This window comes from Muntiacus reevesi, chromosome 1 (assembly GCF_963930625.1).
Source record: "Muntiacus reevesi chromosome 1, mMunRee1.1, whole genome shotgun sequence".
Classification (NCBI taxonomy): domain Eukaryota; kingdom Metazoa; phylum Chordata; class Mammalia; order Artiodactyla; family Cervidae; genus Muntiacus; species Muntiacus reevesi.
In genome coordinates, this window is record NC_089249.1 from 183342819 (window position 1) to 183483534 (window position 140716).

At 55.5% G+C, this 140716-nt stretch overlaps 2 protein-coding genes, 1 non-coding gene and 1 pseudogene across 10 annotated transcripts; 1 reads left to right on the forward strand and 3 right to left on the reverse strand.

Moving 5' to 3' along the window:
• Positions 1 to 725: 725 nt before the first annotated feature.
• Positions 726 to 81716, reverse strand: CRTC1 (CREB regulated transcription coactivator 1). 7 transcript variants are annotated; one of them, XM_065917394.1, is made up of 16 exons: positions 81472 to 81714; positions 28766 to 28882; positions 27583 to 27630; positions 25947 to 26084; positions 24822 to 24883; positions 22590 to 22684; positions 20515 to 20600; positions 17199 to 17239; positions 16528 to 16748; positions 11582 to 11715; positions 9281 to 9433; positions 9122 to 9172; positions 7015 to 7119; positions 3262 to 3348; positions 2565 to 2745; positions 726 to 1431 (listed from the first exon to the last, which is right to left on the reverse strand). In XM_065917394.1, the coding sequence occupies exons 1-16, from the start codon at positions 81595 to 81597 to the stop codon at positions 1220 to 1222; spliced, it is 1857 nt and encodes a 618-aa protein (XP_065773466.1). In that variant the 5' UTR covers positions 81598 to 81714; the 3' UTR covers positions 726 to 1219. The 7 variants fall into 7 exon arrangements, with proteins under 7 accessions (XP_065773466.1, XP_065773462.1, XP_065773463.1 ...); XM_065917390.1 differs by having other exon boundaries at positions 9122 to 9433; positions 20515 to 20585; positions 81472 to 81716; XM_065917391.1 differs by having other exon boundaries at positions 9122 to 9433; positions 11621 to 11715; positions 81472 to 81716.
• Positions 20057 to 20159, reverse strand: LOC136156792 (U6 spliceosomal RNA). Its single transcript, XR_010661263.1, has one exon. It is a non-coding gene; the product is annotated as a U6 spliceosomal RNA (small nuclear RNA).
• A 12203-nt stretch (positions 81717 to 93919) lies between the features above and the next one.
• On the reverse strand, positions 93920 to 121362 carry KLHL26 (kelch like family member 26). Of its 2 annotated transcripts, XM_065917396.1 has the most exons (3): positions 121235 to 121362; positions 99126 to 99308; positions 93920 to 96704 (listed from the first exon to the last, which is right to left on the reverse strand). In XM_065917396.1, exons 1-3 carry the CDS (start codon positions 121309 to 121311, stop codon positions 95123 to 95125), a joined length of 1842 nt encoding a protein of 613 aa, XP_065773468.1. In that variant the 5' UTR covers positions 121312 to 121362; the 3' UTR covers positions 93920 to 95122. The 2 variants fall into 2 exon arrangements, with proteins under 2 accessions (XP_065773468.1, XP_065773469.1); XM_065917397.1 differs by lacking the exon at positions 99126 to 99308 and having other exon boundaries at positions 121235 to 121335.
• On the forward strand, positions 118655 to 118754 carry LOC136156793 (U6 spliceosomal RNA; annotated as a pseudogene).
• Positions 121363 to 140716: the final 19354 nt, after the last annotated feature.

Sequence of the window (140716 nt, forward strand, 5' to 3'; positions counted from 1 at the left end):
GCCGCAGCTGCCGCCAGCCACGGGGTCTGGGGCGGACCTGCCCTGAGGACTGGCTGGCACCTTCAGGAGACCCTTGATGCAAGCTGGGGCTCCTCCTCGGAAGTCAGTTACGGGGACCGGAGGGGAGGCACTTCCGGCCGCTGCCGCCAGCTTTCACCCGAGTGTCCGCCCAGGCCAGCCTAACCTCCCGTCCTTCTGGTTTGGGATAATGGAGCAAAACTAAAAAGACAGGAGATGCAGCTCAGACCTGGGCAGGCAGCAGGCTGCTTCCAGTTAGCTCACAAGTATATAAGGTTGGATTTCTAGAGTTAAAAAAAAAAACATGCTCTCAGGCAAGCATTGGCTTGAAGGAGTCAGTTACTCATCCACAACCAAAATGTAAATACAAACCGAAAGAAACAAACGAAAAGAAACACAACAAAAAATGCCCTAGCCACCCCCTCCCCACCCCATTCTTTAAATAATAGTAACAGCGACCACAGTACAAAGAAAAAAAGATGAAACAAGTTGCAACCCCCCCCAGAAATATCTGCCTCTGCGTGCGTCCCCGACAGTCTGGGGTGGGGGTGTCACAGCACAGGTGGCCGTAGAGGGGCCTGGCCGGAGGGTGGGGGGTGGGCGGGCGAGGCAGGGACCCTGGAGGAGACTTAGCTGTTCACACGGTCGCATCCCACCTCCGTGCGATGGATGCTAGCCTTCTGTGTGTGCACAGAAATATAAAAGACAGCAGTCCAAATAGTGTTTATTTCGCTTCACGTCCGCCCCCCTCTCTCTGGCACTTTCTCCCTTTGGCAGGGTGGGGTTGGCTCGCTACCTAACCAAGGGCTGGGGGCACGGGCAGGTAGGGGGACCAGGGACAAAGGAAGGCAGTGAGAGCTGGACAACAGTCGCAAGATGCACCTCAGCCCACCACCGTCGCGGAGCGTGGTGCCCACCGAGGCTGGCAGCCCTGCCCAGCACGCTTCCCGCAGCTTACAGGAGATGAGAGAGCAGGGAGGGTCCGCGGGGGCGACGACGCGCGGCCTCACGCGGGAGGTGGACGACCGGGGGGGGGGCGGGCGGGGGGCGCTTGGCGGCATTGCAAGCTCAGAATCACAAGCTCGGCCGTTTGCAAGGGACGGAGCGCCGCTGTCCCCAGGCTCGGGGCGATGCCGTCGGGACCACTGGCCGGCGGGGTGACAGAGCCGGGGGCTGGGCGGCCATGTGCCGCGCGACCCGCTCACAGACGGTCCATCCGGAAGGTGTCCTCGGTGGCCGGGTCGGCCAGGACCATATCTGGGTCATTGAGCATGTGCAGTCCATCCAGGGTCAGGGGGTCAATCTTGAGTTCGTCCAGGGGGAACTGGTTGTCAGAGTCGAAGCTGACATCACCGACCCCGGCCAGCGTGCTGGTCAGTTCTTTAGAGAGGCTGGGAGGGGACTCTCCTGTCACTGGGGTGGGGGGTACACACAAAAGGCTCAGCTTCGCCCTGGCCCCCGGCACCCCCACAGCCCTGTCGATGCTCAGGCCGCACCAGGAAGCTCACCTGAGCGGTCTGTGCCGCAAAGGACATTTGCAGTGTCTGGGGACAGTTTTAGTTGTCACTACTGGAGGGCATGCTACTGGTGTCGGGGTGGAGGCCAGGGATGCTGTGATGCTGCTCTCTGCACCCCACAGTACACAGGATGGAGCCAACCCACGTGTCAGGGTGCCAAGGCCAGGAAGCCCTGGGATGAGGTTTGCGACACAAACTTCAGCGTCACCTGAAGGGAGCAAGGGGCCTCCCCGACTCTGCCGGGCAGTCTGCCTGCGTACATTAGGGGACTTGGCTGTGGGCAGCAAGGAAGCCCAAGCTTCCCCACAGAGACCCAGGTTCAAACCTGGGCTCCTGTGAGATCGGGGACCTCCATTTCCCAGTCTGGGAAATGGACATGTAAGTTCTGGTCTTTCTGGGCTACTGCACAATCACAGAGGCCTGATCCTTCTCACACAACCTCCAAGGCCAAGGCTTCTGCACTCAAGAGTATCTCCTGCAGACCCTGGAGGCAGGCAGGTGGCCCTGGCCCTAGTCCAGGCTGTGGGGAGCTCTGGAGAGAGAACCCTCCCACCCTAGAGATGCCAGTGGGACTGCAGAAAGGGTCTCATCCTCAGCCCCATGACAGCCCTGGCTTATGAGGAAACTGCTTCTTCTTTGATAATACCTAGAACCTTTAGGGGCATGACAAGGGGTGGGGAGAGAAGACTGGAAGGTCTGAGCATGGCTAGGTGAAAATGTGTGTGTGTGTGCATGTGTGCGTGTGAATGTTCAGCTAATGGGGTTCACCTACCCGGGCAAGGGGGGGGCAGGCGAGGTGAGTGACTGGTTCTATCCTGTTCACACTCTGAGCCCAGGACACTGGACACCTAGTCCAGGGTTCAGTATGTGTACCCCCAGCCTGTATCCTGTAAGCCCAGCAGTGAGTCAAGGTGGGGGTTCTGGCCTCCGTGGGTCTGCACCGAGGCAGAGATTCCATCTCCCCCGAGGCTCCCACGGGGACACTGACGTCGAGACCCGCACCGAGCACGCCCTGACGGGTGGCCTCACCTGTGAGGATGATGTTGGGGATGCTGCTGTGGCTGGGGTAGCCAAGCTGCTGCGTGTCCTGCAGGCTCCCGTGGCTGCCCGTCAGGCCCATCATGGCCGCCTGGGAGTAGTTGAGCGTCGAACCTGGGCTGTAGAGGCTGCTGGAGCTGATGGCGTTCTCCATCATGTTGAACTGTTCCAGCTGGAGAGGAAGCACGTGGGTGTGAGCCAGCTCCCCCCACGCTGGCCGCCCTGGGACCCTGGCTGTGGGTCGCTGGCCGGCCTGCCTGCGACCGCCAGCACCTCCCGCCCTCTGGGACACCCGGCACACCCAAGCTTGGGGCTGCCAAGCATGAGTCCCTCTGCCTTGGGGTCGCCCCGTCTCTGCACCTGCCTGGGCTGGCCAGCACACGGCCCCATCCGAGTGCGTGGAGATGGATGGATGGATGGTTGGTGACATGAGTGAACAGCTCTGGGTGGCAGTCCACCCTTCCCAGGCCCACGCCCCCTCCACCCCGGGGTCCAGGCAAAGCCAGTGCAACCTCCCGGCAAACCCATGTGCACGGCCCACACCAGGGCCCTGCGGTGACGGCCACTGCCCGTCCCTGCCAGCGTCCACCACCTGCCCTTCCTCCCCCGCTGTGGGCGGGGTGCAGACGCGGGGCCGGGCCGGGCAGTGGGCGGGCCTGGCGAGCGTCTGCGGCGTGCGCCCGCTCACCTGGTGGGACAGAGCATTGGCCTGCCTGGCCGCCATCTGCTGCTCATAGAATGAATCCCCAAACACGCCGCCCAGGGTGGAGGAGTGCTGCAGACAGAAGAGAGGCCCACTGTCGTCAGGGCTCCTGACCAGGCAGGGGCGAGGCCGGCGTGGGGGGTGGGGGTGCGCCCGGACCCTCCCCCAGGACCTCACCGCTGGCCTGGGCTGGGAGCCAGGGGAGGCCTCTGCAACTTCCTGGAAGATGCTCGGAATGTGAGATGCTGACCCCGTCCATCTCAGGGCTCCCGGGAAAGCCTGTGCCCCCTGCGATGGAGGGGTGCACTCCTAACCTCAGGGCGATTGCTCCTTTCCACCACCTGATCCTGGGGGGCCTTTGTATCCCATCTTCCCTCAAAGTGCCAGCCATCTCCTCTCCGTGAGCCCCAGTATAGGTGAGCCCATTTTCGTCAGATGGAAGACAAGGGGCCACAGCAGCCAGGAACCCCATGTGACAGCTCAGAGGAAAGTGTGTGATTGGGGCAGGGCGGCAGGTCTCTGGATGTCCAGGATGCGATGTGCACCTTGTCAGGCATGGGAGACAGGGGACATGAGGCAGGCCACACACACGAGCAGGAAGGCTTCACAGAGGAGGACGAGACAGATACACAGACGGCCCTGCCCCACTGGCCGCCAGGGCTGAGAGGGCAGAAAGCCCCACTCCGGTTTGCCCAGCACCAGCTGGGGCAGGGGCAGGCTGCTGGGAAAGGAGCAGGGGGCCGGGGATGCTCAGAGGCAGCTGAGATGCCAAAAAAAAGGGGCAGGGAGCTCCTGCCCACTCCTGTGATGCTGCCAGTGAGATGGCAGGACGGGGTCTGGGGGGTGCAGAGGGAGCAGAGACGGAGCTGGGTGTGTGGCCAGCTCACAGCACAGCCAACGACCCGGGGAAGCAGGGCCCCAGCCCACTGTGCATCCAGGTCAGAGTCTTCACAGACCACAGACCCTGGGCCTCCTCCCTTGGAGCGCCCTGTTCTAGGAAGGTCCCCGTGTTCTCCAACAGCTGCCAAAGCTGAGCTCTCAGGCCTCCACCACAAAGAAGAGTTGGTCACAAAACCACCGGCCACTCTGAGCGTTTAGTGGACTGACCACAGGAAAGGGACAGTCGGCCACTTGGAAGGTAGAATGGCTCCTGGGGATGGACACACCATTAAAACACCAAGGCAGAGTTTAAAGCATTAAAGGAGTAAGGAGGGAGAAAAGCTAGCATGGCAAAAAGGCCACATGTGCCCTAAAAATCGCCAGCTTCAGGTTTGGAAAAGGGGGCGGTGAGGCTGAAGGAGGCAGATGACCAACCTGGGCAGAGGCCAGGGGCACGTCTCTCCGGGGCATCTGACCCTGTGGGCATCCCATGGCCTTGGCCCCAGCGCCCACACAGGGGACCCCAGCTTCTCTTGTAAAGCTGCCATGAGCGTTTGCCAGAAAGGTCTGCTCAGATGGAAGCAGGGAGGGAACGGAAAGGGCCCAATCCCAGCTGCCTCAGGTCCCGGAGAGGCAGCTAGACAGATAAGACATCCACCCAAGGGCAGGTATGGCAAGCTGGCTGCCTCATGCCTGCAGGGGAGATGCTGGCTGGGCCAGGAAGGCGGTGGGCGACCCAGGCCCAGGGGGCTGATGAATGTGTCCTCTGAGATCCAGCTTCAGTGGGAAACCTCGTCTGCCTTCTGCCATGGTTTGCCCCCAAGCAGAGCCCCTGACTGGGGTTGAAGGGCCTCCCAGGGCCGTCTTCACATCTGAGTGAGCAGCTTCTTCCCCTGCCGGCGCATAATGGATGGACAAACGGACACACAGACACAGGCACGATGAGACAGCAACACGCTCCCCGCTCAGGATGGACCGCGCTGGTCCGGGTGGACCTCTCCCGAGAGAGATCCGCTGCCCTGTGACCTTCCTGTGCTACCTCGCGTACGAGAAGGGCCGTTACTCAGAGAACAGCCCAGGCAGGCTGCCCGCCTGGAGCAGCGTCTCCCATCCCCACAGCCCTCCAGCATCACACAGAGCCCACAGGACGGACGGGGCGCGCGGACACCAGGCTGACCCTCGGCGCGCCGAGCTCACTGCGCCTTTCCTGTCTTCTGCAGGGCCCAGGGGGAGTCCCAGCCCCTGGCTGCCGTGGGAGGTGGAGCGAGAGGCCGTCCTGTGTCAGTGAGTCTTGGGAACAGGCTCAGGTCCCCCTGAGGGGAAGGTCACTGTCCTGACACGCAGGGCCTGGCTCAGAGTGCGCTGAGAGCCTGCGAGATGGGGGAGCGGGACACGTCCCCCACGGCCCTGCCTGAAGGAACACTCCTGCTCCACTTGGGAAGGAAAGCCCTGGCTGAGGATGGGACGTCAGGGTCTGGGGCGCTCCAGTGACTCCTGAAGTCTCTCAACTTGGTGACATCTTGGGGATGGGGTGGCAGGGTCCTGGGGAGGCTTCACTGCTATGGCAAGAAGTTTTGGGCCCAGGTGCCAGCTTTTCGGGAACCCCTTCTCTGATGGAAGGTTCTGGACAGAATGCAGCCAAAGGGGGAGCAGCACCAAGGGGGATTCTGAGGAGCCTGCAAAGGGTGTGTGTGCATGTGTGAGACTGGGGACCTGTGTGTGTGTGTGTGTGTGTGTGTGAGCGATCGGGGACCTGTGTGTGTGTGTGCATGTGTCACAGACCAGGAACCTGTGCTGTGTGTGTGTGTGATTGGGGATGTGTGTGTGTGTGAGTGATCGGGGACCTGTGTGTGTGTGTGTGCATGTGTGAGACTGGGGACCTGTGTGTGTGTGTGTATGTGTGTGTGTGTGTGTGTGCATGTCACAGACCAGGAACCTCTGTGTGTGTGTGTATGTGTGTGTGATTGGTGACCTGTGTGTGTGTACATGTGTGTCAGGGAACGTCTGTGTGTATGCGTGTGTGTGTCAGGGATTGGGAACCTGTGCTGTGTGTGTGTGCACGCGTCAGGGAACCTGTGTGTGTGCATGTGTGTGTCACAGAACCTCTGTGTGTATGCGTGTGTGTGTCAGGGATCGGGAACCTGTGCTGTGTGTGTGTGTGCGCACGTGTTAGGGAACCTCTGTGTGTATGCCTGTGTGTGTCAGGGGCCAGGGTCCTCTGTGCTGCCTTGTATGAAGGGAAACCTGAATCTGACTGACACGGTCTAGCCCTGCCTGCTGTCGAGGGTGAGCCTCGGGCTCCTCATCCATGCGAAGAGGGCAAGGACCTCGGACGGGCTGCCAGGCCATTCAAAGAAGCTTCCCAGGCTAGAGGCCTGGAGGTGAGAGACACACCTTCACAAGGGGTGGAGGGGGCTGAGCAGAGCCCCCACACAGGCTGGCTGTCACTCAGCTGTTCCCAAAGTGCGAGAGCACCCCTCCACCTCCAGAAGCCTGGAAGCACGAGGTCTCGGGGGCAGACATGGGCAGGGATGGAGCACAGGCTGCTGGAAGCCTGCTCTGAGCCGCCCGCTGGGGTGAAGCTGGCACCGACGTCACTGGCGTGAATGGGGAGCCTGCCACCCTGAGCTGGGGCTCAGCGCGGGTGCTGTGGGAACGTGCTGGCTCCGGGGGGAGGGCGCCTTCTCCTTGGCCACCGCGTAGGGTGGCTGTGCGCGCTTGTCCCCACCCCAATGGAGTGAACAAGATGGGGTGGAGTGAGACAGGAGGCACAGACGCTGGACCGGTGCGCAGGGGCCACGCCGGGGGGGCGCCAGTCAGGCTGGAGTGGGGCGGGGGGAGGGGGGCGGCGTCCCTTACTTGCGGGGAGCTCCCGGGGGAGAAGCCTTGATTGGAGACGGGCGAGGTGGGAGACTGGTTGGCGGGGGAGCCGGCGCTAGTGCGGTACTGCTGCAGAGCCGGTGCCTGCGATGACAGACAGGTCAGGACGCTCGCAGGGCCCTGGGCCTGGCCCAGCCGCCTGGCGGGGCCCCCACCCCTCAGGTAAGCAGAATACCTGGGCATCTGCAGGAGGGCACCTGAGCCCTGGGCCGTACAGGGGCCCAGCCTCCAAACCCAACTCTGGGAGGGGTAGGAGCACGTGGTTAGAGTCCAGAACCCAGCCTTGCAGAGTTGCCCTGGGGGCCTATGGAAGGGCTGGCCTCTGCTCAGCGGGTTTAGAGCACTCACACGAAAGCACACCAGTACCCACACACACACACAGCCGTGCACACACCCACACACACACTCGGGCAGGGAAGGCCCTGGGCGAGTCAGAAGGCCTCGAGTGATGGCAGGATCGGGTGCAGAGTGGGGGTCCTGGTGTCTGGCGGTCACCATCACCCGTGTTGCTTGGGACTGGCCCTCTGGGTGATGTTGTCCACAGACTTCCAAAGGGCAGTCACCTCTTCACTTGAATGACAAAGGGTCTTGGCGTCTCACCAGACCCCTGGGGGCCAAGACCCGCTAGGCCAGGATCTGAATCTAGTCCCTGCTCTGGTCCCGCCCAGGGAAGCCCTGCTGTGTGTCTCTCAGCAAGCTGCTTGACCTCTCTGAGCCTGCCGTTTAACGAGACCCAGCTGCCGGCTCAGGGCCCCCTAAGTGCTACGTCTCCTTCATTTCCTCAGCGGCCCCAGAAGTTTGGAATGGGGGCTGGGCCCAGATAGGGCAAGGGGCTTACATAGCAGGGTTTGAGTGTCAGGGACACAGCATGGTCGCTTGGCAGTGACCAGCTCAGGTTGTCTCGGGGTTGGGAAGATGAAGTTGACCGGGGGGACCTTCTCCTCCCATGAGTGGCTGTGCAGAAGCTCACAGAGGAGGCCCCTGGAGCCCAAGCTCTGAGAGCGCCAGCTCCCACGGGGGTGGTGGGTGGATTACCCACCACGGGGCCCCGACCCGAGAGCGTGGCTGGGATACCCCATGCCTCCAGGTCCCTCCAGCTCCATCGCGAGGTGCTGCCACTGCTGGGTGCCCCAGGCAGCTCACCGTCAGGGCCGCCCCCATAACTGCTCTGTTTCTGCCAAAGGCAAGGTTTGGGTGCAGTCCTGTCCCGGGGACCCCTGAGGTCTGCCCTCGGAGGGATCGGCGCGGCTTGGAGGTGTGAGTCTCCCCCTCTGGGGGACCTGCCGGCCCTGTCCAGCCCAAGAGGGCTCGTGTTTTACAGAACACATGGTGTTCTGATGACATGTACCCTGGGGCTGGTGGCCACGGGCCAAGCGAGCAGGGAGGGCTGGTTGGGCCCTCAGCATGCGTCCGTTTCTCTGAATGAAGCCAAAAGTAGCTATGACCACTCCCTTCCCACCAGGGCAACCTGGATGAAAGTCTGAACAGACAGGAAGGTTTGGAGGTGCAGGGGTCAACCCCCCAAAACTAGCATTTGTTACCCTGAGCCTGTCCCAGGCAAGGGGGTCCTATGGGCTGAGTTGCAGGCCCTGGGCCCAGGGCACTGTGTTGTAAGAACCACAGAACTGGTTTCACCCCTTCTATTCCTCCCAGGTCATCTCCATCACTCTGGCTCCTGGAAGTCCATTCCCCAGCCCCTGAAAGCTCTGGGTGCTCCCTGCCTCCGAGGAAGCCTTGGGTGGGAAGGGCTGAGGGGGGCATTCAGGCCCACCGGAGAGGGACACAGGGTGGCCCATGCTGCGTGAAGTTTGGGGCACCTGACCCTGCTCATGAATCAGTCTCCCCATCTCTGTGGGGAGGACAAACTTGGCTTGAGGATTTCAGGCAGAATTCCCCATTGAGCCCCTGGCCCCAGACAGTGTTTGCCTCTGCTCCGACCCCTGGCCAAGCTGGCCTCAAAGTAGAGCCTCGAGGTGGCTGCAGATAAAGCCAGGAGCCCTGATGCTCCCCCCTGCCCCCAGGTTCCTCCTGCACAAGCCCCACCCACCCCCATCCCCCACCCAAGCCAGGCCCCTTCCCGCCTTACCGAGGCAATGTCGATCCCCATCGGTGGCTGGCCCGCGTTCTCTGGGGGGGACTGGGGGAGAGAGGACGGTACCGTGACCGCGAGCGGGGGCAGCTGGGGCCCCCGTGTCAGGCTGGCGCTTGGCATCAGGGAGCCGCCCTGGGGGAGGCCGACAGGCACCTGTGGGGGCTGCGGGGGCGGCTGCTGCTGGGAGGCCGGCGGTGGGGGCGGCGGGGGCTGAGGCTGGGGCGGTGGCGGCTGCTGAGAGCCCGCCTGGGTGAAGAAGGCGTAGGGCAGCTGCTGCTCCAGAGACAGGGCATCCATGGCCACGGCCTGCAGGGAGAGGAGGGCGTCAGGCAGGAGGCACGTTCAGAGGTGGGGACCCCCACGGCCCGTGGCAGCGAAGTGATGGACAAACCAAAGGGTGTCCCGACCCTGGACTGGGGCAGCAAAGGCTGAGTGGGCAGGGGTCCCCCAAGGCCCACGGAGGACGGGGCTGCAGCTCGGTGGGCCTGCCCCCAGCGAGTTTTTCTCCTCCCAGGCCAATAGGGGGCACCACTTTCCACATCTGCAGAGTTAGAATCCTCTTCCTCTTCGGCCCTTTGAGCTGGAGCTTCCCTGCTATAGGCAGGCATGGGGCATACACTCTGGGAGCTCAGTGGGGAGCCAGCACCTAGCCCCTGTGGAGTCCTGTAAGGGGAAGGAACCCCCTCTTGCCACCTGCAGCCAAGGGGAAGCTGGAGATGGTATGGGTTAGGAAGGCACTGACGTGGTCACTGGGCAATGACCAGATCTGGGCTTAGAGTTGGAAAGAGGAAAATAACCAGAGGGAAGTTTTCAATACTCATCCATCGACCCAGACAGTTCCTCAGGCAGGCAAGGGTTCCTACCTTCCGAGGGAACTGGAAGTGTCTGGGAACCACATTATATAAACACTAAGAAGAAAATCTGGCTTCTCATTAGCCGGTAAGCAGTTTGTGAACAGAGAGGTGTTTTCAAAAGAAGGCAGGCCTTAGGGGTGGGGCGTGGCGGGGAAGGGAGATGAGGCCAGGATCCCCCAGATGGAGAGACCGAAGATGGTGCCATCAAGAACCATCCATGGCTCCGGCTCCTAATCTGAAGAACTGGAGAAGACGCAGAGACCTGGTGGGGGAACAGAGCCCAGGCCAGGCATCACAGAAGATGTGTTAGCAGAACTATTGTTAAATTTCATCGTAGGTGGATAAGACCATCAAGGTCATGTTAAAAAAAAAAAACAAAAAACATTATCTACTAAGGACTGAAAAACAGTCAACGTGGACAAATTCCTCAGAATGCACAAACTACCAAAACGGACCCAAGAATCTGGAAAAGGAAGTCTGAGAAGTTGGTATCTAGGAAGAAGTCAGATCAGGCACCTTAAACTTTCTAACGCAGATCCGTCGAGGCTGCGGCACCTACACTGAGTTCTACCAAACATTCCAAGAAGTAATAGCGATGTTTCTCAAACTCTTCAAAAAAACACAGAAGAAGAGAGAATACTTCCTAACGTACTCCAGGAGCCTGGACTAAGTAAAAAAGATAAGATCCCAACTGCGGAAATCAAAAACAAAAGGGGGAATGAACTTTACAGAAATTAAAAGGATTATGAAAAAGAGGACTTCCCTGATAGCTCAGCTGGTAAAGAATCCAACTGCAATGCAGGAGACTCCGGTTCGATTCCTGCAACGGGAAGATCAGCTGGAAAAGGGATAGGCTACCCACTCCAGTATTCTGGCCTGGAGAATTCCATGGACTGTATAGTCCCATGGGGTCACAGAGTCAGACAAAACTGAGTGACTTTCACACACACTGCCTACAAACAAGCTTCCCAGGTGATGCTAGTAAGTAAAGAATCCGCCTGCCATTACAGGAGACCCAAGAGATGAGGGTGCAATCCCTGGGTCAGGAAGATCCCCTAGAAAAGGGCAATGGCAACCAACTCCAGTATTCTTCTCTGGAGAATTCCACAGACAGAGGAGCCTGGTGGGCTGCAGTCCATGGGGTCACAAGGAGTCAGACACGACTGAGTGACTTAACACAGACACTGCCTATGAACAGCTGTGTGCTACATGGGGGGCAATCTTGATGAAATGGACCTATTCCTAGACAAAATCTACCAAAGAAGCAGATGAAGGAAACCTGGTAACGTATTTTACCAGGTTTTGTTTTTTAAAACAGAAAAAGACTCTCTAAATACTGTATTTTGACAGTCGGGAAATGCCAATGAGATCCTAAAGAAGAGACTGGCATAGTTAAGAATGGCCAGTCACACAGGCACAATCTATCAGCTGAGATGGACACAGGGGACTCCAGGCCACTTGATTTCTGCATTTCCCATGTCTTTGAAAATTTGACCACAAAAAAAAAGAAAAAATGTTAGGAAGATGTTTAGCGTTCTGCTAAGGCCTCCCAGAGAGACACAGTCGGGCCCACCTCCCCTGCCCCACTGGGCCCTCGCACCTGAGTGATGGGCGACAACGGGGACAGGGTGGGAGACACCTGCTGGGCCTGCTGCCTCCTTGCCTCTGTGCTCAGCGACAGTGGGCTGACGCCGGCCGGCCGGTGCTGCGGTGAAGAGCCAGGGGTGCTCATCCCTGAAAGGTAGGGAGGGTGGGTGTGATGCCAGCCACCAGCATCGGGACAGGAGGCACTCACACAAGAAGGGTCACTGCTGAAGACAATCCATACATTCAGATAGGTACCAGTAGGCACATCCTGAGCACCAAACCCAGGACGCCCCCTCTGAGGCCCCAATACCCCGACCTGAGGGTCCCCCAGCACTGCAGGGGCTCCCACCTCCAGTGCCGGCCAACCACCCAGGAGGGGCAGGTCCCGTAGGCCCAGCCAATCAGCACTTCCCCACCTCTGGGCTACCACATGATTGGCTCCCTGATGGACACATGACCAGGCTGGCCAATGAGATCCTGCCCAGGGGCTTTTGATAGAATTCCGGGAATGGAGGTTCAGAGTGGCGTGAGGGGTAACCACAAGGGGGCTGAGGGGCAGAAGCAGCACCTGAGCCTCAGAGGCAGCCATGCTGGCACTTCCTGGTTTCAGGAGACAGAGTCCCTCCCTTTTCTTTCTGCCTAAAATAGCTTGCGTTTGATTAGGTCCAAAACCAAGTCGGTCTTGTCTGACGCTGCAGTTTCTTCCCGAACCTCATCGTTCTCCTCACCCTCATCCCTCCCCAGGACTGCTCCTTTGGCTAGATCTCCTCTTGGCCCCTCAGGACACATCCACAACCTTCTCCCCCGCCTCCCATGCACCTGCCACACTGCAGCACCAACCCCACTAGAATGACCGAGCTAGAAACTCAGTTACTTTATCTTCTTCCCCCTGGAGCTCCTGCTGGAGCGCTCCAGGTCACCCCTTCCTTCCCTCCCCCTGTTCCCCGCCCCCAGCAAGCTGATCCCTGGATGTGTCTGTCATGAAGGAGCCAAGCGAGGTCAGGTTCAGTGTGGTAGCAGTGGGCCTGCTGCCTGATCTCGAGGTACAGTGCCAGGAAAGCACAAGCCCCAATGCTGGGAGCAGGAGGGGTGCCCTGGGGGCTGGCCAGATGCCCCCAGACTCAGTTTCCTTGTCTCTTCCAGTTCACCGTGAGGTCCCAGTGAGGTGCTGAGCAGGCTTGGAAGAGAGTCTGGCTTGCAGTCAAGGCCAGGTGAAGTTGCCTGACTCACCAGGGGAGCTGGGCCCAGCCCGTGGAGGGCACCAGATCAACTTTATTCCAGCGGATGAGGTGGCAGGTTCAACGGTGGACGAGAGTACAGCCCACACACTCTCCGGAAGGGAGATGACAGGCAGCCTTCCCTCCACCCCGAGGCAGCTGTTCGCTGGGGCTGTCACCGGTGCAGGGCGAGCCCAGTCACGCCTGCACTTCCCCCTTGGATGCCCTGGCGGCTCCACTCAGCTGGACACTGAGGTGGGGGTGGGGGGGAAGGCTGACACTGCAGCAAAGCCCCCGGGGGCCAGTTTCCACACAGACCCTGGGCCCAGAATCAGGCTGCTGCAAACACAGCAAGGTCAAGGGAGCCGTTGACAGAGGCCGAGGCGGATGGCATCTGGAAGACGCCGCTGAGGTCACCCTGGGAGTCAGGACCCCATGCTGCCCCCTTGTCTTCTCTGAGCATCCAACGCTTCACTTGTCCAGCAGGCCAAGGGATGCCTGCCGCCCACATCAGGAGTGGATGTCGGGAACCGATAAGCAGGAGAGGCAGATGCCAGGAGTGAGTGGGCTGGAGGGGCGACAGGACCAGGAGAGGTCTGCCGCCAACTGGAGAGCTCGAGTCCCTCTGAGCTGCAGGACCTTGGCCCACCACACTGGGCCTGATTCTTCCAGTGAGGCCTGAAATCCAGGTTTTTACACGCATGTTTGAATGTCCATTCAAAGCATCACGCACACAGTCGGAGGACAGCCAAAATACACTGGGCGGTTAGGCTGCCCGCCTCTAACGTCTGTGCTGAACACAAGGGAGGTTTTTAATCCTCGGCCTGGCTGCAGAGTGAGCTCTGGGCCTCACAGGCAGGCAGGCACCACCCCCGAGACACCGGCTGGACCGAGGGAAGCCTTGTTCCTGAATTCCTTCGGACAACCTGGATCACCTTTGGGAAAAGAAGTGGGGCCAGCTGGCAGGGAGGCCAAGCGCGGGCGGGGAGAGCTGCCAGGGGAGGGCAGGCCAGGTGGTGGCGGCATGCAAGCCCTCTGTGTGGGGATGGCTGGCCCCAGAGGTGTGCTGCGAGGGAGGACCCCAGCCTGCCCACCTCCCACGCCAGGGAAATGACTTCAGCAAACGTGGAAGGAGAGAGGAGGGCCTCAGGACGGGCAGGCAGGGGGAGGGGGTGGGCTCCACGTGTACCAGGGACCGGCGGCTCTGCTTGATGTAAAATGCGCCCAGAAAAACGAGGCCCTGGCCAGGCAAGCTGCCTTGGAGTGGCAGGTTCGCAAACAACCGAACACATGTCAGACATTACTGGGCCAATGCGCCGAGCCAGGCAGGCTGGGGTCTGGGCCCCCGCTCGGGGTCTGCGCTTGGTCCTGCATCTATAGTTTTCACATGTGTTGTTTTCCTGTGCTTGTTTAGACTCAGCTCGGGCTGGAAGTGCGTTGCTCCCAGGCGGGCGCTGGGGCTGCGGGTGGGGGCGGGGCTGCCAAGGACCCTTGGGCAGAGGGGGTGGTGCTCTGGAGGCTGCTGCAAGGCGTGAGGAGAAAAACGGGGGCCAGGAAACAGTGACTCGGCGTGGGGGGGCCCTCCCTAGCAGCCCCGGAGGCGACCTTCCAATTTCTTGCCTTGCACAGGAGTGTGGACGCTGCCCACCCACTGGTCTCTTGGAGGGCCCAGGAGCTTGGGGTGCCCTGAATCTGCTTGTTTTGTGTTCTGGGCCTTCCCTGGAAGAGGGGGACAGGGGCATGGCCAGGGCAAGTGTCTCCTGCCTGATGGCTGAGCCAGCTTTTCGTGAGAACACCTAGGGAGTGTGCACTGCCCTCAACAACCCTCACCTGCCCCAGCCCTGTCCGCATCAAAGCCAGTCACGACTGCGGGCTCCGAGGTCGCCTTCACTGCCAACCCCGCCCAGCTCCAAGGCTCGCCCACTTCACCCTGAAACCTCTCTGCACAGCTGCCCGGGGGGCACAGGGGCCGCTGCCCCTTCTCTACAGTCGGCTTCCCCAGAGGAATTGCAGCCAATGGGAATGTGAGTGTGTGGTTCTCAGAAAAGCCCGCATGGCACCCCCCCGCAGGGGGAGCACAGGGGGGAGGTGCACTGGGTCTGTGGACCAGGTGAGCGGGGGGCCCAGGCTGTGGCTCCGGGGCTGAAGGAGGGCATGATGAGGTAGTGCCTATCAACCCCTGAGTCCCAACGCACGTGGAGACACGTGTGAGTCCCCATGGCCCCCCTTGCCCGTCCCACCACCAGGCTGCTGGGGGACTGCCCCTTCCCCCTGGACGCAAGCCCACACCCCCCACAGTCAGCGTGGGTACAGGGGTCACAGCGAGGACGTGTGAGACCGAGGCCCAGCCCAGGGGATGCTGAGAGCAGAACAGTGACTTGTCTTCAGCGAGTGCAGAAAGCCACTCGGTGTGAGAAGGGGCAGCTCATGGGCAGGGTCTCAGAAAGCCTGCAGAAGGGAGGGCAGGAGTCTGAGCAGGGAACGGGGTGAGGAGCCCGGAGGGGGGGTCTGTGGGGGAGGCGCAGCTCATGCCAGGGTGCCCTGTGGAAGCTCACTGGCTGGAGAGGAGTCGGGGTGGGGAGCAGGACCAGGGGCTCCCGGGGCCTGAAGCGTCCTCTAGGAGGAGACTGAAGATCTGTGCAAGGGCCTGACCAAAGGAGGGTCGTGAGCTGCCAGCCATTCTGGGTGGGGGGATGGGTGGGGGGACCCAGCACTAGGTCCACAGCGGGGACAGAGTCTGGGGTCAGGAGGACACCTCCAGGGCCCCTGCCTGTCACAGGGGGATGGTGCCGCCGGAAGTCCTCAGGAGCAACAGGGCCAGGGTGGTACTGGGGGTTCCTGGGACACTGGGACCGTGAAATGTCCTCAGGGAAGGATGGCTGTGCAGCATGGGGAGGCAGCCGGGCTGGAGTGTCCTAAACTGTCAGTCACAGCAGGGCACTGGGACGTGGGAGGGAGGTGAGAAGGGGGAGGGAAGTGGGCGGGGCGGGATGAAGAACAGATCACGCCTGTCCCTCCATGAGAGGGGCGCATGGGGAAAGCCTGGCCCACCCCAACTCCCTGAAGCCTCCAACCCCCCTTAAGAACCATGGTCCAAGCCCTGGGGGCATGTGCCTTCCTGGACCCTGGCCTCTGCCCAGATGCCCTTCCCCTTGGGTTGGCCTGGCAACCCCAAATCCCCGTGGAGGACTCTGCCCTCCACCCTGGTGCCCTGCGGATATGCCCTTGCTCAGCCCTCATTCACACACACACACACACACACACGCACGCGCGCACGCACGCGTGCATCATCCTCACGAGGGCAGAGCCCTGTTGGGGAAGCGGCGCCCTTGTTCAGCCCTCATTCACACACACGCACATCATCCTCACACGGGCAGAGCCCTGTCGGGCAGCGGCGCCCTTGCTCAGCCCTTATTCACACACGCGCGCGTGTCATCCTCACGCGGGCAGCGGTGCCCTTGCTCAGCCCTCATTCACACACACACACACACATCATCCTCACGCGGGCGGAGCCCTGTCGGGGAAGGGGCACCCTTGCTCAGCCCTCATTCACACTCACTCACACACACACACACACACACACGCGCGCGCGCACATCATTCTCACGCGGGCAGAGCCCTGGCAGGCAGCGGCGCCCTTGCTCAGCCCACACACACACACGGGCAGCGGCACCCTTGCTCAGCCCTCACACACACTCACACACACACACAGCAGCAGCGCCCCCTCACCCGGCCCGGCTTACCCTGGCCGGCAGCACCGATGCCCAGGTGCGTCAGGTTGGCCGCTAGGTTGCCGGTGCTGCTGGAGCTGCTCAGCGCGGGGAAGGTGGGCTCCTCGGGGTCCAGGGGGGTCGGGAGGGGGGAGGGGAAGTGGATGTTGGTCAGGTCAGGCAGGGAGCCCCCCGTGTTGTGGGTGGCGGGGATCAGGGCTGTAGTGTTTTCCTGGTCGGCGGATGGAAAGATGCTGGGGGGGGAAAGGCCAGACAGAGGGGGAGGTGAGCTCTCAGGACGGCAGCTGGCCTGTTCTCCCCCAGAAGCTGTGGTGGGGGCAGGAGAAGGCTGGCTGCAAAAAAATAAACCAGCAGGTGCAAAATGACACCCCAGAGTGAGGTGCTGCTCTGCTGGAGAAAGCTCCCAGCACCTCCAGTGCAAACAGGAAGCGGCTGGTGGCTCAGGCTTGGGGGAGGGGCTTCCCACTGACCAGGAATGGGGTGTGGGGCTGGGGAAGGGGCTGTCATCTCAGGCAGGCAGGGGCAGGCGTGTCCCCCAGCATGGGGCTTGCTGGGTGGCCACCAGTGGCACAGAGCCCTTCTTATCAGGGTGCGTGGCCTCATGAGCGGATGGGAAGACCTGGGGTTGTTCAAGCAGCCCTTGGTGGCCTTGGGCACACAGGGTGGGCCCTGCTGAGACTTACTTGATTCCAGGAACCTCACAGGACTTGGGCCTGGGCCCCGTCTGAAAGAGAAGATAGCAGAGTCTGAGCCGGCCTCCTCACATGCACTGCACCCCCTCACAGTATGGCTGACCTCCCTACAAGGGCTAAGAAGTACCCAACAAGAACTGAGTTTATTGGGACTTCCCTAGTGGTCCAGTGGTTAACAATCCAGTGGCAATGCACAGGACACAGGTTCGATCCCTGGTCTGGAAACTAAGATCCCACAAGCCATGGGGCAACTAAGCCCACGAGCCCTGGAGTCTATGCCATGCAACAAGAGCAGCTATTGCAGTGAGAAGCCTGCATGCACCGACCAAGATCCAGCACAGCCAAAATTCAACAAATTAAAAAAAAAAATACAGTTTAGGTGCAGATAAAGGAATAGTGGCCCCAAAGGATAGGAGGAGGGGCTGCCCCAGACACACCCAGGGGCAAAACCAAGAACTGTGTGGAGACGGTTTTCCTACAGCCCCCTCCCGGCTTCACTCTACCTGGTAAGATGGGCATGGACCAGGGGTGGTGTGGTCCCGTCAGAGCAGGCATTGGGGAAGTAGAGGAAGCCTGCCCACTCTTCACATCCAAATCCCCTGGGCTGTACCATGGCTGCTGGCAACCAGCTGGGGGACAGGACCACTGAAAACCCACCCAGGTGCCTGGTGGCTAACACCCTACGTCACTCCTGAATCAAAGCAGGCAGGGCTCTGGTGGCAGAGGCTCCCGCTGCTCAGAGTCCCTCTGTCCACGGCAAGGAAGAACCTCACATGGAGAAGCCTCAGGAGGCTCAAGCCGGATGCCACAGATAACACAGAAGATGCTGGCCACGCCCCCTGCTGGCCTGCCTTCCGATGGCGCGGGGGCCTGAGCTGTGATTCCCAAGGGAATCCAGGGCTGCTGTGCTCCCTGCCCCACGCTGCCCGGGGACAGACACGGTGGCTGCCCTGCAGACCAGCCCCAGGGAAGCTCTGCTTCCTCTTCCTCTTCTGTGAACCCAGGACACTGTCGCCATCCAAGAACCACAGGCTCCAGGCAGGGTCCCTAGACTCTCGTCCAAGGACAAAGAAGGAACTCTCTTCCGCGGGCAGCGGACATGACTGGGCAGAACCTCGCATGCCAGCAGAGGGCTCGGTTGAGTCATGCTCCCTACTCGTCTCTGCCTCCCGGGCCCTCGGGCAGACACTCCTGGTATTCTCTCAGGATTATCAGACAAGAACGTGGGCACACTGGCAGAAGGCTAGGCCTGCCTTCCACGCACACAGCCAGTGAGCTGGGGGGTGGGGAGGAGGGAAGGCCCAACTGGCAGTGATTGGGGCACCCAAGGGGTGGCATGTGACCACCAGGCATTTAGCCCCTGCAGGGAATGCTGGAGGAACGGGTTTCTACTTGGCCATAGGCTCCTTAATTCCGTGAGTAAACACTCGCTTCATTACCAGATTATTTTTTGCAAAGCGCTTTGACAATGACTTTTTCTGAAAAGTCTTTTCAAACGCATTCCACGGATGTTATGGGATCCTAATGGATTTCTAAACAGTACGAAGAATTCACCCATCATCCCCCGTCCCACCCCCAACGAATCCACAGGAATTCCTTTACTGACATCCTCACAGATGTATCCTTTGGTTTCAAGCAGCAGTTAAAAGGAGTCTGGCCCAGATGCTGGGCTCTGCCACCCTCTTCTCACTCCCATGATGCTGGGGCTCCTCTCCTCCCCAGCCGTGATACTTGCCATCTTCTCTGGCTTTACAGCAGCAGCACATTTTGGGCAGGTGGTAGGGACCCCGTTCTCCTACTGACGCACCTCTCTGCAACTAGACATTTCAGTTACTTTTTCCTCTGGGTTGTTAAAGAGTTTTAAAGGTTTTTACCGAGTATGAAAATGACATGTACTCCTCGGGCAAAACTGGAACATGCGGACCGGGTCAAGAGTGCTGGCCAAACCTGCACGTGCATCTCCCCCAGGGCCTGGTCCAGCACACCCAGGGATCTGCATCTCTCTGTGTCTTGTGCCTTTCTAAACAGCTTTATCCTGCTCTTTCTATGTAACAGTTTTCTCACAAGTCTCTCACGCCTTTAAAATTCCTTCAGAGATCCCAACTCACACACACAGAGCTTGCCACACGAGGGACTGAGGACAATTTCCTTATAAATCCCCTGCTGTCAAACATTCAGGTTGTTTTCAGTTGATTCCAAAAGCTCTGAACACACGCCTTAATGAGCACACTGCTGTCTGCTTCATCATCTCCCTCCGAGTTCCTGAAGGGAATGAGTGATCTGAGTTGCTGCCCCTTTCCCTGCAACTTGACCAGCAATAGGTGTCAATTCCTTTTTTTTTTTACATTCAAAATCGCTTTAGTGTTAAATGCATTTTTGTTCTATTCACATTCTTTGAAATCTATTCATGGCACAAATTATCTTATCACCAGATCTTTTTGTAGGCTGGAACTGAGAAATTTGTTTCTGGATCTAGAGATAATACAGAAATCTCAAGCCAACTGGGAATTCCAAGAAGACTCTGTACTGCAATAAAAGCTCCAATTATTGTGCAAATAAATGGAAGTTTATGTTTAAAGAGAAAGATAAATGATGAAAATTACCCAATGCTGTGGGTTAGCAGAATGACCACGTGCTAAGAATTAGGTAGTGTAGGTTCTAAACCCGAAGTATCTTCACAACCTTGCGCACATCACTTAACCTCCCTGGCTTCAATCTCTTTTTTAATGGAGATATAATTGGCATATAATATTAGTGTTAGGTGTACAATGTGATGATTCTATATTTGTATATACTGTAGTGATCACCATAATAAGTCTAGTTAATAGTTAACGTTCATCAGTACATGTAAAAACATGGAATGCTTCATGAATCTGCCTGTCACCCCTGCATAGGAGCCATGTTAATCTTCTTTGCATTTTTCCAAAAAAAACATGCTGTCAAAGTGAACATGGATTTTAATTCTTTACGTGGTTTTTCCCAGTGTTAACAGGCCTGCCGTTAGTATTCAAGGCCTAACTGGTTAAAGCTAAATGAGGTTTGGGGAATTCCCTGACAGTCCAGTGCTTAGGACTGTGCACTCTCACTGCCAAAGACCTGGGTTCAATCCCTGGTTGGGGAACTAAGATCCTGCATGCTAGGAAGCAAAAAAAAACAAATTGAAAAAAAAAAAGAATGAGGTTCACATTTCAGGAAAGGAGATGTTCTCCCAACATGCTATTTCACCATCTTCACTTGGGTTGTGCTTCTAAAAAGATTTTAAAAGATCAAGAAGGAAAACCACTTTCAAAAGCGCTTAGGCTCTTACCTTCTTGGTGTCCCATCCTTGCTTGGAAAGATTCTTGTCTGTCTCTGATGCGGTCTCCTCCATACCCGGGACTGTTAACAGTAAGACTAGGGTGGGGTGGGGTTGGAGGAGAAGCAGAAAAGGGATCTTTGCAGCCTTGCAGTGGTACCAGGTGGTCCCTGACACAGAGCCACAACTGTGATATGAATGTAACTGCCCCAACAGTAACTTCTGGGGATTGTACTAAAGAACAAAAGAGCTTCATTTTTTAAAAGAAAAGTAAAAAAAAAAAAAAAACAAATGAAACAAAACCCAAAACAGAGGACCTGTGATTTAAAGAGAAACGAAAATGAAAGCTCTGAAGCTCAGGGTGTGTGTGGCTGCTGGCTCTCACGGGGTCTCTTCAGGCCTCAGAGGCCTCAAGCTGCAGAAGACCACCAAGCATCTCTCCCAGGAGTGGCTGTCTTGCCCCATGAGCGCCCCTGCAGCCCTGTGGACACCTGTCTCCTCTTCTGGGCTGTTAGCACCCAGAGGCTGGGTCCCTCCTGGGGTCTTGGCACCAAGCCACAGAGCTCAACAGAGGCTGAGGTCCATCCACCCATGGCAGCTATGGCCCCATGAATGACCTGCAGTGCTAACCAGTCCCGGGGAGAAAGGAACAAGATGGCATCTCTCGAGGCCCTGGAGCCAGCTGTACCTGAAGCACCTTTCCTTAAACCTTTCAGGTAAGGAGAGAGTAAACACTTAATGAGATCCAATTTCTTTATGCCTGTTGAAGGCTGTTTTTCACCTGGAATAGCAAAATTAGGAACATAGCCAGATGGGTGAATTTCTCCTTCTCAAAACCTAGACGAGGGGATGGGAGGACAACCAGGCTAATCCTAGACTTTGTTACTGCCTGGGCCCCTCCTAGAGGAACAGGAGAGGTGATGTGTTTCCCGCCCCTGACCCCAAGGCCAACAGGACTCAGAGTTGCCAGGGGTCACAAAGAATCCCTGGGAGGGCAAAGTCCACTTGTCCATGCCAAAAGCCCAAACTTCTGCGGGGGACCTCCCTCAGGGTGGACAGTGCTCTCTAAGCTCCCTCCAGCACCAGGAGCAGGAAGGAAGTGACAGATGCACTCTCATCCACCCAGGAGTTTGGAATCCTCACTTTATTATGGAGACATTCCCTTCCGCGATCTCGCTGCTGGTGCCCCAGTGAGCTGGAAAGATCACACGGGGAGGGTGCCTGCCAGCCAAGCGGTGAAATTCTGGTTGCCCATCCTCATTCCTTCAGCAGAATTTCTCCGGTATGTTCACATACTCCCCCAGTGAAATGCTACCAGAAAAGTGGGAAGCACCTGGATATCAGCGTACATGATTCATTCCCTGGTTTTAGGGTCCTGGAGCAGGTCAGGCCCACGTGGGTTTCGAGGGCTGGCCTCACAGCATCACACCGCACTCTCTGGGTGTCGCTGCCCCAGTTTTTAAGATGCCGTGTACCTTCCTGCAAGGTCCCAAGGACACTGCCTCCACACTTGGCTCCAAGGAGGGACCAGGGCCTGGGTACAGATCTGCCCCAGCTACAGAGGTGTGTGCACAACCCAGCCGTGAAGGAGGCTCTGGACAAAAGTTAGGGGACAACTGGCCTCTCTTCCACTCACTGTTTCAGGATGGACCTTAGTGACCAAGTGGGTTCTGAGCATCAGAGCCGGGAAATGATCCAGTGTGAAGCCAGGGACTGAATGGTCCCTGAAGATGAACATCTAGCCCCAGCTGCTGGTCATGAGCTGATAAAAGCCCCTTCTGCTTGGGTTTGCTGCTCCCAACATTTGAAAGCATCTGCAAGGCCCCTTAGACTGTGAGGTCTTACCCTGAGTCCATCAACAGAAGCCACTGTGAGTTCATAGGCACTGTTTTCTCTGCCCAGAAAACCCCTATGCATCCCTCAAAATCCAGCTCAAGCAGTGCCATCTCTGAAAGTTTCTCTGAACTCCTCATGTTATACAGCACTTGCTGAGTCTTCCTTCTCAGGTCTGTGGCCCCTGAGGGCACAGTGGCCACCTACTGGACTTGCCTGACCCTAGGAAAGGTGCCCGTGGGCTCTGCCGATACCTCTTTTCTGGTGCGCATCCTGGGACCCACCCGTAAAGGGCTCTGGCTGGGTGGGCGTCATTGTGCTCTGGTGCAAGGCGGAGTCAGAATTGGTCCTGGGAAGAGGAGAGAAACAGTGAGCCTCAGCCCCATAGGGGACAAAGGGATATCTTGACTCCACTACATCTGGGACCCACATGACAAAAGAGGGTGACAGTTATGGGACAGTTTTGTGAGCTGCGACCTGAGTAAAACCCTAAAGAACCACAACAGTGACCATGGTTTTCGCCTGCAAAGCCCCTGCCCGTCCTTGCCCCTTGGATGTGCGTCTCAGCTTCAGGCAAAGGGTGGTACCTTCCTGCTGAAGCCCTGAAGAGAGCGGGCCTGCCAATCCCACAGCAGCCTCACGGAGGCCCCCACCAGTGACAAATAAGCCAAGGAAGGTCTTGCTCCAACCAACCCAATGCTGTCCAGCACCCAGGAGAGGCTCCAGTCTCTGCCCCCATGACACAATATGCCCCGAGCTGCAGATGCCTGGAGGGAGGCCGCCTAAGAAACCAGAGGCAGCCTTGGGAAACTGGGCAGACCCACCAAGGGCAGGACCAGCTGCACAGCCAGCGTGGGGATGAGAGTAACAGCCATGTGCGCCCGGACAGGAACGTCCTGGACGCTGAGAGTGACATGGAGGAAACCTAGTTCAGGGACAAGATTAGATGACAAAGGGCCGGGCTGTCTCTGAGCCTGGGGCTGGATGAGCAATGAGGGGCTGGGAGATCCTGGCCCCCCTCCACCAGCTGTGTGTCCCTGAGCAAGTGTTCCCACCTCTCTGTGCTCTTATGCCTAAAAATGGAGAGAATAACAGCCCCAACTCTACAGAGTTTTGTGGGTCTTACATGAGTTGACACGTTATTGACTGGAGACGTTATCAATGCCACAGGCATGCGTTTCTGCAAAAACCCCCTGGTCAATAATGTGTTAATGAGTGTGATGGTTGAAATAGGACCTGGGCTATGAATACGTGCTTGGTGGGCATTAAACTGTGTTACTCAATTATATGTATTTTGTGGGGTTTTTATAACAGCTTGCTTACTTTTGATCTTTGTTTACTGAAATCACCTACACATATTTTCCTGTGTATGTGTACTAAAATAAAATTTGCCTTTTTAACCACTTTTAAGTGTACACGCCTGTGTCATTAAAGTATATTCACGTGTGTGGACAAGCGTATGTGCTAAGTAGCTTCAGTCCTGTCTAACTCTGTGTGACCCCACGGACTGTATCCGCCAGGCTCCCCTGTCCGTGGGGATTCTCCAAGCAAGAACAGTGGAGCGGGTTGCCATGTCCTCCTCTGGGGGACCTTCCTGATCCAGGGATCCAACCTGCGTCTCGTGCGGCCCCAGCACCGGCAGGCAGGTTACCACTAGCGCCACCTGGGAAGCAGCAAGTACATTAACACTGGTGTGCAGCTATCAGCTGTTACTGCAGGTATTTGTTTAGCTATATTGTTGCTGTTATTTTATGTCTTCCTAGATGATGACGTTTGGAGAAGGCAATGGCACCCCACTCCAGTACCCTTGCCTGGAAAATCCCATGGACGGAGGAGCCTGGTAGGCTGCAGTCCATGGGGTCGCTAAGAGTCGGACACGACTGAGCGACTTCCCTTTCACTTTTCACTTTCATGCATTGGAGAAGGAAATGGCAACCCACTCCATTGTTCTTGCCTGGAGAATCCCAGGGATGGGGGAGCCTGGTGGGCTGTCGTCTATGGGGTCTCACAGAGTCAGACACGACTGAGGCAACTTAGCAGCAGCCGCAGCATATGATGACATTATGGGTTTTTTTAATCTTCTACATGTATTTATACATCTCTGTAATTTTCTAGTAATATATAATACTTTCCCAGTCACGTTTTCTATGGCTTTTTGGGAATGTGGGAAACAATCATAATAGCACATTAAATGAAATAAAGCAAGTGACGACACTGAATATTCCATACAATCCCAACTTTGGTTAAAAAGAAAAGAAAAAAACCAGTCATAAATCAGAGAAAGGAAAAAAAAAAAAAAATCCCTGGAAGACCCCAAAACTGTGACCTCATTGTTACAGGGATAGAGCTGATTTCTAGAAACTTCTGGATGCTTCTAAGTTTTGCCATTTTTAAGGGACTACATCTTGGTTTTCCAAGCACGACCACGATGGAAATATGGCTTTGTTTCCAGTGAGAGGGCTGGGGGTTGGTTCTGGGTCACTGACCTTCTCCAGCTGGTGTCCGCAGGTGGCGAGAGGTACACGGTGCCGTATGGGCAGCTGTCCACGTGCGTGTGAGTTAAGGGGGTGGTGCGGCTGGCTCAGGCCCTCCCTGAGCCCCAGGAACCCTGCATGGGCCAGTCCGAGGAGCCAGGCTGATGGGAGGCTGCGAACAGCTGGGGCCTCGGGGCGGGGGGCCTTTCCTGCCTGGCTGCGAGCAGCCCCCAGGGTGCAGCCCCGTCCACCTAGCACTCAGCACTCACCCCCTGCAAGCGCACGTGCGGGCTGCGCCCCTTCCAAGAGAGGCCTCAGCCGTGAAACGGGGGCCCGTGGGGGCGGGGGGCTGCAGGGAGTCTAGTTCAGCTGACCCCGGCCTTGACTCTTAATTCTGGGCTGACGAGGTGGCTCCCGGGGCCCCGAGAGCTCGGTCTGGGGCCCAGCTGCTCAGGCTCCCCCAGCCCGTGGAAACAAGAGGCAGGAAAGAACAGCCTTCTCTGTGTTCGAGCTGGGCTTCCCAGGAGCAGCCACTCAGATGCGGGGGGCGGGGGAGGCTGGCTGGCGAAGCACCAAGGGGCAGCCAAGTCAGTGGGGGGTTGGATGGGGGGGGATTCATGACAGTCTTCTCTGCTTGGCCAAGGTGCAAAGGCAAATCCTGTGTCTTCCGATAGCCTCCCTCTGATCTGTCTGGGTCTGGCTCAGGCTCAGATCCCCCTCGGGCCCCATGCCTTGGCTGGGCTGCCCTCCATGTGGCCCCCGGAGGGTTCCCCACCATGGCCCTGACGTGTGGATGCCCGGCTCACGGCTTTCCTGGGCCCCCCCTGCCCAGGCAGGCATCTGAGTGCACTCTCCCCACTCATCTCAGGCTGTGTGCTCCAGGGGACTCTTCTGTATCACTGTTCCCTGTGCTCCCCTAACCCCCGCCTGGCTAAAGGCTCCTCAGCTTGCACTGCCTCCTCCAGGAAGTCTTCTGGGGTTGCCATGTGATTGTATCCCCGCCTCCTGGTGCTGCCCAGTAGCCCTGAAGACTGAAGCAGCCCTGATTCTATCACGGTGTGGGCAGCTGGATGAAGCGGTCCCCGCCCAAACCCCCACCCCCACCCCCGCTGCCCACATCCTCTGGGAAAAGGATATCTGCCTTCCGTGTTTGTCCACTGACAGGGGCCGGCGATGCGGGGAGCCCAGCCGGCCACGCTCCCGGTACACTCTGTCCACTAGCCCATGGTGCCGGGTAGTTCGGCTGGTGTCCAGGCCCGAGGACTGGAAGGGTGTCTGGGGGGTGGGGACGGGACCAACGCGGGGAGGGAGGAGAGGAAGAGGCGGAACAAGAGAGAGAGGAGCCCACACCACGGTTATCCGCTGCGATCCGAGATCTGACCCCCAGAATCTGACCTCAAGGTCCCCCTGACAGCGCCCCCTTGCCCGGCTCTGGAGACAGCCTCGGCTATTCCAGATGGGCCTCCTTTCCTCTGGGGCCCCTGCCCCTAGCCTCCGAGCACTGTGGGGGCGGCGGCGAGCCGGGGGTCCCAGGCGTGCAGTGCAGCCGGCATGCACGGGCCAGGCAGAGCAGCGCAAGCTCGGGGCCTGGTGCCGGCTGGGGTGCCAGGGTGCAGAGGGCCCCCCTCCAGCCTCGCCAGGTGCAGGCGGGCCTCCTCCCTCTCTCTCCGGGCCTGGCCGACCTCCTCTCCCCACCTACGTCATCCCTGGAGGGGCCTGCCAAGAGACAGCCCCAGGGCTTCCAGCCCAGGATGTCAGGGGCCCACCTGGCCAAGTACTGGCTCCCTGGAGGCTCCTCGGCAAGCCTGGGGCAGGTCTTGATTGAGACTCGACCCCCGCGCACCCTCCCCGACGGCCTTGTCCCAGCTCCACTGGGAGCCAAGTGCAGGCGTGTTTTCCGGAGCCCTGGCCCACAGCTTGGCCGGACGGGGCTCCCTTCCAGAACCTGGGGCTGGCATGAGGCTCCCGGTCAGGCCCTGTTCCCGCCCCGGAGGTCCCCAGGAGCCTGCTCTCCGCCTGCCCTGGCGCCACGGGGCCCCCACACCATCTGATGGGGGCAAGACTGGCAGCCTTAGCCTAGCTCTGGATGCAGCTACCGGTCCCCTACCCAGCCATCTGGCCCCTGGGCCCTTCTCTCTTCTCTGCGCAGCCAGGCGAAAAGCAATTTCCTCGGGAAGCCTGCTCCTGGCGGCCTCATCGCTCTGCCCCACCTGTTCGAACACCTCAGCTAGCACTCGGGGCTGACTGCTCTCCCTGGTGCCCGGGGACCCGTCTTTCTTGGACCCAGCGAGGAAGCAAGGACCCTGCCAGCTTGGGTCTTTATGTGTTTCTGCCTCCAAAAGGTTGCAGGCCCGGGAGACGGCAGCGACCTCACCATCCAGGCATGGGTACCAGAGGGCACAGGCCGTTCATCTCCCAGAGATGTCTGGAAGCCCAGCGGGGAAACTGAGGCAGCTGAAGCAGAGCCAGAGGCAGAGAGCAGCTCAGACCAGCCACAGCCCTGCTCGCCAGGCCAAGTCCAGGACCTGTGCACACGTGTGCCTGTGTCACAGGAACGAACCCATGCAGCGTTGGTGTGCATGCTCGGATCCCCAGGGCAGGGGTCTCTGGACGTGCCCACACGCACCTCCCCAGACCAGGGGGTGCCGGGCGGATCTGCTTCCACTGGCAGAGGGGACACCTCCCACGGGGCCACAAGGGCGGCCGCACAGGAGTACCTAGCGCCCGCGCACGTGCCGGGGATGCCGAGACCTCAGCCCAGGGGCTCATTTACCAGAGAGACAGGAGCCGCTGCCAGAGCCTCCCCCAGAAATCCGCTGGGCTGAAAATGCAAAGAACCGAGACTTTGAGACACTCCTGCCTCACCTGGTCCCCCAGTGGGAAACCCAAGAGGCCCCCCTTGGCCCTTGGGGGCCCTACGGTAGCCCCAGACCGGGCCGAGCTTGGGGGTGCCCAGAGAGACACACTCGTTGAGGAAGGAAGGGGTGAGCAGGGAGGAGGGGAGAAAACCCAACAAGGAGGGGCCCTGACTCAGAGGAGCAAGACAGCCTGGTGCCTGTGCTCTCACGTGGAGGCCATCGGAGGCAGCCCTGGGGACTCAGAGCTGAGCCAGCCCGTGGGATCCGGGGCCCTGCCACATCCCCGCAGCGGCATGGGAGGAGCACAGCTGGGGAACGAACAGGACTGAGCTCCCTGCGGGGCCGACCCAGCTCCACCTGGCCTGTCGGCGCGCAGACACAGGGACGTGGCTGTTTCTGGGGCTCTGTCCCAGCCGCGGGACAGGTGTGCGGCTGCTCAGCGGCCCTGTCGCTACAAAGCCCAGACACCATGCTGGGGGGCGTGGGGGGGCAGGCAGCTCTCGGCCGACTCCTGGGCCCACCATGCCCCCACTTCCACTGCAGACCAGGGTCGAGGGACGGGGCCCGGGGGGAGAGGCCGTCGGTGGGCCTTATCTCTTCTTATTTATGATAAGGATGTGCGCGGCAGCTACGCAGCCTGCAGGAGCCGCGCTGTGTGCATCTCTGCCAAGAAACGTTTGCAGACAAGTGGGGTCAGGCCGCGGGGCCTCCTTCTGAGAATTGCTGGGCGTGCGGATTAGTGAAGCGGGACGGAGCCAAGCCCCAGAGGCCCTGAGCGGTTCCTGCCGCCGCACAGCCGGCCAACAGGTGTAGCGGCTGCCGAAATGCTCACCGCCAGACCTTGGCCTTGCTGCGGGGTCTGCTGACAGGGGACGGGCAGGGGGGATCCGGGCGAGGCCTGGCCAGGCCATCCCAGGGGAAGGAGTGGGTGGGGGGGGGTTGTGTGGCAGAGGGACAGGTGGCAGCAATTGCCTGGTGATCCCCGACATTCAACAGGCTGGCATACAGGCACTCTCGCTCTGAGGACAGGGTGGGGCCCGGCCTGCAACACACTCCAGGTGGGAGGGGAGGTGGCGTGGGGGAGGCATGGGGGCTCACCTGGAAGGGCAGATCCACGGTGCCGCTCCCAATCTGGTTCACGTTGGGCAGGGACCCGCCGTAGTACTGGCCACGGCTCGGGCCCAGCTGCAGGTACTGGGACTTCTGGAGCTGGAGCTGCAACAGAGAAGCTGACAGCTATAGTGGGAGGAAGGGGAAGACACCTCCTGAGCACACCCTGAGGAACGCCCGAGGGCCCTACGCGTGAAACCAGGCACAGAGGATGTGGGGCTCCCGTGACTCAGATTCTCAAAGGAGCCAGGAACCAGCAGAATCAGAGACCCAAGATGCCTCAGGTGGCCCACCCCAGGCAGGGAAACTCGCCTCCCCATCCGGGAGGGTGCTGCCTCCTTGAACTGGAGGGAGCCTCACTGGCTGCTTCAAATGACTGGTGAATAAGCAAGAGTATCAAGTGGACCTGGAGCCTGGAAGCCTGTGCAGGAGGCCCCTCACCCACCCGGGGGAGCCATTTCTTATCACGCCAAAGGCTGTGTTCCTGGGGCGCGGGCCAGAGGCTGCGAATTTACGCCCGGACACGGCAGAAATTGTCTTTCCACTGGTCTGAATCAGAGGGGCCGGCTCTGAAGTGCAGCGCTGGCTTTTCAAAGTACAGCATGAGCCGGCCTGCCAGATCCTGCCTGAGTTCTAAGGAGTCCGGCCTAAGCCCCCAGGCCCCCTCTGCCTGTCCCGCCAGTCTCACCCACTGGACAGCGTTCCTGCGGGCTGGCCACATCCCTACACGGTCCTCCACCATTCACTTACACGTGGATTTGTCCCCCTGGGCCAGGACTCAGAACCGAGAGCCTGGGGCTCCCTGACCGGTCACAGCTGCCTCCGAGCAGGGCTGGGACCTGGCCTTCCCTCGCCAGAGCCTCGATTCCACTTTGCCAGGAATAGCAGATGCTCCTGACCAGGTTGACACCACCGGTGGCCTCCGGGCAGGTCCCCGAGGCCCATCAATCTGCCCTGGGATGCAGTACCGTGACAGGGGCGGCTGCCGGGCACCAGGGGAGGGGTGGGCGTCCACCGCGGCTGGCTGGGACGGTTGCTAAGGTCGACACTGTGTACACAACAAGAGCGGCTCACGTTCCCTCGCAAACAGCTCCTGGCAGCGCGCCGCTCCCTGGCCGCCCACGCCGCCCCACTCTCCCACGCCAGCCCCGGCTTCCTGGGGGGCCTTGGACACCGGAGGGGGAAGCGAAGCTCAGGAACTGGCTGCTGGCCCAGCGGAGCACCTCACCCAGGTAAACAGCTGTTTCCTGTGAAGGGCGGCGGGGCTGAGAGGGAGCCTGACCCTGCTCCATTCCGCCACGGGTGGCTCTCAGGCCTCTGCTGGACCCAGACCCTGACTCCAAACGCTGGAGATGTTCGCCATGAACACCCTGGGTCCCTCTTCCTCAGGGCCCCGGGTCACGCAGGATGAAACAGGCCAGCCCCTGGTCTGGAGGGGTCAGGCAAGGCCAAGCAGGGTGGGCTCGGGTGTCCTTGGACCCGAGACCCGCCCCCCAGGCCCTTCTTGGTTCTGAGTCACAGGGCGGGAACCCACATGATCCCCACCTCTTGAGGACCACCCAGCCCTGGAGGCTGCAGCCCCCCCCTGGGCCTCAGTTTCCGCTCCCAAAGAGTGGGCTGTCCAGAATGAGTGTGTGTGCACGTGTGAACACCAGGCGTGCGACACAGGAAGTGCTCGCATCACACCTTCCGGGCCGAGGGAGCCGAGAAGGGGAACGTGCTGCTCACGGCTGTGTGTCTGCGATAACGCTGGCCCTCCCAGCCATCTTGGCCGGAGCCTCTCCTTCCCACAGGGGCCCCCAAACCCCATCCACTTTGTCACGGGAACGTCAGGCTTGGTGATACAGCCTCTGGAGTGGACCCAGCGTGGGGCCCCTCTCCTCCTCTGGGGAAGCCCCGCGCTCATCCTCAGTTGTACGTGGAGCTGCACAGACAGGCCGTCCCAGGTGGCTCAGTTGGTAAAGGATGCCTGCAGTGCAGGAGACCTGGGTTTGATCCCTGGGTTGGACCTGAGTCAGGAAGAGCCCCTGGAGAAGGGAATGGCTACCCACTCCAGTATCCTTGCCTGGAGAATCCCATGGACAGAGGAGCCTGGCGGGCTACAGTCCACAGGGTCACAAAGAGTTGGACAAGACTGAGCAACTATCACTTTCACTTTAAAGAGTTAACCTGGCCCAGGGCTGTTTGACCTTTGCTCCCAGCTCCTGGGAAGTGAAAGTCCTGCCACATAAAAGTGTATTTGTTTGCCCGGGGCCCCAGACCACACTGGGTATCTCTGCTAACAGTGTGGGCCAGGGTGCGGGGCTCAGGCCACGGAGGTTCGCAGCTCTTCCTCTGCTGGGGCTGCGTCTGTATGGTGAACCCCAGGAAAAACCCTGGACACCAAGGCTTGGGGAGATCCATGGCTGCCAGCCCCCAGGCGTGTCACCACACACTGGTGCTGGGAGAAGCAAGCACTGTCCAGGTGACTCCACCGGGAAGGCAGTCCTCCAGCTCTCTCTGGAAGTCTCCTGGCCACTGCCCCATTCCAACTGGGACCTGCATCCTTTCCCTGTAACAGAGCATGACCGAGGGCACCGCTGACGGTCCAGTAGCTAAAGAATCCAGCTGCCAATGCAGAAGACACGGGTTGGATCCCTGGCCCGGGAACTAAGGCCGCATGGCACGGGGCAACTAAGGCCGTGCGCTGCGCTCCAGAGCTCGTGATCTGCGAGAAGAGAAGCCACCCCAACAGAAAGCCCAGGCACGCAACTAGAAAGGGGCCCCCGCTCGCCGCAACTCAAGAAAGCCCGCGCACAGCAACAGACCCGGTGCAGCTGTAAATAAAAACAAATGAACAGACAGAACTTCTAAGAAATAGACCATGACCGTGAGTATGAAGGTCTGCAGTGACTCCTGAGTCCTTCCAGTGAACCGCTGAGCTGAGTGTAGTTTTTTTTCTTTTCCAGTCGCTCAGTCGTGTCTGACTCTGTGATTTCATGGCCTGCAGCCTGCCAGACTCTTCTGTCCATGGGATTCTCCAGGCAAGAATACTGGACTGGGTTGCCATTTCCTTCTCCAAGAGATTCTCTTGACCCAGGGATGGAACCCAGGTCTCCTAAATTGCAGGCAGGTTCTTTACCATCTGGGCCACCAGGGAAGTCCTAGTATAGTATTGGGAACCCTCAATTTCTGCAGCTACTGTCAGACGTGAAGGTGGTCTTAAGGGCCCCTTAACTTTCATAGGGGCTGACTGCTGTCTCATGCCTGGCCAGGAAACCCCAGGAGTAAGTAGACCCTGGGGTGAGGAGGGGCCAGCCTGGGCTCCACCCATGGACCTGATGCCTCCAAGGGTGCCCAAGGAGGACAAGAGAGTGATGCCACGGGGCAGCGTCTGACCAATGCTGGACACAGACCTCAGGCCTCTCCCCATCAAACCCAGTCCCTCCCGCATCCCTCTGCCCAGAGGCTCTGGGAGGCACTGCCCACCCCACTACCAACCTCACCATAAACCCAGTCCCTCCCGCATCCCTCTGACCCCACCCCCAACCTCACCATACACCCAGTCCCTCCCGCATCCCTCTGCCCAGAGGCTCTGGGAGGCACTGCCCAGCCCACCCCCAACCTCACCATAAACCCAGTCCCTCCCGCATCCCTCTGCCCAGAGGCTCTGGGAGGCACTGCCCACCCCACCCCCAACCTCACCATACACCCAGCATCCAAGCCAGGGTCTAACACTCAGCAGACCTGCTGGTGGAACAAAGGAGCACAAGAGCTCACGAGTGAATAACCGAATGAATGAATGAACACCACGGTTCTCACGCTCGGGAGCAGACTTCCACAACCCAGGCGACAGCTCCACTTGGAGGCCGGCCATGCAAGAACCTTTCAGGACACTGACACAACCCCTGGTGCCCTGAGGGGGCTTGGGCCTGCCCTTCCCCTCGCCCCGTTCTCATGGGTTTTGGCGCAAGGCAGCATGGCAGGGTGGTGACGCCCGGACAAGACCTGCTGGCACGGAGGAGCTGTGCCTCTCAGGTGCCCCCTGGCTTCTGGCCTGAGGGTCAGCCCGCCTGGGGTCCAAGACCAGGCTCCCCCACTGTGAGAGCAGAGCCCACCCCAGCGGCGGAGGGTGGGAGGGGCCCTACCACCCACACCTCACAGGAGCCTCCCTGTCCTCCACGCTCCCCACTCCTCACTCCCTCCAGACATCCAACCCCAAAGCACCCCAAGTTTGTGCTCCCCCTACCCCAGAGGGCTGCCTGCGACAGCTCCCCCTCCGCACCCACCCTGGAGGGGCCTCCCTGACATGCCACTCAGGGAGCAGGCCCCCCAAGTCACCTTCACATTGGCCTCTGGCTTTGCTGCTACTGCTGTTGTTATGAGGCATGTGGGATCTTAGTTCCCCAATGAGGGATGGCCTCTCTAATCCCTGCATTCAAAGCACCGAGTTCTAACCACTGGACTGCCAGGGAATTCTCACTGTTGTTGCTCTTAATCTCCGCTTTTACTATGAAAGTTTTAGGTTCACCGAAAAACTGCGAAGATGGTAGAGGGAGTCCCTGAATTGCCCACCCAGCTTCCTCTAAAGCTACCCTCTTCCTCCACTGAGTTAAAAGGAAGAAAATCACAACAGTAAGGGCTCCACTGACCCAGACTCTTCCCATATGCCTCCTGGTTCGTCTAACCACATTTGCGCGATCCAAAGTGCCTGGCCCTTGACTCCCCACTGCTGCCGTGGCTGAGACTCTTCACGTCCAAGGCAATGGGGTGGGTGCGGTCCCTGATCAGAGAACTAGATCCCACATGCCGCAACTAAAGATCCTCGTGGGCTTCCCTGGTGTCCAGTGGATAAGAACCCGCCTGCCAGTGCAGAGGACATGGGTTCAGTCCCCTTCTGGTCCCTGCCTGCCAGTGCAGAGGACATGGGTTTGATCCCTGTCTGGTCCAGTGGTTGGGAATCTGCCCACCAACGCAGGGGACACGGGTTCCATCCCCGGTCCGGGAAGATCCCACATGTCGTGGAGCAACGAAGGCCATGCACGACTCCGGAACCTGTGCGCGGCAACTAGTGACATCACAGCAGCGAGCAGCCTGAGCACCGCGACAAAGAGCAGCGCCCATCCACTGCAGCCAGAGAAAGGCTGCTCACAGCAACGGAGACCCAGTGGAACCAAGAATAAATAAATAATAAAGATAAAAGACCTTGTGTGCCGCCACGAAGACCCAGTGCAGCCAAATAAATAAATTCAATATTAAAACAAAACAAATGCACGCCCGACCTGAGACCCTGTCTACCGTCCCTATCCTGCCCCCACCCGGAGGCGGGCACCCGAGATGCACGGTCTGCCAGTCACAATGTGTCTGGGGCCAACCCTGCATGTGGCCACACTGGGGCCCCAGGCATGGCTGTCACACTTCTGGCCTTGCCTCCCACCAGCATTCTGCAGACCCAGATCTTTCCACAACAGTCCGGTGCATGCCTCTCAAGCCTTCCTGCTCTCAGGTGTGAACCAACCAGCCAACCGCATGGGGCGACGCCCTAGGGTCAGAGCGGGGCCGATGGGGACCACGACAGCCAGCCAGAAGCACAGTGCTGACCTCAGCCACTCTCTGCTCAGTGTCTCCCCGCCCCACGTACTGCAGATGGCACCCCGGAGCCCCCGCCCCCACCACGGGGCACAGAGCGCTTCTCTGTATCAGCACACTTAGGCATCACACATGCTCTGTCTTAAGTATCCTGGGCTGACCGTAACAAATTACCATCAAGTGGGTAGCTTAAAACAACAGGAATTCACTCCCTCACAAATCCGGAGGTGAAGTCCAAGATCAAGGTGTGGGCAGGGTTGATTCCTTCCAGAGCCACGGATGGAGGATCCACCCCGGCCTCTCTCGGCTCATCCGTGGCTCATGCCTGCCTCTCTCTAACCTCTGCCTCCGTCTCCACACAGCCTTACCCTCTATGTCTATGTCCCACACCCTCTCTCCTTTCTCTCAGAATTATAGCTGTCATTAGATTCAGACCCCATCCTATTTCAGAATCATCTCATCTTGGGACCCTTAATTACATCTGCAAAAGTGCTCTTGCCAAGTAAGGTCACGTTCCCAGGCTACAAGGTGAGCATGTGGACTTATCTTTTGAGGGGACACAACTCAATCTAAGACAGGACCTTTGAGGGGGTTCCCAGCATACGCCACTTTCCAGATGGGAAAACTGAGGCTGAGCAGGCAAAGAAACGGCCTAGGACCACCCAGCTCAGAAGCAGCCGAGCAGGGCAGGGAGTCCACTCCTGGAACCTGACTCCTGGATAACCTTGTGGACCAGTGGGCGGCTGGGACCACAGTGTCACAGAGGCCACGTCACATCACAGATCAGAGCACACCATCTCGTCTAGAAGCTTCGAGTCAGAGCATCAACCCAACCATGTCGGCTCTATCAAGGCGGTGACGCAGCACGAGCCTCCTCAGGGGGACTTCCCTGGTGGCGCTAGTGATAAAGAATCCGCCTGCCAATGCAAGAGACATAAGAGACGCAGGTTCGATCCCAGGGTCAGGAAAACCCCCTGGAGGAGGGCATGGCAACCCACGCCAGTGTTCTTGCCCAGAGAATCCCATGGACAGAGGACACAGTCCATGGGGTCACAAAGAGTCGGATGCTACTGAAGGGACTTAGCATGCACACAGGCACGCGGTGTGGGGCTGAGGGTTCGATCCCTGGTTGGGGGAACTCAGATCCCACGTGCCTCAGAGAAACCGAGCCCACACGCCGCAACTACCGAGTCTGCGCAGCACAGCTGGAGGCCCCACGCGCTGCCACGAGACGTCCTGTGCGCTGCAACAGACGCCCAACACGGCCAAGCAAGGAAGCAGATTTTTTAAAAGGCCACCTCAAGTCCCGCCTCAGCCCTGGGGCCCTTGTTTTTGGCAGGAAAGCCCCCACTGGCCCCTGACACAGGCTGAGCCAGGACCGAGCCCCCACACCCACCCCCACTCCCCCTACAGAACGGTGGGGAAATGGTGACTTCTCCAGCTTCCCCCAACCCCCTTGCTGGCGGGACCCAATGGGGACAGAGTTGCCCTGAGAGGCATGTATCCCGTTTCTGTGTCCACATCCCTACTGGGCACACCCCGCTCGCATCCTGGCAGCATCTGAGGGGCTAGGAGGAGTGGGGGCCACAAGGCCTGGGCAAGATCGGGGCCAGTGATCCTGAGAAGGCATGGCAGACGCAGTCACCTCCCCAGGGCGGTCCCAATCCTTCGAGACCCCCACAGGATGCAGCGAATTCCCATCTGTCAGATCCTCCCAGGCCTCGATGTCTAGAAGGAGCCAGCCCTGGTCGGGCCCATCACAACCACCATGGCAACTGGCCAGCCTCCTAATGAGATTAAGGGGAGTGGCCACACTGAAGGCTGAGCTCCGTCCTTCCGGGAGGAGCCTCGAGCGCTGAGCAGACCTGCGTCCCCCTCTCGCCACGAAGGCCTGCACTATCTGGCCCCTTGCTCCCCACGAGTCACCACGCTCCGCCCGCCGAGGGGGCCTCCTCAGGGCCTTTGCACTGGCACTCCCTCCTCCGAGGGGCTGTTCCCCCTGGGCCGGCCCAACACGGTGCACCTCTCCCCTCCCGTGGAGGTGGCGTCAGCTCCACGGCTCACTCTCCAGAACCACTCGAGGTCTCTCTCGTCCCATTAGACTGTCAGCCCCGCGAGGGCCCTGGCACAACGGTGCAGCATGGCACCCCCGCGGGGACCGAGAGGCCAGACGCCGGAAGAGCCTGCGGGTGCAGAAACAACGGGTCCGGCTCTCTGTGCTCGGAACCCCAGGCGGGGACCATGGGCCTCCTGCGCTCTCGTGAGACAGAGCACCCTGTCTCTGGGGAAACTGAGGCCCAAGGATGAACAGACCGCTTCCCTGGCGCACGGGCAAAGAGCCACTCGTGAGAGGGAGGTGGAGAGCAAATCCATCGAGAGGGTACCACCCTTGGGGACCTGAGAGCTGCGCAGGACCCCAGGGAATTCTCACGCCCTGGCCTGAAGCCCCGTCCACTGGGCTCCCCAAGGTGGGGTCCTCAGGAGGTCACTGACGTCAGAGGGGCCCTTGAAGGGGCCACTTCTGGAGGCTGTCCCCAGGAAGGGAGGGACCCGGGGGTTTTGTCAGGTTCTCCGAGTGTTCCAGCAGCCGGAGGGGCCTTTGGAGGGAGTCCCTGAGAGCCCCTGAAAGGATCTGACTCTGAATCTCATGGAGCTGCTGCTGCGTCTTCCGGAGCCAGCGTTCCCCATGGGCAGCTGTGTCCCAGTTTTGTCTGGCGGTATCCCTGCAGGTTCCTTCCAAGGAACCGGCCCTAGGAGGCTGCCCAGCCTCAGCTGCTCCAGCACCAGACCAGAGCCTGAGGAGGGGAGGCGGGCCCTCTCAGGCTGCATCCGCCACAGTCGTGGGATGACCTGTCTCTCCGCACACCTCTGCTGCCCGCTCCGGGAACGAACACCTGGGGCTCGGGCAGACTGCTGCGCCAGCACAAGCGCCCAATCAGCAAGGCCTGGGACCGCTTTTTTCTCTTTTTAAACTTTTTCCTTTCTTTTTTATCAAAGTCATGCAACAGAAAATGAACCATTTTATTTATTTATTTTTTTGCCCCAAAATGAACCATTTTAAAGTGCACACATCAGTGATGTCTAGTACATTCACAGTACCATATGACCATCAGCTTTAGCTAGGCCAAGAGCATTCTCATCACCCCAAAAGAGACCCAGTGCCCATTAACAGTCGCTCCTCAGCCCCCTCACAGCCCCATAACCACCAGCTCTCTTTCTGTCTCTCTGCATTTGCCTATTCTTGACATTTCACACAAAGGGGATTGGGCTTCCTAGCTGGCGCTAGTGGTAAAAAACCAGCCTGCCAACCCAAGAGACATGAGAGATGCGGGTTTGATCCCTGGGTCGGGAAGATCCCCTGAAGAAGGAAATGGCAACCCACTCCAGTATTCTTGCCCGGGAAATCCCATGGACAGAGGAGCCTGGCGGGCTTCAGTACATAAGGGCTACGGAGTCAGACATGGCTGAGTGACTTTAACACACACAAAAGGGATCACACACTATTTGTCTGTGTCTGGCTTCTTTCTCTGGCATGTTTTTAGAGTTCGTCCGCGTTGCAGCCTGTGTCAGAGCTTCACCCCTGTTTGGGTCTGAATTAACACCTCACCGCACGGCTGGGCCACGCTGTTTTATCCACTCACCTGCAGATGGACGTGTGCCGTCCCACCTCCTGGCGACTGTGACTAGCGGTGCTGTGGGTGTGCCTGCTTGAGTCCCTGCTTTCAAACCCCTCAGGAACACACCTACAAGGAGAACTGCTGCATCACATGGTAATTCCATGTCTGTCTCATTGAGGGACCACCAGACTGTCTTCCACAGCTACCACACCGTCTTACATTCCTACCAGCAGTGTACAAGAGTTCCAGCTCCCCCACGTCCTCACCAGCACTGGTTAATCTCTGCTGTTTGGACAGTGGCCATCCTGACGAGTGGGAGGCGGTGCCTTTACTGCGGTTCTGATTTTCCTTTCCCTGACGATCAGCGATGCTGAGCATCTCATCATGTGCTTCCTGGCCACTGGTAAATCTTTAGGGAAATGCCAAGCCCTTCGCCTTTTTAAAAACTGAGTTGCATGTTTCTTCCCTTGTTGAGTATATATTCTGGGTCTTTATTTTTAATTGGAGTATAACTGCTTTACAATATTGTGTTGGTTTCTGCTATACAACAATGTGAATCAGCTGTAAGTATTAGTCGCTCGGTCGTGTCCAACTCTTTGCAAGCCCACGGGACTGCAGCCTGCCAGGCTCCTCTGCATGGGATTTCCCAGGCAAGAACACTGGGCTGGGTGGCCATTTCTCTTCTGACCCAGCGACCGAACCCAGGTCTCTTGCTTTGCAGGCAGACTTTACCGTCTCAGTCACCAGGAAAGCCCTCGGTTAACCAGCTGTATGTACACCCACATCCCCTGAAGCCTCCCCACCACCCCACCCCTCCAGGTCATCAGAGCACCAAGTTGAGCTCCCGGTGCTATTCTGCAGCTTTACATTCCGAATCCTCACCTCTTATCAGAGCCTGGTGGGCTACAGTCCACAGGGTCACAGAGAGTCGAACACAACTGAGGCGACCTAGCACACATGCACAGCTATATGGTTTGCAAGTATTTTCTTTCTCTGTCTTTTCATTGTCTTGACAGTCTTTTGATGCTCACAAGTTTTCAATGCTGACAGGGTCCAATTCTTTGCTTGTGCTTTTAGCGCTTCCTTCTAGGAATTTTACAGATTGAGCTCTTCCATTTCAGTTTTTAGTTCATTTTTAATTCACTGTCATTGGGAATGCCCTGACAGTCCGGTGGTTTGGACTCTGCACTTTCTCTGCTAAGGCCCCCATTTCAATCACCAGTTAGAGGGACTTCCTTGGCGGTTCAATGGCTAAGACTCCCTGCTCCCAATGCAGCGGGCTCAGGTTTGATCCCTGGTCAAGGATCTAAGAAAAAGTGCGGCCAAATAAATAAATATATTTTTTAAAAAATCCCTAGTTGGGGAACTAAGATCCCACAAGCCACACCATGCAGCTAAAACTAGTAAGAACTCACTGTTGTTAACTTTGTTGCTACCCCAGTCCCACCCCCAGCACGGGCCCCCACACCAAGGGAGGGCTCCGCAGTGAGGCAGGCCAGGCTGCCCCCTCCACGAAATGTGCCTGGTACACTGGAGTTTCTCAGGACACGTCTGCTGAGCACAGGAAGGAATAATGAATGAATCAGGGAATGAATGAAAGCGTCACAGGCATGTGGCTGAGCTCGGATTCCAGGCTGAGTCACTCCAGCCCCCGGCCCCTGGCCGGTGGAGACACTCCCCAGCTGCCTCCTCGCTCGTTCCCAAAGTGTAAATACAGAACCAGATACACAAACACCGAGTGTGCCTCGGAATGCCTTTAATCAGACTCGGCTGCCGCTGCCAAATCCCCAACCCCGGCTGAATCAGAGGGTCCGCTGTGAGCACGTTTTGTTTCCTTCGGCGGTGGCGGCTGTTGAGCCCAGACGTTCGGGCTGGGGAGGAGGAAGGGTCCCCAGAGGTCTGAGTGCAGCGCAGCTGGCGCCTGGGGGCCTCTCCCCCGGCCCGCCAGCCAGGCGCCCACTCTGGGTGGGACCCTGAAGCAGCCCTCAGAGGCAGAGGGCTCCCCTCCACTTGACAAGTGGGGAAACTGAGGCCCTGGGCGATGACAGGCTCGCGCGGAGGCCACCTGAAAAGGGGACGGGGCCTCGGGTACAATCCAGACTTTCCCTGGCAAACTGCAACTTCCTGGTGGCCCAAAAGGCCCTCCCATGCCTCCTGCCTCTGGGCCCTTGCACCCACCTCGCCCTTTTCTGGAACCTTCCACGGAGCTCCTTCTCGTTCTTTGGGTTTCAGCTCAAACACGACATTCTCAAAAAGCTTTTCCTGACCCCTCCCTTCTGAAATAACCCTCTGGGGACTTCCCTGGCAGTCCAGTGGTTAAGACTCCGCACTTTCAACACAGAGGGTGCGGGTTTGATTCCTCGTCGGGAAAGTAAGATCCCACATGCCATGTGGTGAGGCCAAAAAAAAAAAAAACAAGGATCAAAATAACCTTCTGTATTAGCTCGGGCCACCAGAACCAAATCCCACAGAATGGGCAGCTTGTATTTCTCACAGCTGTGGAGGCTGGAGCCTGAGACGAGGCTGCCGGCACGGCCTCCGGTGAGTGCCGTCTGCAGGAGGCCGCCGTGGCCCAGTGTCCTCACGGGGCCTTTCCTCGGGGTGTGCTCAGAGGCAAGTCTCCCTCCCTCCCCCTCTTAAGAGGACACCCCTCTGACGGACTCAGGATGCCCCCTTATGACCGCGTGTCACCTCAAGCACCTCTCAAAGCCCCATCCTCCACCTCTGGTCACAATGGATGCTAGGGCTGCCACACAGCAATCTGGGGGCCGCAACCTGGCCCAGCCCCTCTCACGGGCAAGCAGCTGGCCTGTGTCTGTCTGGTGGGCCAGCCAGCCTGACAGCTGGGGCCCTGCGTGCCCAGCCTCCGTGAGCTCCTAGGGGACCAGCTCACATCCCCAGGAAGGGACCATAGACAGCTGTATCTGGAACTGGGAAACCCAGAATCACCCCATGCCCGGCATCCTCTGGGATCACCCTCAGCTGGTCAGGCCCAGGCAAAGCCAGGGAGCCAGGATGCAGAAGCCCCCAGGCTACAGGATGGGGTGGCCTGCAAAGAAGGGTCTTCTCTGGGCCTGGGCTTGGAGAGGCCGGAAGTCAGTGAGGCAGAGGTGAACAGAGACGCGTGCTGGCCCCGGGGCTGCTGGCAAGAGAGACATGATGGGTGGAAAACCATAGGTGGCATTTCCGGAATCAGCTGCCTAAATGTAAAGTCATGTGCCTGTTCACTAGAAGCACGTGTGAGGCAGCGCCAAGGAGCAGGACCAGCCTGGGGTGAATCCACTCGGCCCCTCAACTCGGGCTGAAGGCCCAGATGGAACTTTAGGGGAGGACCTTGTCTGAGAACAGTTTTTGCGGTTGTGATCAGTCAAGGCTCTTGAGATGATGTCATCTTGGATTTGGGGAGATCCCTACATCCAGTGACTGGTGTCCTTACAAGAAGAGAACATGGTAGACAGGAAGGAGGCCAGGTGAAGGTGGAGGTGGAGATCGGGGGATGCAGCTGCCAACAAGGAGCCTCAAGGGGTCACCAGCAGCCCCCAGAGCTGGGAGGCAGGCCTGGGATGGATTTCCCCTTGGAGCTCTGAGGAGGATCCAACCCTGCCCACATCTTGATCTACGGACTTCCTGTCTCCAGAACCATGACGAGACAGACTTCTGGTTTTTGTTTTTTCCTGTTTTTGTTTTGAATCTGTTTGCATGCATGTTGTGCATACTCAGTCGCCTCGGTCGTGATGGACTCTTTCCAACCCCATGTGTAAACCTCCAGGCTCCTCTGTCCGTGGGATTCTCCAGGCAAGAATACGGAAGTGGGTTGCCATGCCCTCCTCTAGGGGATCTTTCCGAACCAGGGATCGAACCCGAGTCTCCCATGGCTCTTGCAATGCAGGCAGGTTCTTTACTGAGGAGCCACTGGGGAACTTCTGTTAGGTAGTATTTAATTCTTGTGATTTTTTTTTTTAACCGCACTATGTGGCACGTGGGACTTTCCCTGACCAGGGATCAAACCCGTGCCCCCTGCACTGAGAGCATGAGGAGTTAACCCCTGGACTGCCAGGGAAGTCCCACTATTACTGAATTCTTACATCACTGCTAAACGCATGTTTTCCCCAAAGCAGACAACTTTTAAGGAAATGCAGTTGATTTACAATGTTGTGTTAGTTTCAGGTATATAGCAAAGTGATTCAGTTATACAAATACATAAACACACACACACACATTCTCAGATTCTTTTCCACTGTAGGTTATTACAAGACACTGAATACAGTTCCCTGTGCTATATTTCAATAGCAGGTCCTTGTTGTTTATTTTATATAAAGTAGTGTCTCTGTTAATCCCAAACCGCTAATTTATCCCTCCCTCCCTGCTCCTTCAATAACCAAAAGTTTGTTTTCTATGTCTGTGAGTCTGTTTCTACTTTATAAATTCATTTGTGCCACTTTTTTAGATTCCGTATGTAACAGATGTCATGTGATCTCTTTGGTCTATTTCATTTAGTATAATAATCTCTAGGTTCCTCCGTGTTGCTGCAAACAGCATTATTTAATTCTTTTCTCTGGCTGAGTAATGCTCCACTGTATCTTGCACCGCATCTTCTTAACCCAGTCATCTGTTACTGGGCATGTGGGTCGCTTCCACATCTCAGCTGTCGTAACCAGCGCTGCTGTGAACACTGGGGAGCGCGTACCTTTCAAATCAGAGTTCTCCTCTTTTCTGGATACACGCCCAGGAGAGAGTTCAGTTGTTTCAAGCCTCCCGGTTTAAGGTTTTTTGCTACAGCAGCCTCAGGAAACTAACTCTGTGGGCCCAGAGAGGAGGCAGGGCCTCTCAAAGCTGAGCTTGGGAGAGAGAGGCAGGGACCTTGAGAATGGATGATCGGGGAAGGCCGGATGATGGGAACCTTCAAGTCAACACTCCATGGTGCAGACTGATCTAGTAAGCGTCCAGACAGAGGGAAAATGAGGAGCAGAAGTGGGAGCCCAGGCAGAGAGGGAAGAGAAAGCCAGGCCGGCTGTGCCGGGCCGTCACTGCAGAGTGGTGAGGAGGGCAGAGCACAAGGAGGCAGGGAGTGCCCAGGTGGAGGCCCGGGGCAGGTCCCGCCGCAGGGCACCTGCCAGGCTGGAGGGGGAGGCCTCGGCACACTGGGAGCAGCAGAGGGGCCTCTCCCTAAGACACGCCTCCCCGGGAGGCCCTCGAGGCGTCCTCCCCCAGCTCTACGCCAACCCCACCCCAGTGTCCGGGAGGCTGCCCTGAACGGGACCGCAGGGATGTGGGCTCTTAGTGGGCACAGAGCTCACTCGGGACTGCACCCTGCCTCTGGCCTGCGTGTGGGCACCGCCCCCCAGGAGTCTGGGGGCCTGGGCAGCGTGGTGGCCGCCAGCCCCGCACCCACACGCGGATCTGGGGCCACAGGCTGTCACTGTCAGGTCCAGAGGGGGTCTGTGTGCAGCAGGCGGGAGGGCCCCGTGTTTGCTCACCCACCCCTGCCCTATACACGCCCTGACAGGTCCTGGAGAGGTGGGAGGGGCCCCGGGTGGGATGCAGGGGAGCCACGGTTTACAGGCCCAAACGCAGCCCGGACACAAAGCCCAGTGTGCCAGCAGGACAACTGGTGACGCTTCTCCCTGCCTCCACAGCCTGGAGTCCGCGGGAGAGGAGGCCGACTGCCCCACAGGCCCAGGAGGACCTGCACGTGAGCACTGGCCCCGAGCCCATCCCTCTGGGCACCGTGGCCCCAGTGCCTGGCTGAGCAGCCCCCAGGGCAGGCGGCCGAGCCTGGCACACACTGGGCTGAGGCCTTCTAGACGGCCAAGTGCACCGCGTGCGCCTGTGACCTCAGCACGCTCTCCCGCCTCCACGGGGGCTACTCGGCCCTGGCCCGGCAGGAGGGTCTGGGGGAGGCCTCGGGGCTGGGTGGGGAGGGAAACTGGAGGCCAGAGAGGCTTCCAAGAGTGAGACCAGGAGAATAGAGTGAATTTCGAAAGCAGATCAGGCTTGAAGAGCTGCCCAATTCTACTCTGACTGTGGTCTAACTAACATGACTCAATTTCTGGAGCTGATAAGATCTAGATCTCTAATATTTTAAAGTCCAAACCCCTTAGACATTGCAGTTCTCTTCTGGTTTTGCTTATCCACAATTCATTCCGTGCAACTAATTAAGCTGAAGAAGCCTGGGAATGAAGTTCGGAACAAGGTTACTAAAATTCCTTGCCTGGTAACTAACAGCAGAAGGACAAGAAAGAGGGGGGCCTGGCAGCCGCACTGGGGGGCAGGGCCCAGTGGGAGGGGGTGCTTCTATGGGGGCAGGAAGCCTGACCCCAGGGCGCGCTGTGCCCACCCTCCCACTCTGAGACACGATACAAGTGTCCTGGGGCAGACCTAACAAATGACCACAGACGGGGTGGCTTAAAAAACAAACGTATTCCCTCAGCGTTCTGGAAGCCAGAAGTCTGAATTCAAGGTGCGAGCAGGGTCAGACCCTTCAGGAGGGAGAATCTGTCCCAGGACGCTCTCCTGGCTTCAGGTGGCTTTCAGCACTCACTCGTGCCCCCGGGCATGGAGACATGCCACCCTGATCTCTGCCTCCGTCTTCATAGGGCCTTCTCCCTGTGCGGCTGTTCTGTCTTCTTGTAAGGACCCAGTCACTGGATTCAGGGCCCACCCACCCTGTTCCAGGATGACCTCACGCCGACTTGATGAGATTCTTTGTTGTTTGGGTTGTTTAGCCACCAAGTCGTGTCTGGCTCTTTGCAACCCCATCGACTGTGGCCTGCTAGGCTCCTCTGTCCATGGGACTTCCCAGGAAAGAATGCTGGAGTGGGTTGCCATTTCCTCCTCCAGGGGATCTTCCGCAACCAGGGACCGAACTCACGTCTCTTGCACTGGCAGGCGGGTTCTTTACCACTGAGCCATCGAGGAAGCCCAGAGAATGAACTAGTGGGCTAATAATTAATAAAGACCTGGGAGTTCAGGCAGAGTGGCTGAGAAGCACAGCCACAGGGTAACAGAATGGGCAGCACTGCTCATTTTTTCATCTTCCCTCTGGACGGGACGAGAGCGGCAGAGGTCCTATTTCCAAATAAGGTACCACTCACAGTTTCTGCTTAGACACGAACTTGGGGGCACCTCCCTGGTGGTGCAGTGGCTGACTCCACGCTCCCGGTGCAGGGGGCCGGGGTTCAAGCTCTGGTCAGGGAACTAGATTCCACATGCCGCAACTAAGAATCAGCGCAGTCAAATAAACAAATAAATGTTTTTCAAAGTGACAATAAATATGTTTATTTTTAAAAAACTAAAGATTAAAGATGAACCTGAGGGAGTGGGGCCACTCTCTGACCCCGAGGTCACCCGGCCCTGGGTCCCCGTAAGCCCCACACTGAGAACGGTCCCACAGTGGCAGCGCCTCAAAGTTGCAGCCCCAACCACGGTCTGCAGCCCACGGCCCCCCGGGCGCTGCTCCGACCTTCATTTCCTCTGCGTCACCGTTGGGCTGAGGGTGAGGCCAGGTCGGCACGCAGACCCGCCCAGCGCGTGTCAGCCGAGGAGGAGATGCCCAGACCCTGAGAGGCAGGTGGCCGGCAGCTCTGCTGGGAGCCTGGACAGTGCCGCTGCCCGCACCTGCAACCCTGCTTCTGGGGAGTCTCCTGGGGGAGATCACCCAGGAGGCAGATTTACGCACGAGGGTATTGGTCCTGCATTGTCATCATCGGCAAGAGCCCGAGCCAGGGGGTCGGGTGGGGTGTGGGTGGCAGGAGTGAGGCAGGGCCTCACCTCTGAGAGCAGGGGACACATGTGCCCCGGGGCTGGGGGTATGGATGCTGGGGAGTCCTCCTTCTGTCACCATGTCTGGACCATCTCTGTGGCTGGTCCATGCAGGCGCGGGCTGACCCAGGAGAAGGCTGGGCCACCCCTTTCGCAGGGACATTCCCAGGTGGGAACAGGAGCTGGAATGTGCGGGCTGCAGGGTGGCCGGCAGCGCCAGACGTGCCCAGGGGGGACTTCCCTGCTGGTGTAGTTGTTAAGAATCCATGTTCCCAACTCGGGGGGCCTGGGTTCCATACCTGGTCAGGGAACTAGATTTCACAATCCGTAACTAAGAGTTCGTATGCCCCAATGAAGATCGAAGATCCCGTGTACTGTAACTAAGATCCAGGCAATCAAAATGCATTAATTAAAATGAATTTTTATTAATTAATTATTTTAAAAAATTAACAATCCCCATGGAGTGTAGGAGGAAGTCCAGGTCAAAGGAAAGGCCACGACAAACCACACAATCTGGGCACAGAGGCCACCTGGGCTCAACGGGGAACCAACACACCTGGTTCATCCTCAACAATCCCGAGATCGATGTGAGCCTGAAAACGGGCCGATGGGATCGATGAACCCGCCCGTGACGGGTTCTGGGGGCGGGGCCTCCCTGGAAGCCATGAGGGACACCCCAGCTGGATGGACTCTGGGAAGGGGAGGCTCTGCAGAGGTCAGAGGTCAAAGAGGAGGCTTCCCCCTACCCAGGCCAAGGGGCCTGGGGAGCGGTGAGAGTGCGATCTCATATACGAACGGCAGCTCACAGATGTCTGCCCGGTGTCCTTGGAGGGTGCAGAGGGGCACCTCCAGCTCCAGGTAGGCTCCTCAGAAGGCTGGGAGAGGAGCAAGTGTGCTGGGGTGACGTGAGTGGATGCTGGGTGGGCAATAGGGTCAGAAGCCCCTAAGTGACAAGGGCAGCGGAGACAGATGGTGATAGCAAGACCTAAGTGGCATCTTCCCACCCCCAGCCAGGTGCCGTCTCAGCCCTGATGCAGGTCAGCTCGGGCATAGGCGGTGGGTCCCCTGTGCCCCTAAAAACTTCAGTTCACATCCTCACCCCAGAAACCTGAGACTCTGACCTTATTTGGGAAGAGGGTCTTTACAGATGGAATTAAGTACCTGGGGATGGAGAAGTCTTCCTGCGTTATCCAGGTGGGCCCTAAATCCAATGGCCAGTGTTCTTACAAGAGACAGAAGAGGATGGGGCTTCCCTCGTGGTCCTGTGGCTGGGACTCCAAGCTCCCAGTGCAAGGGGGCCTGGGCTCAATCCCTGGTCAGGGAACTAGAGCCCATGTGCCACAACTAAGATATCACTGGCCGCAACTAAAGGTTCCACTGTCGCAACTAAGACCCGGCACGGCCAAATAAACGCAGCGAGCGAAGAGGAGACACACCCGGAGCAGGCCTCAGGGGAGCGGGGAGGCCGGGGAGAGGCAGTCACACACACGAGGCACGGGGGGGCCGCCAGGAGCTGGAAGGAGCGAGAAAACTCCTCCCCCAGACCTTCAGAGGGAGCCAGGGGCCTGCTGCCACCTTGACTTCAGACTTCTGGCCTCCAGGGCTGTGAGGCAATAAGCTGCTGGCTTAAGCCCCCTAGGCTGCAGTACGTGCTTCAGCAGCCCCACGACACTCAGACCCATGGATGGCCCAAGGCAGGATAGCTGCAGGCATCTCCTGCTCCCAGGGGAGGCCGGGGGGTGGGAGAGGGGCAGGCCTTGAGCCCCTTCCCCACGCACAGACAGTGACCCATTACCTCTCTCTTGCAACTTGAAAATGAACCTGAGCTCCAGCCAGCCCAAAGATCAGCATGCCACATATGCCCACTTCAGTGTAACAGCTGTCACTGCTCTGTCACCTCGGGCTCTCACCCTGCCAAGCGACAAGGGGGCCCTGATGATGCGGCCAGGGTGCCCACGTGCCTGCAGGGCTTCCCTCTGGGCCACACTGGACCCATCACCCTGGATGCCCCGACTCACGACCTGCCTTCTGGGGGGCTCTGAGGGGACAGAGACCAGCAAGAAACCATCTAGCTCCATCAGGCACCCCGTCCCCTGCTCACAGGCCCCTCTGACCATCCAGGGCACATGGCTCTCTAGGACACCCACCCGACTCCTGCACCCCGCCGCCAACAAAGGGCCCTGAGGCAAGAGACACCGAGCAGATGAGCACGCGCCCTGACCTTCCAGAGGTCCCCATGAGCTCCTCCATCCGGCAGGTGCCAAGCCCACTGCTGGGAGCACAGCCAGGAGTTCCTGACACTTGAAACGTCAGGAGGGCGCTGCCACATGTCCCAAGAGGTCAGGCAAGCCAGGGTGAGACCCAGCTCTGCACCTGGCGACCTCAGCAACAAGCGCACCCACCCTTCCTGGGGCTTTCTCCTCCACTCCTCGCCCATGGATACATCCTGAGCGGAGCTCCAAGGGGCAGGAGCACTGGGGAGGATGGAGACAGAAGCAGGGAGACTAAAGGGCAGATGCAAACACGCCTACTAATCACGCATGGACAGCTCACAACTGCCAAAAGGTGGACACAACCAAACCCATGAAGGGGTAAGAACAGATGTGCTCCAGCCGTCCCATGGAATAGCACTCAGTCATAAAAAGGCATGAAGCACTGACACAGGATTTGACGAGGATGAGCCTTCCAAACAGGCTGAGTGAAAGCAGACAGATGCAGAAGACCGCAAAGTATGAGACTCCACTTATATGCAACGGGCAGGGTCAGTGAATCCGCAGAGACAGAGAACAGATTAGAAGTTACCAGGACCTGCAAGAGGGGTATGGGGAGTAACAAGCGACTGCTAATGGGGGCTGGGTTTCCCTTTGAGATGATAAAAATGTTCTAGAACTAGACAGACATGACAGTCATCCAACACTGTGCATTTACTAGATGCTATTTTGTTCTCTTAAAAATGGTGAATTTGGGGGCTTCCCTGGCAGTCTAGTGGTTGAGACTCAGAGCTTCCCCTGCAAGGGGCACAGGTTCCATCTCTGGTTGGGCAACTAAGATCTTACAGGCTGCGCGGTGCCGCAAAAAAAAAAAACCATGAATTTTATGTTTTGTGAACTTCACCTCAGTTTAAAAACTGATGGCTGCTGGCAATCCTTGGTGTTCCCTGGCTTACGGATCCATCACACCCATCTCTGCCTCCACCCTCACACGGCCTTCTTAAAAAGACACCAGTCACTGGATTCAGGACCCCTTCAACTCCAGACGATCTCAAGATCTCTGACCCAATCACACCTCCAAGGATCCTTTTTCCGAAGGTCACAGTCACATGTTCCAGGGGTTAGGACTTGGACATACGTGTTTGGACACCATTCAGCTTACTCCACGAGGGTTGTTATAATGCTGACAGCCTGTGTCTGTGCCAATCCCCTCATTCCCCAAACCTGTGGACTGCCACACTCCAGCCAAGAGACGACAGGCAAAGGCATAACCTCTCAGCCTCAGTCTGCTCATCCACAGCATGGGGCTGTGTGTGCCTCCCTGGCAGGGTGGAGGGGTCAGGATGGTTCTCGCAGGGAAGCACCTCGTGCTGGGACACCAGGGGTCCACAGCACACGCACACAGACCCCCAGCTCTGTGCCCAAAGACAGAACACCCCACTCACCCCTGGGGCACCCTCGGCCTCACTGGGACCCAGACGCCCCCAAGCACTTGAGTGTGAGGACGGGACACGTTGGTGTACCTCTCAGGGAGTTGGTGGGCCTACTTGGTGGAGGGTCTGCTATGGACTGAATTGTGTCCCCCACCCCCAAATATACAGGCTTCTTTGGTGGCTCAGATTGTAAAGAACCCATCTGCAATGCAGGAGACCCGGGTTCACTGGGTCGGGAAGATCCCCTGGAGGAGGGCATGGCCACCCACTCTAGTATTCTTGCCTGGATAATCTCATGGACAGAGAAGCCTGGCGGGTTACAGCCCATGGGGTCGTGTCCAATAGAGTTGGATATGACTGTGGACTAACACTTTCAAATACGTGTCCGCATCCTAATGTCGGGAACCTGGGAAAGTGACCTTATCTGGAGACAGGGTCACCGCAGATGTCCTTAGTTAAAGCGAGGTCACACGTGAGTAGGATAAGCCCTAACCCAACGACAGATGTTGTCTTTTTTTTGGCATGTAGGATCTTAGCTCCCCAGTCAGGGATCCAACCACCAGGGAAGTCCCAGAATCCCTATTTTTTTTTAAATTTTATTTTTTATTTTTTTGGCCACGCCGTGTGGCATGTAGGATCTTAGTTCTGCAACCTGGGATTGAACCCAAAATCCCCTGCAATGGAAACGCGGAGTCTCAACCACTGGACCGCCAGGAAAAGTCTCAAACAACTGGTGTCTTTGCGGGATGGGAAGTGACAGAGACACACAAGGGGAAGGCCGTGTGGAGACGGAGAGAGAGGCTGGGCTGATGCAGCCACACCACAGGACGCTGAAGGCACCAGAAGCTGGACCAGGCAAGAAATGATCGCCTAGTTCAGAACCTTCGCGGGGAGCGCAGCCCTGCCCACACCTTGCATGGGACTTCTGGCCTCCAGAACCGTGAGAGGATACATTTCTGCGGTGAATTCACCTAGCTGGTGGTGCTCTGTTACAATACCCCAAGGTGCGCATAAGAGCACCAAGACAAGCCTGAGGTTCCACTCGTGCGTGTGTGCTGAACGCGGAGAGAGACAGGTGACTCTGAAACCCAGAGTGTCTTCACCTTGACCCTGAACACACTGCATCCGGAATGTGTGAGCACGTGTCTCTGTTTGTTGCCCAAAAAATGGAGCCTTTGCAATTGAATCTTTTAAAATGTTATCATTTACCTGGCTGCACTGGCTCTTAGTGGCAGCACACAGGATCTTTAGCTGTGGCCTGGAGGATCCAGTTCCCTGACCAGGGATTGAACCGGGTCTCCTACACTGGGAGTGCGAAGTCTTAGCCACTAGACCACCAGAAAAGTCCTGCAGCTTAACCTTAAATCTCATCACCAGCTGGAGGACACAAACCCCCAGCTGGGATGCCGGCCCCTGGAGACCGGGGCTGCCTCTCAGCAAGCAGCCCTTCAGCCCAGGTGGGGAGGGGAGTCTGAATTTAAACCTGGTCAGGCCACGATGGGTCCCGCGCCCCCCTTTGCCCGGTCTCATGAAAACCTCAGACTGAGTTTATGACAGGTGCCTGAGCCGCTTCGGTGCAGTGGTGACCCAGCTGCAGGGGAGAGCGCGGCCTTCTGCACGCCGTGGGGGTCAGCACCCAGATCCCAGGCGCCGTGGGGCAAGCCATGAGCAGCTGCTTCGGGCTGATGTCAAACAATGACTTTTGAAAATGGGTTGAAAATGGGTTGAAACCGCCTCTCCCAAGCAGCTCCTTCAATGTTGCCTCCCCGCCCAGGATGGCAGGGGCCACGGGAAGATAAGACAAAAGCGAGATGCCCTCATTACCACGGGCCCAAAATAGCTTTTATGCTCCATTTTTTAAGACATAGCACAACTCTGGAGTTACATAACAACACTGCATGCCGCTGTGTGGTCTGGGAGGCAAGATCCTGGACCTTTGCAGGCCCACCCCGTGCCCCTTGAGGGCTTTCACAGCCCTGCCTGAGCCCCTAAGACCTCCAGCCCCCAGCAGGGCCTGGGTGGCACCTGCTCCACCCAGGAAAACGGGCAGGGTCAGCCCCGGGGTTGCCCCATTGCCCTCATGCCACACTCTCGGCCTGGCGGACGTGGTGTCCAGGGGCCACGCCCTCCAGGGAGAAGACCGCAAAGACAAAGGCCCAGAAAGGTGACAAGGGTACCCCTTGAGCTTGTGGGGACAAGCAGCTGGGCAGGCAGATATGGTGGGGAGGTCATGAGATGGTCGGGCCAGAGAGGCGGCCGCGACGGGCTGCAGAGGCCTGAATGCAGGCCGAGGAGGCGAGGGTGGACAGGGAGTGCCCCAGAGTCTCCACGGCTTCTCACCCTCCCCCTGTCGCTTCCATGAGCAAGCCCCGGCCGCGTCCCAGCAGGGCCCCTGTGCACCCCCTCCCCGGCCCCCACCTGCGTCCTCCCCAACCCCCTGCCCGGAGCCCCCTCTGCACCACTGCCACCAAGAGCGCCTTTCTCTCCTTCTTTAATTAAGTTCAAACTGTGTCACGCTCCTGTTTTAAACACATCAGTAGGTTGCTATCCTATTTAGAAATCAAAGCCAACCCCGGCTCGGCAGTTCCTGGACAAGCTAAAAAAGAGTTACCATGGGATGCAGCTGTTCTACTCCCCGGTACACGCCCCAGTCAAACGAAGACCGACACCCACACCAACACTTGCACACATGTGTTCACGACGGCCAAAAAGGTGGAAGGGACTCCCAGGTCCATGGATGAGAAGACGGATAAACAAACAGGGGCCATCCACACACGGGCTATCACTCAGCCGTAAAAGGAATGAAGGCACTAACACGCTACAATGCGGCGGGTGGACTTCGAGAACATCATGCTGAGTGAAAAGCAGATAGACTTCAAGGCCCACATGGTGTCTGATTCCATTTATATGAAACGTCCAGGACAGGCAAATCCACAGAGACAGAAAGCAGATCAGTGGCTGCCTGGGGCTGGGGCAGGGGGTAGGGGTGACTGCTCACGGGGCTGGGGCTTCTTCCTGGGGTGATGGGAGTCCTTCCGGTCTAGGTGGTGGTGGTTGCACAACACTGTAAGCACACCTAAAGCCATTCAACTGTTCACTTGAAGATGGCTAATTTTATGCTACGCAAAATTCACCAATAATCAATCAACCGATGAAAATGGAACCTGAACCCGCCACAGGGCTGGCCCTGCCGTACCATCTTCTCCCCGCCCCAGCACCAGGGTCTTCTTTCTGCTTCCTGAGATGGCCACATGCGTCTCCCCTAGGAACCTCCGTCTGTCCAGCCCCTCCTCCTGTGCACGCTTCACCCCCCAGCTCTGAGAAGAGCTGTGCCCACCTGGGGGGGCCACATGCCAAGCCCCCTCCTCCCAGAAGCCCGGCCTCACCTCAGAGTCCTGATCTGCTTCTGGCCCAACCCTCGGTCCTGCCTCCTTTGCTGGGCCCAGGACAGGAGGAGAGTCTGCAGGCCTCCAATCCCCTGAGGTCACGGGGGGCTGCTGACGAGGGGAAGGCCTGGCCCGCCCCTGCACGTGGCGTGGGGCTGCAGCCCTGATCCTCATCACCGTCCCGAGAAGACCGAAGCCGGGCTCCAGGGCTGCCGCTCAGAGGCCGGAAAGAGGGAGGAGCCCTCCCCTTGGCCCCTGACTGAAGCCCACTTGGACCCCAAGTCCCAAATCCAGCAGCGTCTTCTCAGCCCCCGTCTCACACTTGTCAGGATTCCCTCAAGCCCCCCACGTTCACGACTTCCAGCCCAGTGCCCGCCCCCTCCCAGAGGGGCCGCACAGACATCCACAGACAAGCACGCGCCTTGCTCACATGTGTGTGCAGAGACAGCTATGCACATCTGCACCCACAGGCTCTCAGAAATGCACCCACAAACACCCAGTGCTGAATGCACACACGTGCACGCACACTCACCCACACCACTCATGTGTGCCCACCCATCCTACATGTGTGTGCTCACCAACTCTGCACACGGACCTGTGCACACACGCACGCCCCTCCCCCCCGGGACTGCACTTGAGACACGCCCCATCTGGCTCCCACATCTGCAGCAACAGCACACAGGGCCTGCCACTCCCCGCCTCCCTTCCCCTCACCTGCTCTGTCCACACCCAGCTCCAAGCACCACCCCCCCTCTGGCCCCATAAGTGCAGAAGCCTCTTGCTAGAGGCCCCAAGTCAACCCTGCAACCCCAGGCCTCTGTGCAGGGGGGCACCAGAGTCACGCCAAACTGCCCGCCCGAGCAGGCAGGGCCTCTGACACTGAGCTTGGGCAGCAGCCTCTTCCAGCACGTGGGCACTGCCCCTGCCCCCAGCTCTGCGGGAGCCAGGGGCCAGCACCACCTCCAGGACTGGCCCTCAGCCCCGGGCCCTGCTCCCAGGAGGTGGGAGTGGGTGCTATGCACACAGTGGAGCCCCAGGATCTCCCCACCCTCAGGCAGCAGGGGGCTTGGCCCTCGGAGTCACCCCTCCCACCCAGCTCTGCTGCACAGGCCTCAAGCTATGAGTTTGAGAATGCAGGTGGAGCTCCAAACAGCAGCAAACCGGAAGAGGCAGCAGGAAGGAACACCAACCATGCCAAACTCAACCAGGGGACTTACTGCAGTGCTGAGCAGGGCGGGAAGAGCAGGGCACACTTGCCCCTTAGCCAACTCAGAGGAGCACCAGCCCTAGGGGTCCATCCACACACACAAACAGCGCTCTATCCTGGATATGAAAACACCCTAGATGTGAAAATGATGCGAGCCCAGGTGTGACCCCAGTGCTCTGCGCTCAGTCCCGGGTCTTCACTGTGGTGTTGGTCTTTAAGCCACATTCATATATTACTTATCTTCCATTGTGGGTTGAGGGCTTCCCAGATGGCGCTAGTGGGTAAAGAACCCGCTTGTCAATTCAGGAGATGGAAAAGACGCAGGTTCGATCCTTGGGTCAGGAAGATCCCCTGGAGGAAGGCATGGCAACCCACTCCAGAAATCTTGCCTAGAGAATCCCATGGATAGAGGAGCCTGGTGGGCTACAGTCCATAGGGTAGCGAACAGTTGGACATGACTGAAGCGACTTAACACACACACACACTGTGGGTTGAACTGTGTCCCTTAAAAAGATGTGCAAGTCCTAACCCACATACCTGGAATGTGACCTTGTTTGAAAACAGGGTCTTTACAGATGTCATCAAGTTAGAATGAAGTCATACTGGAATGGCGTAGACCCTAAAACAATGACAGCAGTCCTCATAAGAGAACAGGAAGGACTTCCCTGGTGGTCCAGTGGCTAAGACTCCGCAATCCCAACTCAGGGGGCCCAGGTTCGATCCCTGGTCAGGGAATTAGATCCTGCATGCTGCAACCAAGACCCAATGCAATCAAATAAACAAATGTTTTAAAAAAGAGAGCAAGAGAGGAAAGAACACAGACACAGAGGAGATGTGAAAGCAGGAGATGATGCTTGGAAAGCTGTGGCCACAAGCCAAAGAATGCCTCACGCCCCCAGAAACTGGAACTGACAAGAAAGGATCCTCCTCTAGAGTCCAAAGAAGGAACCAACCTGGGCACCATCTTGATTTTGGACTTCTGGCCTCCAGAACTCCAGAACTATGAGAGAATAAATTCCTGCTGTTTTAAGTCACCAGGTTTGTGGTTAATTGTTGTGGTGGCCCCAAGAAACCTGAAGGGGACGACAGAGGACAAGACGGTTGGATGGCATCATTGACTCAACGGACATGAGTTTGAGCAAACTCTGGGAGGTGCTGAAGGACAGGGAACCCTGGCATGCTGCAGTTCATGGGGTTGCCAAGAGTTGGACAGGACTGAGCAACTGGACAACAAGAGGAAACTAATAAACACAGCACTTGGACTGTCCTGGAGACTCGCAGGGACCCTCCCCAAGATCACCCTCCAGTGGGGGAACGAAGGCACCAGAGCCCAGTGGCAGCAGGAAAGGCCCTGGAGAGGTGCTGAGGGAAGCACGGAGGTGCAGGCAACAGGATGCTGTCTGCAGGGGGAGGCCCCCGAGGTCATCACCACCCCTCCAGATGTGCGAGTAACACCCCTACTCCTAACCCACCATCCTGAATACAAAAGCTCCGCAGAGACGCTCCTGCTGCGTGTGGGACAGGCCCACCAGCAGTCACATGACCAGCGGAGGACAGGCTGCTCCTGTTCGCTCACAGAACATCAGTTGTGCTCTGAACTTGTTCCAGGTCCGCACTGTGAAGCTGCCCAGACCCCACCGGGTCTGCACAGGCACCAGGCCATCTTCCTAGAGATGGAGCCAATGTGATTCCGGTGATTTCTGGAGCACCCCTGACCCCTTCCTTCTCCCTGCTTCCCAGGTGTGTGGGGCTTGCCTGGGGGCCAGTGCGGGGTACTGCGTGAACCCCAGTGAGCACTGCTACTCCACTGCCTCTGGGTGGGCCTGGGAGTAAGGGCAGCAGGCCAGCGTGGGCTGCCCACTGGAGGCCCGGGGCTGCTGTCTTCAGGGCGGGTCTCCACACTCTCAGGCCGCGCTGCACGGGCGTCCAGGAGCACCTCCCTGGGCGTACAGTGAGGTGCACACGAAGGGCTTCCCTGCTCCGGCCCACGCCCTGGGGCTCTGTGCCTGGTGTGTTATGCAGCATCTCTGGGCCTTTATGTCTTCACATATAAATGGAACATTCCAGATGGACCAAGGCAGGAATCCCAGCCTGCAACGAGCCCCCAGACACCGAGCTAGGAGAAACCAGCAGAGAGCCTCACAGCTACAGAACTGCAGGCAAACAACTCAAACCTGCACAATGTAAAACAACACAAAATAGCTCCCAAGCTAGGGTGCAACAGAGAACATGGAAAGGGTGCTTTGCAAAGTCAACTGGCTCTCGGAAGATGGTCTGGTGGGTCCTCAAAAGTGAAAAAGAATTACCACATGACCCAAAGAACAGAGCTCAGGTGTTGAAACAAAAGCTTGTACACCCAGGTTCAGAGCAGCACAAGTCACAATCACCACAAGGTGGAAACACACACGTCCACTGACTAATGAAAGGATAAACAAATCCAATTCACCCATACTGCAGGGTATTACTCAGTTATAAAAAGGGGTGAAGCGCTGACACACACTACAACATCATGCTGTAAACTCGAAAACATCGTATGACCGCACTGGCAGAAAAACAGACACACAGTTCAGTGGAACAGTGCTGAGAGCCCAGAATTAAACCCTGGCATATATGAACAACGAAGACAAAGGAGCAGGACTTCCCTGGGGGCCAGTGGTTAAGAACTCACCTGCCAAGGCAGGGGCAGGGGTTTGATCCCTGGTCCAGAAAAACTCCACACACCGCAGGGCAGCTAAGCTCGTGCACAACTAGTGAAGCCACGCAGTCTAGAGCACGGCTACAGGGTAACAGAAGCCGCTGCAATGAGAGGCCGGTGCAGACCCCACTTGCCGCAACTAGAGAAAGCCCGCGCATAGCGACAAAGACCCAGCACAGCCAACAATAAATTAATTAAAAAATTTTTTAAATGTCTAAAAAAAGACAAAAGGGCAAAGAATATATAATGGAGAAAGAATAGTCTCTTCCATAAATGGTGCTGGGAAAACTGGGCAGCCACATGCAGAAAATAGACCACCATCTCATACCGTACACAAAAATCATCTCCAAGTGGATTAAAGACTTAAATATACAACCTGAAACCATAAAATTCCTGGAAGAAAACATAGGCAGTACACTCTGTGACATCAGTCTTAGCAGTTCTTTTCCAGCTATGTCTCTAGATAGGCAAGCGAAACAAAAGCAAAAATAAGCAAACGGGGATATGTGAAACCAAAACGTTTATGCACAGCAAAGGAAACCATCAACAAGACGAAAAGACAGCCCACAGAACAGGAGAAGATGCTTGCAAACAATGTATCTGCTCAGGGGTTGATATCCAAAATACATAAGGAACTCATACAACAACAAACAACATCAACAACAACAAAAGCAAAAGTAACCCAGTTTAAAAATGGGCAGGGGAGCAGAACAGACGTTTCTCCAAAGAAGACATACAGAGGACCAATGGGCCATGAGAAGATGGCCAACATCCCTAATTATTAGGGAGACGCAAAACTGCAGTGAGATCTCATCTCACGCCTGTCGGAATGGTTATTATCAAAAAGGCAAGAAATGTAAAGTGCTGGCCAGGACGAGGGGAGAAGGGGACCCGCATGCACTACTGGTACAATCTAAGCTGGCACGGCCACTGTGAGAAACAGTATGGAGGTTTCTTTAAAAAACGATTAAGAATAGGGACTTCCCTTCTGGTCCAGTGGCTAGGATTCCCAATGCAAGGGGCCTGGGTTCGATCCCTGGTCAGGGAACTAGATTCTACATACTGCAACGGAAAGTATGCATACCACCACTAAAAAATCTTGCACTCTGCGATGAAGATGGAGGAGTGTGTGCCACAACTGAGACCCGGCGCAGCCGAAAGTATAAATAAAAACATTCTTTAAAACTAAGAATAAAAGCAGCATATGATCCAGCTATTCCACTTCTGGGTATTTATCCAAAGAATCTGAAAACGCTAATTCAGTGTATGAAATTTGACTGAATCGCCGTGCTGACCATCTGAGACTAACGCAATATTGTAAGTCGACCGCACCTCAGTTAATAGAGACGCACATATGTGTACGCACCTGTATGCTCACTGCAGATTACTCACAACAGCCAAGATACACAGACAACCTAAGTTCCCATCAACACATGAACCAATGAATAAAAAAAGATGTGGTGTGTGTACACAACAGAATACTACCCAGCCACAAAAAAGAATGAAATTTTGTCATTTGAAACAATAGGGATGGACCATAAGGATATTATGCTAAGTAAAATACGTCAGATGGAGAAAGGCCAATACCATATGATTTCACCCTTATGTGGACTATAAAACTAAATAAATAACCAAACAAAAACAAACAGATACAGAGAACAGAGCAGGGGTTACCAGAGAGGAAGGAACAGGGGGTGGGGAGGGAGAAATGGCTAAAGGGAATCAACCCACTGAATGGTAACTACATTTTTGTAGGTGTGCAAACTATAAGGGAAGGCAGAAATAGAAATATAATGTTGTGCATATTAAAGTCACATAATGTTATAAACCAACGTCACCTCAATTAAAAAAAAATTAAAAAGAAAACAATGACAGAAGCCAGACACAAAAGGCCACACACTGTACGATTTCATTTATATGAAATGTCCAAAACAGGCAAATCCATAGAGACAGAAAGCAGATTAGTGGTGGCTGGGGGATGAGGGGAAGGAGGAGGGGTGACTGCTCTTGGGGATGGGTCTCTTTCTGCAGTAATGAAAATGTTCTAGAACTAGACAGAGGTGGTGGCTGCACAACAATGCCAATGTGCTAAATGCCACTGAACTGCGTGCTTTAAAATGGTAAATTTCACGTTATGTGACTTTCACCACAATAAAACAATACACAAGAGAGAAGAAAAGCGTTCCCAAGGCTCTGGCAAAGAGCAAAAGGAACATTAGTGAGGAGGTGAGCGGTGGACGAGACCCGGAGGGGCCTGTCCCGACCCCTGCCTGCAGGACCACGGCATGGGGGGGGGGGGTGGTCACTGAGGACCACGTCGCGGCCCACAGCAGCGTCCTCTGACCAGGAAGCTGCCACGGTCCCGCCACGGTCCCACATGTGTACACAGAAGAGAAACACGGACTGCCGATCGGAGACCCTGGGCCACATGGCTTCTTGGCCATGGCATGCCCCGTCTCAGGGCAGCCCACGGTGGACCTGCTGGGCACCCACTCCGGGAGCTGGGGCGCCTCGGCCCACGTCAGAGCCTGTGACCTGGCAGGCAGAGGCACCACAGCCACAGCTGCGGCCTTCCTGGGCTCTAAGAAGCGTTTCAAAAATGCAACTACTGGCCAGCTTCTAAATTTTGTTTTTGAAATTAACTTAAAATCAGAACTTGCTGCCTCCTCCTGAAACACTGAAAGTGCCAACAACCTGGGGCCTGGACTCTGGCTCACGATTTATTATCAGCCAGTGCAGGGCCACATTCCCCGCACCGGGACGTGGGGGCAGCATGGGTCCCCTCGTGCTCCACATCTGAGCCTGGGTTCTGAGGGGTCAGCCAGTCTGAGGTCACCCAGTTGGCTGCCGACCCAGGGCTGCCAAGTCCAGCTTGTCCCTGCTGTCCTTCCCTCCAGCTCAGCAGCTGCAAGGACTGACCCAAGGCCTGGAGGGAGGAAGACCCCACCCCACCCCCAGAACCAGGCCAAGTGCGGCTAGAAGGTACAGCAGAGGAGGCTGCAGGTGGGCCAAGTGAGGCCCACCATGCAGGCCTCAACCTGAGCCAACCCCCAGAAATGCACTGCTGCCTGTCTGGCATTTAACCACTAGCGGACACCGGGAGGTCTGCGAGGCCCCAGGGAGGGGACAGTGGCAAAGACAAGAGGCCAGCAGCCAGGCCCGGGGGGGGTTCCTGGGGGCGAGCCCACTGGGAGGGTCCACCAGGCACCGCCCGGGGCCTGCGAAACAGGAGGCCCAAGCAGGCAGCTGGAAATACAGGCAGCCGGTGGAACAAGGGTGCCGGAAAGGGGGCTGGCAGGGAAGCCAGCAGGGCCCGGGACGAACTCCGCAGCTCGCGTGCTGACGCATCAACATGAAGTGCCCCCTGGGCTGGGCGGAGGCTGAGAACTTCTGAATGAGAGGTGCACTGCAGAACACAAGCAGGAAATGGGGCGGGGGCAGGGGGGGCAGGTGGCCAAGGAGGTGACCCTGGAGCTGGGAGGAGCACTCTAGGCAGGAGGCCCAGCGAGTGCAAAGGCCCTGGGGTCAGAGCAAGCATGACGGGGAGGGCAGGTGTGAAAGGGAACACAGGGACAGGCCAGGCCACCCGCAAGTGAGCAACCAGGTGGGGGAGGAGGGGGAGGAGCCTCATGGGATCTCACTGTGAGTGTGACGAGAAGCCACAAGCAGCCTTAAGTAAAGCCAGTGACCTGGGGCTTCCCTGGTGGTCCAGGGACTAATACTCCATGCTCCCAACAGAGGGGCTCAGATTCGATCCCTGGTCAGGGAACGGGATCCCACACATCGCAACTAAGAATTCACAAGTTCCAACTGAGAGTTCACATGCTGCAACTAAAGAGGCTGCAGCTAAGATTCAGCACAGCCAGAAAAATAAAGTAAAAATTTTAAATAAAAAGATAAAGCCATGACTTGAGCTGTCTCCCCTTGCAGGGTGCCAGGGCAGGGAGGAGATGGACAGAGGAGTCAGTCAGGCAGGTGAGGGGCAAGCAGACAGGCCTGCCATGGGCAGGGGAGCCTTAGACCCCCGACCCCAGCCCCCTTTCAGGATGGGGCCCAAGGCGACACGTGGACGATGAGAGGTCGTGTAGGCAGGAGAAAAACTGCCAGGGCAGGCAGGACCGGACACTCACCTGCCCAGGGACCAAGCGCTCACAGGGGGTGCCTCTGGAGGCACCTCTGGGTGCACTTGCAGCTTTCCAGTAGGACCCAGCAGGGTGTCAACCGGCAAGTGGGCGCCCCCCAACCTTCACCCACCACCCTGGCTGGTCACCAGGCTCTTTCTGTCTGTCCTGCTCGTCTCGCCACGCAGATGCTGGCCAGACTGCCTCCCAACATCTCCCTCCTTCCCACCCAGATCCCAACTCAGGCCATGCGACTGCTCCTTGAACAATTATGACAGGGCCCCAGCGAGCTCCCTGGTGCTCCAGTAGCTAAGACTCGGAGCTCCCGACGGAGGGGGCCTGGGTTAAATCCCTGGTCAGGGAACTAGATCCTTCATACCACAACGAAGATCTGCATGTATGTATGCCAAGTCACTTCAGCCATATCCAACTCTGTGACCCTATGGACTGCAGCCCTCCAGGCTCCTCTGTCCATGAGATTCTCCAGGAAAGAATACTGGAGTGAGCTGCCATGCCCGCCTCCTGAGGATCTTCCCAACCCAAGGATCGAACCTGCGCCTCCCGCATTGCAGGTGGATTCTTTACCGCTAAGCCACTGGGGAAGCCCAACTAAGACCTGGCGCAGCCAAATAAAGCAAATAAACAAAAATAAATTTAAAGAAAGAAAGGTGCTGCAGTGGTCTCCAGGGCCAGTCACCTGCTGGTCCCCTGCTCCAGCCGCTGTGCCCCTCACTGCAGGCTTCCTGCCACCGCCCTCAGGATGAAGTCCCACGTGCCAGGAGCATGAGGCCAGGACGGGCGCTCTCAGGATCCTGTCTCCCTGGTCCCCACCTTCGCAAGTGTACCCTCCCTTGCATGCCAAGCCCCTACAGCTGCTGTGACCTCTGCTAGGGGAACCCTCACCCACTCCCTGGGCAAACTTCACTCAGGGCACCACTGAGCCCCGTGTGACTCCCCCTGCCCCGGGAGCAGCTAGGGCCTGGCAGCTCCAGCACCATGCAGGCTCAGAGCAGGCCTCTGTGGACTCGGGGGGGGGGGGGGAGGGGTCACCTCTCCAGCCTGATGCCCACGGCTGCCCTTGCGGGGGACCTCTCCGCCTTGCTTCACTCCTCTCCCAGCCTCCAGCCTATGGTCCCTCCCACATGACTTCTTAAGAACTCAGGGCCCCTGCTTCTCCCAATCACCCCATCTGGGGAGGCCCTGGATGCCAAGTCAGCTAGCAACACCAGAGGCCACCCAGTCCTGCGGAATGCTCTCCGTGATGCTCACGGGAACCTCCTCCATGCCAGCACCCCTCACCAGGCTTTCGTCCCCCCAAACACTCCATTCCACTCTCCCGCGCCTCCTGGCTCTGGCAGACGACACCATGACCCTTCCCGGGCAGCAGCCGGAAACCCAGGGGTGGTCATGGCCTTCTCTTGGGCCTCCCAGCTGTGGCTGGCCTGGTGGTCACTTCTCTGCCACAGCTCCTGAGCCCCCAAACCTCCCTCTCACCACGGTCATGTCTCAGGCAATCCCCCTCCACACCTCCATGCCTCAGGACATGCTGTTCCTCCTCTTCCCAAGACACTGTCACTCCCTACCCACTTCCTGTCCCACCACAGAGCTCTCCTCCTCCAGGCAGGCCTCCGGTAACCTCTGCTCCCCTCAGTCAGTAGCTCCTCAGGGCAATCGGCAGGCACGGTGTGTGCAGAAATGGTCCTAATGGCTACTCACACACTGACAGGGTTAACCCCTCCACAGCACACCTGAGGGTGGCGATGGGGAAGCTGACAGGGCCCAGTTCTGTGACTGTCCTGGGTCACAGAGCCGGCACAAGGGGAGCAAAACTTCACACTGTTAGGATGGCAACAGTACCCAAAGCAACCTTCAGAGTCAATGCAACCCGTATAAAAATCTCAACAATGTTTTTGGCAGAAACAGAAAAATCCACTGTAACGTTCATATGGGATCTCAAGAGACCCCAAATAGCCAAGAGCATCTCTAAAAAAAAGAACAAAGTTGGAGGACTCACACTTCCTGATTTCTTTCTTTTTTTTTTTTCAGATTTATTTATTTATTTGGGGCTTCCCTGGTGGCTCAGATCCGCCTGCAATGGAGGAGACCTCCGTTCGACCCCTGGGTCAGGAAGATTCCCTGGAGAAGAGAACGGCTACCTACGTCAGTATTATTCTTGCCTGGAGAATCTCAAGGACAAAGGAGCCCGTCGGGCTGGTCCATGGGGTCACAAACAGTTGGACACGACTGAGTGGATGACACACACACACATTTGTTTATTTGGCCACTTTAGGTCTTCACTGTGGCGTGAGGGATCTTTGACCTTCATTGCTGATAAGAAATCTTTAGATGTGGCATGTGGGATCTAGCTCCCTGACCAGGGATCAAACCCGGATCCCCTGCATTGGGAACACAGAGTCTTAGCCACTGGCCCACCAGGGAAGTCTCCTGATTTTTAAACTTACTACAAAGCTACAACAACCAAGACAGTGTGGTACTGACATAAAGACATATTCGCCAATGGAACAGAAGAGAGAGCCCAGAAATAAGCTCTTGCATATACGGTCAAATGATTTTTGACAAGGTTGCCAAGAACGTTCAATAAGGAAAGAACAGTCTTTTCAACAAATGATGCTGGGAAAACTGGATGTTCACATGCAAAATACTGAGGCTAAACCAATTCTTATATCATATATAGAAATTAACTCAACATGGATTCCAGACCTAAAGCTAAAACTATAAAACTGTAACTTTATAACAAAAACTATAAAAGCTAAGACCATAAAACTCTGAAGAAAACGGAGGAAAAGTCTCATAACGTTAGATTTGGCAATGACTTCTTGGCTGTGACACCAAAAGCACAGTCAACAAAAGAAAAATATATATAAATTGGACTTTGCCAAAATTGAAAACATTTGTGTATCAAAGGACACCATCAACAGAGTGAAAAGGCCCCATTCCCATGGAACGTGAGAAAATACTTGCAAATCAAGTATCTGATAAGGGATTAATATTTAGAATATATGTATGGAACTCTAAAACTCAACAGCAAAAAACAACTTAATTCAAAAATGGGCAAAGTAGCACACACACACACACATACACACACACACACACACACACAAAGAATTTGAAAAGATATACGCACTCTTATGTTCATTTCTGCACTATTTACAATGGCCAAGATATGGGAACACTCTAAGTGCCCACTGATGGGAAAATGGGTAAAGAAAATGTTTTATATATATGTATTTATACATACATACACAGCACTACTCAGCCATAAAAAAGAATGAAGTCTCACCATTTGAGAAAACATAGATGGATATGAGTGTTACGCTATGTTAAATGAGTCAGATGAAAAAAAAAACAAATACTGTATGATTTCACTCGTATCTGGAATCTTAAAATAAATTCAAAAAAAAATAAACAAACAAAACAAAAACTCATGGACAGAGAAACGATTAGCGATTTCCAGAGGGAAAAGGGGCCGGGGTGGACAAATGGGTGAAGGGATCAGCTGTGTAGTGACGAGTGGCAACCAGACCTGTGTTGGTGATCACTCGCAGTGTACACAGTAATGAACGAAAATGCTGTACATTTAAAACTTACATAAAAAAAAAATGGGCAAAGGACCCAAATAGATATCTCTCCAAAGAAAACATACAAATGTCCAACATGTGCATGAAAAGATGTTCAGCATTACTAACCATTAGGGAAATGCAAATCAAAACCACAGTGAGATACCACCTCACACCCACAGGATAGCTGTAATCAAAAAGCCATAAAATAAAAAGTAGGGGTGAGGACGTGAAAAAATTGGAACCCCTGTGCCCTGCTGGCAGGAATGCACGGCCCCTGTGGAAAACAGTATGGAGGTTCTTCCAAAAATTAAACATAGCATGACCATATTCTTCAGTGATCCCGCTTTTGGGTATATAACCCCCAAGAATGAGAGCAGATACTTGTACACTCATGTTCACAGCAGCATTACACACCATGGCCAAAAGATGCAAGTGACCCAAATGTCCCCTGAAGAAGGAATGGATAAACAAACGAGCTCCATTCATACAATGAAATATTATTCAGCTTTAAAAAGAAAGGAAATTCTGACACACATGGATGAACTTTGAAGACATCATGCTAAGTGGAAATAAGCCAGTCACAAAAAAAGACAAACATTACGAGTCAGTCCACTTACATGAGGTCTCTAGACTAGTCAAATTCATGGAGACAGAAAGTGAGAACAGAGGACTTCCCTGCTGGTCTAGTGGTTAAGAATCTGCCTGCCAATGCAGGGAACACGGAGTTCGATCCTCAGTCCGGGAAGATCCCAGGTGCCACAGGGCAGCCAAGCCTGTGAGCCACAGCTCCTGAGTTCCTGTGCTGGAGCCTACGAGCTGCAACCACTGAGGCCCGAGCATCCATGCTCCGCAATGAGAGAAGTGCCGCAACCAAGTGCAGCCCCTGCTCGTCGCAACTAGAGAGCACGGCCAAAAATAAAGCTACATGTGTACAGAGTCCACCTGGCAACGCAGGGGTCTGGGGTTTGATCCCCGGCCGGGGAACTAAGATCCCACATGCCACGGGGCAACTAAGCCCTGACACAGATCAAGAAATAAATCCTTTAAAAATAAACAACACAAAATCAAACTCTCTCAAAAGTGAAAAGAAATGAATACCCCTCCCCAATAAAATTGAACAGACAGTTTCTAAGCAGTTTCTTGGCATCAGTCAGAGCAGGTGAGAGCAAAGGACAAGACCCTGCCCTCACGGCTGACCCCGGGTCACCCTGGTGCCCATCGGGCATGAGGCTGAGAGCTTCGGGTGGGCAGGTCATCTAACCTGTGCAACTCGACACGAGGGAAACTGAGGCACAAGAGGAGGCGTCGTCTGGGGGAAGCCAGCAGAGGCGGGGCTTTGACCCACAAGAAAAGCCATTTTCGCCTTGCATGGGGAAGCGGAGGAGGCTTGCTGGAATATGGGCTCTTGGGCACAAGTGACCCCCTCCATCCCCGTAGGCCCCTGTTACTGACCCTGAGGGCTCCTTCCTCTGCATGCGCTGAGCCTACAGGGATGAAATGAGCATCTTCCCGGCACCGAGGCCACTGGGCCCACAAATCTCTCTGGAGGCTATGCACTGAGTCTGTGATGATGTAATGAGCTGCTCCCATCCTAATTAGAGCCATCAAAGCCCTCCTGCCTGGGACGACAGAAGAGGTCAAAACAGCACAGGGCTCCCGGGTACAAAAGGACCCACAGAGGAGGGCCGTCCAAGTTTTTGTCTCTCCAAGTCATTTGAGAAACACTGAACATGACCTCTGAAGTGGGAGAGGCTCTTCAGTCAGCTGGACCAGGAGCCAGCAGCCCCTCAGAGGCTCCGGCGGGGCGGACGGCTCTCGGTCTTGGCGGGGCATGCTCTGCCTCCCCGAGTCCCCAGCCCAAGGACTGGCCAGCCCTGCAGAGCCAGCCCGGGCACTCTGCCTGGCTAGGCCGACACTTCCTCCCTGAGATTTCTGGGCGAAGGACCAGCTGGCACACGCCCAACCACCCTCTGCGCCCAGGTGAGCCGTGTCGGATGCACAGAGGCAAACAAAGTGCTTAGGGTTTTCTGTTTTCAATCTTCATCAGAGTTTTGATATATAAACAATTTCTTTTTTTATTTAAAAAATCAAAAAACAGGACAGAGTGGATCCCTGCAAGCCCAGCTGGCCAGGCAGGGCGGTCTGCAAAAACTCTCCTGGAGCTTCTCCCTGGGTGAGCACCCTTGCAGGAGCAGGGCGGCTCAGGGGGGACCACCGAGCTCTCAGGCTGGATCCAGGGATGAGGCTCAAATGCTCCACAGCTGTCGAGGGAAAAGGTCTGTCCACAGCAGAGACGCAGCCCTCTGGAGAGGAGGCCAGGCCCCAGCTTTGGGAGGAAACCCTTGTGAACTCTGGGCTGTCACCATGGAACCGCCCAACAGAGAAGAAGGAATTTCACATATGAAATTAGGACTCAAGTCTCTTATCTGTTGTGGAAATGCCTTTCCTCATTACCGGGGGCCACCAGAACATGAAGTGAAAGCTATTTCACAGAAACCTCCCCCGTCAGCCTCCTTGGGAATCAGCTTCCTGACTCTTGGGTGAAAGAACTTCTGCCAAGTCAGCAAGTCCCGGTCTGGAAGGCGCCCCTCGCAGGTCCCTGCAGCCCCTGCCCTCACTCTCCTCAGGCCTGTCCCCATATGGGGGCCGCAGGCGTCTTGGCTGAAGCTGCATCACATGTCACTGCCCTGCTCGCCGCCTTCCTGGAGCGCCCCACCACCAGACTCTGACCCGTCACGGAGGCTCGTGACCCACCACCCGCAGCTGGGCCGGACGCTCCCTGACTACAGGCCTCACGCGCCTCCCCCCACCTCCACGGGGCACTCCTGTGCCCCGTGGCTCAGCCTGAATGCCACCTCCCCCAAAGGGCCCCCCACTCCCAGCCCATTTCCCTCACACAGCCATAACCTCAGGGTGGGGACCAGCTAGCTGCTGGCATGGTTTCTCCCTGGGGCAGGATTCCAGGTGACTTGTTCTGTCGGGTATCCCCAGGGCCCAGGCTTAGACGGTGCTCACTGAATACTGACTAAATGAATCGACTTTCCAGTCCAAACCCTGGCCCCGGCATGCAGACCTCCCTGGGGGGCCCAGTGCATCCCACGCCCCCTCCCCACCCAGGGTCAAATAGGCACCAAACTGCCTCAGGCCCTCCCTCCAGCGGGGGTCTGCCAGCCCACCCCTAACACATCGTACACGGTCAACACAAACTCCAGGTTTCTCTCTAAAACTGTTCAGAAACACTGGTGCTCCGGGAAGACCTCACTACCTGCCTGGCTCCGTGGTCCCCTCAACCTTGGCACACAGACATTCCCCGGGGAAAACAGGACCTCACGCCACATTCCCATAACTTAAGGGGAAAAGCCGGACAGTGTGGTGGGAAGCTGGCCCTTCCAAAGGACACCTGCACCTAGAAGATTCCAGAGTGAACTCGTGATAGGCCTGCGCTCAGGGAGGTCACAGTCCAGTGTCTGCGCAGGGCCTGTGGAATCCCCACTGGGGGCCGGCTGAGTGTCTGCCTGCTGCCAAGTGGCTGCGGGGCCCCTGCTGGGTGCACTGTGTGCCTGCTGAGCGCCTGCTGTGTGCCCATCGGGTGTCCCCCGCCGCCTGCGGGCCCCTGCTGGGTACACTGTGCGCCGGCCGAGCGCCTGCTGTGTGCCCATCGGGTGTCCCCCGCCGCCTGCGGGGCCCTGCTGGGTACACTGTGCGCCTGCCGAGCGCCTGCTGTGTGCCCATCGGGTGTCCCCCGCCGCCTGCGGGGCACCTGCTGGGTGCACTGTGCACCTGCCGAGCGCCTGCTGTGTGCCCATCGGGTGTCCCCCGCCGCGTGCACTGTGCGCCTGCCGAGCGCCTGCTGTGTGCCCATCGGGTGTCCCCCGCCACCTGCGGAGCACCTGCTGGGTACACTGTGCGCCTGCCGAGCGCCTGCTGTGTGCCCATCGGGTGTCCCCCGCAGCCTGCGGGGCCCCTGCTGGGTGCACTGTGCGCCTGCCGAGCGCCTGCTGTGTGCCCATCGGGTGTCCACCACCTGCGGGGCCCCTGCTGGGTACACTGTGCACCTGCCGAGCACGAGCCAAGCGCCTCCTGAGCGCCTGTCCTTGGACCACCCAGTGCCGGCTGAGTGCTGCCATGCGTTCCCCCCGCACACGCCTCCGAAATCTCAGCGACGGCTAGCCACAGTGAGCGCCTACGTGCAAGTCCCACTCCGGACATGCTCCACGTGTTAACCCATCTCAGCCTCACTGCGGCCCCCAGAGACTCCCCTAAACTCACCCGCGAGGAAGCAGGAAGACAGCCAGCTCTATGGCCCTGGGCAGGCTACCAGGTTCTACCGACGCCCCGCGCCGCACCCTCGCCACCGCCGTCCCAGGCATTTTCTCTCCTCCGTGCCCGGCTGAGAACCCTGAGGAGGAAGCCCTGGCTACGCTTCATTTCCATCTGGCAAATAACAAATATTGACTCTGAATCCTTGGCCCACGAGGCACGCAGCGGCTTCCTTGTTTGCACACCTGGACCCCCGGCCGGCCAGCAGCCCCAGAGCCACACCTGGCTGGGGCAGGGCAGACCCTCTGTTCTGGGACAGGGCTGGATGTGGCGGAGGGAGGGAGGTGAGGAGAGGGGCTCAGAGACACTCCAGCCAGAAATGTGGGGCAAACCCATCCAACGAGCTCCAAGGTGAGGTGAGACTCACCCATGCCCGCTCCCTTCTCCCCGGCTCCCCATCACAGCTGGAGAGGCCCCACTTCACTCTCCTTGCTGCTTGCCTCTGAACAAACCCTGTCATCACTACCTCTTTTGGTGTCGTTTAGTCACTAAGTCGTGTCCGACTCTCTGCAACCCCACGGGCTGTAGCTCTGCCAGGTTCCTCTGGCCATGGGATTTCCCAGGCAAGGGTATTGGATTGGGTTGCCATTCCCTTCTCTAGGGGGTCTTCCCAACCCAGGGATCAAGCCTGCATCTCCTGAACTGCAGGCAGATTCTCTACTGATGAGCCACAGACGGAAGCCCCCCTATTTCCTCTGGACTGCCCCAAACTGGCCATCCCTCTGTCCTCACCATGACCAAGCCCAAGGTGCTGCAGCCCCTCCCTGCTGCAGGGGCCCGAGACAGACAGCAGGGCAGGCGCAGGGAGCCACCGCGAGCCTCCGGGTCAGGGATTCAGAGTCAATATTTATTATCTGCCAGATGGAAATCAAGTATAGGTGGGGCTTCCTCCTCGGGAACACAATGAACCCCTGACTTGCAAAAAACCAGGAGAGACCTCCACGGTCCTCAACAGACGGATATGACTCAAAGCTCAGCCTTGGACAAGTGTCTTCAGTGGCTGCCTTAAGAAAAATGTGAGCCCAGGATTCAGATACCGGGTCCATCCCAGCACCTCCACACCCAGCAACCCGCCCAGTGCCCTGTCAGGCCCTGGCTCCTCCTCTGTGCACCAGGGGAAGCCACAGGCTCTGTCTCGGAGGGACCGCGACAAGTTGCCGGGCATTTGCATCCGGGCTCCAGCAAGTCTGGCCCCAACACTCGCACACCTTCATGTCACTCATGTCGCCATCCTGCTGGAAACTCCCGTAACACTCCACGGCCCACACACAGGGCCTGGCCTGGGGTCCTCTTCCCCTGCCCAACCCCCCCCCCGGCCCTTCCTTCTGCCCAGGCCCTCGGCCCGTGCAGTCCTCAACCGTCCCCGCCACATACACGGTTCCAGCAGCCTGGAAGGTTCTGCCCTGCCCTGACCAGTGGGTCAACACCCGGAGCCACATGAGACAGGAGAAACATGTAAGGGGTGGGGGGTCTTCCCTGGAGGTCCAGAGGTTGGGACTGTGCTTCCAATGTTGTGGGGGGGGGGGGGGAGATAAGTTCAATTCCTGGTCGGGGAACTAGGATCCCACATGCTGCATGGTGTGGCCAAACAAACAAAAAACAAATCTGGGGCCTGGGTCTCTCTGACTGGGGTCAGATCCCAGCTCTCCCGCCTCCAGTGCTCTGTGACCTTCGCTCACTAAGCCACTCTGTAAACCTAGGGGGAGGCCATCAGACGCCGAGGGTGTCGTCAGGGTGCCAGGTTTGAGGTGTGCACCTCGGGGAACCGGGGACTGCCACCAGCCCCTTCGCACCTGCACAGCCCTGGCACACAGGGACGCAGGAGCAGGCTTCTCCGCCTGAGCACCGCCGACGGCAGGGGCCTCGTGGGTGCTGCCCTGTGTGGAGCAGCAAGCCCGGCCTCCACCCACCATGAGCCAGCTGCACACCCTGCCCCAAGCCCTGACGACCAGAAACGTCCCCAGATGTGACCAAAAGCCCCCAGGGCAGAACCGGCCGGGGGTCCTCCGCACCCCGGGGGTGTGGGCCGGGGCTCGCGCCCGGCAGGACCTGCTTCTGATGCCTCCCACCACGGAGCTCCCACTGGGCTCTCCTGGAGGCTCAGACGGTAAAGAATCTACCTGCCATGCAGGAGACCCAGGTTCCATCCCTGGGTCAGGAAGATCCCCTGGAGAAGAAAATGGCTACCCACTCCAGTATTCTTGCCTGGAGAATCCCATGGACAGAGGAGCCTGGCGGGCTGCAGTTCATGGGGTCGCCAAGAGTTGGACACGACTGAGAGATTAACACACACACTGCTGCGGTCAGGCCAGTCTCTCCCCAGGCCAGACCCCACCTCTGACATGCACATGACATTTTCTGAAAGGTCCCTGCTTAAAAGGTAATGCCCAACACCAAGGACTCTGCATCCCGACCCTCGCATGGGACAGCACGGAAGGGAGACCATACCACCGAGCTGAAACCGGGATGCTCCCAGTGCCAAGAACAGCAGAGGACAGCCAGCACACAGCCTTCCGTGACATCCACAGTGGGCCTGCTCGGACCTGGAGCAACCTGAGCAAGCCCAGTAACCCCAACCAGGACCAGAAGGCCCCCCACGTCAAGAAGAGGCACCTGACACCGTGCGCCCAGGCCAGCCTTAGGGAAGGGACAGCACAACCCGTCCTGGCCACATGGACCAACAGTGACCACCACTCACCGAGGGCCAGACGGCCCGCTCACCCATCCAATGGGGGCCAACCGTCTCCCCCGGCCTGGCAAAACCCTGAGGACCCCGCTGCCTGGGCCTCCCAGCAAGGCCTGCGAGGCAGGGTCCTCAGATCCCCACTCAGAACTCGGGGTCCCACCAGAACCTGCAGAAACAGGATCTTGGGGGAGCCCAGCAATCTGCATCCTTTAGCTGTAAGGTGGTTCAGTAACCCCCACGAGTGGGAGAACCAGTCCCCGCCGCCTTCTCAACCTTCCTTGTTGCTCTAGGTCAGCGGGGCTCACACTGTGGGTGAGACTCACTGGCCCAGGGCTGACAAACTCCTGTGAAGGGACACACGGGAGCTATCTGCACCTCCTCAGGTCAACAGGTCTCCGCCGCAATGATTCTACTGCCGCAAACAAGGTACCAATGAATGGGCGTGGCCGTGTTCTAATAAAACTTTCTTTACAAAAAACAGGCATAGCTTGTCGAACCCTAGATTAACAGGTTATTAAATCAATTTAGTGGGTCCCTGCTGGCATTTTATAATAAACAGAAAAGAACCAATTATATTAATTTTCCATACACACAAGGAGGGCTGAGCTCCTTGGAGAAAACTGTGTCAATTGTATGTTTGTTAGTGGCTGCTGGTATGAAACACACATTTCTAACAGTGGGTCCCAGTCAAGGAAATGAGAAGAAGGTGGCCCTGGAACTAGGCCCTGGGCTCCCATGCCTGACCCTCACCCAGCCACAGACATGTCTGGTTCCACACCTACTGCAGGTCCAGGCATTCCTGGAGTACCCCCAGCACATGGGTCCTCCTAGCACTACACACCCTGACCATCGGCTACAACCTAGTGAATCAATCAACCAGGCAATCCCACTTCCAAGCATACGCCCGCAAGGTAGAAACCGGGCCTTGTGCAAACACCTACACACACACACGTTCACAGCAGCGCCATTCGTGACAGTGAGAAAGTGGAAACAGTCCACATACCCATTAACAGGTGACAGATAACTAAAGGTGGTCCATCCTCATGGCTGAATATCATCTGACCACAGAAAGGAATGACCCTCTGACACAAGCTACAATGTGGATAAACCTCAAAAACATCAGGCTGAGTGAAAGAAGCCAGACAGAAAAAGCCACATGCTCTAAGGCCTCATTTACATGAAATGTCCAGAAGGCCAATCCACAGAGACAGAAGGCAGATTAGTGGTTCCTAGGGGCTGGGGGAGGGGAGGAGGGGAAGTGACTGCTCATGGAGACGGGGTTTCCTTCTGGGGTGACGGGAATGTTCTGGAACTACAAAGAGGTGATGGCTGCACAACCCTGTGAATGTCCTAAATGTCACCGAAATGTACATTAGAGTGGTCCATTTTATGTGAATTTCACCTCAATTTTTTTTCAGGATTTTTTTTTTTTTAAGGTCACTCAGGGACTTCCCTGGTGGTCCCCTAGCTAAAACTCCAAACTCCCAGTGCAGGGGGCCTGAGTTCGATTCCTGGTCGGGGAACTAGATCCCACATGCCACAACTAAGAGTTCACACGCCACAATTAAAGACCCCACGTGTTGCAACAAAGACTGAGGATCCCAAGCGCCACAGCTAAGACCTGGCAGAGCCAACTAACTAAATAAAAATATATATGTTAAAAAAGAAGGCAAGGACTTACTGATTCATTAGGTGGTAGCCGACGGTCAGGGTGCATAGTGCCAGGAGGACCCATGTGCTGGGGGTAATCCAGCAATGCTTCCTGGACCTGCAGTAGGTATGGAACCAGACATGTCTGTGGCTGGGTGAGGGTCAGGCATGGGAGCCCAGGGCCTAGTTCCTAGTTTTGTTTTGTTTTACAGTTTTTATTAAACAAAAAAGAAGTCAATACTCTGCACAGTTCTGAGGCCCTGGGTTGGCCATGAGCTTCGGGAGGGTTCTCTACACAGGACCCCAGACGGGCAGGGCCACTCATCAGTCCCCTGAGGATGCGTGAGTGGAAAGCTCAGAGCAGAACCAGGGCTCCCCAAAGACAGCCTCCTTCCACATGACCACTGGACAAATTTATCTAGAAGCATGTCCCATGTCACCCACAGAGACTTTGGCAACCAGCCTGATCTGGGCTGTGGCTTTCACGGGGAGAAGAGCTGTGGGCCTTGCACAAAGGTGTATGTGATGGTGTCCCAAGGCTGCTGCCTCCAAGACAAGGACAATTAATGGCAGGAAATATGGATTCCAGGGTCCAAGTCAAAAGAGAAATGTGGGTGCGACTGGAGAAACTGAATCATCTTTCAGAGAAACCAAGGTTCTAGTTTGTGTTAATTCCTTGTTTCAGACATGTCATACATGCTCATCCCAGGGCTGAACACCAGTCCTGTCTCTTCCCCACTGGGATGCAGTTCTGGGCCTCAGCTGCCCCACTGGCCCACAGCAAAGAAGACACCTCTTCTCTGCGGGCTGGCAGGGGGGCAGGGGGGTTGAGCAAAAACCACTGGGTGCCCAGCAAGGAGCAGGAAACAAGACTGCAAAGAGCAAACTTCACCAACCAACCAAAATCTTCATCCTCCACCCCACCCACCCAAAATCTTCATCCTCCACCTGTGCCACACTCTAAATTTTTTTTTTTTTTTTTTTTTTTTTTGGCTATGCTGGGCAGCTTGCAGGATCTTAGTTCCCCAACCAGGGATTGAACCCAGGCCCTTGGCAGTGAAAGCTCATAAAGTCTTAACCACTGAACTGCCGGGGAATTCCCATCCCCTACCACACTCTAACTGCACTCTTGGTTGGCTCCTTGACAACAAGATGCCCTCTCCTGGGACTTCCCTGACTGTCCAGCGGTTAAGACTCCACTCTTCCAATGCAGAGGGCACGGGTTCAATTCCTGGTCAGGGAACCAAGATCCCAGATGCCATTCGACACCCCCTCCTGCCCTAGGGCGCATGCTCCTGCTGTTGTCTCTCCAGCCTGTCCACCGTCACCACCAGGCCCAGTTCAGAGTGAGAGGCCCCAGTTCCTGACAATGCGTGAAACGACGGGTCCACTTGAGGCCTTGCAGAAAACATGACCGGAGTGAGCTACCAGAGAAAGACAAGTGTGCACGTCTGCAGGTGACCCCTAAGGCCCACTGCCTCAAGGCGGCTTCTGTAAGGGACTCGGACTCTGCAGCCCAGGGGCCAGTGTCCCGGGGCTGCCATCACAAATGACTGCCAATGCGGGGAAGGCAGGGACATAAAACAAGAGGAATTTATTTTTACACAGTTCTGAGGCCAGAATCGAGGTGTCAGCAGGGCCACAATCCCTCTGGAGGATCCTGTCTTGCCTCTTTCAGCTTCTGGGGGCTCCACGCATCCTTGGCTCACGGCCGCAACACTCCAATCTCTGCCTCCAGCATGCACAGCCTCTCCAAGTGGGTGTGTTCTCTCCTCTTTTCATGAGGGTGCCAGTCATCCGATCACCCTAAATTCAGAACAAGCTCATCTAAAGATCTTAACCTACACGTATCTGCAGAGACTTTTTTCAGAAATCGGTCATATTCACAGGTTATTGGGCTCTGCTGGTGGCTTAGACAGTAAAGAATCCTCCTGCAATGCAGGAGACACGGGTTCCATCCTGGGTCAGGACGATCCCATGGAGGAGGGCATGGCAACCGACTCCGGTATTCTTGCCTGGAGAATCCCATGGACGCAGGAGCCTGGTGGGCTACAGTCCACGGGGTTGCAAAGAGTCAGACACAGCTGAGCAACTAAGCACACGTCCTGATACTCAGATTATCAGCGACTGATGTGAGTGACTGAGTGGCGCACTTCACTTCACGCGTTCTGGAGGGCAGGATGGGGCTATCTTCTTCAGAGCCCCCATTCCACCCCCTACTGGGCAGGCAGCTCACAAGCTGGAGAGCAAGGAGACTGCAGGGGCCTTCCGGAGGCAGGCGCCGGTGCATCCCCTCCTCTCCACAGAGCAGCTCGGCGAGGCCTGCGTGCATGCATGTGAGTGTCAAGGCTGCAGATGGCACCAGACACTCGAAGCAGCCGGCACAGAGGCAAACAGTGCCAGAGCCAGGACGGAGGCCAGGACTGGGGGCGGCCTCCACGCTCAGCTAACCCAAGACACCACTGCGCGGTGGCTGCAGCCCAGGGGCCTGGTTTCCCAACAGCCTGTGCAGAGCCACCCCCGTCACAGGGTAGGACCCGGAGAACGCCCGCCTTCGGCACAGCTAGAGCCAGCAGCCCAGCCGGGTCCCCGTGGACCGCTTTGCAGGCAGGCTTTCTCTGGCCCAGGTGCTGCTCCCTGGGATGTTCAGTGATCGGTCACAGGCAGAGCCTCCTGCGTCCTGGGCCACTGGCAACTGGGCAACTCGCCCGCATCCCTTGCCCGCACCTCCCACATCCGATCCACCCACACATTCAGTCACCTCTGCTGCCAAAATATCACCAGTACCCACTGTTCTGGGTCACTGCCACGGCCACCTTCTCCACTCTCCAACCCGAGGCTGACAGCGGCCTCTCACCATCTGCCTGCTTCCCTTCTCACCCCTCCTGCCCATTCAGTTTTTGGCCATCTTTGTAAGACACGGAGCAGCCTTAAATGATCAAATGGAGAGTTACCGCTTGACCGAGCAGCTCTACTCCGTGGCACGGACACCCAAGGGAAAGGAAGACCTACGTCTAGACAGGCGATCGGACAGGAACCCCATGGCGGCGCTACTCAAAAAGGCAGAAGGTGGAAACCACCCGTGTCCAGCGATGAACGAACGGAGGCGCGAATCATGGTGTCTCCACACGATGGACTATCACTCGCCTGAAAGAGGAATGAAGCGGGGCTTCCCCAGTGGTCCAGTGGCAAAGAATTTGCCCGCCAATGCAGGGCACACGGGTCTGGATCCCTGGCTCCGGAAGGTCCCAAGTGCTGCGGAGCAGCTAGGCCCATGCAGCACAACCACTGAAGCCCCGAGCCTAGAGCCCAGGCTCCAAAACAAGAGAAACCACCACAGCAAGAAGCCACACACCGCAATGAGGACCCAGTGCAGCCAGAAATAGATAATTTTTTAAAAAAGAGTAATAAAGCAACAGATGGTGGAGAAAGTACATACCACCACCGAACTGCTCATGATGGTTAAGATGGTAAATGTATGTTTTGCCTGTTTTACCACTATTTTTTAAAAGGGAAAGAAGGACTGATACACTCTACAACATGGATAAACATCAGAAACATACTGAGTTTATGTCTGAGATGTCAGACATAAAAGGCCACATCTTGCGTGATTCCATTTCTATGAAATGTCCAGAACATGCAAACCCACAGGGATGGAGAACAGATCGGTGGGTGCCGGGGGCTTGGGGAGTGACTGCTAATGGGGACGGAGGTTTCTTTTTTTTTTTCTTTTTAAGTATTTATTTTTAAATATTTTATTATTCTCATTGCTATTTTCATTTTTCAGCTGTGCCAAGCAGCATGTGGGATCCTAGTTTCCTGACCGGGGACTGAATCCATGCCCCCCGCATTGGAAGTGTGGAGTCCCAACCACTGGAAAGCCAGCGAAGTCCCAGGGACGGGGTTTCTCTCTGGGCTGATGAAAATGTTCTAAAGTCAACAGGTGATGGTTATACAACTCTGTGTATATGCTAAGAACCCCTGGATGGTACAGCTTCAATGACTGGTCAGAATGTATTGGGAATGATATCTCAATAAAGCTGCTACAAAAACAAGCAAAGGACCAGCCCACTGATCATCACAAATCTTCCCAGGGCTCCTCCCTCAGGAGCCAGTTTCATCTCTCCTCTCTCTCAACATGCCAGCTTCAACCTTGCCAAGCCCTTCTCACCGCGGGGTCTCTGCACCTGCCTCCCTCACAAGGGACAACCCTCCCCGGCATGGGGGGCTTTGTCTCACTGTCCAAGCGTCAGCCTCCCACCCTAGCCATTCCTAGCACATGGATTTGCTTCTCTCTGAGAGCATCTGCCTTGTTTATTTGGAGCAATTCTCTCCTGTCCCATGCTAAAACCATGCTGCCTCTCCAACAACATGGTCCTCACATGCCTCAATATGCTGCTGGCTCCACTGTGGTGCTGGGGAAGACTCTTGAGAGTCCCATGGACAGCAAGGAGATCATACCAGTCAATCCTAAATCAACCCTGAATATTCACTGGAAGGACTGATGTTGAAGCTGAAACTCCAATATTTTGGCCACGTGATACAAAGAGTTGACTCACTGGAAAAGACTGAAAGCAGCAAGAGAAGGGGGCGACAGGGGATGAGATGGTTGGATGGCATCACCGACTCAATGGGCACGAGTGAAGATAGTGGAGATAGTGAAGGACAAGGAAGCCTGGTGTGCTGCAGTCCTTGGGGTCGCAGAGAGTTGGACATGACTGAGCTACTGAACAGCAACCACCCTAGTACCTAACACTGTCTCTGGGATATGCTGGGCAAATAAAAATGTCATTTTGTGGAGTAAGCACAGATCAGGATTCTGGGGCCCAGAGAGGTTAGGAAACCCAACCCACGTCACACAGCAGAGTGTCACAGCCCTCCCGGCAAATCAGGCTGCCCAAGTCCAAGGATGAAAAAGGAGGATTCATGCACTCACCCCTCTACCCTGCTACTCGCAAGCAGACATCACACCCCATCCCCCGACCCGACCTAGCCCTTGGGGTCCCTGCCCCTAGGTAACGTGACAGCACAGACGAATGCCTCAGGCTCAACGCCGCTCACAGGAGGAGGCTCGGTGGGCACACCCATCACCACGGAAGACTGAGCAGACAAACGTGAACACAAGGGGCGCCGCTTGCGCCAGGAGCGGACGAGCTGACCGGAGGAACTCCACGAGAAGAGGAGGTACCAACTGCGCCACGCCCCACCCGCTTGCAGGTGCAGGCAGCACGGCAGGCTGCGGCCACGGAGGGTGGGCGGGAGGAGACCCTGCACCAAGCAGGCTTGCTCACCTGCGCCACGCGCTGCAGCTGTACCCCACGCCACAGGCCGTCACGGGAACGGGTGCAGAACGCGCTCGCCCAGCCTGGTCGCAGGTGCAGGCAAAGGCCCACCCATAGTGGGCACCGCGTTTTGAACTATCTGCCCAGGTACAAAGCTCACAGCCCCCTGCCCACATAGCGTTTCCTCCAAACCAAAGGCTTCTCGGCCTTGGCACTGCTGACAGCTGGGGCCAGATCACTGTCTGTGCGTTGTGGGGTGCTGAGTGGCAACCCTGCTCTCTACATACTAGATGCCCGTAGCAGCTCTTTGCCCAGGGGAGACAACTGGCAATGTCGCTGCCCAACGTCCCCTAGGACAGAACTACCCTCAACAGAGAGCACCGCTCTGTAACGATCTAGCATAAGCTCACCTCTGCCCAGGGCCCAAGCCCACCCCACCTCCCCAACTTCCAGTGTAAAGGAAGGCAACAGAGATGGGAAATGGTTACCAGGGGCCAAGGGAACTGCTGTTTGCAAACCTTAAAAAAGCTTTTCTAGGGACTTCCCGGATGGTCCAGGGGTTCAGAATTCATCTTCCAATACAGGGGCTTCGAGCTCAACTCCTGGTCGGAGAACTTAAGACCCCACGTGCCATGGGGCACCTAAGTCCACACACCACAACTGGAGAGCCCTCGGGCCCCAATGAACCCCCGGTGCAGCCACAATAAATAAACTTATATTTTAGAATCTCTAAGTCCATCAGCCAATAAAGGGATAAAGAAATGTGGTCCATCCACACCTGGAATATTACTCAGCCATAAAAAAGAGACAGGAGGATATGGCAACCCACTCCAGTATTCTTGCCTGGAGAATCCCATGGACACAGGAGCCTGGCGGGCTATGGTCCACAGGGTGGCAAAGAGTCAGACATGACTGAAACGACTTAGCACATAAAAAGGAAAGAAGTTTCCTGATACATGCTAAAATCCGTATGAACCTCGAAAGCACTACCCTGAGTGGAAGAAAGCAGACACAAAAGGCCACATCTTGTATGATTCCATTTCTGTGAAACGTCCAGAACAGGTAAATCCACAAAAACAGAAAAGCTGGTGGCTGGCAGGGGGCTGGGGGAGCAGCAAGTGAAAAGTGATTGCTAATGGGTGAGGAGCTTCTTATGGGAGTGATGACAATGTTCTGGAATTAGACAGCGGTGATGATGGCACAACTCTGTAAATATACTAAAAACCACTGAACTATACACTTTGAATAGGTGAATTATATGGTATACAAACTATATCTTTAAAAAGCTGTCATTTTAAAGAAACGTTTCCAACAACAATAATTCATTTCCAACCTTAAAGCTGAAACCAGACCTCCAATCATGAAGACTGCCACAAATCAGTGTGACCCCTTCTTCCTGCCATACCACATACACTAGACACCTATTGCATGCCAGGACATGCTTCATGCTGGAGACAAGATGAAGTGGACGCTCGTGTCCTCAGGTTGCACACTGTCATTCATTCATTCACCAGTCACATCCTGGAGCAGGGACAGGCAGGACCTGCCCGACAATGAGCACCCAGTTGATATGTGCTGAACAAATGCATGGAAATGAAGATACACATTCAAGTCTTAAGGTCATGATCTCAGAGAGAAACAAGCAAGTTATTAAAAAAATAACATCACCCCAAAATCCCACCCGAGGAATCAGAGACTGAGGCTCACATCACAAAGGAACAGTGGGTCTACCTAGGAGAGTCAAATGTTGGTTGCTCAGCCAGGTGCAACTCTTTCTAACCCCATGGACTGTAGCCTGCCAGGCTCCTCAGTCCATGAGATTCTCCAGGCAAGAATACTGGAGGGGATAGCCATTCCCTTCAGGGGATCTTCCCAATCCAGGAATCAAACCCAGGTCTCCTGTGTTGCAGGTGGATTCTTTACCATCTGAGCCACCGGGGAAGCCGAGTCAACTCAGATGCCAAATCCAGAAACCAGCGAAGCAGGTGTCTGCAGCTCTCACTCAACCCCTCCCCAAGGCCTCAGGGTGCAGCATGGAGGTCCCATCCCTCCGCAGGATCAAAGCAGAGATTTACTGCCACCTGCGCAAAGTACTCTCCCCTCCCTCAACCACGAGGAAGAGCTTGCAAGACACATTCCACAAAGGAGGACACCGAGACCCAATGAGTCTGGCACTTCATGGCGGTCGCCAGAGAGCTGGGGCCCAGAAGGAGAGCCAGGTCCCCAAACCCAGCCATGACCAAGCCCCTGCTCCAGGCCTACAGCCAGGTGAGGTTGGCAGGTCATCTGGCCTGCCCCTGCACACCAAATGCACCCAGCCATCTGAGGAAGAACTGTCCCTCCACTCTCATCCTGAGGGGCCAGGGGCCATATGAGGCCAGCTGTCCCGTGTCCTTGTGGGAGGAACAACACCTGGTCCCCACCATATGGGGTACATGAGGTAGGGGCAGCTGTCGCCACTCCAAGCTCCAAGACTCAGCCCAATCTGCCTTCCTGACCCCACTCAGGTCCCCACAAGGGAGGCGCCAGACTTTCCCCTCAGATATCCAAAAGCGAGAAACACCTATCCCACCTCAGGTCTGCAAGTAGGGGCACCTGTCCTTCCCCCAGCACTCAGGGAGTAAGTGCACAGATGACAGTGATGTAGAGACACCTGTCCTTTCAGGTAGCAAGGGTGAGGGGGCAGCTGTCCCCTTCAGGTACCAATGATATAGGAGCACCTATCCCACCTTTCCAGGCAACAGCACCCAGTTCAAGCACCTCAGTATCACTCCCCTAGGGAGCAGTGATATAAAAGCACCTATCAGGAGGCAATGTGGGGACACCTTCCCCCCTGCAGGTAACAATGATGTAGTGGCACCTGTTCCCTCCAGCTAGTAATGATGCAGAGGCTCCTGCTCATACAGGTAACCGTGATGCAGTGACACCTGTCCCCCACTTCAGGTAGCAGTGATGGAGAGACACCTGTACCCCTTCAGGTATCGATGATGTGGGGGCACCTGTCCCCGCCCACGACGCCCGGGGCGTGGGGACACCTGTCTCCTTGGGCCGTGCCAAGCCCCGCCCCCGCCGCGCGCCCCGCCCCCGCCGCGCGCCCCCCGCCCCGTGCACGCGCGGGACACGCGCCCCCTCCCTCCCTCTCCGGCCCACAGGGGTCGGCGAGGTAAGCCCCCTTACCCGCGCGGCCCGCGTCAGGCTCAGGTCCTTCATGACCTCCTCGAAAGCCGCTGTCTCCTCCGCTTGCTTCTGGTTGTGCAGCGCGATCTTCTCGCTGAATTTCCGCGGATTGTTCGAAGTCGCCATCTTCTCGCCGCCGCCTCCTCCTCCTCCTCCTCCTCCTCCTCCACCTCCTCGCCCCCCCACTCCCCTGTGCCACCACGCAAGCGCCGACCAGACCCGCGGGCGGCGGGCAGTGCGCAGGCGCGTCGGCGGGCGTGAGAGCGGCGCGTGCGCACAGGTGAGGCGCGCGACGCGGGGGCGATGGCGCATGCGCGCGCTTCGGCTGCACGCTCAGAGGCCAGAAGGGGAGGTGGGAGAGGGAGGGGGAGGACTTCGGCGCAGGCGCAGTGAGCCGTCTCCTGGCCCGCTGGACAGCGGCTGTCTGGCTGTTGGCCATGGTCCGGGAGCGGACTGGGGCACTGGAGCCCACAAGAGAGTGACTCCTCGAGGCCGATCTTTCCAGGTCACCAGGTTGGAACAAGCACCTACTGCAAGGACAGGTAGCTCTCAAGGCTGAGCCTCGGCTCAGACCAGTTCAGCTCAGACACCAGTTCAGGGCTTTGCTCATCCATGCATGCATTCATTCATTTTTTGAACGCCTATGTATGCCAAGCATATTGGGGAAACGGCATGAGCAAGAAGACGTGGTCCCTGCCCTCATAGAGTGCACAGTCGAGGAGAGGGGAATAAAACCCACCAATAAATGACCCCAAAACTTTTCAGATGGAGAGAAATGTGATGTGGAAAATAAAACCAGTAATGGGTAAAGAGGAGAGTGGGCTTCCCTTGTGGCTCAGCTGGTAAAGAATCCGCCTGCAAAGCGGGAGACCTGGGTTTGATCCCTGGATTGGGAAGATCCCTTGGAGAAAGGAAAGGCTACCCACTCCAGTATTCTGGCCTAGAGAATTCCCTGGACTATACAGTCCATGGATTACAAAGAGTTGGACACGGCTGAACCACTTTCAGTTAGAGGAGAACGACGTTAGGAAATGGGGCTCCTGTGGCCACCATGGTTTGGGCGGTGTGATCAGTACCCAGCCCAAAATCCCAATGTCATCCTTAACACCTTTCTTTCCCCATTCCTATTCCCTCTCCAGTTCCTAGTCTCTGTATCCTTAAGCTTGGAAAAATGGAACTATAGAGCTTCAGCCTTCTCTCTGTGAATTTCTCCAGTTCAGTTTTACTCAAGAAAGTCCAGCTTTTTCATCGGGTGCTAAAGGACAGGTCCAGAAACCCCACCCAGACCCAGCAGTGAAAGGGAGAGCAGAGTCTCCCCAATGACCTGGGGGTGGGGAGAGACCTAGGGAGGGGGGACTCTGACATCTAGTTGTTCCTACCCAAGCAGAGGGACCAAAACCTCCAATATTGAAAGTGTATGTTCAGGAGGCTCTAGGGATTTCAGGGTATGGGCAGGGCAGAAATAGGAGGGGCAGCCAGGGGAATTTGGGGTACCTGTAATTTCATAACAAGCACACTTTTTACCAGGGCGAGGGGTGGCTAGAGGGGACACTGATGGAAATCATAGGGGGACACCAGCGTTTTCCAAACATGCTTTTATTTACATCTGGTAACAGTTTAATGAAATGTCACACATACACATTTTAATTTGGAATGTTCTGGGAACTGCCATTTCATACTGTTAATGGGGTTCTCAAGGCAAAAATACTGAAGTGGTTTGCCGTTCCCTTCTCCAGTGGACCACATTTTGTCAGAAACTCTCCACCATGACCCATCCGTCTTGGGTGGCCCTACACGGCATGGCTCATAGTTTCATTGAGTTAGACAAGGCTGTGGTCCATGTGATCAGTTTGATTAGTTTTCTGTGACTGTGATTTTCATTCTGTCTGCCCTCTGACAAGGATAAGAAGTTTATGGAAGCTTCCTGATGGGAGAGACTGACTGGGGGGGTCGAAACTAGGTCTTGTTCTGATGGGGGGGCCATGCTCAGTCAATCTTTAATCCAATTTTCTGTTGAAAACTGGGCTATGTTCCTTCCCTGTTGTTTGACCTGAGACCAAACTATGGTGGAGATAATGAAGATAATGGCGACCTCCTGCAGAAGGTCCCATGCACACACCGCCACACTCAGTGCCCCCGACCCTGCAGCAGGCCACCGCCAACCCACACCTCCACTAGAGACTCCTTGACACTCACAGGCAAGTCTGGGTCAGTCTCTTATGGGGTCACTGCTCCTTTCTCCTGGGTCCTGGTGCACACAAGGTTTTATTTGTGCCCTCCAAGAGTCTGTTTCCCTAGGCCTATGTAAGTTCTGTGGTCAAATCCCACTGACCTCCAAAGTCAAATTCTCTAGGAGTTCCCAGTCCTTTTGCCAGATCCCCAGGTTGGGAAATATGTTGTGGGTCCTAGAACTTTCTTAACAGTGCAAGAATTTCTTTGGTATAATTGTTCTGCAGTTTGTGGGTCATCTGCTCGGTGGCTCTATGGTCAGGTTAATGGCGACCTCCTCCAAGAGGGCTTATGCCACACGCTCTGTGACCAGGTCTGCTGCACCCAGGGCCCCTGCCCCTGCGGCAGGCCACTGCTGACCTGCAATTCCAGAAGACTCAAACACAGGTCGGCTCGGTCTCTGTGGAGTCTCCGGGACCTGGTGCTCACAAGGTTTTGTTTGAGCCCTCTGAGCTTCTCTGGTGGGTATGGGGTTTGAGTCTAAACACAACTTCGCCCCTCCTACCATCTTGCTGGGGCTTCTCCTTTGCCCTTGGACATAGGCTATCTTTTTTTTGGTGGGATCCAACGTTCTCCTCTCAGTGGTTGTTCAACAGCGAGTTGTGATTTTGGAGCTCTAGCAGGAGGAAATGAGCACATCCTTCTAAGAATTGATGCTTTTGAACTGTGGAGAAGACTCTTGAGAGTCCTTTGGACTGCAAGGAGATCCAACCAGTCCATCCTAAAGGAAATCAATCCTGAATAGTCATTGGAAGGACTGATGCTGAAGCTGAAACTCCAATACTTTGGCCCCCTGATGCGAAGAACTGACTCCTTGGAAAAGACCCTGATGCTGGGAAAGCTTGAAGGCAGGAGGAGAAGGGGATGACAGAGGATGAGAGGGTTGGATGGCATCACCAATTCGATGGACATGAGTTTGAGCAAGTTCCAAGAGTTGGTGATGGACAAGGAAGCCTGGCGTGCTGCAGTCTGTGGGGTCGCAATGAGCCGGACACAACTGAGCAACTGAACTGAACTGGGGACTGCCACTGCTCTGTTTTTAATATTTATTTTTATTTATTTGACTGCACCAGGGCTTCTTTGCAGCATGTAGGATCTAGTTCTCTGACCAAGGATCAAACCCAGGCCGCCTGCATTGGAAGCTCAATGTCTTATCCAGTGGACCACCAGGCAAGTCCCCACTGCTCTTTTTATCCTTCTTGTTCATGTTGTTTTGAGCACTTTCTTGGATTTCTGGCCTTTTTGCCTACCAAGTATCTGCCCCCTATCTGGGGTGTTGACAACCAACTGCCCTTCATTTCCTAACTTTCAGCCCCTGGTTTGTGGTCGAGTTGGTCTCGTGGCTCACTCACCCTACAAAGTCTCCCCCTAAACTTGAAAGCCTTGGCCCATCATAAGACCCACTGCTCTGACCATCATGATTGGATGAGGGTAGGCACGTGACCCAGTTTGCCCAATGAGATACAAGTCTGGAATTTTTGTTTGAAGCATGGGAAAGGGAAGCACTGTCTTTGCTTGGGTAGTTGATCTGAAGGATAACACAGACCTCTGGGCTTTCATGGTGGCTCAGATGGTAAAGAATCCACCCGCAATTCAAGAGACCTGGGTTCGATCCTTGGGTTGGGAAGATCCCCTGAAGGAGGGAAAGGCTACCCACTCCAGTATCCTGGCCTGGAGAAGTCCACGGACTGTATAGTCCATAGGGTTGCAAGCAGTCGGAGACGGCTGAGTGACTTTCACTTTCACTGCACTTGAGGAGAGGAGGCCTGGGGATTTCCCTGGTGGTCTAGTGGTTAGGATGCATGCTCTCACTGTCACAGCCTGGGTTCAAACCCTGGTTAGGGAACTATCCTGCAAGCAGCACACCACAAGTACAGACAAAAGGAAAAAAGAGAGAGGGAGGGAGGGAGGGAGGGGCTTCCCTGGTGGTTCAGTGGTAAAGAATCTGCCTGCCAGTGCAGGAGACACAGGTTCGATCCCTGGCCCTGGAAGATGCCACATGCCACAGAGCAACTAAGCTCATGCACTGCAACTATTGAACCTGTGCTCTAGGGCCCGAGCTCCGCAACAAGAGAAGCCTGCACACTGCCACAGAGTATCCCCCACTTACCGAAACTAGAGAAAAGGCCTGCAGAGCGATGAAGGCCCATCACAGCCAAAGGTAAATAAATAAATAAAACAGAAAGAGGGAGGTGACCGTAGAGTGAGCCCACACAAAAGCAAACAGGACCAGAGGTGGAGATACTGTCTGAATTCCTGCATCTGGCCATTCCTGAAGCTGGACGCTCCTGCCTTTTCAGTTATATGAACCAATAATTCTTTCTCCCTCTTTTTTTTTTTTTAAGGCTGCACTGGGTCTTCATGTTGAGCCCAGATTCTTTTTTTTTAATCTTTTTTTCCCATTTATTTTTATTAGTTGGAGGCTAATTACTTTACATATTGTAGTGGTTTTGCCATACATTGACATGACTGAGCCATGGATTTATATGTATTCCCCATCCCGATCCCCCCTCCCACCTCCCTGAGCCCAGATTCTTTATTGCGGTGCACAGTCTCCAAAGCCTGCAGGCTCAGTAGTTGTGACATAAGGGTTCATTTGCTCCATAGCACGTGGGATCTTAGTTCCCTGGCCAGGGATGGAACCCATCCCCTGAATTGGAAGGTGGATTCTTAACCACTGAGCCTTCAGGGAAGTCCCCATTCTCTTTTATACTGGAGTCGATTTAAAATCCATCTCCTCTCCATAGCACTGAGACTGGAGCTTCTGGGAGTCTGATAAGGGGCTGGGCATTCTACTTATGTGACTTCTAGTTCCTGCCACCGTCTTGTGAGATTGGAGAGGAAACAGTGACAGAGCAGGGACAGCAGCTGCCCATAGCGAGTTAAGTGCCAGCCCGGGACTGGAACTCAGACCTGACAGCAGAGATCAGCTTCCTTCTCTACACCAAGTTTTGTAAGGTTTAAATGAGGTTAACGTGTGTCAAGTGCCTGGCTCATAATAAGTGTTCACAAAATGCTGGTTACCCTGAGCGCTTACATGTGGCTGTATTAAGCCTGTTTCTGCACAGAAAGATGCAAGAGAAAAGATTTGGGGGGTAACAGCAGCCCCAGCAAGGGGCCATGCCTACAGGGCAGAGGTGAGGGGCCTGTGCGTGCCCTCCTCACCCCCATTTACCCCACACCCTGGCAGTAACTTGATCCACCCGAAACCCTAGTGATGAGTCAGAGGGAGCCACAAGGCTGCTTATTGCGCAATGGCCGGACAGTGACCCGAGCCCTCCTCCTACTCCACTGACCCCCAGCCCCGAGGAGGGCGAGGCCAGGGTGTCTGGTGACCCAGGCAGAACCCAGCCCTGACGTTTTCACTTTCTCCCTTCATCAAAGGCAGTTTCCGCCACACAGTGTGGCCCGGGCAGGGCTTCTGGAGCAGCTCACCGTCTTTGTAAAGTGGGGTGGATCTCATGCTCCATATCCCATTCAAGGGGAAACAAAAGCCCACCCTCTTCCCAGTGGCCCGCAGGGTCCCTGCACACCATGGGCCGTCACTGCAGCCACCCCAGCGTCCGTGCTGTTCCACCCCCAGATCTTTGCACGTGCTGTTGCCTCTGCCCACACTGCTCTCTCCCCAGATCCTTTCACGGCTGGCACCTTCTCATCTTTCAGGGCTCTCCTCTGACGGACCCTCCCTGAGGGTCCAGTCTACAGCGTACCCTTGGATGTGTGCCTCACGACCCAGGAACGTCCCGTTCTCTGAAGGCAGCTATGTCTTGGGGTGCTATCTGCTCCCCTATAGACTGAGCAGAAATTGGAAGCTAAAAGCATGTTCACCCGGCTAATATGCTCCAGGGCTTGAATTTCCTGTGGGATGCAGAAAGAACACAGACACACCCAATTCACTACTCCTAAAGCTTGTTCTTTGTGGATGGCTCTGAGCACTTTAGGCTGCATTTTATATTCATCTGTGTTCATTCTGTTTCCCTGGATCCCCAGGGCTAACACAAAACTAGGCAGAGAGAGGGAAATAGGAAGTGTTTGTTGAATGATTCATTTTCTGACTAGGAAACTCCTAACCGTCCCTCAAAACCCACCTCAAATGTCCCCTCCTCCAGAAAGCCATTCCTGACCCCAAAGCAGACCTGTTCCTTCCTCTAGACTCACACAGCCATGGATCCTTCTCCAGCCAGCCTTGACCCAAAGGGACCGGGAGTGTCCCATTTTTAAATAGCTCCACTTGAGTTACAGAACATATCTGAATGTAAGCTCAGAGGCAACTCATATAAACTACTTCTTGCTGCCTCCATGAAATAGTTTTCTCTCCTATGCTCCATAACTCTGCCTGGTTGCCTTTTTTCTCTGCCAGCTTTCTCTCCCACCCTTCCCTTTTTCATGTTCTCCATCCAGCTTTGCTGTTCTTGCCTCAGGGCCTTTGCACAGGCTGTCTTCCTGCCCAGAATGCCCTTTCCCCTGCATCCACACCACAGCACCCCTCAAAATACAGCTTCTAAATACAAGCTGAATTAAAACCTAAGTTCCTGAGCATGTCTGTGTGGCCCAAGCCCTTGCCAGTTCTCCAACTGTGTGACAACGGGCAAGTGTCTTCACCTGTCAGCCTCACTGTCCTCCCATGTGAAATGTGGATAACTGAGCTCCTCAGAAACCAAGCAGGTCCTGTGGGGCTCCTGTGCACACAAGTCTTTCTGTGACCCCCATCTGTTTGATTACAGGAAATAAGCTTCATTCAGTCTGCATGACCTTCCCTGAGTTCCAACAGGCAGACTCAAGCACGTGTTAATTAGGAGAGGGAGGGGATGCTTGGCAAGGGAAAAACAGCAAGCAGGGGCTACTCTTCATTGCGGCGGTTTCTCTTGCTGCAGCGCGTGAGCTCTAGGCTCACAGGCTCAGCTGCTCCACAGCATGTGGGATTCTCCCCGACCGGGGATTGAACCTATGTCCCCTGCATTGGCAGGCAGATTCCTAACCACTGGATCACCACAGAAGTCCCTCTTGTGAACTGTTTTGCAGATACTGAAACCCCCTCCAGGTGGGAGAAGCTAACAGTGAACGATGGTATGCTGCCCTCGAGCCCAGACCAGTTGGAACCTGAAGGTTGATGGTGCTGACTTCCACTCACCTCATGACCAACCCCTCAGAACATCCACAAGCTGATCATGCCCTCTTTGAACCATTACTGTAAAACTTCTCACTGTCCTCTCTAAGTGGGGACATGTAGATTTTCAAGGCAGGAGCCCACTGTGTCCCCCTTTGCCTGGCAAAGTAATAAAGCTCTCCTTTTCTACTTTACCTAAAACTCTCTTGGAGATTCAACTCAGTCCTGGTGATAGAGAAGCTGAGCTTTCGGCATCAAGAGTAGGTTCTTGGGAAGATTAAATAGATAACGCATGTAAAGCACTTAGCCCAGTGCCTGCTTCCTTGCAAGCATTCAGTCACTGTTAGGGAAGCAAAACCCTACCTCGAGATGTTAGTTTTCATGGCTTGCTTTTCTGCACTGCCTTATATGGAATCTTAGTCAATCTGGGGTACCCACATTGCTGAAGATGAACTCAGGCCATTTGGAGCGGGAAGGCAAAGAGGAAAACCATCCAGGGTCCGTCTTTGACTTCCAAACCCGGCCCTCCTCAGACAGTTTTGAAAAGCAAAACAGGAGCCAGGTTTGATTATGAAGCAAAAGGGAAGAATGCGATGGAAGTCAGAAACGTCAGACATGAAGCTCGCTCCTTACGCGATTGAATAAGAGGTTAGATGAGAACCCAGGCCTCTCGGCCTCCCACCCCAGGCTGAGTGAGGGGTGGAAGGCAGGGCAGGGCAGGCTGCTGAGAAGGCTGGAGTTGGGGAGCGGCAGGGACCCAGGGGGATGGCTCTAGGGCATGGTGGGGCAGGAGGAGAGCTAGCAGTCCAGTCCCTGCCGTAACCACCATGCTGAAGGGATATCTGGGGCAATGACCCCACAATGCCCTGAGGCTTGGGTGAGCTCCAGCTGAACTCACACAGAGCACCCCCTCCACTGTCCAGAAGCTCAGGACACTTACAGCCCCAATCTACTCAACAGTAAAAGAGGAGGGTTCCCCAACTTCACAGGGATAAGTGTCTGCAGAAGAGATACAGCTGACTTTTCTTTCCGGTAGCCTGGCATCTGGAGGCTGGGGAGTCTCCATCAAGGGGATTTGGTCCCCACCCCCCGACAACAGAGGCTCCAAAGTCAATGGCTGTTGTTCAATCGCTTAGTCGTGTCCAACTCTGTGACCCAGAGGACTGCAGTACGCCAGTCTTCCCTGGCCTTCACTATCTCCCTGAGCTTGATCAAGCTCACATCCATTGAGTCGGTGATGCCATGTAACCATCTCATCCTCTGTCACCTCCTTCTCCTCCTGCCCTCAATCTTTCCCAGCATCAGGGTTTTTCCAATGAGTTGGCTCTTCATAACAGGTGGCCAAAATATTGGAGCTTCAGCTTCAGCATCAGTCCTTCCAATGAATATTCAGGGTTGATTTCCTTTAGGATGGACTCCTTGCTATCCAAGGGACTCTCAAGAGTCTTCTCCAGAACCACAGTTTGAGAGCACCATAGAATTGCAAAGAATGTTTAAAGCCAATGGTATGATCAATCAAATGACAGGCCTCTGTTTCCCATTTGTTTCTATGTTCTGCTGCCCTTTGCCACACCACTGTGCATTCCTCCTGCACAAGATGGGGGATATTTCTCCAGCCCTGATTTTGACCTTAGCCAAATTATTTGCTTTGGCCAAAGGAATATGGGTAGAAGTGACAGCATAAGAGTTCTGAATTTGGGTCTTAGGAGGCCTCACCTGATCCCACTTGTCCTCTGGCGCCACTGTAGGAGGAGAACATAGGTTAACGAGGTGTTGGTCTCAGGAGGATGCAAGGCAGGTGAAGTTCAGCATCCCAGTTACTCCACAGTCTTGCACTTGGAAGCAGAGCTGCCCAGCCAAGGGAAGCCCAGAACAGACAGACACCCTGCCCTCAAGCTAGGTCACAGACATAGGAAAAATATTTATTTTTGCATGCCATTGAGAGTTGGGCTTGCTCGTTACTCAGCAGCAGTAGCTGACTAATACACTGATGTATTAACTTTCCCTACCCCCGGGCAGCTAATGCATTGGAACAGGACATGGGCTGGACCAACAGCATGTCTCCAAGTGATGGAAAGAAACAGCACTGGGTCAGGGGCATCTGGTGTCCAGGGCAGCTATGGCAGAGTGCCAGTGGCAGTGCCAGTTGAGGCATCTGGATTCTGTGGTGGTGGGAGGAATGACCTCACCAACCAGTTTCATGGCACGATTTCAGCTGATCGTCCTCGCCTTCTTGATTTCTACCATTTTCTGAGCCTGGTTTTCCAGCCTTCCTTCCACTTTTGTGAGGAACTGAACAGCATTCCAATGCACGTCCTTGATATTTAAATTGGCCAGTGTTTTGTTACTTGCAAATTAAAACCTTGACTTACATAAGATGGGGAAACCCCAGCATCTGTTACACTTATAATTTTGGAACTGTTTGAATTACAATTATCAGAATATCTGACCACTAGTATCTTAAGCAACACAGACATTGTGATTTCTCATAAAAAGAAGTCTGGAGGTTAGAGGTTCCAGGGTGGGACTGGTGCCCCCATGATTTCAGGGCTCTGGGAGGCAGCATTTCTGTGTGTGTCTTAACTTGCTCCTCATGGCCACAAGATGGCTGCAGAAGCTCCTGGCATTGTGTCCTTGTAGGAAATAATAAGGGAGGGAGGGGGGCAACAGCACTTCTCCTGTGTCCAGAAACCCCCACCCCAGACTTCCCCTTAAAACTTGTGGCCAGAACTGGGAAGTGTGCCCAGATCGACAACAACCCCCACAAAAGACGTTGCCAAGAATGGCTCAGCCAAATCCTAAATTAACCCCTGAGGCTGGGCACCAGATCATGGCTCTATTGGTGAGGGGGTGACAGGGCCACCAGGGTGGCAACAAGCAGGGTCAGTCCCAGGAACTAAGCTGGGCCTCTGTTGTGGGCAGCAGCTTGCTTTCCTGGCCCTCTTGCCCTTAGGGTCTGTAGGCCAATCGTGCCCATGGATGCTGGAGCCGGTTAGGCTCTGCTCCTACCTCCCCACCCCCAAAGCTCTCATTTGTGCAACAAACGTTCAGGCTGTGCCTCTCGGGATACATGGCCAGGTGCCCCTAATAAAACCCGTGCGCCGAGGCTCCTCCATGAGAAGCAAACTCTCCAGGGCCCGTGAGAACAGAGGAGCTGGGGTTGCGTTCTCAGAGATGAAGCCAGGGGCGGGTTTCCAAGCTAGCCAGGTCTGGGGCAGATTCCCACCTCACGCGGCTCCCCCGAGGCCCCCTTGGCCCTCGCTCACTGTGAGGCCCCAGAAGTCACACTTGGCCTCCCTCTCTCGGGCCTCCATCCCACCGTCCCGGGAGAGGGCGTTTTCCCACAGCCCGAGCCCAGGTGCGGAGGGAGGCTCCTGCCGGCCGCGTCCAGGGCCACGGCGGGGAAGCAGGACATCTGGAAGCCGAGGGGATCTCCACACACTCAGTCCCTACGTGCCCGAGCTGCCCTGGGCGAAAGGTGAAGGAGGTGATGGGGTGATGAGCTCCAGACCTCTGCACGGTGCTGTGTGGAGGAGTCAGGCTGGTCCTGGAGCGCGTGTGTAACTGTGCGTGAGCGAGCACGTGGGTGCATGCACAAGCCTAGGAGCCAGGCTACCTGTGGGCGTGAGCGTGACCACGTGGGTGAGTGTGTCAGATGGCTACATGCAGGTGTGCGTGTGAGGGTCTGCGTGCCTATGTGCACGCATGTTCCGCCTCTCTGAAGGACGCAAATGTGCACAGAGTGAAGACTCAAGCCAGTTTCTGCTAAATTAAAAACAGCTTTTTCGTGTTTAAAGTTTACAATACGAAAAATAATTTTCCTTTCTTTGGGGATGGGGGGGTCCGTGGGTGGGTGTGGAGAGGGAGGGGCAGGGGGCCCCCGGGACATTCCATGAACCAGCCCAGACGGTTATGCACAATCGACCCGGTTAGATACGGCAGCCCCCCACCCCACCCCCTGCTCCGTGCCGGCACCCCTGCCAGCTCATTGGGGACAAGATGTTCTAAGGTGTGAGCTGAGCTAGGGGGGACTTGCAGCTGGCAAAGGCTTCTCCCTGCCCCCCTGAGGGGGCCGTGCCTCTAGCAAGGAAGGGTTCTCTTTGGGGGAAGCTCAGGTTGGGGGGTGGGGATGAGAAAGGGCTGGAATGTTCTGGTAAATCCCCAAGGGCTGCGCTTTTCATTTCTACGCCGCCGGCAGTGTGGACTCATTACAGGTTCCCAATCAACCTTCTATTTCAACCCTGTCCCCCCAGCCCCCGGACAGACCCATCTTCTCCCCCGGACCCTGACGGCCATGGCGCAGGAGCACCAGGCCTGTGGGTACATTTTGAGGGTGATCCCAGAAGCCAGCCCTTTCAGAAGGCTGTCGGAAGACTACATTCTCCACAGTGCAGCAGTGGGGTTTGCAGCGGGGCCTGCAACAGGAGCTGGGACTGGGGGAAATTCACGGAGCTCCGGGGCCCCTATGAAAGCACAGTGACTACATCGTTCCTTGAGGACCCGCCCTGCTTCTCCCCTATCCCAGCCTCTGGGGAGAGGGCTCCTGGCTGCCCACCCTGGGGTCCTGAGACTGAGTGGATGGAAACAGAACCTGCCAGGAGCTCTGGGGCTGGCTGATGGCAGGGGGCTGGGCCACCAGGCACGAGGAGCAACTTGGAAAGAGTCTCTCCAAGGCCGGCCCTCTTGGCCGGGTTTGCCCTGTCTTCCCCACCGCGCGGTGGAAGTCATGGCTGCACACCCACACCCAAACGCACACATCCGCTCAGTCGTGTCCGACTCTGCGACCCCAAGGACTGTAGCCCTCCAGGCAGCCTCTGTCCATGGGATTCTCCAGGCGAGAATCCTGGAGCAGGTTGCCATTTCCTCCTCCAGGGATCTTCACAACAAGGATCAAACCCGCATCTCCCTCATGTCCTGCATCGGCGGGCGCGTTCTCTACCACTGCACCGCCTGGGAAGCCCACTGCACCCACGGCTCTGAGCCAAAGGCTGGTCCTGCTCCTTTTGCAAGGCTGGAAAAGGGCGGGGGGGGGAGGAGCCCCCAAACGTGCAAGGGCATGAGCAATCTGCGAGCCATCATGCCCCACAAGCTCAGCACTGGGCCCACTCCATCTTTTTACCATAACATTTTTATTAAATATAAGGAAAATAGGCAATGACGTCTTCTAAGGTCTGAGGTTAATTCTTCACATGGTGCGAGGGTCACAGAGACACGACATCAATCGTCCATTAGCAGCAGAAGAGACACTTTAAGTTGCCCCGAGGGTACAAATCTCGTTTATAAGACAGCGGTGCTGGCCTCTTAAGAAAAGGCAAAAGAAAACCAAACAAAAAAAAGGTTTTGTGGTTTGGACTCCAGAGCAAACGTGGCCACAGACGCCGCAAGTCCCTCGCAGGGAGCAGCCTCCAGCAGCCTGACTTCCCGCACCGAGGGGCACAGGCCCGACGGCACGTCAGCCTGCCCACGGGGCGGGGCTGGGGGAGCAGAGGGCCAGAAGGGGCAGAGATGAAACCTCGGGACAGGCCTGCGGGGTGCAGATGTGCTGTGAGATTCTGGGGCCAGTGTCCCCGTCCATTCGTGGGACAGGGCTGGGGACGAGGAGCCTCAGTCCCGTTCTTGTTACGGCCCTACCCGTCACCCAGAGCCAAACAGAAGGCCTAAGACCCCTAAGGACCATCTCTGGGAGGTGGCTGTGTTTTTCCGTCCTGAAAGCAGACAATCGCACACCCTGAAGGTGCCAGAACCCAGGTCAGGAATGGAGATGAGCACTGGTCCTCTGACCTCGGGCTCACTGGGGAGGCAGAAACAGGCCCTTCTGGCCGCTCCGAGTCAGGCAGCCCCCAGCCGCCTCTCCTGCTCCTAAGTGTCACAGAGATCTGGGGTGCGTTTTTTTAAAAAAAAAGACACATGCAACTCAGAAGGGTGGGGGGGAATTGGAGGATCAAAATGAGTTCACCTCTGAATGTCTCAGACCTCCAGGCAGAGGGAGCGGAGAGAGGAGACAAAGCCACACGCTCTGAAGGAGACCCCTCCTCCCACCCGCCCGTGAGGACGCGAGGTGGGCGAGGGAACCGCCTCGGTGTGAGCCGACTGCTGCAGCACATCAGCCTTGCTGCTGGCAGGCTCCCCCCGAGGGCGTGGAGCCAGAATTTGCTTCAGAAAGGAAGCAGGGGCACCGAGGGTGCCGTATCCACGCGGCAGGCCCCAGGAGGCCAGCCCAGGGGTGGGGCGTCCCAGTCCTCTGTTGGGACACGCGCCCACCAAGCCCCTGGCAGAAACAGCAGGCGGCCAAGCCAGTCACTGGGGTCCGGGGAGCTACCTGCGGGCCCCGGCCCGGGGCAGCAGCACCGGGGCACAGGCGATGCCGGCAAAGGACTCGGGAAAGTGCAGGTCGCGCTCCCACTCGTCTGTCTCGGTGTTGTACACCTGCACGATGCCCGTCACGTTGTTGAGACGCCAGTTGTAGCCCCCGACAATGTAGATCTTCCTGTCCAGCAGGCAGCAGCCAGCCTCGGACTGGCCGGCCCGCATGGGGGTGACGCTGGTCCACTGGTCCGTCTCGGGCACATAGTACTCCACGGCCAGCACGTCGAAGCAGCGGTCCACGTGGTCCATGCGGCCGCCGAGGGCGTAGATGCGGCCGCCGGCACCCACCATGGCGTGGAGCACTCGGGGCTCACTCATGGGCGCCTTGAACTCCCACTGGTCGGCCTCGGGGTCGTAGCAGTGCAGGGCCTTCTTGTCCTCCACCGAGATGCCGTAGCCACCCGAGATGTACAGGCGGCCCCCTGCCGCGGCGCCCGCGTGGCCCCAGGTGCGGCGCTTGAGCGAGCAGGCGTAGCCCCACTCGTTGCGCCGCGGGCAGTACCGCTCCACCGAGGCCAGGCTGCCGGCCCGGTTGCGGCCGCCCGTGGCATACACCATGCCGCACAGCACGTTCAGCTGGAACTGGATGCGGCTCTCCTGCATGGCCTGCAGGCGCAGCCAGCGGTTGAGGTGGGGGTCGTAGCGGTAGCAGGCGTCCACGGCGCCCTCGCCACTGCGGTACTGCAGGTGCTGGCCCCCGGCCACATACACGAAGTTGTCCAGCACCGCCACGCACGTGTGGCTGCAGCCCACCTCCATCTCCGTCAGCTCACGGAAGTGGCGGGCGCCCGGCTCAGGCAGCTGGTACACCTTGCTGCTGACAGAACGGTCACTGTCGGTGTATGGGGTGCCGCCGAAGGCCACCAGCGAGGGCACATCTGAGCGCACGGCGGTGCGCGACGACTGCATCTCGTGCTGCCGGAAGGGGAGCACCTGGTAGTTGAAAGCCTCCAGCAGGTACTGGCGGCACAGCACGTCCTCCACCATTATGTCCAGCGTCTGCACGCTGTCCACCAGGTCCGAGGACCGCATGAGTGGGAAGCGGATGTGGCAAAGCACGTGGCTGGCACGCAGGCGCCGGGCTGGGTCGTGCTGCAGCCAGCGCACGGCCGCCCGGAACAGGTCAATCTCGGCACAGCTCTGCAGCCGGTTGCTCTGCAGGAAAAAGACCAGGCGCTCAAGCGGCAGGTGCAGGAAGTCCTCCTCCTCAGCTATCTGTAGGAAGTGCCGGAAGGTGAAGGTGTCCACTGATTCCTTGAGCGAGGCCAGGCTGAAGGTGGTGGCCATGTGCCCGATGTGCAGGCAGGTCTCAACGCTCATGGCGGCCTTGAGGAACTCCTCGCACAACTCCACCACAGGCAGCATCTGTAGGAACACGGCGGCGCCCAGCACGTCCTGCACACAGTCCAGGTCCAGGGTCACCTCGGCGCTGTAGGCGAAGTCGACGATGTGCCTCAGGCCGCGGGCTGACACGCCCTTCAGCTCAATGATGTCCTGGCTCGCCTCCCGCATGCCGCCCGTGAACATGGCCCTGAAGGTCAGAAACACAGCGTGGGGGCTCAGGCCAGCCAAGGGGCCTTGTGGCTGCCCGGAAAGGCCTGGCCCCCCACCCTCTGGACACAGCGGGCAGGGCATGACCAGTCAGGGGAAAGCAGGCCGGACGTTCATCAAAGACACACAGAAAGGAAAAGAAAGATTTTTAATTTGCACCCTAGCCATGTATCTTCCTACAAACAGCAGCTCCCCACGAGGGACCCTGCCCAGCCTAACCCAGAAGTCAGCAGTGCTGGGGCCCACGGGCTTAGAGGGTGAAGGCCAAGGGCTGCATGCTGTGGGCTGGGTGCAGTTCCGCAAGAGGAGACCAAATCTTGGGTTTGGCTTTGACTCTGATGACAGGACTTTCATTGGAAGGACTGATGCTGAAGCTGAAACTCCAATACTTTGGCCACCTGATGTAAAGAACTGACTCATTGGAAAAGACCCTGATGCTGGGAAAGATTGAAGGCGGGAGGAGAAGGGGACGACAGAGGATGAGATGGTTGGATGGCATCACTGACTCGATGCACCTGAGTTTGAACAAGCTCTGGGAGTTGGTGATGGACAGGGAACCCTGGCATGCTGCAGTCCATGGGGTTGCAAAGAGTCGGACACGACTGGGTGACTGAACTGAATGAAGACAAGTTCCTGTGCCCCACCTTAACACCCAGCTCTGGAAGACCTCACCTGTGGCAAGTTCAGGAGACAAAGCAGGACCCCCCAAGGGCACCATTCACCACAGCTCACAGACAGCCTGGCCCCCCACCGGGGCAGGTGGCTCTACCTTCCCCAGCCTGGGTCTTGGGTCACTGTCACAGGGGTTGGAGAGGGGTGAGGGTCCCCAGGAAGCTCTGCTAGGTTCCCTGCCATCTCCAGAGGCCTAGGTGGTCAGGGAAGCCCCCTGAGAATGACCTAAAGGAACACCAGTCCATTGTGAGTGCCCCCAGCAGCAAGTGACCCCGGCTCTGTCAGCCACGCCCTCCTGCTCCGAGAAGCAGTGTTCACATGAATGCTGGTGAGACACACGGGCCCTGGGTCCCAGCCCCCCAAGGCTCTGGAGGGTCCCCTACCAGGAAGAGGGGTAAGCACCTCAGTGCCTGCTCAGGGCTCCTGGCAAGTTCTAGAAGATGGAGAGTGGCAGGGTCCTTTCATGGGACAAGCTGGCACCTCATCAGAGTACAACTCCCATCAGCACACATCTGTGACAGCCACCTGAGGGGAGAACTTCAGACACCGCCTGGCGGAATTGCATCCCCTAGTCACCCACTGGGTGGGCCCAGCTCAGGCCCGGAGCAGGGATAGACGAGCTGGGGGCAGCTGGGGGCCACCGACCAACCACTGCCCAACCTTGGCAGCAGCGCTCCGCCAGCCCCCGGAACCCGCTTCTTCTTGTCCCCACGAGTCCCATCAGCCCATCGAAGGCAGAAATGATCACGGCGATGGGAGGGAGCGTTGCCTTTTAAGGCCTCTCCGACTGCAGTGCCAGCGCAGAGGAGCCTTTAAAGGGCATTTCTGGCTCGGCCGGCCCGCCCGTCCCCAAATCCAGAATAAAAATAGAAGCGGCGCCCCAGATGGCTTGGCTGCTCCAGCTCCCCAGAACGGCCTCTCTGAGCCCATGAGGCGGGCAGCCAGGGGGCGCACCAGGCAAGGCACCCCAGTTTCAAGGACCGTGAGGCCCAGGGTGGGCACCTGGGCTGGGACTCAGAGACAGCCAGCAAAGTGGGCTTTAGAACCACCCCCAGGCGGCACCCCAGCTCTCGCAATTGGCAGGAGGAAGCTGACCAGCTGGTCACTAAGGGAATGAGGGAGATTGTTCCAGAGCTGTGACAGCTTCCTATGGGTGAGAATGGTTGGATGGGACCCTCACTCTCCTGCCCAGCCCAGATCTTCAGGAAAGAGTCTTTGGGGCAGAGAGACCCGGACACCCAGCAAGGCCTCACTCATAACACGGCGTCTTGGATGGACCCCAGCACCCTCAAGGGCTGCCGACTAGGCGTACCTTCCACCCCCAGCCTGCACACAGGCTCGCAAGGGCAGGATTCATGCCTGCTGATCACCGCCAAAGTCCCAAGGCCCAGAAGAGCATTAGGCACAAGCAGGCATCAAAGAAAGACAGAATGAAACCCAGCGGCGCCCTGCCCCCTTCGCAGGGCAGAAGCTGCTAAGTGGGCTCCTACCTCTGCCCCCAGGCACGCTCGGCTTGTCTGCTCTATGTCCCCCAAGTTTGAATAAACAGCAAACCTGGAAAAACCTGCGGGCTTGCTGGACATTTGGCTTCTCTCTAAACCCAGAGATGAGCAAACCTCGGCCTCTTTCCCTCAAAGCCATCCTGGGCTGGACGCAGCTGGAGGCACAGCCCTGGGATCGTCCCTTGGACGGGCGGTGCCGCCCACTCCACCCCGGGGCCCGCGCGCACCTGAAGTAGTCGCTGCAGGCCGCCAGGACTACCTTGTGCGCGTGGAAGGTCTCTCGGTTGACGGTGAGCACGACGTCCAGGAGCTGGCCCTGGGCACGGAGCGCAGCGAGACCCTGCAGGAGGCTGGTGCTGTGGCCAGGGGCCGAGAAGGTGCACTTGAGGGCCCCGTTCTTGTCAGCCATGCTGTGGGGGGGCAGAGGTGGGCAGGCAGCTGAGAGGCCGGGGCGCCATCTGCTCTCCACCCAGGGACCCTGAGCAGGCTTGGCAGGAAGCGGCCCTGGGTGGAGGTGAAGTTGCCAGAGCCCGTCCCCGAAGCGGAAGCCGGACCTGGGTCCCAGCGGTGAGTGCCACCTGCCCGTGGGCTGGCCTTGGCAGCAGAGGCATACGCACAGACTCCACGTGTCGCCTACGAAACAGGCGAGGTTTCATGCAAGACCCACAGAGGCTCCCACACATCCTTTCCTTTCTGATTTAACTGAGGTGAGATTCATATATCATTCATCATTTTGCAGTGTACAATTCGGGGGCATAAAATCTACTCACAAAGTTATGCAACCATCACGTCTATCAGCAAGGCGAAAGGAGACCCATACCCATTGCCAGTCACCCCCCAACCCCCTCCCCCAGTCCCTAGTCCCACTAATCTGCTTCCTGGAGCCATTGGCCTGCTCGGACCAAGATCAAACTCGGGCCCCCTCCAGTGGGAGCATGGAGTTCCGATCACTGGACCAACTAGGGCGTCCCAACCTCATGGCCCCAGGGCTGTAGGAGGACACAGAAGGACTGAACCCGAGCCGAGGAAACAGCAGGTAGCATGGGATCTTCCTGTCACCCTGGGGCCAATATAAAGAAGTCATAAAACCAAGCATAACTGCCCTCAAGAAGATGGATTTACCTGTGGGGGCAGCTTGCTGGGGGCATGGGAGAAGGAAGACACATTCTGGCACATCCCATCAAAGTGAGGATGCACAAGGCAAAGGCTGTCTTATAATAAAAATAAAGTTTTGAAAAGGAGAGGGGTGGCCACAACCCAAATGCCCACCAGTGGATGAATGGATAAACGAAATGTGGTGTATGCATATAATGAAATACTACTCGGTCGTGACAAAGAATGAAGCTGACTCAGGCTACAACTGGGAAGAAACTTGAAGACCTCAGGCTAAGTGAAAGAAGCCAGACACAAAAGGTCGCATGCTGCATGATTCCATTTATATGAAATGTCCAGAAATCCACAGACAGAAAGCAGATCAGTGGTTGCCAGGGGCTGGGGGTGGAGGGTGTGGAGTGACTGCCCACCCAGGGTTCCCTTTGCGGTGATGAAAATGTTCTGGAACCAGAAAGACATGACGGTTGCACAACACTGTAAAAGCACTAAATGCCACTGAATTATACACTTTAAAATAGTGAATCTTATGTTACGTGAACTTCACCCCAAAAAACAGAACAAAACTCAAGGTCCTTGGAGCCTTCTCAGGCCCTATGTGAAACCAGCCAGGACCTTCAGGGCCTCACAGTACACGAGGTCCTCTGTGGCTCAGTCCCTATTGTTCCCACTCATTCCCCTTCACCTCCTACCTCCAAGCCACTGTCCCCTTTGCTATTTCATCTTGGAAAGCTTTTGCAGAAATGCATCAATAAATGAAGAGTTTATGGAGAAGGAAAAGGCAACCCACTCCAGTATCCCTGCCTGGGAAATCCCATGGACAGAGGAGCCTGGAGGGCTACTGTCCATGGAGTCTCAAAAGAGTCAGACACAATTTAGCAACTAAACAACAACAGTAAAGTAAAAAAATAAATAAGAGTTTAGGAGGCCCTAATGTATCACTTCATCCTCCGAATGCAACAGAAAGGGACAATGCCTGGACTTCCTGGCTAAGGCTTCCTGCTTGCAATGCAGAGGGCCCACGTTTGATCCCTGGTCAGGGAAGCAGAGCCTGCACGCCACAACTAAAAGCTGACGTGTCGTGTGCTGCAAGAAGATCAGAGATCCTGCGTGCCACAACTAAGATCTGGCACAGTCAAATAAATACATATGTATTTTTAAAATCTCCAGACTTACAAAAAAGAAAGAAAGGCACAATGCCTTTCAGCCTCCATGGAGTCAATAACCTTCCCAGGACTCTCCCAGGGCCCGCCCCCCCAAGCAAAGGCCAGCCTCCCCAGTCCTCTGCTCGCTCCCCATGGCTGGAACTTGCTTTCCCATTCCTGGGACGGACGCCTGCCCACAAATGAGGGCCAGGAATGTGGGCACTGGTCTTTCCAAGAATGCAGGAGGAGAAAGAAGGCTTCTCGGCTCCCACTGCCCACCAGCTCCCCAAACACGACCAGGGTCAAAGAGCAGATGACGAGCACACGGCACTCAGTTGCTGCCGACAGGAGGTCCCCGACTCGCATAGGCTGCCCACCTCAGTGGCCCTTCTAGAAGCCTTACGAAAGGAGGTGAACTAAACCAATGGGCGCTGCCCACAGACCTGCAAGGTGCTCAGGATTCCAAAGGTGTGGGGATGTGCCGGGGGGATGCCACCTGCATGAGTGGAAAGCCGTCCTGTCCCCAGAGGCAGGAACATATGTGACTCAGAGCACCTGCGCTGGTGATGCTAGGGGCCAGCGGTGCCGGGAACCAGACACCGGGTCTGTCTTGGAGGCTGGGTGTGCACACCGGGGGAGGAGGGAAGGATAGGGGCCCAGGAGGAGCCTCAGTCTCCAGCCTGGCTGAAGGGACTGGATGCCCTCCTCACACGCCCCCCTACCCTCCCCTGTGCCGCTGCATCCAGGCCACCCTTCATGGTTTCCAAGACCCCTGAGTGACCCCCGTTCTGAGGATCACGGATCCTCAGGATTCAGAGGACCTGAAACTGCACCCATCCCCTGGCCAGGACATCTCCAGGGACAGGGTCTCACCATGTCCTCTCGCCGACACTCCACAATGGGCCTCTGGACCATCGGAGCCAACACTGTGTCCCACAAGAGCCTCCAAGTATCCTTGAGGTGCTCGGGCCCATTCCGAGCTCCTCCGGGCTCTCTGTCAGCCCCACGGCCCCCTCCCTAGGGTGGGAGGACACAGTATGAATGAGACAGAGCAGCCAGCCCTCGCCAGGCACACGGTGAGGGAAACGGGGACCCAACATGGTCAAATTATGCAGAACTGGCCTGTCAGTGTCCCGTGGGAGGGAACAGGAGCTGGGAACAGAGAGGGCCAGAAAGTGGGGATGTCCCCAGCTTCTCCTCCTCCCAGCTCTGCCACCCCTGAGGTCAGACAGGGATGCCCAGCCTCTCCCTGGGAGCAGAGGGGCTTGGTAGCATCCTGGGTGCTGGCCCTATAGCCCAGCTTCCATCAAGGGCCATCCCTGTGCAGAGTCACCTTGCAGCCCGCAACGGGCCCCCTCCTGCCTGGGGCCAGGCACCCCCATCTTCCCTGCGCAGCACAGCGGCCTAGGATCAGGGACAGCTGGAGGGACGCTCCCTCCCGGGGCCCCGGGGTGGAGCAGAGGCCTACCTCAAACCAGGGATGGTATTAAGACGTAGACACAGACTCGGCTGGTCTGGGTAGCCCCAGAGACGGCAGAGCCGCTCTCCACAGATGCCAATGCCGCCTGCATCACCAGGACCTCCTAGAGTCATCCAAACCTGGAGCTTGGCCCTGAGCAGTGTCTGGGGGGCTGGGCCAGGACCCAAAGCCTGGGAGACTCGTCTCAGCCAGACTTGCTCTGAAAGCTGCCCAGGCTGCACCGCGGCATTCACCCCTCCAGGCTCTGGCACCTGGAGCGAGGCACGGAGGGCAGGACCCCGAGGCCGCCCTGCTATCTGCCAGCCACGTGACTCAGGCATGTTCCTCGGTCCTCTGAGCCTTGATTTTCTCAGCTTTCAAACAGAGCAGAGGAAGCAGATGTCACAGGGCTGCCACGAGGCTCCCGGGCCCCCATCACCTCCCAGGAAATGAGGGACTGCAGACTCCCTATTTTCCCCAGCTTCACTTTGGGCTGGCCAGGCCCAGTGGGGGGCTGCACCCTGCCACCACCCCTACAAGCCGCCCACCTGCCTTTGAACGGGGCCAAGTGCTTAGGAACTTGAAGCTTGGAACCACCCACAGAGCGCTGGCTCATGGCAGGTGCCAACCAAGCTGGCTGGCCTCTCCATGGACACCTTGCCTCACATATTTTTACAATTCCACTACCCAGCCTTTGCCATTTTGCTTTTAGCTGGCCTTAGTTTTTTTCTTCGAAGTTCCTCTGAGAGTGTGAGTCAAGGTGGGAGGATTTCCTGTGCTTCCACTGAGCCCTGGGCACTAGTACATCCATGCATGTTTTCACCACAAGAAAGATCTCACACCTGAGGTAACTTCATTCTGGGGTTGCTTGGTCCCTGAGTACATATTTACTATGGTCCTTCATATATAAAGAGCACCAAGAAATCAATACAAAGCCAGCAATGTCACAGAAAGATGTACAAAGTTGTGGGCTGATTGTTCATAGGAAAGGAAGCATATCTGGCTGGAGGAACCTAAGAGTCAACTTCACTTATGATAAGAAAAGTGTGCTTCCCAAAGGACTGGCTTCACCCCTCAGTCATCAGGCAGGCCATCTGGCAGCAGACACTCTTATCTATTCCCAAAGGGAGTTTGAAATGGGACAACACCCAGGAAGGCAGTTTGAGAGACCTAGCAAAATTCAAATGGCTCATCTTCTCAACCTAACAAGTCTGCTTCCAGGATTTTTCTGAGATACATTTACTCGTGCAAGTTGACAGATATGTGAGGACATTCACCAAATACCATTTCTGGGGGCTGGAGATGGGAAACAAACTAAACACCCTTTAAGAGGGTACAAAGGCCTGTCCTCCAGCTGAGCACGGAGGCCAGGCATACTCTGAGCATTAAAAAGCTCCTATAGGGCTTCCCTGGTGATTCAGAGGTAAAGAATCCGCCTGCCAATATAGAAGATGCAGGTTCGATCCCTGGGTCAGGAAGATCTCCTAGAGAAGGAAATGGCAACCCACTCCGGTATTCTTGCCTGGGAATTCCCATGGACAGAGAAGCCCAGAGGGCTACAGTCCATGGGGTTGCAGAGTTGGACACAACTGAGCAACTAAACAACAACAGTGTGGGATTTAGGACACCCCGGCCCAGAAAACCCCCACCGAGCCCAGAGCACTGCCGCTGACAGGGCGTGGAGCCTAGTTGCGCCAAGTGGGTAGGAAGCAGCCCCTTTCTGCGCATGCCTCACCCTCGCCAGGCCAGCCTCCCTGTGCCGCCAGCAAGGCGCCCGCATCTCAGGAGGCTGTTTTCCTCCTCCCGTCTCAGAAATGGGACAACTGTCTCTGAAGCCCTGACATCTACCCCCACACACACACACCTCGCGGCCTCTGGGGAGCTCGGGGAGGGGAAGAGGCAGCCAGCCTGGACAGACAGGCAGGCGAGTCTGGGCGGAGGTGGGCAGCCGGAGGAGGGAGGGCCGCAGCCCGGCCCGATGACTAAGGGAAGGCCCGTTACTCAGGCCGGCCCAGACAGGGGGCGGCGGCGAGGCGGGGCCACGGCCCCCAGGAAGGCGGCGGCGGCTGCAGGCCTTGAGCTGGTCCGAGCCTCCAGACAGCCACCCAAGCCACGGTCACCCGCGCTGAGTCATCGGAGCCAATGCGTCAGCAGCTGGGTCAGGGTGTCTCAGCAGGCCGCCCCGGCTGCACCCTCAGCCTGGATCTGGCCATGGAGGGCATGCCCCCTGTTGTCCCGACCCCAGCCCGCACGCTATGTCCCCCTGGCACTGTCATCGGGCGCCCTCGGGCATGTGCAGGCCCGCACGTGACACAGGGACAGGGCAGCTGCCCGCCTAAGTGTCCCTGCACAGGGGCTGACGGTTGGTGGGACTGGGTGGAGAAAAAGCCCGCCCAGGGACCCCGTGGCAGGATCCCCAAGGCCTCCTCAGCCGGCTGAGCCCACTGCCCGCGACGTCAACAGATCCTGGCTGGCACCCCCTGCATGGGCTCCTTCCTGCCCCCTTAGTTGTTCATGAGGTCAACACCCCAAAATACACCATGGGCTAGAGCCATTGCCTCAGAACCTGCTTTGAGGGGACCCAAGTCCAAGGCAGAACGGCCTAGTGAGGGGCGGCCGTGGGAGGTGCGGGGCCGTGTGAACAGTGACAGGCCCCTCGGGGTGGCGAGGAGCAGCGCTTGGCAGGGTGGGCGCTCCCCACCTCCTGCCCTCGCCCGCCTGCTGGGCCTGGTCTCCACGATCGGTTTCCCAAGCTCACAGGAGAGATCTGAAGCCCCGGAAAGTTCTTTTCATTGGAATGTCCAAAAAAAAAGAGAGAGAGAGAGAGAGAAGAGGCAAGAACAAGAAAGAATTTCACGGAAACATTTCTTTGGGGTTTTGTAAAATCCTTTCCCACCCCCACATGGAGCCCAAAACTCAGGCCAGAACAGAGTCTGACGGTATTGCCCCTTTAACATACTGTTCTGACATGCAAATTCCCTCACTTCCCCTCAAAACAGGAGAGCACTTCCACTTTCAAAGCCAATTTTGGTTTTATTGTCCATGTGGCTCGATGGAGCGCAGCAGCGCAGCACAGCTGGTTGGCTCCCGCCCCGGCCGATGCAGTACCCAGGCCACTCCGCCCGGGGTCCTGGGTACAGCAGCAGGAAGACGCTGCACTCAGGGGGACAAAGGGGGCCAGAGACCCCGAGAGAGAGTCAGAGACACAGACAGAGACAGAGACCAAAGAGGGAGTCAGAGATGCAAAGAGAAAGAGAGAGACCAGAGAGAGAGAGACACCCAGAGATGGGGGGACAGAGGCCCAGAGAGAGATAGAGACTCAGAGAGAGAGAGAGAGCCAGAGATGGGGAGACGGGGGCCGAGAGAGACCAGAGAGAGAGAGAGAGACCCAGAGAGAGAGAGAGAAACTCAGAGAGAGAGAGAGACCAGGGATGGGGGTCAGAGGCCCAGAGAGAGAGACCAGAGATGGGGGATAGAGGCCCAGAGAGAGAGAGCAGAGATGGGGGACAGAGGCCCAGAGAGAGAGAGCAGAGATGGGGGACAGAGGCCCAGAGAGAGAGAGCAGAGATGGGGGACAGAGGCCCAGAGAGAGAGAGCAGAGATGGGGGACAGAGGCCCAGAGAAGGGGACGGGGGCTGGGGCGGGCTGGGCTGTGCACGGAGACGCACCGGCCGCCCGCCTGCCACTCTCTGGCCTGTCTCCCTCCAGCACCCCGGCCTCCTGCCCAAGCACACTGGAAGTCTCTCCGGCTCGCCCCTCCCGCCCGACTCCTCACACTGCAGGCTCATTGGCAGAGCACACGCGGGACACAGCCCAGGAGGGCACTGTGGCAAGTGTCCTCTTCAAGGTGGTGAAACTGAGGCCCAGAGTGCCCCCCAACACGCACCCGCAGGCTGCTCCCACATCCTGCCCCTCTGCAGCTGCTGACTCGGCTGAGGCCACTGTGCTGACCCTTGCGGTCGCAGCTCCACAGATAAAAGGTGCATCTGAGCCAGGGTCCCACACGGCCCCCAAAGGCAGACACCCCCAAGCCGCTGTTGCTGTGGTTACCACAATATTTCACAGCTCTGGGTCCTGCACTCCCAGCCCAAAGGATGGAGTCACCATGTTTTGGCACCTGGCAGCAGCTCTAGACGCTCGGGCTGGCCTGCGGCCCCCATGCTAACGTCAGCACCCTCCCTCCTGGGACCACTCGCCCCAGGCCGGCTCCGCCCGCCTCACCCCCAGGCAGCCGCAGGCCCACAGTAAGGGGCAGCCTGCGGTCCTCTGGCAGAGCTGGAGCCCCAGGCTCTCTGGGCAGTGGACCAAGGAGCAGGGCTGCAGGGTGGACAAGTGGAGAACCCAGGAGCAGATGACGCTCCTGACAGCAGCATCCCAGCAGGCCGGGACGCCAGACCGCTGAGAGAGATGGTGGGGGGACAGAGATCCACGGAGAAAGAAAACCTGGCCAGGGCCCAAGACCCCATGTGCCCCTGAGCCTGGGCGCTCTCCACAGCATCAGCAGTTGTTTATTTCTCCCTCCTGGTCATCATGCTTGTTATTTCCTACATTTTCTGCTGTAGCTTCAATCAGGATGCCCAGTGCCAAGGCAGATCTGTACACCCTGCGGGAGGCCGGGTGGGCCAGCCTTCCCACCTGTTCTGCCTCCTCCAAGAGCCAGGCCATGGACACACCTGGAGCTCAGCCTGGGCGCATGGCACCTGCAGAGATGCTCGCCCTGAGCCCCGCGAAGCAGTGCCAGGTCACACCTGCCCACCTCGTCTTCCAAGCATCACCATTCAGGGCCACCCCTGCCACGTCTGTCCGTGGCTCCTCCCTGCCCACGCCTGCAGAACAGTGCTGAGGCAACAGCAAAGAGGCGCTGCTGGGGAGTGTGGGCAGCAGGCAACCAGGCAACCTGCGGGCAGCTGGGCCTGGTGACCCTTGAGGGCCCTCACGTGACAGCCGGGAAGGCTGGGGGTCGAGCCGGTGGCTGGGCAGGCAGACAGGTTCTAGAACCCACGTCCACCGCAAAAGAACCATCACGACTCCTCCCGAAGACCCAGACAGGTAAAAAGAGGCAAATTCCTAGAGGCTTGGAGCAGAGGTGGGGGGCCAGCCTCGCGAGACCCTGGTGAGGCGTCCCCAAGCCCACCCAAGGTCCGGCGCGCAGAGCCCGGCGCCAGATGGCCTCACTCGCTGCTGGCTCTGTTCCAGGCTGAGTGGAACCACGTGTCGGTGCCGTCATCCTACCCTTCCGTGACAGGGACACACTGCGTGGGTTCCTCCACTCCCCCAGAACTCACTGGGGGACGGCTGAGAACCCTGCAGGCATGGGTGCTCCCACCAGCAGAAGGCGACACTGACGTTCAAGTCCACCGCTTCCCCACCTAGACTCCCTGGGCTCTCCATGCTCTGCTCAGGGGCCACGGGGCGTCCAGGGCCCCCAGGCCCAGCTACGCCCCCTGCTTAGGCCCTCTGGCCTCACCCCAGTCTCTCAGGGGCGCCAAAGGGGGCCCAGGCTGCGTGGGGTCTGGCCCCTGCTGATGGACAAGAGGACCCTGTGGGCAACATGCCCCCAGTCCCAGACCTGCGCGACTTCAGCAACTCCTCAAGGCTAGGAAGGAGGACAGACGGCACACAGACCACCCCACCTTTCCTGACCAGCAGCAAGCGCCCGGCCTACAAGATGCCCCCACCCCTCCCCGTTCTGGCAGGGAAGCACCCACTCTATGCAGGACTGTGGGCTGGAGCGGTGCAGACCTGGCTCCCAGCTCAGCTCTTGGTGGGCAGCCTGGAGAGGGGCCCACCACGATGGCCACCACAGACAGGGACACTGGGGCACAGAGAGGCTCAGGCACCCACCCAAGGCCACACAGCACGTGAGAGGTCAGCGTCAGCCTCTGTGCAGCCCCAGGTGGATGGCCCCCGGTCATCTCCATGGTGCAGATCGGAGACCAAGGCTGGGAGAGCAGGGACCACTCAGCAGGGAGGCTGAGCCAGGAGGTGCATGGGAAGCTGGACACCAAGGAGGGCAGGACATGGCTCCTCAGGGCAGCCGGGGCCAAGTGTGGGCGAGCCTGTTAACTCCCCAGCTGTTATGAGGGGGAACCCCATTCTGCCAGGTCACCAGTAGGAAAGCCCCACCCAAGTCCGCACACCACTCTGACCCCCAACCCAGCTCTCTTTGTCTTGCCTGCCCATCACACCATTCAGTAAACCATCCATCTGTTTCCAGTCTGTCTGTCTCCTCCAGGCTGAGTCAGGAGTCTCAACGGGCAGGGCAGGGTGGGCTTGGTCTCCTGAGGTGTTCCAGCACCTGGCGCCATGCCCAGCATGTGTTCAGAGCTCGGTCATGCCTGTTGATTAGATGGCCGGATGGCTGAGGGCGTGGATGGATGATAGATAATGAGGGACGTGGCAGGTTAACTAGATGAATGAACAGATGGAGGGATGGTTGGATGGATGGATGAGCGGATGGAAGGGTGGGTGGGTGGAAGGCTGGCTAGGTGGAGAGATGGATGGACGGACAGATGATGCCTGGGTAAGGGGGCAGTAGACGGCTGCTAGGTGGCAGCGGTGGCGGGACCTGACTCCCATCTCTGCCTGTCGCATATACCTGCTGTTATCCCCTCCACTCAACCTCCTGGTCCAACTCCTGGGACTGCGTATGTTATCCTTGACTGGGCTCAGCCAGGAAGACCTCAACAGGCTTCTCTCTGGGATGTCTTACCTCCACACTGCTCATGCTATTCCCTGAGCAAACAGCCAGCTCCGTCCATCCCCTTCACCATTCCTCCCCACGCTGCACTCTCCAGCCCACCAGCTCTGCCACGCTCCTCCAGCATCTACCCTTCCAAGCCTTCTCAAAGTAGAAGGTCTCCCCAAGGCCTTCCTTGCCCTCGTGGCCTGGGCAGGGCTCTCTACAGCCTCCATGACCCCTCAAAGCTCTGCCAGGGCCCCCATGCTAGGGGCGGAAAGGTGGCTAAATAAGCAGATCTCGGGCTGAAGCTTTGCTTGTTTTGTTCCCACCCATTGACAAGAGGCTGGTCCCAGCAAGTCCCCACCCCCACACACACATTATCCCTGCTGCATTGGGCCTGGAGATGTGGCCACATGGATGAGCACAACCCCTTCACTCCAAATCAGGCAAGCAGGCACAAGACTGCCTGGCCCCAGAACACTGCTGGGAAATCCCATGAGATTCCAGCATTGACAATTGCAGCATCTCAGGGCCCAGCCCAGCTGCCTCCCCTGGCAGGGCAGGTGTTGAGGTTCTGAAAGGGACGGTTCTGCCAAATGGCATAAGCTCATGCCCAGTGATATCAGGCCATATACAGGCAGACAAAGACACCGGTCTGGCTCAGCAAGGATCTTCTAATAGCAGCATAAAGTTAGGCAACAAAAGGGGCCAATCATGAACATCTTCATTTGGCGGGGAAGAGTGCCAATATCCCTTCCTTCCTCTAATAAGGGACCCCTGTTTTCCTCCTTCACTCTCAGTCCCAGTGGTAAGGATAAGGAGACCCACCCCTGGGCTGAAAAGGGAGACTCACAAGCCAGCCTGGCCAACCAGAGCCTCCCAGACCCCAGCCTGGTCCCAGGAGAGGGGGTATGACCCACCTGACCCAAGCAGAGCCTGCCCGGGACTTCTGCTGCAGCCACCAGGAAGCTGGTCTGCCCCCGGGGTTGCCAGGATGCTGGGAAGCAAGATGAGGTCGCCTTGCCCAAGCAGGAAGGAAGTCAGAGAGCTGAGAGACGGGAGACAGATTGCAGGGGGATCATCTGAGCCCTGCATTTAATGTACCTAAAACTGGAATTCTCCCTGAACTTACTGTTTATGTGAACGATGAGCTTTTAATTTTTAACTGAAGGCAGCGAGCTGAGTGTTTGGCTCCTGGAACCAACGGGGGCCTTCGATGTCAGAAGTTTCAAAGCCGGGGCTCGAACTCCAGACGAGCCTCTGGAAAAGCCACTGTGGAGTCGACACTTCTCCAGCTACCACCACTCCCTATCGCGCACACAGCCTTCCTGCCCTGGGGGTGGAGGCGAGGATGCCTGGGGATCTGCCGGCCAGTGAGTGGTGGCCAGACAGACGGCCTGAGCCCCGCCTGCCTGGAAGGACACAGCCAAGGTCAGCAAGCTCCCCGTGCCCCCTACTGTGAAAGTTCAGCAACTCTAAATGCTAAAATGCTGAAAGCATGCCTAAGGCTGGAGCTGCGGGGCAGCCCAATGCCATCAGCCTCAGCAGGGAAAACACCACTCAGAGTTTCTGCAAGTGACTCACGTGGAGCATAAACATTTGTGTGTTCCCAGCCTCCCTGCCTTACGGGCACAGGGGCTGCCATTACCCCTGGCATGACAGCAGCGGGGAGAAAAGAGACCACGAGAAGCCCTCCGGGACCAGACTCCACCACGGCAAGCACACAGTGACGGCTTTTAACAACAGTCCTGGAAGTTTTTCGAGTGGAGTCTGCCTCAGTCTACAGTGGGCCCCCCCATATGCCTGCTGCTTCGTGGGCACTTTGTCACCACCCCTCAAAACCCCCATTAGGGAGAATGCCCCACTCTCAGCTCCAGTCGTGGGAGATTCCAGGTGACCGTGTCTGCCCGCTCCCGCTTCCTCCAGCAGACTGTTTCAAATTCTAACATCCCTTTGAGAGGCAAGCTCTCCGGATATCCAGCCCAGCCCAGCCCCGCCTCGCTCAGATCCCGTCTGTCTTTGACCCCTGTGGAATTTCGCAGTTGTGGTGAAAGAAAACGTCTTCGGTGCTAGATCCTCGGGTGACCCCCCCTCGAGGCCTTTAAAAGCCCAGGGGTCCACCCCTCAAGATTTCCTCCAGGCCGAGTGTGTTCAATTCCGGAAGCCGCTTCCCTCACAGGAAAGGTCTGTGATTCCCCCCAGGTGCCGGTTACTTCCTCCCGAATCACAATATTTTCAGCGTGCAGCGAGGTGGTCCACGGGAAGAGCTCAACGGCTGGGCTGCTCGGCGAGGGGTCTGAAATCACCCTGGATGCGCCCCAAAACCCACTCCACAGAGGAATGTTAGGGAAATGCTCTCCTGGCCATGGGAGGAAGAGCTGTGAGCGTCCTGAGCAGCCCTCTCTGGAGGGAGACAGGGAGGGCGGGGGAGGAGGAAGGGACTGGAGACTCGGGGTTAACAAGTGTTAAGAGCCGTCTGCACAGCTGTGGAGCGGCTACCACAGGCGGAGGAGGAGGAGGGCCCCAGCCCCCCACTTCCCCCTGCAGGCAGCTGGACACGGAGAGCGGCGGGACATTTTCTCGTCTTCAGCGCAGCACTGTGAGGCTGGCCGTGAACTCACGAAGCGCACGCACAAGGGTGCTGCCCGCTGGCGGCTCCCTAATGGAGGCGGATTCCCTGACCACACGCCCCTGAGTTCCTGTTTCTTTCCCGGAACCACGGCATCACCGACCCAATGCCATGAGTCTGAGAAAACTTCGGGGGATAGTGAAGGACAGGGAAGCCCGGCTTGCTGCAGTCCATGGGGTCGCAGAGTCGGACACGACTGAGCACCTGAACAACATTCCTGCATTAACGCAAATCAGGAGAAGCAGGGCGACCCTGGCTCAGCCGGCCAAGGAGGGCTGTTCCAGAAACCTTCAGTCAGGCCAGCTCCTCTGGCAAATCCATCCCAGACTGGGGAGAATACCTGCTACGTTGTATCAGCCTCCACCGTGAAGCCCTGCCCTCAGGGAGCGCACATCCCAGGGGACACGGATCCTTGAGAACACAGAATGGACCAGGAGCATGGGTCAGAGGACAGAGGTGGACAGAGTGGCCAGGCCCCAAGGAGGCAACCTTGGAGCTGCGCAAAGCTCTGGGACAGGTCACACCAGCCAAAGAAGGGTGAGGTCAAAGGCCAGGGCGGCGCCAGTGTGCTGCTGGAGACGCAAGCTCTGGAAGCCTGGGGGGCAGTGGCAGGGGCCAAGGGGCTCACGTGGAGAAGCGGACTTTGTTCTGACGTTGTTCTGGGAGTTAGGATGCCCCTGGCAGCTGTCAGGCAAGGGAGCAGCCCAGTCTGATGCCTGCCTTGGGAGGGCACCACCAGCAGGAGTCGGGGGAAGGCAAGCAGGAGGGCAACAGTCAGGGGCGGCTCAGGGCAGGATGAGGAGAAGGTGGAAGGAAGGGCCGGAACTAGATGTGGCTCAAAGGTGGAAACGTCACCATGTGCCAATAGATTAAAGGAAGAAAGAGCAAATCAGTGTGTGCGTGCTGAGTGCTCTTGAGGAGGAGGTCAGAGTGGAGGTGGGAACCGAACTGGAAAGAACCAGGTCCTGGTTGTTGGGAGAGCAGAGGCCCTTGAGCAAGGAGAGGCGTAAGGACTTTCCAGCAGAGAGGGGGGACCTTGAGCCCTCCAGGCCAGATGTCTGTCTCTGCTCCCGGCCTCCTCTGGTTGCTCTCAGACAGCAGAGACTCTCAAGCTGAGTGGGGCCTCCGCCTCCTGCCTGAGGGGTACCCCTCAGCATTCACTCTCTGGTCCATGGCAGAAGCCTGAGAACTGGTGGGCCCCACCTGGCTGCCACCATGGGTCAGCATGTCACACAAGTTCCACCTGAATCTTCCCCAAACCCATTCACAACTCACCATCCCCATGGCCTCCCACCTTGGCCCAAACTCATTCATCTCCCGCCAGAAGGATCCTTCCAAAACATGAATCTGACCCAGGCGCCCCCTCACCCAAACCCTACGCCCACCCCTCTGTCTCCCCCTCCTCTTTCTCACCCTCTCCAGTTCCTCTCTGCCCTCAGGATCCCTAAAAAGCCAGGCTCCTCCACCTTTAGAATCTACACACACCACTAGCCTGTACGTAGGAAACAGTCCACCTCTGGAACCTCCCTTCTCCCAAGCTGAAGGCCCTAACCTTGAGCTTCTGGTCAACCTCATTTGCAAGGGGGTTCCCAGAACCTTCTGGAGAAGACAGGGGTCTCAGTCTCCAACTCGGCCTCAGGATCATTTATGGCAACCTTGGGGAAATGATGGCCCACGAGCTCCACGTGCTGGGGTGTAAGCAACCCACACGAGCCCACCCCCTCTGTCCAGGGGCACCATATGCCCAACACCACACAAAGCAGTGGGGACACAGGAGCCAGGTGACGACTGCCGTCGGAACAAAAAGGTGTCAGGTGAGTGCTGAGTGCTGTCCACAAGAGAAAGGAACTGGGCGTGCCGGGAAGCTGCCCTCCCCGCTCCCTTCTCCAGGGCCTTCAACCCCAAGTCTGAAACATGCCCAAAGAGCACAGGGTGGGAGTGCAGAGAAGCCCCGCTTTAAAGTGGGAGGGGGAGACAGGAACAAACCTCTGACCTGGCCTCACTGAGCTCTCCCATGAGGATCAGTAATAAAAAATAACCAGTTAAGGAAAGTGGGCTGACATACTGAGCCCGCTCCCTAGAGACGGCAGAATGATAGCGGAGGCTAACAAAAGCTTCCTATCCCATAAGCATGGCCGACAACAAGAAGGCTGTCCCCTGGGGGTTGCAGCTACTGGCTGGAAGCGGTCCAGCTGTGAGATAATCAGGCTGCACAATTCGGGGTGAAGTGTGCAGTGTTCAGAGCTATTTCACATCGTGAGCTCAAGGGACCCTGCTGGCCAGAAAGTGAAGAAAGGGGCGCCTCACTCCCAGACGCCGAGCTGAGCTGCGTGGCCTGGCCCTGAGCACCTCCAGCTCCGCGTTCCCTCCCTCACCCCAGACTCATCTGCCCCCAACCTCGTACTCTGCCAAGACCCACCAGGTCAGGCTCCACACTCTTTCCAGGGGCCAGGTTCACGTGGTGCCATCTGCACTCAGGCTGCTGCAGGAGCAGCTCAGACTTGGCGTGCTCCGCTCTCCCATTGGCCCTGCTATGTGGCCACCAAGTAAAACTACCAGTGTCCTTCAAATTGCTCGAGCCAACTGCCAAAGGCTGAAAATTCCTATGTTGAGACCTATTCTCTAACGTGATGGTATCAGAAGAAAGGGCCTTTGGGGGTTGATTAAGTCACGAGTACGGGGCCCTCATGAATGGGATTAGTGCCCTTATAAAGTGACCCCAGAGAGCGGCATAGAGCCTTCTACTATGTGAGGACACAGCAAGGAAACTGTCTATGAACCAGGAAGTGGCTTCTCCAGACACCAAATCTGTCGGCACCTTGATCTTGGACTTCTCGGCCTCCAGAACTTTGAGAAATAAATCTCTGCTATTTATAAGCCACCTAGTCTACGACATTCTGTGTGGCAGCCTAGACTAAGAGACCAGCTTTCTCTTCCCAACCTGCCACACCAGCTCATTAAAAACAACCAAGCAAACGCCCCAGGGCCCCTCTGTGGCCGCGTGGGCAGTGGACGGAACGCCAGCTGCATGAGGACTGCAGGCCGGCACTGGCCTTCCACGCTGACACACACGTGTGCGATGTGCTGGGTGCCCTCGGAACACTTCCCAGATGAAGGCTCCAACACCCAGCGGGTTACAGACATGCCCAAGGCACGCAATAAGCATGTGGGTCTCATGAGGTGCCTGATGCTGCCACATCGCCCAGAACTCCTAGGAGCCCCTGTCTCTGAAGGGTCAGACTCCTGCCTCTCCCTCTCAGCTGAACAGATGGCGAGGTCAAAGGAACAAGAACTTTCTCAGAAGGCCAAATCATCCTCCAGTCTTTCACACAGGGTTTAGGGGGCCTGGACTCCTCCAGAGCCTTGGGGATGTGTGGCAAAGATCTAGGGTGCAGCCAGAGAGGGCTGGTGAAGGAAGTTTAAACAAGCAAAAGCCACCAAGCCAGGAGCAGAAGCCGCAGCTGAACTGTGCCAAACCCACTCACGCGGTATCCAAGGTATGACTTCCCAGGGAAACACCTGTGGCTGGAGCAGCCCTCAACCAGACACTTCTGCCTCGTCCCCCAGAAATGGTGTGAATCAGTGAGACTGGGCCCCATCCAGACACCTGTAGGAAAGATGGGCTAAGGAAAGAGGAATGCCAAAGGCCCAGCATCTGAAGAGCCTCTGTGGCGAGAAGGCTCCTCCTGAACGAGCCGGCCGGGTACCTCACAGCAATGGAATTTTAGTTGCAGAGGTTCAACTCCCAGGAGAGTTCCCCCTCCTTCTCGCAATACCCCACAAACCTCCTTTCTTGCTAGGAGTCTAGACCCCTGTCACAGGCCTGAGGTGGAGCTGGGAGGGGGGCTGCTACAGAACAAGGACCTTTGGTGCTAGGATCCCACCTCACCTCAGCAAGCCCCCAGCTAAGGCAGCCATGCTTTGTCCATCTTGGAGGCTCAGCTTGGGCACTAACAACCATCTCTACTAGGCAATGGGTTTTTTGTTGATCCCTCGAGATAGGAAGGAAAGAGAATAAGCTTTTCTCTTTCTTTTTCCTCCCCACTGGTTACAGAAAAGTGAACTTGGAACAAACAAGTTATGTAATGCTGGGGGTGTTGTTAGGTGGGGGGGGGGAACACCATCACTCCTAAGGACAGTTCTCCGAGTTGTGGGACTGTTGGAAGCGCTAAGGGGAAGACAGGAACCGCCCCCACACCTGGCCAAATGACAAAACCCTTCATGGGACAACACGGCAGATGCAGGCACCACCTGGAAGGTTGGGAAACCAACCATCCTCACAGACAGGGCCAGCCTCCCCCGAGTCCTTGGCAGCCCCACAAGTCTCCCCAAGATGACAAGGGACGGACGTGACCACCTAGAAGGGACTTCCAACCGGCCAGACTGCAAGTCCTAGAGAGCTTTTCCACACTCCATTCATTCATCCATTCCTCCCTCCCCATCCCTCCCTCCCAACCATATTTTTTTGAACATTCCCTTCCTCTGGGCTGCCCATGCTCCAGGCATACAAGACCAAGAGTGCACGAGACAGCCATGTTCTCCACCCTCAGGGCGTCTCCACTAGCACACCAAGCAGTGTCAGGCGGTGAGTGCGCGTTCCAGGACACACAGCAGCCAGAGGACCCAGGATTCCACTCCTGGGACACGCCCTCAACGATCCGCTCTCGGGACACGCCCTCAGCGATCCCGCTCCCGGGACACGCCCTCAGCGATCCCCCTCAGTGATCCCACTCCCAGGACACGCCCTCAGCGATCCCCCTCAGTGATCCCACTCCCGGGACGCCCTCAGCGATCCCGCTCCCGGACACGCCCCCAGCGATCACGCCCCCAGCGATCACGCCCCCAGTGATCCCGCTCCCGGACACGCCCCCAGCGATCACGCCCCCAGCGATCCCGCTCCCGGACACGCCCCCAGTGATCCCGCTCCCGGACACGCCCTCACAGAAGGGGACACAGGTGCTCGGACAGAGACCTGTGCGTGCCTGTGCGCAGTAGCATTATCCAAACCAGCCGAAAGGTGGGACCAACCTAAACGTCCTTCAGCTGGTAACTGGATAAACAAAATGTGGCATGTCCACACAATGGAATGTTATGCAGCCATAAAAAGAAATGAAGGACTTATACATATGACCTTGTGAATGAACTGTGAAAACATTCTATGCAGTCAAAGACACGGAAGGTCACATATGGTATTGTTCTATTTATAAAACAGGGAACTTTATAGAGACAGAAAGTAGATGAGTAGGCATCAGGGGCTGGGGGAGGGGGGAAGGGGTGACTGCTAATGGGAAAAAGCTGTCCTTTTCGGCTGATGGAGATGTTCTGGAACTAGACAGAGGTGATGTTTGCACAACACTGTGAACATGCTGGATACCACTGAACGGTACACTTTAAATTGGTGAGTTTCATGTTACATAAATTTTACCCCAAAAAGCCAACACAACAAGGTGACCAGAAAAAGTGTTCCTGGGGCTAGTTGAGCTCAGGGCGTCAGGCAGGTGCCTCTAAGAGGCCACAATCTTAGAATGGAAGGATGAAGACGAATGAGGTATAGGCAGGTCATGTACTGGTATGGTTGGTTTGGAATAAATGAAGAAACGAATAAATGACCAACCTACAAGGGCCTCTACACCTCAGAAGGATCCTTGGGAGAATCTTGTGTGCTACAATCTCTCTCCAATTCTGATCTCCTTTCTGTATGCTCCATCTCACCATATGAGGGATTCTCACCCTTCTCCCACACGAGCATCTAAGGGATGAGACCCTCCCCATATCAGCTGCTCAAGACAACAGACTTTTCATTGGGATGGAGGATAGGAGGCAAATGAACATCTCAGAGATGAGGGAAATATCTTTTAATAAAATGCCTCCAGGGGACTTCCCTGGTGGTTCAGGGGCTAAGACTCTGCCTTCCAACACAGGGGGTGTGGGTTCAGTCCCTGGGCAGGGAACGAAGATCCCACATGCCACAGAGCAACTAAGCCATAAGATTCCTTTACATCCAAAATTAAATAAATAAATGTTTTAAAAAAGAAAATGCCTCTAGGACTTCCCTGGTGGTCCAGTGGCTATGACACTCACTCCCCATGCAGAAGGCCCGGTTTGACCAAAAGATCCTGTGGCCACAATGAAAGGTCGATGATTCCACGTGCTGCAACTATGACCCAGTGCAGCCAAACAAATAAGTATTTAAAAAAAAAAAAAAGAAGAAAGGAAGAAAATGCCTCTGTTTAGAAAAAATATCTTAGATATGAAACTAGAAACAAGATCCATAATGAAGAATGAGATAAAGGAGACCTCCTCAAGATAATAAACTTTTGCCCCATGAGAGATACCATTAAAAAAACAAAAAGACAAGCTACAGGCTGGGAGACAATAGTTGCAAATAGTATATCTGATAAAGGACTTGTTTCCAGAACACAAAAAGAAGTCAAGTAAAGAAGACAAACCAAGTAAAAAATGAACAAAAGATTGGAAAAGACACTTTACCAAAGACTTGAGTGGCCACTGAGACCATGAAAAGATGTCCAACATCATGAGTTAATAAGGGTATGCAAATAAAATCCAAAATTAGATACCAACATACACTTAGAATGGCTATAATTAAAGACTGGCTACATCAGGTGTTGGGGAGCAACTGAAACTCTTGCACATTGCTGGTAGGAACAGAGTTAGGGTGCAGCCACTCTGGAAAACACCTTGGCAGTTCCTTAGATTAAACCTATAAGAGCTTGCTTTGGTAACACGTGTACTAAAATTGAAACAGTATTGAAATTAACATGGCCCCTGAACAAAGACTACACTCAAATTTGTGAAGCATTCCATATTTTTTAATCTAATCTCAAAAATAGGAAACAAAAGTACAAAGACATGATGAACTATTTTTTACATTTTTCTGGGATACGAAGGCCCTGCTTGTTAAGAACCTCAATTGTTAAGGTGAAGGGCTACACCACAATGGGCTTCATTGATTTCCTTTGCTGCTTTTCCTCTGTTTTATTACAACTCCTATTTGTTCATCACTCTAGTATTTGTGGAAAGATGTTTTCTATTTTGCCACACCATGATAATAATAGTCCTAGTCTGACTGGTTGGTTTATAAGTTTAAGAACAAATAAATAAAAGACCCATTTTACCTTGAAAAAAACAAGGAAAAATACTTAAACCTGTACCTACCATAGGACCCAGACATTCCACTCCTAGAAGATGAAAATGTATGTCCACACAGGGACTTTCCTGGTGGTCCACGGGCTAAGACTCCACTCAAGGCAAGGAGCCTGGCTTCCATCCCTGGTCAGGGAACTATATCCCACGTGTCACAACTAAAATATCCCATATACTGCAACTAAGACCCAGCATAGTCAAATAAATAAAAATAAATGTTTCTAAGAAATTTAAAAAAGAATGTATATGTCCACACAAAGATGCATACCCAGATGTTCACAACAACTTTATTTGCAATTGTCAAAATAGAAACCACTCAAATGTTCATCAGCCCGTAAATGAACAATTTATGTCCATCAATACAATGGAATACTAGGAAGCAGTGAAAAAGGATGAATTTCTGATACTTGTGACAACACATATGAAACTTCAAAAATATTCTGCTAGGGGACAGAAGCCAGACACAAGAAGTCATATGTTACATGATTCCATTCATATAAAATTTCTAAAAAGACAAAACTACAGAGAGTGACAGCAGATCAGAGTGTACCTGGGGCCAGGGTTGGGAGAAGGATTGACTGCAAGGGGCTTGAAGGAATTAATTGTGGTGATGGACACGTTCTGAAAACTTGGATTGTGTTAATGGGTACATAATTCTATACATTTATTAAAACTCAAAGAGCTGTTCAGGTAAAATGAGTGAATTGTACAGCATGCAACTAATTATACCTTGCTCTTGCCCCGGGTTATCCCTACTCAGGGCCCAAAGCAAGCACTAGGGTTCAGTGTTACCTCTTATCAGTCCATTACATGCCACCTCCTGCTGGTCACCAAGTCCTATCCACTCGACCCCCCGGAATGTCTTCCCAAATCTACTGAATTCTCCCTGCTCCCCACGACAGGCCTCTAAAGCCGAACTCAAGCACCCAGGTCTCCACAACGAGGACTGACTCTGTCACACACCAGTATTGACCACTTTATCGTTTATCACGTTGGCTGAAATTATTTGCTCTCATAAGCTCACAAGTGAGAAAAAGGTCAAATTACTTGCTCTGCCAGCCAATGGTAGCAGGCTGTCCTGGTGGGCTTGGATGAAGAGATCTAGACCATGCTGGCCTTGGGCAATGGGAAGACAGAGGAAGGTCTTGCATTGTAACACAGGTGTTCTTTCCCTCTGAGAACCCAAAACAATGCATTTAAACACCTTCAGTTGCTACGCCAATTCTGGGGTTCAAACAACCATTCTTAGGACTTGGCCAAAGATAAAGGGGGCCTCTCTCAGACCAAAAGGGGTGAATTCTTCCACCATGATCTGAGGGCAAGATCTTGCTTCAAGTTCTTTGGCCTAGGGAGTGGGAATTTGCACCCCAAGAGAATTAGAGGGAGGAGCCCCAAGATGGACCCTCCTCATGTATTTTTTTTTTTAATCTTCAGCCTTTTAAACCATCCTCAGGCCTCCCAAGACCCACTAAAGCCCCTTAGGATCTCCAGAATCCCCAGACCCCTCCCTGCCCATCAGAACTCACTGGGACCACCAGCTTCCACTTTCAAATTCTCCCAGGTCCCTTGGGTCTCTTTCAGGCCCTCAGGTTCATTTGAGCCTCCCACTCCCAACCTTCCACAGTCCTCACACCCCCAAATCCCCTCAGCACATTCTCAGGATCACCCTTAGAAACCTCAGGGTCCTTCAGCACCCTCCAGGAAGCCCTGGGCCTCAGCCCTCCAAGCTCCCCCAGTCCCCTCTTCAGAGTCCCCAGGACAGCCTCAACAACTGCAAGATTGCCTACGGCCCCTACTCAGGACCTCCCTGCCTCCCAGACCTCTTGGCATCCTCAGTTACTCATGGCCATATCACAATCAGGAACCCCTGGGATTCCCTTCAGATCTCCATGTCCCTCAAAGCCCTCTCTGGTCCCTAAGGACACATGCAGACGCCTGGAGGTTCCGGGGCCCCCAAGCCGCCATTAAATGCCCCATGAATAGCCCTCAGTCCCCCCAGTACTCCATGGCCACCTAAAGCCCGCAGCCCCCATAAAGATCCTCGAGCAGGTTCAAGCCATCCCGAACCCCTCAGGACCCCCAGGACTCCTCACAGGCCACTCTTGCCCTGAGGCAGGTGCAGATCCACCCTGCGGGCTGGGTCTCACCTGCTCGGGCGCTCGGGGCCCGGACCGGCGCCGAAGCCGCCGCCACCAACGCCACCGCTACCGCCGGACTCCGCCATCTTCCCGCCGCCACCGCGCGTGCTAGTGACGGGAACCGCGCGCGCCGGCTCGGGAGACCAAATCGCGGGGGGTGGGGCGGGGCCTGCTCTGCAGAAGGGCGGGGCCCTAGGCCGGGGGCGGGGCCGGGTCTGAGAAGGGAGCGGGTCCTGGCCCGGGAGGGGGCGGGGTCTGAGAATGGGCGGGGGAGGGAAAGGGCAAGAACCGGTACTGCTCTGGAACAGGAGGGGCGGGGCCTAGGGAAAGGGGCGGAGTCTGGGAAGAGCAGCAGACGTGGGTCTGAGGGACGAGAGATTGGTGGGCCAGGGAAGGGGCGGGGGGGCATGGTCTACGGAGGGGCGTGTCCAGAGTAGGGGGAGGGGCTTATCTGGGAGGGGCGGGGCGAAGGCAACCTGTGGGTGTCCGGGAGGAGCCTCTGGGGAGGCGTGAGGCTACGGTGGGATGCCGGACAAGTGACTGGAGAGGGACCGAGTTCACTCAGAGGAGTAGGAGCTGCCCGAGAGTGAAACACTGCACTTCAGGAGAGGGGTCTGTTCTGGGAAGGGGGAGTGGCGGGCCCCGAGCCAAGATGAGAGGAGGAACTTGGGGAAACTGATCTAAGAAATCTGAGACCCGCCCCCTCTTTCCTTCCAGGGTCACTCCCTCCCCAAGACCTCCCTAGGTCTCAGGAACTCACCTAGGGCCCAGGCCTCAAACATCCAACCCAGCTTTGGGTCCCAGTCCTACCCCGTCTTCCCAGAGCCTCCTCTCTCACACCCAAGAATCTCCACCCTCGGCTTGTGCTCAGATCCCCAAATCTCCTGCTGAACCCTCAGTTTTCATTCCTATACCCCCAAGCCCCTGCCCTCAAGTTATCTCCCCCATCCTCTACTCAAATCCCACTCCACTCCCCCGGATCCTTGCTCACAGACCCTTCAAACCCACACTTACACCCCCGGAGTCCATTTCACCAGACCAATCCCGCTTGGACCTCCCAGCTCCAGTGGCCCAGACACCCTAGTCTTCAGCCAAGGTGCAAAGACCTGCATCTGTTTCCTTCCTTTTTCTCTTTGTTCTTCTTCTTTTTTGCCTTCCTTTCCTCTCCTCCCTTCTGAACCCCATGGAGCTGAAAACCAAGAAGGCTTCTGTAAAGCTTCCAGATATTTCAAGGCCACTGAAAGACTAGAATCTTCACCCTGAACGGGTCCAAGCTTCCAGAATTTTCTTTCCAGACTTGAACCCATTTATTTTTTCACCTTCTGAGTTAGAAAGCTCTTCTTGTGCAGCCTCAGGCAGGGTTGTTTCTGTTGTTAGGTTGCTAAGTCATGTCTGAGTCTTTGTGACTCCGTGGACTGCAACACACCAGGCTTCCTTGTTCTCCACTATCTCCCGGAGTTTGCAAATATTCATCAGTGAGTCAGTGATGCTGTCTAACCATCTCATTCTCTGCCGCCCCCTTCTCCTTTTATCCTCAATCTTTCCCAGCGTCAGGGTCTTTTCCAATGAGCTGGCTCTTCACATCAGGTGGCCAAAGTATTAGAGCTTCAGCATCAGTCCTTCCAATGAATATTCAGGGTTAATTTCCTTTAGGATTGACTGATTGGATCTCCTTACAGTCCAAGGGACTCTCAAGAGTCTTCTCTAGTACTACAATTTGAAAACATCAGTTCTTTGGTGCTCAGACTTCTTTCATAAAAACCATAGCCTTGACTATACAGATATTTGTCAGCAAAGTGATGTCTCTGATTTTTAATATGCAGTCTAGGTTTGTCAAAGCTTTCCTTTCAAAGTGCAAGTGTCTTTTAAATTCAGGGCTGCAGGCACCATTTGCAGTGGCTTTGGAGCCCAAGAAAACAAATTCTGTCACTGCTTCCACTTTTTCCCCTTCTATTTGCCATGAAATGATGGGACTGATGCCATGATCTTAGTTTTTTGAATGTTGAATGTTGAATTTTAAACCAGCTTTTTCACTCTCCTCTTTCACCCTCATCAAGAGGCTCTTTAGTTTCTCTTCACTTTCTGCCATTAGAGTGGTCTCATCTGCGTATCTGAGGTTGTTATTATTTCTCCCAGCAATCTTGATTCCAGCTTGTTATTCATCCAGCCCAGTGTTTCACATCATGCACTCTGAATATATTAATAAGGTGAATAAGCAGGGTGACAATATACAGCCTTGTCATACTCCTTTCCCAATTTTGAAAGGGAAAGTGACACCAGTCCATTGTTCTATGTCTGGTTCTAACTGTTGTTTCTTGACCTACATACAGGTTTCTCAGGAGACAAGTAAAGTGTTCTGATATTCCCATCTCTTTAAGAATTTTCCACAGTTTGTTGGGGTCCACACTTAGAGTAGTCAATGAAGCAGAAGCAGATGTTTATCTGGAATTCCTTGCTTTCTCTATGATCCAATGAATGTTGGCAATTTGATCTCTGGCTCCTCTACCTTTTCTAAACCCAGCTTGTACATCTTGCAGTTCTCAGTTCACATACTGCTGAAGCCTAGCTTGAAAGATTTTTAGCATACTCTTACTAGCATGTGAAATGAACACAATTGTACAGTAGTTGGAACATTCTTTGGCATTGTCCTTCTTTGGGATTGGAATGAAAACTGACCTTTTTCAGTCCTGTGGCCACTGCTGAGTTTTCCAAATTTGCTGATATATTGAGTGCAGCACTTTAACAGCATCATATTTTAGGATTTGAAAATACTCATCTGGAATTCCATCACCTCCTAGTTTTATTCATAGTAATGCTTCCTAAGGCCCAGTTGACTTCACACTCCAGAATGTCTGGCTCTAGGTGAGTGACTACACCATCATGGTTATCTGGGTCATTAAGAACTTTTTTGTCTAGTTCTTATGTGTATTCTTGCCACCTCTTCTTAATCTCTTCTGCTTCTGTTAGGTCCTTAGCATTTCTGTCCTTTATCGTGCCCATTCTTGTATTAAATGTTCCCCTGATAGCTCCAATTTTCTAGAAGAGATTTCTAGTCTTTTCCATTCTATTGTTTTCCTCTATTTTTTTTTTTTTTTTTTGCATTGTTAACTTAAGAAGGCCTTCTTATCTCTCCTTGCTATTCTCTGGAATTCTGCATTCAGTTGAGTATATCTTACCCTTTATCTCTTGCCTTTCGTGTCTCTTCTTTTCTCAGCTACTTGTAAAGCCTCCTCAGACAACCACCTGGCTTTTTTGCATTTGTTTTTCTTTGGGATGGTTTTGGTCACTGCCTCCTGTGCAATGTTGTGAACCTCTGTCCACAGTTTAAGCAGGGTCCAGGGGTCCAAATGGGGCTCAGAGCCTTCCTGCAGTCAGTGCTGGGGAAAGAGGGTGGACAAAGGGTTGGAGGGCCCAGAGGTAGAACCAGATGCAACTGATCCATCTCTAGCAGAGGGTCCGTACACAGTGGGTACTCAATCATTTGTGTGTGAAGTGTTCAGGAGTTGACACTGTGAACGTTGATAGATACCAGGTGCTGAAGGGCCCTGCTGACCCCTACAGCACACAATAAGCACTCGAATAAATATTGAATGTGTGGGAGCATGAGCAGCTCACGTTCCTTCTAGCTCTGTACACACCCCCTCACCCTCCTGTGGTCTGCCTGCCACTTGAGCCTTTGTTCCAGATGAACCACATGCAGGCATCAAACCCCACTCAGCAGAGACCTACAGCTCACACGCCCGACACACACACAGCTGCAGTCAATGGCATCCATATGCACGCACACTTCATAAACACCCAGATTTGACCCATATGTCAGACACACAGTTGAAGATAAGCAAGAAGAGGTTTGCTGGGCCCCTGACCGTGCACTCACACATAGTACACTGCAGACACATGGTCTGTGGACACACTAGGAACTTTAAGATCACATAGCACAGGAGAGTCAGTGCAAAGTATTGCATGTTGGGAAAAAGTGAGGGAGAGGGGAGGAGAAGATGTGGTAGGCAGCAATGAGGAGTGCTCCAGGTCATGGAGAGTCCTATGGACCACAGTGGAGGCAGTTCCCCTGCATGAAATGAGGATGGGTTGGGGGCACTAGTGAGGAAAGGTAGTATGACCAACACTTGCGGTTGAGGCACTATCTTAAATTAGAGACGTTATTTAGGAAGCAAGATTTCCTGGCCAGAAATGGTGCTCATCCCCGGCTGGTGGCCAGGGACGAATGGGATCCTAGCCAAGATGTACTTTGCAGGTGGAGCCAACAGGAGATACGGCAGTTGGGATGTGGCAGGGAGGCAGAGCAAGGCCACAGACCTCCCCAAGGTCCTTGGCCTGGCTGTGATACCTGGAATGAGACATGGGCGACTGAGGACAGAAAGAACCCAGGAAGGTCACTGCTCAAATGCTCAGTCACCCAGTCGCGTTAGACTGTGTGACCCCATGGACTATATAGCCCACCAGGCTCCTCTGTCCATGGAATTCTCCAGGCAAGAATACTGGAGTGGGTTGCCATCTCCTCCCTCAGGGGATCGTCCCAACCCAGGGATCAAACCCATGTCTCCTGCATCTCCTGCATTGCAAGCGGATTCTTTACCACTGAGGCACTGAGGAACCCCAGGTTATGGCCCAAAAATGATGACCTGTGGTCTGGCAGAGTCCACAGGCAGGGACATGGCAGGCAGCGTCCGCAGGCCTGGCCGCCATCTGGTCCACAGCTGGCACGGCTCTCCCAGAGGCAAGGGCCTCACCACCTGCTCCCCGCTCCAGACCAGCTGTAGAACTCACGGTCCCAGGTCTGAGCTGGGAGGCCTCCTTATAACCCCCAGGTGTTCCAGAGGAGGAAATTGAGGCCTGGGATGTAGGGGATGTGTTGGTTTCCTCCAGCCACATGCTGGGGCCTTATCCACCCTGTCTGCCCTTCACCACTGAGTGGGCTCAGAGCCTGCTGCTGGAACTCCTGGCATCACCTTCTGTTTCTCTATAAACTAGACGTGTGTGCATGTGTGTGTGTGTTAGTCACTCAGTTGTGTCCAACTGTTTGCAACTCCATGGACTGTAGCCCGCCAGGCTCCTTTATCCATGGAATTCTCCAGGCAAGAATACTGGAGTGGGTAGCTATTCCCTTCTCTAGGGGATCTTCCTGACCCAGGGATCGAACCCAGGTCTTCTGCAATGCAGGCAGATTCCTTACCACCTGAGCCACCAGGGAAGCCCAGAAACTAGAGAGGTAACCGTGAAATAAACGCTCATGATCTTTGCTACTACCTTTAGTTCTGCACCCACTGCTGTTTTTGGATGAAGTGTTTTATGAATTCCCTTTTCTTTTGGCTGCACTCAGTCTTTGTTGCTGAGCAGGACTTCTCTAGTTGCAGTGAGCGGGGGCTGCTCTTTGTTGCAGTTCACAGGCTTCTCATTGCAGTGACTTCTCTTACTACAGAACATGGGCTCTAGGTGCATGGGCTCAGTAGTTGTGATTCAGGCCCTTATTTGCTCCAAGGCATGTGGGATCTTGCTTGCTCCTTGGAAGAAAAGCTATGACAAACCTAGAAAGCATATTAAAAAGCAGACATCACTTTGTCAACAAAGGTCCATCTAGTCAAAGTTATGATTTTTTCAGTAGTCATGTATGAATGTGAGAGTTGAACCATAAAGAAAGCTGAGTGCCCAAGAATTGAGGCTTTCAAACTGTGGTGCTGGAGAAGACTCTTGACAGTCCCCTGGACAGTAAGGGGATCTAACCAATTAATCCTAAATGAAGTCAATCCTGATTATTCACTGGAAGGACTGATGCTGAAGATGAAGCTCCAATACATTGGCCACCTGATTCAAAGAGGTGACTCAATGGAAAAGACCCTGATGCTGGGAAGGATTGAAGGCAAAAGGAGAAGGGGGTGGCAGAGGATGAGATGTTTAGACAGCATCACCAACTCAATGCATATGAATTTGAGGAAGCATCAGAAGACAGTGGAGGACAGAGAAGCCTGGTTTGCTGCAGTTCATGGGGTCACAAAGAGTCAGGCATGACTTAACGAATGAACAAAAACAACAATATATGGAATATTCCTAGACCAGGGATTGAACCTGCATCCCCTGCAATGGGAGGGGTATTCTTAAGCACTGGACCACCAGGGAAGTCCTGCATCCACTTCTTATAAGTCTTGAGTGGGTTTCTCCAGCTCTACACATTAGTTTTTCCATCTTTAAAATGTCCCTGAGGGACTTACCTGGCAGTCCACTGGTTAAGACTCCATGCTTCCAAGGCAAGAGGCATGGGTTCCATCCTTGGTCGGGGAATTAAGATGCCACAGTACCACGCAGCACAGGAAAGGGTGTAACTGTAACTCCTGGTCGCTCAGTCTTGTATGACTCTGTGTCCCCACAGACTGCAGCCCACTAGGCTCCTCTGTCCACGGGATCCTCCAGGCAGGAATACTGGAGTGAGTGAAAGTGAAGTCGTTCAGTCATGTCCGACTCTGCGACCCTATGGATTGTAGCCCACCAGGCTCCTCCTCCGTTCAAAGGACTTCCCTGGCAAGAATACTGGAGTAGGTTGACATTTTCTTCTCCAGGGGCTCTGCCCGACCCAGGGATCGAACTCAGGTCTTCCACATTGCAGGCAGACTCTTTACCCTCTGAGCCACCAGGAGTGGGTGGGGAACCCATATATAAAATGTCTTTGTGAGACAGAGCAGAGGCCGTGATAAAACAAACATACACAGCACTCGGCAGTGCAGGTCGTAGGCCCTCACTTCAAATCAGCTGTGGGCATTTCCTCTCTCCCATACCTGCCCTCTGACCCCCTAACCCTGCTTGATTTTTCTATCTAAGAAACTCTGTATTTCAGGGTTTTTTTCTAAACTGAGATACAATTCCCATACCATAGAACTCATCATTTTATAGTATACAGTTCAATGGCATTTAGTGCATTCATGATGTCATGCAATCAACACCTCTGCGTGAGTGTGTGCTAAGTTGATTCAGTCTGTCTGACTCTTTGAAACCTATGGACAATAACCTGCCAGACTTCCGTGTTCATGGGATTCTCCAGGCAAGAACTTTGGAATGGGTTGCCATGCCCTCTTCCAGGGGATCTTCCAGACCCAGGGATCGAACCTGCATCTCCTGCATTGGCAGGCAGGTTCTTTATCGCTAACGCCACCTGGGAAGCCCAATCAGCACCTGTATCTAGTTCCAAGACATTTTCATCATTCCAAAAGGAAACTCCATCTTCATTAACGATCACTCCCCTTTCCCTGCCCCAGCCTCTCATAATCATTAATGTTTCCTGTCCCTATGGATTTACCTATTCTGAATATTTCATACAAATGGAATCACATATGTCCTTCTAGATCTGGCTTATACTAATCAGCATGATGTTTTTGAGGTCCATCCATGTTGTAATATGTGTCAGTGCTTCATTTCTTTTTACGACTGGGTAATATTCCATAGTATGGATGGATCACATTTCTTTTATTCACTCATCCATTGATGGACATTTCAGTAGTTCCTCTTTTGGCAATTGTGATTAGTGTTGCTGTGAGCACACGTGTGCAAGTGTCTGTCAGACTCTCTGTGTTCACTTTTGTAAGGGCACATACCTAGGAGTGGGTTTCCCAGGTGGTGCTAGTGGTAAAGAATCCCCCTGCCAGTGCAGGAGACGTAAGAGGGACATGGGTTTGAGTAGAATTGCTGGATGAGGAATTTTTTGAGGAACTATCCTGCCTTTTCTTTCTTTCTTTCTTTCTTTTTTTTTTTTTTTTGGCCGTGTCTTGTGGGATCTCTTCCTCCCCCACCAGGGATTAAACCCCAGGCCCTTGGCAGTGAAAGCCAAGAGTCCTAACCACTAGACTGCCAGGAAATTTCCTGCAATTTCTTTTTCTCCTTGTCATCTGTCATCTCCACAAGGGGCAGGGACTTTATTATCTTCTTGGTCACTCCACAGAGCCCTGGGCAGCACATAGCATGTTAAGTAAATGCACAATGCATAAACAAATCATCGTGACTTTTGGCTGAACAATAACTCAGCTTCGCTGGGATCTGTTTCCATATCTGCAAAATGAGTATGAACACAACCCTTCCCCTGGTAAGAATTAGTCCCCTCTTCCTCCAAAAAAGGCTCTGAGCCTATTACTCAGATGTCCTCAGAGTAAGCACCACGGGCTGCTAACTGTCCCCGAGCAAAGAATCACCAATTCTGCATTTCTTCCTCCCACTCCTGCCTCCACTGATGCCCTATGGCTGGGATCTGAATGGCCGACAAGGTCAAGGGCAGAGAGGGAGAAAGACCGCTGCAGTCACCCAGGAACGGCTTTGGGCTCTGCACCCTTAGGAAGTGGCCCATATGGAAAGCTGAGGCTGAGGCTGAGGCGGCTCTGGGGACCCCCACCTCGGTTGGAGCACTGGGGACAGATGCCAGTCCACAGCCCAAACTGCTGCCTGGAGGTGAGCCAGGCCCCGGGGACCTCATGCAGGGTGGGCAAAACAGGCCCCAGTAACTGATCCCAGTGGCCAGCGGGTGAGGGGGGGAATCTGTTTTCCATGCTGTCTCTTTAAGGACTTTTTTGATGCGGACCTTTTTTTTTTTTTTTTTTTTTGGTCTTTATTAAATTTGTTACCATATTGCTTCTGTTTTCTGTTTTGTTTCTTTGACCCAGAGGCATGTGGGAATCCTAGCTCCCCAATCAGGGATTGAACCTGTACCCCCGGCATTGTGAAGCCAAGTCTTACCCACAGGATCACCAGCGAAGTCCCCTCCTCCACTGTCACTATGAATAACGCAGTGGCCAGTGTGGATCAACTATTGTGACATGTCCTTCCAGAAGCTTCTTTTTATGAGCTAGCGGTCCCAGTAACTCCTCCAGCCCAAAGTCACATGTGAGTGCCCGGCAGAGCCCTGCCTGAAGCCAGATCCAAATCTCACCTCATTTCAAATTCACACTCTTCACTGCTGACTCATCCCCTCCTAGCCTCAGTTTTCCCATCTTTACAATTGGCGTACACCCAAGAGAAGTGAAATCAGATGCTTAAACAGATACACATGCACACAAGTTCGCAGCGGCATTAGTCACAATCACCAAAAAGAGGAACCAGCCCAAGCATCCATCAAGTGATGAATGGATAAGCACAGTGCTTTCCATCCAAACAATGGACTATTACTCAGCCATGAGAAGGAATGAAGCTCTGACACATGCTATTAATACAACGCGGATGAACCTAGAAAATATGTTGAGTGAAAGGAGCCAGACACAAAAGGTCACCTTTTGTATGATTCCATCTATAAGAAATGTCCAGAACAGGCCAATCCGTGGAGACAGAAAGCAGATTAGCAGTTGCCAGGGGCTGGGGTGCGGGGGGTGGGGTGCGGGTGGTAGGGAGTGGCTGCTAATGGGAACAGGGATGGAAGTGTTCTGGAACTAAACAGAGGTGATGGTTACACAATATTATGAATGTACTAAATGCCACTGAATTGTTCATTTTAAAGTGGTCAATTTTAGGGAATTCCCTGGCAGTCCAGTGGTTAGCAGCTTTCCTGGTGGCTTAGCGGTAAAGAATCCACCTGCAATGCAGGAGACGCAGGAGACATGGGAGAGGTGAGTTCGATCCCTGGGTCAGGAAGATTCCCCTAGAGGAGGAAAAGGCAACCCACTCCAGTACTCTTGCCTGGAAAATTCCATGGACAGAGGAGGCTGGCGGGCTGCAGTCCACGGGGTTGCAAAGAGTCAGACACGACTGAACGACTCACCCACTCAGGCACCAGTGATTAGGACTCCACCCTTTCATTACTGAGAGCCCAGGTTCAATACCCAAGTGGGGAACTAAGATTCTACAAGCTGCAAGGAGAGACCAAGAAAAAAACAAGGCTAATTTTATATTATGTGGATCTCACTTCAATGAAAAAAAAAGAAAGAAGGGGCATATAGACCACTTCCTTCCAGGATCCCGAGAAGGGCTCAGTGACAAATAAACACAGGGGCCCTTGATCTTCCTCTCTCACTGTCAGCCCAGCTGGCTGCATCGCAGCGCCCCCCTGAAGTCTCCACCGGATCCGCCTTTTCTAACTTTACCTGCAGGTCTAGAATGCTTCCTGCCTGCGTTGCTCTCCCCCACCACTACAATAGCGGCACCTCCTAAGATCCTACTAGGTAACTTGGAAACCTCCAGACTTTGACATTTATCTTCACGACAGCCTTGCAAAGTGGGTAAAAGTGAGGCTCAGAGAGTGGAAGTGTCTTGCCAAGCAAGGCTCAGGAGAAGGAAATAGAACCCCCACTCTCTGCTCCCAAGGCTATACCCTCTCCCAGTACCCCGTGCTGACTCCCTCTCCTTCTGTCTTTTTATTTTAATATTTATTTGCTGCGTTGGGTCTTAGCTTCGACAAGTGGCATCTTCAATCTCATTTGTGGTGTGCTGAAAATTTAGTTGCAGCATGTGGGATCTAGTTCCCTGACCAGGGATCGAACCCAGGTTCCCTGCCTTGGGAGCATAGAATCTCAGCCACTGGACCACCGGTGAAGTCCCTCCTCCTGTCTTTTATTCAGGCATTCAGCAGCACTTATTGACAGCCTCCTGTGCCCCAGACCCTGTGATGGGCACAGAATACAGTCTCCAGACAAGACAGAGACAGCCCTACCTGCAAGAGGACAGTCTCACTGAAAATAAACTGAACAAACACTCTCAGTGTACTGGGTTGAATAGTGACCTCCCCCCAAGACATGTATGCCTGGAACCTCAAAATAAGGCCTTTTTTGGAATAAGAGTCTTTGCAGATATTATTAAGTTAAGGATCTTGAGATGAGATCATCTCGGATTTGGGTGAGGGAGCTAAATTCAGTGATTGGTGTCCTTGAAAGAAGAGTGAAATCCAAACAGAGAGACCATGTGGAGATAGAGGCAGAGATTGAGGTGATGTGGCCACAAGCCAAGGAATGCCTGCGTCTATCAGAGTTGGAAGATGCAAGGAAGGACCCTCCTCTAGAGCCTTGAGAGGGAGTACAGCTGCCAACACTTTGACTTTAGACTTCTGGCATAGCAGAAAGGATGGTCAAGTTGGTCTTGCATGCCTTCTCACATTCTTCAAATCCAGCTCAGGTCTCTTCCTCCAGGAAGCCTTCCTGGCTGCTCAGCAGAGCTCCCATTTCCCCTCTGCCCAGTTTGGCTGCCTAGCCTGTATTTATATTGGGGCCTTTCCAGGATACCATCCTCTTGAATCAAGCATTGACTGGCAACAAATCTGTTGATGAATGAAAGAATGACATTTTCTTGTGCTGATTCTGCTCTGGCTTTCCTTAGTTGCTTTCAGCATTGCAGCCTCTTTGGGTCTCCCAGGGTCCTCACTATCACCCCAGAACCCAGACCTCACTTGGTCTTCCTATAGGAGGAGAGGGTCTCCACCCTGAACTCCTTGAATATGACTTCTGGGAAAGAGCAGAAAAAGTTCAATATTGAAGACATATGGAGCTGGATTTGCACCTTCTCTGCAACTTTTTTTTTAAGTTACCATTTACAGAGTGTTTTCAACTTTTTGTAACCCCAGGGACTGTAGCCTGCCAGACTCCTCTGTCCATGGAATTCTCCAGGCAAGAATACTGGAGGGGGTTGCCACCCCCTTCTCCAGGGGATCTTCCCAATCCAGAGATTGAACCTGGGTCTCCTGCATTGCAGGCAGGTTCTTTACCACTGAGCCACCAGGGGAGCCCCCACACTTCAATGCCCAGAACTGTGCTTTCTCAAATATTCTCACCACACCCATGAAGAGTTATTACTGTCCCCATTGTAGAGATGAAGAAGCGATGGCTCTCAGACTCAGTTGGTGGAAATGTCATTTGGTACCACCACTTGAGACAGCCGTTTGGAAATATTTGCTGAAAGGGAGTGTTCCTACACTCTAGCAGTTCCATCCGTGGGCATTTTATGAGTGTCCTGGGGCTGCCATAACAAATGACCACAAAGGGGATGGTTTAAAACAATAGACACTTATTCTCTCACAGTTCAGGAGGCCAGAAGTCCAAAATCAAGATGTTGGCAGGGTTGGTTTCTTCTGTGGATCTATAAGGGAGAACCGCGTCCCTCTCCCAGCTCTTGGAGTTGTCCGCTATCTTTGGCATCCCTTGATTTGCAGCTACATCACCCCAGTCTCTGCCTCCATCTTCACATGGCCTTCCTATTGTGTCTCTCTGTGTATTCATTTATGTCTCTTACCATGATGCTATCATTGGATTTGTGGTCTGCCCTCATCCAGTTTGATCTCATTTGGATTCTTAGCTAAATTCTATCTGCAGAGACACTATTTCCAAATAAAGTCACATTCTGAGGTTCCGGGTGGACATGAATTGAGGGTGGTAGGGGCACCACTCAACCCACTACAGGTATTCATCCAACAGAAAAAGGGACATGATTTCATCCAAAGATATAAACATAAATGGTCATAATAGCCTCAAACAGGAAACAGCCCACAGGTTTATCAACAAGTTGATGGATAAATGGACAATGACATGGTCACTAGTAGAATACTATGCAGCAAAGAAAAAGAATGACCCATTGCTATTGATACATGTATCCCACAAGGGACTTCACCAACACTGAGCAAAAGAAACAAAGAGAACACATGTTGTGATTCCATTTATGTGAACTTCACAAATAAGCCACACTAATCTACAGTGATAGAGGCTGGACCGGGGGCCTCCTGGTGGGGATCATCAGGGAGCAAAAGCAGTGAGCACAAAGGGGCATGTGGCCTTGGGGTGATGGAAATGTCCTATATCTTGAATTATGGGGCAACAGGGGGGGTATATTTGTCAAAATTCATTGAGCACTTAAAACAGTTGCATCATTACATGTAAAGTTTGCCTCACTAAAGTTGGTTTCTTAAACAGAACAGGAAGCTCCCTGGTGGCCTAGTGGCTAGGATTCCGGGCTTTCACTGCTGTGTCATAGGTTCAATTGCTGGTGGGGGAACTGATCCTCAAGCCACACAGCATGGTAAAATCAACAACGAAAAAGAAGTCAGGTGGAGCCTAGGGGACAGAGGTCAGCTGTGGGACGACCCCTGGGAGGTGACTCGAGGGGGCACAAGACAGCCCCTGGGGATTAGGAGTACTCTGTGTTTGGGTCACAGCAGTAAGACTGAGTGCGCTTTGTTATTTGTAAATTACACTTGGACTGAAAAGCCAGACCCTGGGGCTCAGAGAGGTAAGTGACTCACGCACGTTTTCCAGCAGGACGGTGTCAGAGCTGCCTACCCTAGAGCGCATGGCCACCTCCTGGTCTCTTCGCCCCTTTCCTCCATCCAATCAATAAGCACTTATTGAACTTCCCTGGTGGCTCACTGGTAAAGAATCTGCCTGCCAATGCGGGAGCCACAGGTGCCATCTCTGATCAGAGAAGACCCCACATGCCTCGGAGCAACTAAGCCCATGGGCCACAATTGCTGAGCCTGTACTCTCAAGCCCAGGAACCACAACTATTGAGCACATGTACTGCAACTACTGAAGCCCGCGTGCCCTAAAGCCTCTGCTCCACAAGAGATGCCGCAACAAGAAACCCGCACGCTGCAACCAGAGAGTAGCCCATGCTTGCCACAACTAGAGAAAAACCTGCACAGTAACAAAGACCTAGGGCAGCCAGTAATTAATTAATTAACTTTAATGCTTTTAAGAAAGCAAGAATTCATGCATCAGCTGTGCACGAGGGGCTAGGGTTTCAATTGTAAGCACACCAGACATGATCCCTACCCTTCATGCTCCTGAGTATTCTGGCATGTATATATCCTTATGGGAAGGACAAACCTGAGACATACAAACCAATAAAGGGCCGAGATGATTTTAATTGCCATGAAGGCAATGGGCTGAGAGTGACCGATGGGGGAAGCACTGTTTTAACCAGGAGGTGGGGGAGAGTCTCTGAGGAAGCAGTGTTCCAGCTTTAATAAAAGCGGAGAGAGAGAAGCACGGAGGGGTGTTCTGGGACATTTCAGAACATTGTGGAAGGGCCCAGAATGTTCCAGGACTTTCCTGGTGGAAGTCAGGGGTATGGACCAAATGGGTGCCGGAAAGAGTTCCAGGGACAGAGAGGAGATCGCACTGGCTGTACTGATGTGGAGCTAGGAGGGAGCGTGTTGACAAAGATGTATTGAGGGCAGCCTCCTCAGTGTGTGGGACACAGCTGTGACTGGGACTGCTACAGTGTCGCATCTGGCAGAGGGAGCATTTATTAAACCAATCATCACACAAGCAAAGAAGCAATCACTTAATTGTCAACATGATAGAGGCTTAGGGTATAGTGATTTAGCAGGGCTAGGCTGAGCCAGAAGACCAAGGAGGGACACTCAGTGTGAAAACTCAGCTGGGAAGAGAGTAGAGCCTTCCAGCCAAAGGGAACAGACTGTGTGCAGACGCCGAGGAGGCAGCATGCCAGGTGCCACCTAGAGCCTGGTGGGACTGGGTGTGAAGGGGATGGTGGGCAGCATCCCACGACACAGGACCCCTGGAGGCTTCAGCTTCCCTGTTGGGCTCACAACCTGGTCCGGGGCAGGGACCCCAGCAATCCTCAGCTGGGATCTGGCCTGAGGCTCCCCCTTCACAGTAGAGAAAGACATGAATCCCCATCCTTCCTTCCAAGCACTTACAGAGTGTCTCCAGGGACACCTCCCTCCCTCCCTTCCCACCCCTAAGCCCAGAACTCAGGCCTGTCGCCAGGGAACCAGGACTGCCGGTTGCCACAGCAACCCTCACTACGGACACATGGGCGCTCCTGTTTGTTGCCATGACACCAGTCACCCACCCACCCTCCACCAGGTCTGCACTGGGATGTGAGAGGAAGGCAGAGGGAGGCGCAGAGAGGGCGGCTTCCCAGATGCCTTGTGGAGCTGGGGAAGGCAGACAAGGAACCTGAGGTCCAAAGAGCTGCAGCGAGTCAGGAGTTATCCTCAAGTCAGCTTTGTGAGCCCCTGCACTGGGAAGCAGCCTCAGATGGAGGTGAAGGGCCCCCTCTCTCCTGAGACTCCAGAAGAGTCTTCACTTGGCACTCAGGGCCCCTTCCCCAGTGAAACCCTGAGAGAGACAGGTAATGTGAATAGGTATTACTTTTCTCTGAATGCACACGCACACCTGTGTACCCGGGACACCCTCCGTTGTCCCTGGATTCTATCCATTCTTCAAAGCCCAAGTCAGCCGCCGTCTCTTCCAGGCAGCCATCACTCCACCTGCTTGGAAAGGACTCCTCTCCCACCTCCGCACATCCGCAGGACTCAGTTTCTACCGGCACCGTCTGACATCATTCATTCCATACCTATGAGGCATCTACTCTGGGTCCAACCCTGGAATGGTCACAGGGGTTTCAAGAATTAATGCATTAGGAAATTCCTTGGTGGTCCAGTGGTCAGTGGTTCGTGCTCTCCCTGCCAGGGGCCTGGGTTCAACCCTAGTGCGGGGACCTAAGATTCCACAAGCCAAGCAACACAGCAGAAAAAAAGGAAAAGGAATCAATGTGCTAGACACAGCAGCATGCAAACAAACCTCTGCCCTTGCAAAACTCTGTCTTGAGGGAGGACAAAGAGATAGAATCACAATTTTCAGTTCCAAGGAGCCCCACACAAATGGGATTAAGCTGAAAATTAAGGACAAGATGGCTTTATTGTTTCAGGACTTCCGGCAATGGCATGAAGACACTGTCTTTCTCCATGCCTCTTGCTTCAGACGATGCTTCATTGTCCCAAGCTCAACAACCCCAGTTAACAGGGCATGTCTCTCTCCCAATATATCCTATCAATACCTGAGGAGGCTGGGTCATGCTGCTCAACTTCCCCTAAACCACATAGGTATGATCAAACCAGATCAGTTCTGTTAGGAAAGAGAGATGACAGTGCCAAGTGCCAAGTTGATTCCTACCAAGTCTGTGATGGTTTCTGAGCAGAAAGTCTTAGTTGTTCATCATGTCTGACTCTGTGACCCCATGGACTATAGCCCGCCAGGCTCCTCTGTCCATGGAATTCTCTAGGTAAGAACACTAGAGTGTGTAGCCATTCTCTTCTTCAGGGAATCTTCCCGACCCAGGGATCGAACTCAGGTCTTCTGCATCGCAGGCAGATTCTCCACCAGCTGAGCCACAGGGAAGCAAAAGAATATTCTTTCTCCAGCGAATCTTCCTGACCCAGGAATCAAACCAGGGTTTCCTGAATTCTGAGCAAAAGGAGCAGTTATAGCAAATGTCTGCAGGCTAGAACATTTATGCCCCTTCTGTCTTCAGAATGAAAGGTTGGAGGAACATTGGAGGTGGTGGCTGCCAACATGGTGGATTTTAAAAGCCCTTAAAAGTTAAGCAGAGGAAAGCAGGTGGTATCCAAGGGCAACAATGAGCTTGTAAGAGAGGGACAAGGTCAGAGCCCACATAGGCAATGGATTTGACTGGGTGATGCTGCTTCTGGGGTCTGAGAGGGAATCAGGAAAATACCCAATCAAGAATAATTACTGATTGCCTGCTCCATGCCAGTTCGCACATGAAACCCTAGGGAGCTGACTTCATGGAGCTCATAAAATTATGTTAAAGGAGGCTGACACTAAAACAAATAATTATTAATCAACTATAAATGTGGTGGGCACAGGGAAGATGAACGAGGAGTTGAGCGTTGGTGTAACAGGGGATGCTGGCCCAGACTTGGGTGGCGAGGATGTGACTGGTTGAGGAGGAGTCCTTTGTGTTGAGAACTTGGTTAGAGCCGGGCTTCAGGGGTGTTCCTGCCAGAGGGAAATGCAAGTGCAAAGGCCCTGGGGTTGGAAGGAACGGGGTTCAAGGAATCTAGAGAGAGCCTGTGTGCCTGGAGCATAGCAAGTAAGGGACACAGCTTCATAGAAGTGGTTGGAGATGCTAACTGGGCCAAGTCATGGGGGTACCTGTTGGATCATGTGGATATTTGGGCTCCTCATTGCAGCACTAGAACCCAGAAGTGGGTGATGTCTAGGATTAGATATACTTTATACCAATGGCTCCCCAGCTGCTGCCTGGAGCTAGAGGGTGGCCAGAAGGGAAGCAGGGAGACCTGAGAAAAGATGGGCACATTTTTTGGGCAAGAGATGATGGAGGTTGGACCCTGGCTATTGCCAAGGAAAGCAAAGAGAAGCATGTGGGCTGGAGCCCAAGAGGAAAAGCATGGCTGAAGAAGCAACATGGAGTGAGGACAGAGAACAATCAAGATGCCACTCAAGTGTCTAGACTCACTGAGATGGGGAGGCCAGAGGGAGGGCAGATCTACAACTGAAAGGGCAGCCAAGTTCCCCTTTAAGCCGGGCTAAGGGATTACAACTACCATTTAAATAGATGATGGTGATAACTCCACAACACTCTTGCTGTTGTTCAGTAGTTCAGTCATGTCCGACTCTTTGCAACCCCATGAACTGCAGCACACCAGGGTTCCCTGTCCTTCACCATTTCCCAGAGCTTGCTCAAACTCATGTCCATTGAGTTGGTGATGTCATCCAACCATCTCATCCTCTGTCGTCCCCTTCTCCTCCTGCCCTTAATGTTTCCCAGCATCAGGGTCTTTTCTAATGAGCCCAGCTCTTGTATCACGTGGCCATAAAGAACTTAAGCTTCAGCATCAGTCCTTCCAGTGAATATTCAGGACTGATTTCCTTTAGGATTGACTGGTTTGATCCCCTTGCTGTCCAAGGGATTCTCAGGAGTCTTTTCCACCACCACAGCTTGAAAGCAGCAATATTCTGGTGTTCAGCCTTCTTTATGGTCCAGCTCTCACATGACTGGCTTTGACTATACCAAGAAAGCAGTTGCTTTGACTATACATAACTTTTGTCAGCAAATTGATGTCTCTGCTTTTTAATACACTGTCTAGGTTTGTTATAGCTTGTGGATGTACCTATTGTCACTGAACTGTACACTTAAAAATTGTGCAGTTTTTAAGGGGGAGCTTCCCTAGTGGTCCAGTGGTTGAGAATCCACCTTGTAAGGCAAAGAACACTTGTTTGATCCCTGGTAGGGGAAGATCCCACATGCTGCAGAACAATCGAGCCTGTGGACCACGACTAATGAGCTTGCTCTCTGGAGCCCGTGAGCTGCAACTGCTGAGCCCATGTGCCACAACTACTGAAGCTCACACGCTGAGAGCTCGTGCTCTGCGACAAGAGAAGCCACCGCAGAGAAGCCCTTGTACCACAACCACACAGCAGCCCCCAGCTTGCTGCCACTAGAGAAAGCCCATGAGCAGCAACAAAGACCCAGCGCAGCCAAAAAAAACTGGCTACGGGACTTCCTGGGCAGTCCAGTGGTTAAGACTCCACACTTCCACTGCAGAGAGTGCGGGTTCGATTCCTGGACGGGGAACTAAGGTCCCACATGCCGCCTAGCCAAAAAAAAAAAAAACCTGGCTAAAATAGCCTATTTTATATGATGCATATTTTTCACTCCCACAAAAAAAAAAAATAGAGGAAAAACCTTAAATGTACATCAACTCAAACTAAAGAAAATGAAGAACACAATCGAGTCGCATGAGCCATATTGCGAGAACTCGGCAACATCGTGTGGCTGGAGGTGGCACAGACAGAACACTTACATCATCACAGAATGTTTTACAGGGCAGCACTGGCTTGCCATCACTTCTCATCTCTGCCCAGGTCGTTTTTCCTGGTGACATTCCTAGGGGCTTCCCTGAAATCCCACGCTGGGCTCAGAATGTTACTCAAGGGCCTAGATTGCCTTTTGTTTGAATCCCGATGTTCGTGATATCAGGGTGATATCAGGCAGGGGCCAGACAAGCAGGAGCCAGTCAGAATGGACAGTGCAGGAGAGTGGTAATAAGGGGGTATTTGCAAAGTGCAGCAGGGGTAGGTAACTGACGGGGTGGTGCAGCACATGAGAGGGGCAACAGCCAGGAGCTTTTAACGTGCCTGGACTGGTGGCCCACTTGGTGGAGCTATGGTCTTGGGTTGGGGGATACAGAGAAAGAAGTGGGGAGAGAACACTCCCCCACTCCGGGACTTCTCACTTCTCTTCCTTCTACCTCCTGCTGGTGGCCCCCTCTGGCAGACTCTAGCAGAAGGCTGAGGGTCCAAGTGAATCAACTTCTCGGGTCACAGGGCAAGATGAAAAGTGGAGGGGCACTAGCCTCACTCAGCCTAACTCACCTCCCCCCAACCACCCTCCCACCACCCACAGGCCTCCATTAGCCCTTGGAAACATCTACCCCACTGATAACCATGTCCATCATCCCAAACTCTTCCCAGGAGAGGCAGCCTCCACCAAACAAGTCTCTCTGGTTGCCAGCAACAGAAACAACTCTAGCCTTCTAAACCAAAAGATTTATTGAGAGGCTCTTGGGGAGTCTGCAGAACGGACAGGAAGGATGGAGGGTCACGGCTACGGCCTCATCACGGTGGGCTGCTCCTGTCCAACAAGACTCCTCTTATTTTGATTATTTATGGCCGTGCTGGGTCTTCACTGTTGCACTTGTGTTTGGTCACTAAGTTGTATCCAACTCTTTGC

Bases quoted from the DNA above. Each gene is read 5' to 3' on its own strand.
- KLHL26 (XM_065917396.1), bottom strand. From the start codon at position 121,311: ATGGCGGAGTCCGGCGGTAGCGGTGGCGTTGGTGGCGGCGGCTTCGGC. The intron at 99,309-121,234 runs GTGAGACCCAGC...GCCCCCCCACAG, and splicing joins GGCCCCGAGCGCCCGAGCAG to CATGGCTGACAAGAACGGGG. The intron at 96,705-99,125 runs GTGCGCGCGGGC...TCTGACCTTCAG, and splicing joins GCCTGCAGCGACTACTTCAG to GGCCATGTTCACGGGCGGCA.
- CRTC1 (XM_065917389.1), bottom strand. From the start codon at position 81,597: ATGGCGACTTCGAACAATCCGCGGAAATTCAGCGAGAAGATCGCGCTG. The intron at 27,631-28,765 runs GTGAGCCCCCAT...TTGCATTTTCAG, and splicing joins CCGTGGATCTGCCCTTCCAG to CCCAGCGGATTTCTGGGGGA. The intron at 11,716-16,527 runs GTAAGCCGGGCC...CCTACCTTTCAG, and splicing joins CATCGGTGCTGCCGGCCAGG to GGATGAGCACCCCTGGCTCT.